Source organism: Cibotium barometz, chromosome 63, assembly GCF_041138505.1.
Source record: "Cibotium barometz isolate CiBa-2024 chromosome 63, ASM4113850v1, whole genome shotgun sequence".
Classification (NCBI taxonomy): Eukaryota; Viridiplantae; Streptophyta; class Polypodiopsida; order Cyatheales; family Cibotiaceae; genus Cibotium; species Cibotium barometz.
Window position 1 is genome coordinate 11,640,213 of NC_141108.1, and position 144,179 is coordinate 11,784,391.

At 42.7% G+C, this 144,179-nt stretch overlaps 2 protein-coding genes across 4 annotated transcripts; one reads left to right on the forward strand and one right to left on the reverse strand.

The window, feature by feature from the left end:
• Positions 1 to 36,780: 36,780 nt before the first annotated feature.
• Positions 36,781 to 104,201, reverse strand: ASG3 (SNF2 domain-containing protein / helicase domain-containing protein). Of its 3 annotated transcripts, none has more exons than XM_086796452.1 (17): positions 103,769 to 104,201; positions 84,260 to 84,328; positions 74,591 to 74,669; positions 74,150 to 74,310; positions 73,871 to 74,005; positions 69,138 to 69,312; positions 68,417 to 68,549; positions 68,208 to 68,322; positions 66,209 to 66,298; positions 65,910 to 66,017; positions 65,586 to 65,792; positions 40,253 to 40,378; positions 39,378 to 40,075; positions 37,823 to 37,965; positions 37,503 to 37,688; positions 37,304 to 37,418; positions 36,781 to 37,158 (listed from the first exon to the last, which is right to left on the reverse strand). In XM_086796452.1, the coding sequence occupies exons 3-17, from the start codon at positions 74,667 to 74,669 to the stop codon at positions 37,122 to 37,124; spliced, it is 2,508 nt and encodes an 835-aa protein (XP_086652578.1). In that variant the 5' UTR covers positions 84,260 to 84,328; positions 103,769 to 104,201; the 3' UTR covers positions 36,781 to 37,121. The 3 variants fall into 3 exon arrangements, with proteins under 3 accessions (XP_086652578.1, XP_086652579.1, XP_086652577.1); XM_086796453.1 differs by having other exon boundaries at positions 37,364 to 37,418; positions 37,820 to 37,965; XM_086796451.1 differs by having other exon boundaries at positions 37,820 to 37,965.
• A 26,309-nt stretch (positions 104,202 to 130,510) lies between these two features.
• LOC147603690 (phosphatidylinositol 4-kinase gamma 4-like) lies at positions 130,511 to 133,374 on the forward strand. Its single transcript, XM_086796132.1, has 2 exons — positions 130,511 to 132,551; positions 132,875 to 133,374. The coding sequence occupies exons 1-2, from the start codon at positions 131,046 to 131,048 to the stop codon at positions 133,277 to 133,279; spliced, it is 1,911 nt and encodes a 636-aa protein (XP_086652258.1). The 5' UTR covers positions 130,511 to 131,045; the 3' UTR covers positions 133,280 to 133,374.
• Positions 133,375 to 144,179: the final 10,805 nt, after the last annotated feature.

Sequence of the window (144,179 nt, forward strand, 5' to 3'; positions counted from 1 at the left end):
CTAGAGGGTGTGCAGGTCTATATGTGAGAACTGGAGCCTATCCGTAAGGTGGAAGAGGACAGCCTTGCTCTGTCTACGAGGCTACTGAAGACTTTCTCATAGAGTACTTCAATGACTTGTGTGTTGTGTGTGCCCACACACATAGGATGACTATAATGCCCAAGGATTCTGAGACACTGAAGAGGCTTAGGTGGAGGTATGAGAAGCTTCTACACCTTGCAGAGTTTCTTTTCCATAGTAGATTAAGAAATGGTTTTATTAGAGAATATTGGGTTTTAATGAAAATCCTCTTCTTACATTTAATCTATTTTTGGGCAAATACCAATTTGGTGATTTAACCACATAAAATATCTAAAGATATTCTTTCTACCATTTAATTTCTCAACCTTAATTCCCTAGGTTGAATTATGGTGAAATTTCCTCTTTTGTATTAAAAATTAATTCAAATCTTTCTCTACTTAAATATCATTAAAAAACTTCTTTTAATTAAATAAAATTATCCATTTTTTAAATAAGCTTAAAATTCCTCTTTTTCTCTTTTAATGATTGGATTCTAATTATCATGAAAATTCCTCTTTTATCATAAAATAAATTTATCTAAAATTTCTCTTTAAATTAAATAAAAATATGCATTATTCCAACTGTACCAAGAATTTCTCTTTTTCCATTTAAATGATTGAATTCCAAATATGATGGGAATTCTTCTTTCATCATTTAAATTTATTCATGCATAAAATAATTTTAACTAAAATTTCTCTTAAAAATTAAATAAAAATATCTATTAATTTAAATATAACAATAATTTCACTTTTTCCATTTAAATGATTGAATTCCAAATATGATGGGAATTCCTCTTTCATCATTTAAATTTATTCACGCATAAAATAATTTTAACTAAGACTTCTCTTAAAAATTTAAATAAAAATATCCATTAATTAAATATAACAAGAATTCAACTTTTTCCATTTAAAAGATTGAATTTCAAATATGATGGGAATTCCTCTTTCATAATTTAAATTTATTCATGCATAAAAATAATTTATCTAAAATTTCTCTTTAATTTTAAATTAAAAATATTCATTATTTGAATATACCTATTTTTCTTTTTCTCCATTAAAAATACATGGATCTGTATTATCATGGGAATTCATATTTTATCATAAAAATAAAATTACTAAAAATTCATCTTTTTCTCTAATTAACTATTTATGCATAAACATTAAAAATTAATTTTCCATGGATATGATGAGAATTATTCTTTTAGCATAGGATGACTAATCCTAGAATATGGTAGGAACTCCTCTTTTCACATTATGCATAAAAATGATTTATGTATTAATTTCTAAAATTTTTGCCATATCTCTGCTGCTATTACTGATAATTTTTAATAATTTTGAAAAGAATAAAACTTAGTAATATAATTATGATAGATTAACTATCAATAGGTCTAAATCCAATTTATGGATCTGAATCATAAGTTCATCATAATTTATGTAACATAAAAGCATTAAAAAATCCATTTCTTTAGCCTCTAGCTTAACTAGCATAGAGTTTAATTTTAGAATTGAGAATTTCTCCATGAGAAGCATCATTTGAATAGAGAATTGGTCATAGGAATGACCATTCTTTGGGGAGAGAGAGATATACTTAAAAAACATCCTAATTAAGCATAAATATAAACTTTTTTTTTGATTAATCATTAGAATTCTTTAGAAAGCTTCATTTGCATTGAAAAACCATTCATTTGAATACTTCTCAAGCTTGAGAGGAGTTGAGAAGTGAAAACATTTAGAATATTAAAGAAAAAACCATGAAATTGCATCTTACCTCTTGTTTTGCTTGCTTCTCTTTCTTAGAAGAAGCCCCCAACCAATCAATTGGTTAGTATGTTGAGAGGAAATCTCCAAGGAAGGTTGAAGAGAGAGAGAAACTCCAATCTCTCCAAATTGTAGAGGATTTTTAGGGGATAATAGAAAATATGCTTATTTTAATGTAATAGTGGCATGGTCTAGCTCTCACAGATGAGAATACAAAAGAATGAGGGTCTATTTATAGGTGAGGGAGGCCACTAACTGAGTCCAACTAAGCTCTAGAATTTTCCAGCTTCAGTTTGGACAATATTTGGACCAGTTTAGCTCCCATTTTGATCCAGTTTGATCCAGGAGAGAGGAGAGTAAAAGGTGTCAAAAATGTATCATTATTTCAAAATATCTCATTTTTTTAGTAATATCTCATAGTTTTTAACTAATAAACCTTGTACTCATTCAACTCTTCATCTTATGTGGGCATTTACTCATTTTTGGATATTTTGTTTTATTCATTGGATTTATCTCATCTCAACACTTAGATTAATCTTATTTGCCCATAGGAACCTTAATTAGACCATAATCCAAAATTTTCAAAAAATCTTGATCCTTAGGCTAAGGTCTTTTAAATCATTTTTAATTGATTCCTAATGCGCCTTGGAAAATTTATTTTGAATTTCTGTTTCACGAAAACATATTTTTGATATTAGGAGAATTTGTTTATCCAAAAATATCTCAATATTGAATTACCACTCTATAGAATTTTTCTTCTCTCTAGACAAAAACAAGGAAAAATAATATTTTCTTGTATTCAAAAATAGAAAATGATTACAGGGGATTGAAGTAAAGCTTTTTCATTATTCAGGCTGAGGAGGAATCTTACATAAAAGATAAAGATTTCAAAGCAGTGCTTGATATTCCTCCATCCACAGTGCACATATGCACATTGCATGCACTATGTAGAATTGTAGAGAAGCTGGTGTATTTGTATATATGCTTTGCATGGATGTTAAAGCCTAAAAAATAATCTCTAAAAGCAATCAAAGCAATAGAAAAAGTGCTATCAGACATTGGCTTGCATGTAGGGCATGTTAAAATTGAGGAGGACGACAAGCGGTCACAAGGGGGCAGCAAAGTACCAAGAAAACCATCAATAGGTGGTGTGAAAGCTAAAAGATTTTTGTCATACTGCCTCAAAGACTGTCGAGATAAAAATAAGAAAAAGATGTTTAATCGATGGAAAGATCTACATAATGCAGTCAAGGACATTGGAAATGAAAGTTCAATCTAAAATCGGAAGGCAAATGTGCGGATTTCACTTGACAAGATCTTTGCATTCATGGAGAAAAAGAGCTGGATCAATAGAGTGAGATAAAATTATTTGAAAACATATTAGAGACTTGGAGGAAGGCATTCATTGCAAGATGGAGTGATTAACATGTAACTCATTACATGGTAAGAACTTTAAAAACTGCTACAATCTCAATACTATGAGACCAACTAATACATAAATCTGATTTTTTTAATGTTGTCATTGATTGCAGCACATACTATATAATCATACACCATATTTCGCAAAGACATACGGTTCATTGTCAATATGGTCAACTCAAGGCATGGAGAAGTCACATTACATGGCAAGAACAGGTTACTTAAGCACACTAGAAATGGTGGAGGCAAGAATCAAGCCAATAGTCTTTTAGAGTTACATCAATGGACTTACAGGAAATTGATTCACAAAGCAAAACAAAAAGACACATTCAAGTCCTCATCATTGACACATGCAATACAATTGATTAATAAAGAAAAGCGACAATGTGCTTAGAATCAGTCAACTGCGAGAGAGCGCCATTAGTTGTGGCATCGCTCAAGAGTCAAGGTTGGGAGAAGGTGGTCTAGATGAGGTGGGCTTGATCTTCTTCAGTGGTCTTCCTTCTTCGTCTTCATGAGGTGGGCTTGATCTTCTTCAGTGGTCTTCCTTCTTCGTCTTCCTTTTCTTCTTCCTCTTCATCTAATGCCAGGAGATCTATTTTTGGCATCTGCATTGTTGGAGGCAACAATTCTAACCAGCTTTTTCTTGTCCTTATTAGATATCTTTTTCCATATGGATGCAATAGGTCTAGGTCTATAATTCCCGCTACAATAGCATGCGCTGTATATGATAGATAGTAGGGGCATCTTAGTGCTTGGAAACCATACCCATGACCAAACACCCGCAGTGCAAACTGTTTTTCGACAAGCACCACCTTCTCAGCATTTAAAGGCACTTCGTGTTCACCACAAAACCTGGATAGTACTTTGAATGCGAATAAAGGGAATTTCGCATTGTCTTTTGAGAACTCTTTGTGAGATATAATGATCTGCGTATTAAAATTGTAATCATCATTACTCATGCCACTACTTGCTGTTGTCAATTTTAAGCAAGTGTCGTAATTTACATGTACCTTTTGATGATTCAAATGTCTTATATATTGAGCGAGAGCAACATCCTTTCCATGATCTATTGACTTTGAAGTGGAAGCTCCAGATGATCTTGAGCCTCCTGCTCTCTTCAGGAAATCATCATCATATACAAAAACCTGGTACCAATGTTATATGTTTAATTCACACAATTAACAAAGTCCACATAAATCAAATTCTTATAGTTTGAAAAATCTTCGGCTCTATTACCTGTTGATTTTGACAACATGAGTAGCATATAGTTAGCTATAGTAACCCAATATACCATGCTAGAATAAAGCACATTAAGGTGCATTATCACTTTGTGAGGGAGAAGGTTTTAACAAGTGTGTAGATCTGGTAAATGTCAGTACTACCAGAGGATCACGTGACTAACATCTTCATTAAGGCATTGGGCATAGAGAAGCTCTACAGGTTTAGGAGCTTACTTAGAGTACAATGTGTGGAGTTGAGCTTGAGGAGGAGTGTTGAGATATCAAGCTCAACTAGTGTTATGAAAATTGATAGTTCGCTTAGGTGATAGCTTCCACACTTATGCCACTAGCATGGTTGGTGAGATTATGGTTGATATGCCGCCACCCAATGTGGTGGATGACAGGCTATATGACAACCATATTTGGATTACTAAAGTACCACATAGTTATAGTGCCAATGTGGTGGATGATAGGCTATGTGTGACATCCATATTTGGATTACTACACATAACAACAAAGTTATAACGCCAATGTGGTGGATGATAGGCTATGTGACAACCATATTTGGATTACTAGAGTACAACAACATAGTTATAGCACCACCTCATATAGTCCGGTTCACACTATGGATCGACCATTGTATGTTATAGTAGGAGAGTACTTCCCCTTATAAAGAGAATGTAGGGAAGAGGGAGAGTTTGAGTTCCTTGCAAGCAAACACACGCATAAGAGAGCAAGACATAAGAGAGAGATTGATGATTGAATTTTCTTCTATCTTCTTCTCTTTTCTATAACCATTAACATAAAGAGATAAGAGTACATACTATAAGGGAAAGTACTTTCCTACTATAATATATAATGGTTAGTCCATAGTGTGAACCCGACTATATGAGCTGGTCCTATAACTATGCCATACTCTAGTAATCCAAATATGGCTATCACATAGCATGTCGTCCAACTAGTAGCATATCAACTATAATCTCACCCACCATGCTAGTGGCATAAGTGCGGAAGATATCACCCAAGTGGGTCATCAATGTCTGCAGCATTAGCTGAGTTCACTGATATCTCAACACTTCCCCTCAAGCTCAACTCCACACAATGTAGTCCAAGTAAGCTCCTAAACCTATGGAGCTTCTCTATACCAAGTGTCTTCATAAACCTATGGAGCTCCTAAACCTATGGAGCTTCTCTATACCAAGTGTCTTCATAAAGATGTCAGCCACCTAATGTTGTCACAATAAATGAAAACTGCCCTATCCCCATGGGCTCACCCATATCACCAAGTAGCTTCTAAAACCAAGCTACCTCACAAGCTCCCATAGTAGCACCCTTGTACTCTACCTTTGTACTTGTTGACAAGGTAACTGTCAACTTTTTCTTGTTACTCCGACTCACAGCAGCACCCCTGAAAAGAAAACATAAAACCAATGGGGTAGATCTTTTGTCTGTGATAGTATCAGCTCAATCAACATCATCTATTTATCTATATAGTTGTATCTCTATGCCAGCCTCATAGAAAAATCCATAATTAACTATGGATTCTATGTTCCATTTAGCCACATCCAAGTCTAGCTTTTTGGGGGCTTTCATAAAGTGACTCACAAATCCAACATCATACCTTAAGTCTATCCTAGTAATGGTCATGTAGATCAAACTACCCACCACTATGTGTCTATACATAGTGGGGTCATCTGAAAGTGCACCTATATCTATAGAAAGCTTTGTGTTCTACTCTAATGGCGCTGAAATAGCTTGTCATACCATACTTAGAGAACATGTCCAAGCCATACTATCTCTCTTTAAACAACAAAATTCCATGAGGTGACCTTATCACCTCTATGCCCAAGAAATACCACAGCTCACCCGAATGCTTCATCTCAAACTTCTACTTCAAAAGCCTCTTGACATCAATATGTCAGAATCACTCTCACTAGTGATAATCAAGTCATCCACATAAATGAATAATAGCATGACCCCTCTATCTGTTTTTTTCATATAAAGTGAAAAATTTACATTAGATAATTGAAATCCAATGGTAACAAGATACTCCTTGATCTTGTTTGACCATGCTCTGGGTTTTGCTTCAAGCCATACAAGGCTTTATGCAACCTGCATATAAAAACTGGGTGTGCATCACTCTCATTACCTGGTGGTTGCAGTATGTATCCTTCTTCTTACAAATCACCATACAAGAAGGCATTCTTTGCATCCATCTTTGCATCCATCTTTGATGCAAAGACCAACCCTTCATTGTGCAGCCACCATAGTAATGATAGCTCTCATGGTTGTGCCATTCTTGCAATCAAGCTAAATGTCTCCTCATAGTCAATGCCATAGGTATGTGTATAACCCTTGGCAACCAATCCTGTCTTATACCTACTCACTCATCCATCCAAGTTATGCTTGACCTTATATATTGACTTACATTTAATTGGCCTTATATATTGACTTCATTTAATTGACCTTATATATTGACTTACATTTAATTGCCTTCTTTTTCTTAGGCAAAGGCACCAACTCCATGTTGCATTTATATCCAACACTACCATCTCCTCATCTATGGTATCTTTCCATTTTTTATTTCCAAGTGCTTGCTTAAAACAAGTGAGTTCTAACTCCTATATTACTTTCACCATGTAAGCATAATGAAGGGATGCAAATCCATCATATCTTAACCTATCACAATAGGGTATCTAACCCTTGTAGAGTGCATACACATGGATCACTGCTGCTAGGTGTCCTTAAAATAGCCCTAGTTCTCCTTGCACTAGGAGTTGGATCCCACTTTGATGGATGAAATGCTGATGGAATGCTAAGCTCCTCATTAAGGCTTTGCTTTTGGAGCCACTAGAGTCACTAGAGTCACTATCCACATATGAGTGACATGCTGACAGATCACGTAGAAAAGGTTGATCTACCTTTTCCTTCCCTTTGTGTGATGATATATGTGTACCTACATCTGTCCTCAACCTACTTGACCGTAGAAAAACACTGGAGCTATTGCTAGAGGACTCTCTAAGTCCACTAAGCATCTGTGATTGTTGCTCTACATGTGGGGCATCATTATTACTTCTTACATCTACATCTTCTATTTCCTTCACCTCGTATATACCAGCTACTCAACTCATCAAAGACAACATCTCTACTTACTCACATCTCATGATGATAGGGTTAACATCTATAACCTTCATGCTCATAAGCATAACCAATGAAGCTACATTTCTCTGCCTTTCGATCCAATTTTGTTCTCACTTTATCGAGAATATGCACATATGCAATTCACTCATAATTTACTAACTTTATAATCTTTAACCCTTGTTTAACATCATTCACTAGCTCTTTAACCCTTGTTTATAATCTTTAACCCTTGTTTAACATCATTCACTAGCTCTTTAACCCTTGTTTAATATAATTCACTAACTCTTTTGTAAAAAAGGAGCCAGAAGAAGGAAATGGGTGCTCATGGGCCACTTACTTTCGAGCGGCCTAGTGAAATGACCTAAAGTAAATAAATTAATGTCTTCACCTTTGTAAGAAGCAATCTCCCATTCAGTGTGTAATAGATCAAGTGTGTTCTCTCTAGTCTCTCTCCCTTGTAGAACACTCTCATCTTTGTGTAATAGATTGAGTTTATTCCCGCTCTTCTCTCTCAATCATAACACTTTATAAGTATGTGTGGATATGATATTGTGCAGATATAAGGATACCAATAATTAAGGCCAACACATATAGGAAATGGGCACCCCCACACGAGTCACTTGTTCTTGAGCTAGAATTAGGAAATGGGCACACGGGTCACTTATCCTCGAGCGACCTAGTGAGAAATGGATTATAGAGTATATAATTCAATTTCCTCATGTTTATAGTCACTCTCCCATTTGTGTAATAGATTGAGTATGTCCTCATTATTCTCTCTCCCTTGCAACCCTTTGTGAGTGTGTGTGGATATGCTATTCCTTAGGGTTTGGAAGACAATTGTTATGGGATGCCACACCTCCCAAGAGGGAACTCCACACATCCACAGTTGGAAGAAGCAATAGACAACAAATATCATTGGGTACTTACAATGCTTCGAGCTCACGTCCCCTGTGGCTCTCCAAGCTTGATTTTGGAAGCTCCATTCCTTCAATCTCCACCTCCATGCTGTCACCACGGAGTCACTCACACCACAATGCAAGGCAATCATCCTCTCACTCTCCCACACACATGTATAGAAGAGAAACATGCACCAGAGTAAACTCTCTCTCTCTCTCTCTCTCTCTCTCTCTCTCTCTCTCTCTCTCTCTCACACACACACACACACACACACACACACATAAGATAAAGCAAGAGCTCTCATAGCACAAAGGGGGATTGTGTGTTTCCATTATGAGAAAATGCCTTTTATACAATTGGCCCTTATTCATACTTGGGCACCCAAAACTTACTAGCTAAAGCCTTGGATGTACAACCTTTATAGTGCCTTTACATAACACTTATTAATGTCCTCAAACGGAGGAGCATCTCCATTTGCCTCCATCCCTCATCTGTCCCTCTCTGAGATCTATGATGTATACTGGGCCCCCAAATTGGAGCTCTGTAAACAGGAGGGTCGGTGTGACAAGCGTATCAAATAGCCACAATTTGGTGCGTGGCTCCTAAAACTGTATGTGTGCACACTGCCTCTCAAGTGCCCCAAGGAGGCTGCATGGCCTCTAGCTAATCTATGCTGCTACCTCCTTCAGGGAGAAACGCGGTCCTGTGAGACAGTAGCTCCCAAGTAGACATATAGATGATGAATTGGATGTCTCTTCTTAACCATGACCTGAGCTGGGGGTGGTGGCTAGGTTTGTGGAGTTTCATAAAATATTGGAGCTCAGGGATATCCTCATAACTTATGTTAGGATATTCAATATGTGTTTTATCAAAAGTGTAGAGGACATTGGTCAACATGGATTCTAAATGTTTGTACATATTATGGTATAGTTTTAGAATACCAAAAGGGTGATATAAGGAAAATTCACATAAGTTTAAGTGCTGGTGAGTATTATAGACTTCTAGCCACCCATGGCTTATAATCCATTGATAACTTTGTGCTACCACCTCGTAGTTGGCCGGTGTTTCGAGAATATCATCTGGAACAAACAGGTCTAATTTTTCGACAATGTTGTCCAAGATTTTAAATTTTTGGAGCACCCGACACCAACTATGAAGGTTTAACACAATAGGGTGCAAGGGATAAAAGTAAATATCATGTGGATTAGTTAATACTACATCCCCCTGCAAAATTCCCATAATGATAGTGGGATCAGCATCACGTTCAGTATTTGGCTTAATGAGTGTTAGTTCACCTAGGCTTAGGTCCTCAGACAAATTTGTATCATATTGAAGCAATGAGAGGGTTAGTGTAGACAAAAAAAGAGTAAGAGTTTGAGGAGGGGCCCAAGGAGTTACTGGAAAAACTGACCTATCTCTGAGGCTCGCTCAAGGAGTAGGCACATTTCATCTGTAGGTTCTTATCTTTGACTGCAGTCTTGTATGGCCAGTTGTCGTTCCAATTCTTGTATATAGGAGTCCTTGGTGCTGAGGAGGTCTGATATAGATGTTTCTCTGACCATTCTTGTAGCATCCAGCTCCTCGAAGTGCCTTGTTGCTTCCTCTTGTGCTCATTTGGTAGTAGCCTCCCTTCCATGAGCCTCTATGATTCTTTGAAGTCTTTTGACCAGTAGCCAATATTTAACTGTCTTGTAGCTGTTGAGTTACTTGCACCATTGCTTCCTGGTGTGCAATCATCATTCTCTGCATTTCAGCTTGATTGATGCTGATGGTGTCATTAAGTGCTCTTAGCTTCTCCGCATATGCCTTGTTGTTCTATTCTCTTTCTTGTTCAAGTGGGTCACTCTACTTTCTACGTCCTTCAGACTTAAGGATAGAGTTTGGATCTGGCCTTGAAACTCTTCTTCTTTGGCAAGGGAAGTGTGTTGGAGCTCCTGTACATGCTAGGCATGGATGGCTGCTAGCTCTTTGTTATGGGTGACTTCCTTCTGAAGTTGCTCTTTAGCCTGCTCCAGCTACACTTTCAGATCCATAATCTCTTTAATTATTTGCACAATAGCTTGGCTGAGAACCAAATTATTGTTTTCCAACGCTTGGTACCTGGCCTCTTGCTCTTCGATGGCCTTTAAAGTCTCTTCATGATCACATCTCTATGTGTGGCCTCTCCGCCGGCTCTGCTGCTAGGTGCTCTTGCAAGGTCTGTACTTGGTTTTTTGACTCTTGAAATTGCTTCCAGAGTGTGGCATTATGATGATGAAGCATATGTGTCGTGAGGAGATGGCACTGCCATACTCGTTGCTCTTGCTCCCACAGTGATGCACTTGTGGCTGCTGCCCCTTCCAGTCTTGCATGCGGTAGATTTAGTAGCTCATCCAGTCTATCCACACCGTTTTTCTTGAAAGAATTTTTCATAGTCTAGATTATGTAGGAATGATGGCTCTGGTATCATCATCTCTTTGTCCTCCAGATGCCTCCTTTTGCTTGGACTGGGCGTATCTTTAGCCCTTGGCCTTTTACCTGTATCCAATGGCACTGCTGGGACTTGCACCGGGAGCAATGTTGCTTCTTCAAGCTCTTGGGGTTCTTCTGCTGGCACTGTTTCTACTTCAATCTCTGGCTGCTGCATCCCCACAAGTGTGTCGTCTGACATAGTAGAATTCTTGAGTGGAGACAGGTTTTTGAATATTAGCTGATCTGGGCTTTGAGGAGGACGTGTGGCCTTGCTGACAGTGGCTTCTTATTACTGCTCCAGTACTTCTTGGTACAACTTGATCTCTTGTGCGAGCTCAGCTTTAATTATTTGTGTTTCCTCAGGCACATCTGGTATGAAGCCTCTCATCTTTCTTTCTGTCTTCTTTTTTCTTCCTCTCTTGATCTCTTTCATTATTGCCTTAGTCTCCATGAGGACGGCTTGCTCTTCTTGCATTTCTACAGCAATCAGCACTGGTTGCTTTGGGAGGAGTGCCAATTGCATTTGCTCTGTTACTTCTAGTTCTGAAAGGGGCCTCCTAGCCACATGGTTCAGTACCTATGTCATCAAGTACGGGTTGCATATTTTTTATTGATGGGCCTTAAGGCAGTTTTCTATCTCCATGTGTATATAATATGCCCAGTCCTCCTCCTTTTCTTCATGTACCTTTGCGATTCAGTTTAGTGGCACCCTATTATACATATCCATTGGCTTTACCTGTATAATTAATGACATCACCTTGCATGCCTTCTCTGTGGCTTCATCCCTGATGTTCTCATATTTATCTCCATTAGAGTTGTAGGAGCTGTTCTTCAACATGGCATCTAGGGGGCATCTTATTAAAGGTGTGTGCATGTATCTTGACTGGTGGTGGGAGTTGTAGAGCTTCACGTATTAAATCTTCTATGATTAGTACTCGTTCCATGGTGCCATCTGCTTTTGGTACTATACTTCTCTTGGTGGCTTTGTCATACGTCTTTATGTATTCTACACAAAGTTATGTATCGATGTTCTGGGGGAGATTTTCTTTCACTTTTGCCTCTTCCAGAATCTGGAGGCACTCCGGGCTATGATACTGCAATGCCACCTTTCCATGTGCCGTGTGGATCTCCTACTGATGATGGCACCATGGAAAGCTTGGGCGTATGGACCCAAGTAGTTCATCTTCGGGCTCCATGTGGGTCTTTTCTTCTGGCTCATTGGGGATCTCGTCACACTGGCCTGAGTTACCACATGGGTCTCTGCGGCTTCTGGGTCTAAGGTTGACATCTGTACATGGAAAAAAGATCAGTCTAAGACTGGTGGGGCATGTGACACTCCTTGTTGTCTCTCTTTTTTTTGCAAGAAGGTTAATTGTGGAGAAGGGTGTTAGTGGTGTGAGCAATAAATGAGGTATGTTAGTTGCGATATTGACAAGGTCAAATGAAGTACCGTGAAAGTCCAAGCTCCTCCAACACATCACTGAACTCTTTTTCTCCAAGCTGCTCTGCATGGCCCCCTTACCAATGATGTCAGAACCAATTCTTTGGCTACACACATTTGCACCCTTCTTGGACTGGCATTCCTATCAACACTAACCACTTTTTCCACCATTTCTCTTGTATTGTCTAATAATTTCTTCGATGTTCGTACCTGCATAGTGTGTGAATGATTTTCCACGTGTATCATTAATCGAGTGAGGGTCTCATCACTAGGCATGACATAATACACATAACAACCACATGATCCCTTGCATGTAGCTGGCTTCTTGCAGTAGTGGCAAATGATCTTCCCATTATGTATGGCTGGGAGGCCCACTATGCAAGTCCTCTTCATGCATCCTTTGAAACAACTATCATTGCTAATGCCAGTGTTTAAATACCAGGGATAAATTATATTTGGGCACTCCATTATGCCGATACAATGGCTAATCCTATGCACTCCTTTTGAAAGGAAACATTTGAAGTGGCTGGCTTTGTCCAAATATGACCATCTAACTTGTGGTCCATCCCTGCCATTATTGAACCAAATCCCTTTATGTTTGGAAACTCGAATATCACATCTCCATCATAAAAACTTGGAAGCTCTTCAACTTATACAACTCGTTGAATTCACCGCACAAGCTTTGTCAAAGTGTTGTCCATCTTCATTGTAAGCAAGAAATCCATGGTGCTTTTACTATTGTGATGAGAAAGTGATCATGTTTCAGGAACCTCTATCCATAAGGGAACTGCATCAACAAACTGTGAAGGACTTTCAAGATCCACAGACACCCGACTACACATGGGTGTATGCCATTCTGAAGTGAATGTCACACAAGAGAGAAAGTGACCCCTCAAGGATATAGAGGTCATTACCCTCCATATCTTGATGTGGAATAAGGCTCACGTGATTTTCCTCATCTTCTCTCGAATGATGGCATCTAAGGACTTGAACTCCTTGGAATAAGATTTTTTAATCAAAAAGTCCTTGCTAAAAATACCTTTTCCATTGCACAATGGAACACACATGTCAGCATCAGTAAGCTGGGGGAATAGTAGCTTGCCCTCCATGAAGAGAGAGAGAGAGAGAGAGAGAGAGAGAGAGAGAGAGAGAGAGAGAGAGAGGATGGGAGGGCAAGGGAGAGAGATAATCCAAGAAACTTAAATATTTAAATTAAAAAAATTAGGGTTAGGTTTATGTTTAGGGTTAGGGTTAGGGTTACATTTAGAGTTATGATTAGGGACTAAAATGTGCTTAAATATATAATTAATAAATTAGTTATTAGGTGGCACAAAAAATAATTGCATCGTTATATATTTATACAACCTACAATTCTATTCTGTTCTGTTTATAGATGACTATACAAAGTAAACCAGTCACTTATGTTATCATTAGAACATACTCCAAGGTTGGATATTGTCTAACCTTCAATGCATTTGTGAAGGATCCTATGGGTTTGGTGTGGGTCGAATGATCCTATGGGCTCGGTGTGGGTCGAATGATCTTATGGGCTCGGTGTATCCTAACAAATAAACGTATAAAGACTTGTAAGGATAAGATATATTTCTCTCTATGTCTCTCTCCCCCCTCTCTCTCTAACATGACTTTATGATTGTGAGCCACTCCTTGCACTATGATTATGATTATGTTAAGGGTATATGGTAAAACATAATTTATGAAAAACAATTTGTGGCATGTAAAGACTTGTGGCATGTAAGTGTAAAGACTTGGGCTACCTTTTCTTGATACTCAAACATTTTGTGTAGTTCCAAAATGGTTATTTAACTTTTGGACTTCCAAAATAGATGTATAATGTGTTTCTAAAGTTTGAGAAATTAAAATGACACCACCGATTTTGAGCTTTCTCTATGACACATTAATCATGTCATGTCTCGGTGTGGAGTTAATCTTCTCACCTTCTGAGCTCAACATAATCACCATATATCCCCCCCTTTCCCTCGTTCCCATATCCACTTACTCTTATGTGTTTGAGGTCATTGGTATACTAGAGATCAGGCCCATGCCATCAAACATTGGCTCCTTATTTGGTACCCCGCTTGTGCCTTCGTTTGAAGAAGTGGTTGTTCTAGGTTAGAGCCACACCTTCTTTAGATCAAAATCGGCACATGGGATCCTTCCACCCTTCCATCCTTAATGGGAATGAAAAGTACTATGGGTTGTTATCCTATAAATTTTGCTCTTAATTGCATTTATGCTAACCATATGAGTGATTAAGTGGAATTCTCAATGTAGATCAATTTTCCGTTGATGTTTGCCTTTCGTGCGGCGGTGGCTTGCAAAATGCTCTCTTCAATGCATCTTAGATTAATGAAACATTAATAAATTAAGGTCAACGGTGTGTAATCTCAAATATTGTAATCTAGAAGTGTTGCTTTATTTTAGGAAACTAATTTGAGAGCTTTGTAATATGTGAATTCGGTAACAAAAGTGCATATACACTTTCTTGTAAATACGTAATTAATATCACTTTCTTGAAATATGTGAGTGCATACACACTTTCTTGTAAATACATAATTAATTAATATCACCAAGAAATTATAAGTTTAAACGATATTAATGAGTAAGAATGCTACCAAAAGTTCATCATTATTGAGTGTGATGTACATAACTTTGAAGTGGTGTCTTGATTTTCTAGGACTATTAAAAAACTTTCTAATCACCAAACCAACAATAAGTAAATCCTAGTAGCAAGGTCCACCAAATACATATTAAGAGGTGTTTTCACTATATGCCCATCCCCCTAATGTGCAATAAATAGGCATAATATCTCTTTCTCATTGGAACACATTGCCACATGTATTTGCCACATCAGATTGCCGATGGTTGGCAATACGACGTGGCAGAAGCAAGATGAGGAAATACACATCTTGCTTCTGCCACGTCAGATTGCCGACCGTCGACAATCTGACATGGCAAACACACATGTATTTGCCATGCAATCAGGCGGCCCATGCAATAATAGCGGCAAACACACGTGCAATCTAAATAGCTACCAACCATGAAATCTAGTGGCCCATGCAATCTGGTGGCCTATGCAATTTTGGCGACGCCCATGCAATCCGGTGGCACCCTTAACACTAGTCTAATTAAGTTAGCTCATTGAGTTTAGGCCCTAATAAGGTGATTAGGTGAGTCAACCTTCCTGAAAAATAGGATTTGAACCCTAACACATCGACTGAAGCAGTTGTTGAGGAACTGAAGCAAAGCGGTGGGTGGAGAAGAACCGAGGTTGGGAACAATTTCACTTCTCCTTGGTCGCACGCTCTACCCGAACTCCATAGCTTCTTTCCAGGTCCGAGCTTGAAACGTAAGCAGTGGACTTCACCAATTAAAGTCCACCATATTAAGCTAATCTTGTGGGAGTAGGGGCCTTGGTTGTTGTGGTGGTGGATGTAGATGACGTTCTTCTTGAAGATCTAGAAGCGGTTGTGCTTCTCTGAGTAAAAGTGGAGATTAACAAGTAAGCCTTCATCTCGTCAAGGCTTTCAAGGCTTCATCAACTCATCCTTCAATGTGTTGTTAAACACTAGTGGCCATCAACCTCAGCGCAAGTGTATGTTGACACTGAGGAGACACTTCTTCATCATCTTTGGAAGTGGCACATCAACATAAGTGTAATTTTCTCAAGCCTTCTTCCAATTATCCTCTCATATCTTACTGTATGTGGTTGAGATTTGCTATTTTTTTGGTAGGTTTTGCATTAGAAATCATTATTAATCCTTCTTAGGGTTTTTAATCATTATTAGGACTTTTAATCATTATTATTTTTTATTAATTATAATTACTTTTAAATTAGGGTTTTTAATCATTATTTATTTTTATTAATCTTAATTATTCTTTATAAATATAGAGCAAACCTCCTTCATTCCAGTGTAGTTTCCAAACCCTCCCCCCTTGCCAGGTTCTCTCTCTCTCTCTCTCTCTCTCTCTCTCTCTCTCTCTCTCTCTCTCTCTCTCTCTCTCTCTCTCTCTCTCTCTCTCTCTCTCTCTCGCCCCTTCCTTTGTATTTATTTTTTTGATCATCATGGTGTTTTGTCTTTTAAGAGTGTAACAAGAGTTGTTGTGTGTGTTGTGCCTTCAGATTAGCCTTTATATGAGGGTAGAAGAAGGCTCCTAAAACTCGTATTAAGAAGGCTCATACACAACATGATGTGGTGGATGTCTCTCAACCAAAAGGATCCAAAAGCACCGAAGTGCCTCGTGTGAGTGAGGAAGCCTCTACAGTAGTCACACCCAGAGTGGATAGTCATGTTGGTGGCTCAATGACCCCTCAAAGCTCTAGGAAAAGGCTAGTTCTTGAAGACCCACAAACACAAGATGCGCCTTCTTCGCCAGATGAGTTTGGCCAGTTGGTGACTACAGAACTATTGCAAGATTGGTTGTCCAAGCATTTTGTGGACAAGGAAGAAAGGCTTCCAGGGGTGCCATTATGTAGGCTTTTGGTGAGCCCAGCCATAAGGACCACAGATGATCATCTAAGAGAACTCGAGGAGAGTTTTGATCAACATGGGTATGTGCCTACACAGGGTGAATTTATTGTGTGATAGAGTTTTCCAAGAGAACAACCAGTGGAATTTAACCCTCGAGAAGCAGAATGGGCTAATGGATTTTGGACAAATTAGTCCCATCGTTTCAATGTGGCGGTATGCATATCTCCTTATCTTTATTTTATTGATGTTATTTTATTTTGTGGTTTTTACACATGATGATTGTGTTGTGTTTCTGTAATTTGCAAACGATGGATTCATAGAGGTAGAAACACCTTCATAACAAGAAACTTATCGTATGGGATGGAAATCACAGGGTGGTTACATGGACTAATGCAATATTCAAAAGTAAGTATTTGTTCCATTACCTATGTTGGTTTGATCTTGCCTTTGATTGTAGAGTGGGATAAATTCCTTGAAAGATATCCGTTAGTTCGTTATCGTGTCATCACCTTCACCAAGGAAGAGGAGGCAGAGCTATTAATGTGCCTCGCTTAAACAGAGTGACACGCATGCATGTGCCTCAAACGATGGCCCGTGATGTATTTTTAATGCAAAGGTTTGGGCTTGCCAACCCTACCACCTTACTCGATAAGCTCACAAAAGAGGAGCAAAAATGGTCTAAACTCATTACGAAACATGATAAGCACAAGCCAAGGTCTAGATGTACAAGGTGCCCATGACCTTGTTGTGCCAATTTGTATTCCAGGTATGCTAATTTTTTCTTGCCTATTTATAGCAATTGCTTTACTTTTAAAAATTCACATCTTAATATATTAATCTTTCATGCTTGAGAGAAATAGGAGTTCAAAAAAACATTAAACGCGAGGACACATCAATTGCCTAGTGGAGGCGATTGCACAGAAGAAGAGGAGAAGGCATACCAAACACATTTGAAGGATGTAGAAGAGGTCTTCACCAAAAGGGGGTATCTCTTGGTGGCCATTTCCAATCCTGCCAATGGAAAGGGATTCTTCGATGTAATTTTAAAATACCAAGATTGGAACGTGAAAGGCCAACAATTGACCATGGACAAGTTACAACTTTTGGGCCACTCAATCTTGCCTGAGAGAAAATAAGTGGCCAATACATAAGGTTGAAAGAACATGAATATATCTCTCTTGCACACAACCCTTATAATTTTATTTTAATTACATATCAGGAAGGCAAAGATTGTACAGGTAATTGTGGGTGGAAAACAAGCAATGATAGATGTAGGTTATGGTCATAGTGACCATACATTCCAATCTTTCTTGTGTAAATATGTTTATCGTCGGTATTGCCTGAAACAGACAACATTGGAGATATTTCTTGGTATTGAGTGTGAGTCTGCAGAGGATGCAATGGATCTTGGAGCTGAACCATTCTTGACTTACCTCAAGGAGTGCAAAAAGAAGCATTTTGCACATGCATTTGGATCATAGCTTTCTATTATGAAGCCTTCTTATTCAGTAGATGTTATGCCACACATGATGTCAACTGCACGACGAGTTTTATATAGGTATGAAATGAAAATACATTAGTACTTTGAATATGTATACATTATATTTATGCTGACATATGTTCGAATAGGTGGTGGTGGCTAACATTTAAAGAGCAAGTTGATGTCCCTTCCCTCCACCATCCAGCCAAAGAATGGGTCACTAGTTAGGTGGAAGAAACATGCATTTATGCTAAGATTTGGATTGAAGATCTCACAGGGACAAAAGAATGGGAATTGTGCCCATGGTGGCTAGAATATGAAAACAACACATATCCACCCGAAGAGAAAGATTTGTGGACAAGTAAGTGAAGTAGTATTCATTTCTTTACAACAATGCATATTGACATCATGTAATAATAACAAGTATTGGCGTAGGGCTTCATAGAAGTAAAAGCTCCAAAGATAAAGCAAAAGCATGTGTGTCACAAGGAAAAGACTCAACAAGTATGGGAGTATTGTTCATTTGATGTAGTAGCAGTTCAGGGATGCTCTTTAGTGTGGGCAGATTTCCCTACATCATTCGGCGTAGTAGCAGTTCAGGGATGCTCTTTAGTGTGGGCAGATTTTCCTACATCATTGATTGTGGATCTGGATTATCCCGTTGTGCCTAGATGGAATGCTTGGACAAAGGACCTTGTGGTTGCAACATGTGTGTTAGCCAATGAGTTTTTAAAAGATAACGGGACATTTGTCTCATAGCAAGCAATCCTAATCATCTTCCAACCATTTTCGAGGTCGCAAAATCTCACAATCTCTCTCTCCAACGGACACTGTATCTAGAGATGCAAGGAGCATCAAATTGATGATGATGGAACTGAGGAGGTGACCTACACAAACTATGTTCACATATAAGTATATAATAGTTTTTTCAATGGTTTGAATAAAAATGTCTAACTTGTAATTGTGGGGTAGGTGCCCATTATACTTATTGAAGTGTTTGTATATGCAATCCACCAAGTAGATATAGCCCATAATATATCAGAGAGAATGGAAATGATGCAGTGGATGGGAAATGTTTTGGGCCACATTCCATTGCTATTTCAGAGTGTGAATATTGCAACATGAAAGAACCCAATCTGATAATGGGTAGGGACCATAAGCCTCTACGAGGTCGAGCTGAGAGACCAGTGGTTACTGCAAGGTATGAAACAAGAAAGATATTTTTTATAATTTGAATTTGTGAAATCATGTTCAAGATGGTAGGGAATGTATCTAATTTTTTTTCACTTTGTAGGTGGTTGCTTGGAACTTTCACCATGGAGGGGGACCTAGTTCTTGATTGCTTTGCAGGGATATGTAGCATGGCAAAGGCATGCAAGCAGATGCTCCGACATTGTATAAGCATTGACGATGATTTGATATACCATGAAATTGAGTTGGGAGGGCTTGAAGACATGCCTGAAGACCTCGGTGACAATAAATTCATTGGCAAGGAGACAGAGGCATTGCAAAGGGCACAAGTGGAACCTATGATGGCAACTCTGCGACCTTTGCCATCATGGAATCAAGGTCTTAGCACATCCCTCCCCATTTATGCCACCTCCATTTTATCCACTGCCATCTAATGCACCTTTTCCTTACCATGTTCCTCCATGTTTTATGCCATTCCCAACAAATCCTCCAAATTGGATAGCACCATCACAGCCCCTTCCTTCTGAAGGACACATAACAAAATCAGGAGCTCGAGTATGCCTCCACATACTTGAATGAGTCTAGGAATGGAGGTTTTATTTTGCACTACAATTCTCATGACATCTTCTTTTGCTATTTATGAATGACTCTAGCAATGGAGGTTTTATTTTGCTATTTTGAACTATATTCTCATGGCATCTACTTTTGAAATATGATTCTCATGGCATATTCTTCTGACATTGTATGAATGAGACTCTAGTAATGGAGGGTTTATATTGATATTTTGAATCATCAATATTATAGTTTGCATGACATTGTCTATTCAAGTAAATTGATATTTTGAATCATCAATTATAATTTGCATGACATAATCTATTGTAATTGTTTCATGCATGGAAAGAGGGAGAGAGAGAGAGGGGAGGGGTGTATCTTGTACCTTGTATATTAATTTTGAGTTGCATGGAGAGAGGGAGAGGGATGTATCGTGTACCTTGTATATTAATTTTGAGTTGCATCAAGAGATAAGGAACTAGCATAGGGATGTATCGTGTACCTTGTATATTAATTTTGAGTTGCATCAAGAGATAAGGAACTAGCATAGGGGTGTAAAGAGATAGAAAATAAGACAGGGGGTTTAAAGAGAGAGGGAGAGCATGGATGTAAGAGTGAGATCGAGAGAGAGAATGAAAGAGGGTCCTATAGGGAGAGAGTGCAAGAGTGAGGGAGAGATTAGAGAGAGAAAAATGCACTTGCCATTTTGGAGGAATCGCTCGCTCTGGAAAGTGCTTGCCAAAAAATTTCCCCCGTTTCTAAGTTGACCCTTAGTCACCCAATGTTGTGTACCCTGTGACTTGGGCTACTTTTTGCATAGGGATTGCAGAATTGCTGCCTTTTTTACTTCATGAGTTGATGTCACCATGCTTGGTGTTTCTATCTCCTTAATCATGGCCTGCTTCCCTGTGTTTATCGGGCTCCATAAGGGTACATATATGACATTGTTGCCCTTGTTTATCCTCTTCTCCCATTGGATATTACAGTTGTTGGAGCAAATCCATAGGATCGTCCTAGGATCATTTCTCTTCCATGGAACCTGTAGGCATGACAAACACCTTCCCAACCAAGGAATTATTTCTGATGGAAATATTAACACTTGAAAATCCCTTATCTTTTGTAGTTGTCAAGTGCACACTGCGTACTTGTGCATTGGTGGTTTCAAGGTGCGGTTTATCTAAGGTTACCCATGTCTCATATGAGATTAGGTTATGACTTGATCCCATATATCTATCAATGCAATGCTCGCTGCATGATATTTAGCCGTTAGAGAGTCCCACCCTGGTCGTGATGGTTCAATGTTTAGTTCCTCTTCATCTAGGAGATTTAGTGAAGCCATGTTCACGTGCAACATTCTCTTCTAGAGTATCTATTTGTTGGCTTTAGCCTCCTTGCCTTAGCCTCTTCTTGAGCTTGCTGGATTTTTTCTTTTGTGAGTTGCTTTTGGTGTTTTAAGAGATGTTCTTGCAAGAGCATCTCTTGGGTCATTGGTCTAAAATACTTTTTAAGTTTGCTCCCATTGACGTAACCCTCCATATTTATGCCCTCAATTGTCTCAATTCTAACCGACCCCTGAGGTGTGGTCTCAGACACTCAGAAAGGTCCTAGGCCTTTGTACTTGAGTTTCTTTTTTTTGGTACTTCTTACACCATACATGAGGACAAGGTCCCCCGTTTCCAGTTCTTTTTGTTTCAAGTTTTTGTCAGACCAATGTTTTCTTCGTAGTTTTTGACCATGAGTCCATGCGATGTAATTAGTCTGGTCTCATCAAGCTACTCTAAATCGATTAGCCTTTTAGCTAATGCATTCTCAGTCAGACGTTCTTGCACTAAAATCCTTAAGCTCGAAACTAAGTATTCCATAGGCATTACTGCCTCAACAACACCATAAGCTAGACGAAAGGGAGTGTATCATGTTGCTACCTTATATGATGTTCGATATGCCCATAAGGTTGCTGTTAGCTTATGCTCCCAGTTTGTTTGCCAAAGTTTTCATCAAGATAGCACACAAAATCTTATTTGTACTCTCTGCTTGACCACCATTAGCCTGTGGATAATAAGGTGATGACTTCCGGTAGACAACTAAGAATCTAGCAAGTAAATGATCAATCACCTCATTAATGAAATTTGAACCGCGATCACTAACTAATTCTAATGGGAAGCCGAATCTCGAGATAATTTGCTCATATAAGAATTTTGTTGTTGTTCGTGCATCAGCTCGCTTTGAGGCTCTAGCTTCTGCCCATTTGGTGAAATAGTCCGTGGCCATAGTCCGTGGTGGCCATGATTATATATCGAGCTTGTGATGGGTGCGTTGCTAGACTAATAGGCCCAACAAAATCAATCCCCCATTTCTCGAAAGGCTGTCTTACAAAATAACAGGGGTGAGCGGCATTATGTCCCTTTGTTGCTGAATAGCAAATCGCTGACATTCCTCGCACCTTTTGACAAACTCTATGGCGTCCCTGAACAATAATGTAGGCCACCATTGAAGTACCTTGCAAGCCATAATCTCTCCAGTGAAATGTCCTCCGGTTATTCCTGAATGATCTTCATCCAATATCGTGACGAACTCATCTTCTCTCACGCATCTTCTTAGGACATTGTCCTTACCTAGCTTATATAGTTCTCCCACAATTAATTGATAAGTTGCAGGAAGCTTGATAAGCTACCGTATTTTACTTTGTTCAAGGGTGTTTCTTGCAGAAAACCATAAGCTAGATAATCAGATATCTCCCCGCTCCATTCGGGCACCATGTCCAAGTTTGAACAAACAAGCATTAGGTCGTCATCAACACCCGGTTCCCCATTTGGAATTCTTAACATATGATCAGCCAACACATGTTGTGTCCCCTTTCTTACCGCCGTAACTGTAAAGTCAAATTCCAATAGTAATAGCAACTAGCGTGTGATTCTTCCCGTGGTGCAAGGCTTGTTCACCAAATATAATAAGGCCTGATGGTCCACAAAGAATACGAATTTGTTAGCCAATAAGTAATGTCGAATACTTCTTGACTGCATAAACCATGGCCAACCCTTCTTGCTCTGTGGTAGTGTAATTCACCTCTACATCATTCAATTGACGACTAGAGCGAAGCAAACTGGATAGTCCAATTTGAACTCACTATGCTAGTACGCATCCAATAGTAAAGTTCAATGCATCGATATGCACATGAAATATGAGGTCCCAATTGGGTGGCCTTAGAATTGGCACATTATCCAATGCCTGCTTCAATCGATCATATGTTTCCTGGTATTCCTCAGTCCATTCAAAGACAATGAGTAGCTTGTACAATGGCCTGGCAATTTCAGTATAGAAGATTATGAAGTGGCGGTGGTAATACCCAACGTGGCCCATAAATCTTTGCACACCTTTGTAATTAGTGGGTGGTGGCAGTTCCAAGATCAACTTGACCTTGCTGTCATTCGTGGGATATACCATTCTTAGATATAATGTGTCCTAATATCACACCCTGTTTGACCCAAAATTGGCACTTTAAAGGGCTTAGGGATATACGATATAATCGACATCGCTCAAACACCTTCCTTAGGCAAGCCAGATGGTCTGCCCATCGAGAGTGTGCACACAGATCATCAATGAATACCTCCAACCAATTCTGCAAGTAGTCTTTGAAGGTTGTGCACATCAATCGTTGGAATGTTGTTGGGGCATTGGTGAGGCCAAAAGGCATGAGTTTGTATGCAAACATCCCCCCCCCACATTGTATTGAAGGTTGTCTTATGCTGGTCTTCTGGTGCTATAGACACCTGATTGTAGCCTAAAAATCCCCCTTAACTTGGCTTCATGAAGTCGTTGACACTCTTCTATTAAGGCCCTCACGTCTTCGATCTTCCTTATCTTCTCTTTGGCATTTGGGTATTCCTCGACTCCCTTGGGGGTTGATGGTCTTTCCCCTTGCATCTCTAGGTTAGGCTCTTTTTGGTTGACCGCTTGATCCCTTTCTTCTCTTGATTGGGTGGATCCGGTGTTGATCGTATTTTTTTCGGATCCATCTTGGATTATGACCCTAGTGTCACCCTTACTCGCTTTTTTCACTCTTCTTCTCCGGCCAGTTCTGGAAGTGGTTGCATCTGCTCGATTCTTTGCCTTGTCCCCCAATTGGGCCGGGCTCGTGTGTCAGGACATTCAATGGCGTGATATTTCCAAGCTGCACACTAATGGTCCTCCGGACAGTGGCCTGGTTAGAAGTGGAAGTCGAACCACTTGCGCAATATGGACAACCCTTGATTAAATGATCAATGCCACATTTAGTACAAGTACTAGCATGTCATTGGGTGGAGCAGTCAATTGCTGGGGTTGGTGCATATGAACCACATTCTTATTTGGACACTCAGTGATTCGATGCAGCCCACAGCAGCCAAAACATTGTAGTGGTCCTCTCCTCATGTTTGAGTTTATGTTCTTACCCTTCCACTGTACCGTGGTTTGAAACACAAGTACTGGCGTATTATTCTATAGGATATAGAATTATTGTGCAATCTCTGCAGCTTCCTCATTATACTCTCTACTAAGTTCTACTTCACGCACCATATCCATATCTTCTTATGGCTCTTCAATCAATACTTGGTTGATTTTAGCATGTGGTGGTTGTGGTGGTGGTAGAACAAGTGGTGGTAGAGGTGAAGTGTCCTGTGCCCAAAACATCCCCTAGGTAAATAGGAAGAGTTGGGCTGTCCTACAGCTACAGTGATTTGCACAGGTGGTGGTGGCGGTGAAGTGTCCTATACCCGAAATATCCCCCTAGGTAAATAGGAAGAGTTGGGCTATCCTACAGCTACATTGATTTGCACAGGTGGTGGTAGAGGTGAAGTGTCATGTACCCGAAACATCCCCCTACATAAATAGGAAGAGTTGGGTTGTCCTCTGCAACAGCTACAGTGATTTGCACAGGTGGTGCTGGTTAGGCGAATGGAGCTCTAGGTGCCGGCAGCTATGCAACTGTTTAGAACCTTAGATATCTACACATGGAGGTGTCACGATTCCCTAATTTTACACAGTGTGCACAATAGAGTAGTGGCCTTGCTCTTAACTATGGACATTTGGTGGTAGTGTGATTCAATTTGCACATAGAGCACCACACCAATTCCCTATGGGGGTAAAGATGGATATACCCATGCCCAGATGTTTCTCTTCCCTCCTTTACCTTCAATTTGTCCAGTATTGTATTACTGAGCTCGTCCTCCACAATCATGTTTCTGACTTGCTTGCTCCGAGTTCCAATCTCTTGGTGATTCAAAACACGTGAAGTCATTGTTGTTGCTGAAGATATTCTGACATCTCTTCTAGTTGTGACAATTCCAGCATATTATCTTCATATTCAATTGCCAGTTTGCAACATGCATATAGAGTAGCCGGTCGAGCTAATACCAGATAATCATGCATCTTGTGGTCTCTAACTCCCCTCTGGAAGCAAGACAATAACTAATCATCAATTAGCCTTTCCCGTAGTTTGCACCTTGAATTTAAGTGCTTTAGTCAAGACACATAGTCTCTCATTGACTCCATTTCCTTTTGTTTGATGTTGTGCAGTTGTGCCACGGGACTCCATCTGTCACCACTTCTAGCAAAGTTGGGGCACAAACACATTCTTGAGTCGTGTGAAGTTAACCTTATCCTCGGGTTTGAGGGTTCAGAACCATTGATACACTTTCCCTTTTAGGGTCAATGAGAAAGCATGAATCATTGTTACATCATTGACTGGCCCGCAGGTTTCACATGTGGATTCAAAAATCTCTACATGTTGAATAGGATCCCCATCCCCAGAGAATTTTTGAGCGAGTTTGGAAATGATGTGTGGATTCATTTGGGAGGGTCGGGATTCTAGAGTAGTGCCTAGTTCCCTGACCATTCCTCAACCCATTTCCACGGCCATATTCAATAGATCCATCCTTGTGGCTGTATTAAGATTGATGGTTGGATCCACCCTTGGTCTTTGAGGAATTGCTCCCCCCCTACCTAGACCTCTTCCTCTTCCTGTGTTGGCTCTTCTAGGCATCTCTGGTCTATGGGATGGTCTGGCCACCTCATTCTGAAATGGCTCATCATTAGCTGCCTCTGTACGCCTTTGTAGAATTAAGAGTTCCATGTCCTGTAGGAACGTGGGATGATTGATCATCTGCTCGATGTCCTTTTTGGTGTACAGGTGGTCTTCCACTTCACCCGCTACTCTTGGTAGGTTATCCTCTTCATCTAGGGTTACAAACCTTCCTCCACTTTGGGCTCTTCATTAATGGGTTCTAAGTTTGGAATTTCTCCCTCACTTCTTCCCATGACTATTTTTGGCCCTTTACCCCGTGATTGGAGTAAGTTTACTCTTCCCAACTCCTTTTTTTTGGCTCTAGCCCTTCGAGTATCGAGCTCTTATTTCCTTAAGCTCAATTCTCGTATAGCTATCATTCCACCTCAAACCTTTTCAAATCTAACTCTACTTCCTCTGAGGTTGGGAAGAATATTGGACCCGTCCTGGACACACTTTCCATGTCTCTTCTCATTCGGGGGGTGCCAGTGTTTAACAGCCTCGAATTTGAAGTTTGGATAGGAACTTCTTGCCTTGGACCAATGCCTTGGACCAAGTCCAGCGCTGGTTGACAGACCCATGCTCGCAGATTATGCTTCTTCATCATTGCTGGTTTGGAGACCAAAAAATCCCCGGCCTATATCAATGATACCGCTAGATCTGGTAGGGGAGGGTGGTTTCTCCTCTTCCCCAAATCCAGAGTATCACAGCCCTTCTTCCATGGATTCTTCACTACTAGTTTCAACGGTGGTCAGATTCCTTAAGACACTCAATTGAGTGGCCTGAACCCACACTCTTTTGATAGGAAGGTCCTAGTTGATTTGATGCACTATCATCAGAGGAGTGAGGTCGTCTCCGATGAGCTTTCCAGACCTCAAGTGCATGTGAATATGATTTGATAAGCTATTTTGTTACCCCAATTAAATTTTGGTCAGATTCTGTCGACTTGTTTCTGAGGTCGTGAGATTTTAGAGAACAGTTCACAGCGTGAAGTGTCAGAAAACAGTTCACGTCGTGAGAATAATTTTCTACACTTTCACGTGTTTAAAATTTTTGCTTTTGGACTCAGAATTCCACGTTACCTTGTTATAATTTTGAATGGTCTCAAGACTTCCTTAGCCTTAATCGACAATACCAGGTTCATGAGTTGGAATTGATTAAGGCGTGAAATTGCAGAAAAAGTTCACACTGTGAAGAGAAAAGGTTTCACGTCATGAAAAGCAATTAGTTCACGTCATGAAATAAAAATGGTTCATGCTATGAAGAGAAAAGATTTCACGTCATGAAAAGCAATTGGTTCATGTCGTGAACTAAAAATGGTTCACGCCGTGAAGTGCTTTGAAATAGTTCACGTCGTCTCGTGAACGATTTTCTGCACATTCACGAATCTTAATTTTGTTAGACCTTGTGGTGTCAGAGATGTCAGGATAAGGCTACCTATTTTTGGCAAGGTAATCCCATGAATTACAGTGTTAATCATGGCATTGATGCTGGGAGCAGTTCACGATGTGAAGTTACAAAAAACGGTTCACATCGTGACAATTTTCTTGCAGTTTCACGTGGAAACTTCCCGCGTCGATTAAGGTGATTTTGGGTGCAAAATACTTATCCAACTGTTTCCAAGATGATTGTGCCATGTTTAAAGAATGTAATACAAGATTAAGGCACAATCAATGGCTCCTTATTTTTTTGATTTGTGTAAATTTTTTAAAAGAAAGAAAAACAGAACACCAACCTGCTCATTCATGTTGATGATTCTGGTGATGCAAACATCAAAATTAACTAGAAAAAATAGTGAAGCTCTCTTCCAAGACCACTCCACCACACAAATACACAACAAAAACAACTAATTTCTCATAATTTTTCACTTCCATACAAATCTTATCCATTCATTTCCTACACAATGCCCTACCAGAATGCAAAGGCAATCATGAATCTTATATAATGGGATTTGAAACTCTAAGAGGATGGAAGAAACAAAGGTGTTTCCCCAGCAGCAGTGGCGCCAAAAATGTTATGGGCTACCACACCTCCAAGAGGGAAATCAATGCATTCACCTAAAGGAAGAGCAATAGAATACAACTATCGTAGGGCACTTACGAATGCTTTGAACTTAAGTCCCTTGAGGCCTCCAAGCTCACTTGAGAAGCTCCAATCCTCCAAGCTCCACCTCCACGCTATCACCGTAGAGTCGCTCGCACCATAACATAAGGCAATCACTCTCTCTCACTCTCCAACACAAGCATGCAACATACAAGCATAGAAGAGGCACAAGTGCTAGAATGCTCTCTCTCAATATCTCTCAAGACACAAACAAGAGCTCTCAATAGCACAAAGGGGGATTATCTATTCATTATGAGAAAATGCCTTATATACAATTAGCCCTTATTCACACTTGGGTGCCCAAAACTTACTTAACTAAGGCCTTGGGTGGCCAATATCTCATAATGTACAACTTTTATAGTGCCTTTGCATGACACTTATTAATGTCCTCAATTGGAGGAGCATACTTGTTAATCCAAAATGGGATTAATACCTTATAGTCGATCGCTTGTTTTATAATGAGTTACTCTCATATTTTGACGTAAGATCAATGACTAATGTTCACCCTGTTAATTTGCAAACTATTAAGGATTATTAAAATCATAACAGTATGTCGAATGATTCTTGCCATGGAACTAGTTTATCTTAACTTTTTTACATGCGTATTTCTAATATTTTAATAAGATACTTTCCCTAGTCTGTTGATTGTCTATATGGTATACATTTGTATACATGTTATAATGCTAATTACTCAAGTACACAATACCTCATATGCCTCTATCTATTCTCTAGTTGTGCTTGACACTACTATTTACCATTGACTCCTGAATCAATATCGATATAGTGATGTCCCTGATAACCTAAGTCTACGATCATCATGATACCTACAATGTGTGGTTATCATGGGGCCATTGATGACCTTAATCTATGGTTATCATGATACCTAAATGTGTGGTTATCATGACCTTAATCTATGGTTATCATGATACCTAAATGTGTGGTTATCAAGGTGCCCTTGATGACCTTAATCTCTACGGTTATCATGTTATCTAAATTGGTGGTTATCGTGGGTCCTCGATAAGCTGACACATAGATGGTCCTTCTTGCTTCTTAATCTGGTCATGATAGCTAAAACGTAGTCCTTTAGATTTCAATATATCTACTTCTTTCATGGTTCCTTGCTAGGTCCATACTTGTAGGTAATTGATGCATACTATGTATATTACCTTTGGCCTCTAATTGTTGTTGATTTATCACTCGGGGGGTGCATTACTAAGAAACCCTATGTATCATATGCATTCAAGGGGTATTTCAAAAATTCCTTACCTATGAATTTTTCATGAATAAAATGACCCCATTTTCTTTATGTACTTAAGGTTTTTTTCCCAAAATCAATTAAAAAAACCATTTTTAAATGTATTTCTATAAATTTACCTTAAATTTTTTTAAAAATAACCCCTTCATTTGAACTCACGTGATATACTTACATATTTTTAGGTGAATCTCCCAAGATCTATCTATCCTAGTCGTTTTAATGCTACTAAGTTGATTATGATATCCTTGCTCTTTCTAATGATGCCCCGAGACAGCCCTTATTCATGATTATGATATCCTTGCTCTTTCTAATGATGCCCCGAGACAGCCCTTTTAGCTGCCTCCTCTACTAATGGTTGGGCTTTCTCTTTCATAAGTTCACAAGTAATCCTCATGGAGGAGTTAAGAAACTCAAAGTTTTCCTCTCCCTCATTCAAGGATTAGAGAATATGGATGGGAAAACACTTCTCGAATGTTGAAAAAATCATTGACACCTTGAACAATCTTATTTCTGACACTCACCTTAGAATTGATTCCCCATCCTTAATCCCTACCAATCCTCTCATTAGTATAGCAACTTCCTTTCTGATATTGATAAAAGTAAATTAGTTACTTTTTCTTCTTCTATTGTTAGGCCTCAGAATAAGAAAAAATACCTGATCTGACCCCTTTTTACTTATCCCTTTACTTCCTCCCCAGATAAATTGAGTATGACTCTATTGACCTTGGCTACAAATTATGGCATCATAACACTATGAATTACCCTCCAACTCTTAGCATTGATAGTCTCACCCTTCTATTTAACTTTGACCCAGTAGAGCTTGAAGTTTGTAAAGCTTTTGCTTGCCGTGCCAAGCATGTTCTTGCTAAAGATATTTTCTTTGACCTGTCCTTCTTTTCCCTAAAAGATCCTAATAATGCGAAATGTGAAAATACCTATGTTTGCTTTAGATCCAAATCCCCTCCCTAACCCCCAAAAGGATATTTACGTAACATTTTGAACCTTTATAGACCCTATATAAAATGCCGTGTTGGACTATAAAAAATAGTAATTGCAAAGCTGGCATTATGTGGGTTGACCATCTTATATGGTTCCTTCTTAATCACTCTACATCCTTCTTCCCCTTATCTTCTCCACGTACTTGCTTGTTCACCTGTATTAGTTGGATCTGCTCCTTACCTCACGATGTTAAACAAGCCATAATTATCTATTATATTATCCACTTTAATATGTTAGAAAAAGAAAAAATGCTAGCCAATACTTCCTTTCCCATCCCTCCTTTCTTAGATGGTACCCCGGCCAACACTCTTATTTATAGCCTGTTTTATCCTGACCGTAATTGTATTACCCCTCAAGACTCCAAAAAAGCCAAGTTGTCATCTTCCTCTACACCCTTTACCTCTACAACTTCATCTTCTTTATGGGAGAAAATTTGGAGGTTCCAAAATGAAAGAAAGTGACCTTTCTAAAGTCTTACAACTAATCGAATGGTGAACTTGATGTGCAGATGGCAGGAATATCTAGTACCTCTCGATCAACTCTCAGCAGATACAATAATGATCTTTATTCTTTATCTTTGATTAAATAAAAACTAGAAGATTTTTTCATATTTATTTTGTCAACAAAATATTTAACTTTATCAGCCCTAAAAAACTTTGTTTGTGTCTTATATTTAAATCTTTTTAAGGACATTAAATTTGGGTGGGACATATACGCATAATCTCAAAAAAATACTATATAAACCTGGTGATACCTTTTTGAATTTCACATCCTTTGATGAACCCTGTATTTGCTCTTCCACTCCAAGATTAGCAAATTTTCTTAAAGAAATTACTCCTTTAGGCCACCATGTTTTAACCACTGACATGACTATATGTGCCAATAATTCCTTAACTACTTTATTATCCAAGGGCCTAGATCATATTTCCCCAAGCGATATACAAGCCTTCGAAGCTTTTGTGGCACTATGGGAAGGTTGGGTCAATGTATGTGATCTACTCAATATCACCCCTACACTAGATCAAAAAAATATACTGGATTGTAAATTCCACACTAATTTTTCCCTAATCATAGACCTAACTCTAATAATATTCTTGAAAACCCTATTGTTATATCACAACTTGAATGGCTTCTAACTCATTTATATATCTCCGGAATAGATAAATCTAATCAAACTATAAATTTTGTTTGCAAAAAAGCTATTAGAATCAAAGCTTTAGAAAACTTTAATTCCCTTGAATTTGTCCTTGGCAACTATGTTTGGTTAGTAATTTCACTAATCTTATCAACCAAGTTTCATGAGGAATCTCTAACATTCATGAGGAATCTCTTCCGTACCTTTTGGCCACGTATAAAATCCAAAAAGATTCATTCATATGGTTGACTATTGCACACTTGCTTATTTACCGCAGCCACCACTGATTTCATTACTCTTGGCATTAAGAACATTTTAGCTTTTTCTAAAGAGTACACTGAACTCCTCAACTTGAAAGCTTTTTCTAATCACATTTATGCTTATGAGAAGCTTGCTAACTAGATTGGGGATATTTGGAGATTGCAAGATTGCTCTAGTGAACTTCAACTCAATACATTAGTGGTTTTTGTTGAGAAACAAGTGATAAAGGGTGCAACCATTTGTGCATTAAGGGGCGAGCATATAACCAGATAAATATTATGAAGGATTCATAGTTTCAAGGTCATTTCATATAGTGCAAGGACAAAGATTGTAAGTCAAAATAATGTAAAAAGTGAAAATTCCACATGACATCATGGATGAGTTCGATGCATTGAATGGAATCAAACATGGCTCTTGGTAATGGCAAATTATACCGGCCTTGGGTGTGCCAATAATAGGCATCGGCTCCACCCACTTGAGTGGGCCCGGGTGTGTACGAAAAAAGAAGAAGGGGTCAAATGGATATTTTCTAGATGCTACAAAAGCAAGTCTTTGGGCTCACTTGTCTCAGAAGACTTGCAAACAATAAAATTATAGCATTTGTATGTGCCTAAGATTGACTCTTTTTTAATTGTAATTAGTGCTTCATTCCTCTCTCCATTAGTAATGGAGTTAGTTCCCTACCTCTTGAATTTCAAAATGGTATCAAAGCTACCTAGCGGTAGCATCAAGACATTAGTAGCACTACTAAGGTTTGCAATTAGGCAAGCTCATTGAGTGATTTTCATTAATCAAGTGAGTTCAGAGTAGCGTCTTGCATTACTCAAGCGAGTTTAGAGTAGTGATTTTCATTAATCAAGTGATAGAGTAGAGTTTTTCATACTACTACAGTATCATATAAAGATCAAAGAGAATTATTGACAAGACTTGCAGCTCTCAGCCAGGTATCTCCTAAGCAGTAAATCAAGTGTAGCTACACTGCAGCGCAGCATAGAGAGCACAAAGGAGGCAATGAGCAGCTTGAACAGAGCAAGGCGGTTCTCAGAGGCAGCATCATTAGACCGATTCTATGGAGATAAGGATTTCTAGTGCACCCCTCTTCTCCTATATGCTCAGCTCCATCTGAGACACTGTATCATTGCTTCTGGGAGTGCAAAGGAGTATCCATAGCCCATTGCTCCTGGGCAGATTGAGGATTGATTCTACCTACATTACTTGGAGCGCTATTGCATGGTTGTCTGTGCCTCACCCACTCTTCTTTTTTAGGAGAGGGGAGCATATCCTGTTATACTTCTTCGTGGGGGCATAGCTCAGAGATGTTTGTTTCAGGATATCCCCCACTTACAATACACACCACCTCTTCTGAGTATTGACACTATTTGGGAGATTATTGCTAGTATCACGGCGTGTCATATCTAGAAGACCAATTGTCCATATTTTTGACACCCAATGTATTTGCAGTATATAGAGTTAGATCATTCATTCTCTTTTGGCCACCTGGGTCCGTATATAAGGATCTTCTAGAGCTGCGCAAACAAAACACAACATATTTATGAGAGAGTGGAACCATGGTATTTTTTTCTCTTTTATGGTAGCATAGTGCCGCTGATTATTGGATCTCCCAGCCTTTCGGTTTGAGATCTCCCTTTGGATCTCCTCCACTCCTACAAGGCTTTTATGGCAGCATAGTGCCCCTGATTATTGGATCTCCCTACCTTTTGGTTTGAGATCTCCATTTGTATGATTTTCTATTTCTTAATGGAAGTCTCTTTTCTCAAAAAATAAATAAATGTTAGGGTTTGTAAAACATTTTAAGAGGTTCACATAAGTTTCAAGAGCTTTGTTTTATTTGGTTTCAACTACAAGTCATCATGAGCTTTGGCAACATGAGTGACATGGTGTACTACATTGACATCTTGGGCATCAACGAGTTCATCAAATTTACCTCTTTTCAAAGAATACTTGTGTGAACCATTTTTGGGTCGTCGTGTGTGAGATGTGGAGAGAGTTAGTGAGGGCTCTTGGACTCACCACCCATGAGCGAGAAAAATTGAAAGGGCATGGATCCCACCTTTTGTTGTAACCCTATCCTATCCTTGTATAAAGTTTCTAGACTCTAGCACATGCTAGATGATAGGAGTTGTGGTAAACCAAGGCTTGCTTGCAACCTGGCTCATTGCTTCCAACTGGTGTTTTTCATGTGCTTGCATTGGCCACTTGAGGAGATTGATTAGGAACATTTTGTGGTCTGGCCTATAGATGGCATTGCAGATTTATTTCTACAAAGGTAGAATATAGTCTGCCTTCCTCTTCTCTCCTTTTAGCTAAATTGTCTCCTTTTTTGAGACAAGAATTTTTTATCTCGGATTCAAAGACTAATAGAATGTGGGATGACCTTATTAGGGATGATTTGGGTCCACATCTTGGCCCTGCCAGTTATATGTAGTGGTGTCATGCATCCATAGTTGGTTGCTAGAAGGCCTTTAAAGACATTATTACAATCTCTTAGAGGTATCCATAGATGGATTGAGCAAATTAATGCAACCATCCCTCATAAATGGGTCACTGGCACTTTTCACACATGAGTCTCACATGCTGGATAGGTGTTTTCTCAAGGAGTGGAGTGCCTGTTTTTCTTCGTTGGGTAATGATCTAGATTCTAATTTTTGCTTTGGTGTGCTATGATGATCAGCATCCATTTCCTAGTGCTACTACACATCCTATCAGAAACATTGACACTTTTCATGAGTTTGTACTATGCGACTTTTGCCCTTTATGATGGTTACCCAATCATATATCTTCATTGGGATCCTGGTAAGTGGGAGTAACTTGATGTCAATAATCCCACGGAGAGTTTCCCTTTGTTCTTATACACGATCCAAAATGTGTGGTTTACTTTGCTAAGATATGTTCAAAGGACTCCTACTCTCAAACCACATTAGGAGAGTCCCTATATTACTCAAGTTATCTAGATTTTTTTTTGGTAGACTACTACTTGTTAGTCAATGAAGAGCTATTGTTGGTGCAGATCCATCACACTCTAGATGCTCGGTTACTATTGACATTGCATTTGGAGTTATAGAGACTCCTAGATGAATTGGTATTCATTAGAACTTTCACAAGAGACGGAGTTTACGTCACTTGGGACTCTATAGCATGGTTATCTAAGTTTGGTCCATTGATTTATGAGGGTAAGGATAATGGCCCTACCCTCTTGGTGCATAGAAACATGGTTAGTAGATGCACTTTGAAGCAAGCTCCTAACTTGCATTGGTGACATCTCATGGCATAGTGGAGGCTTATTGGGAGATTATTATCATGGTAAATTTGAAGGGCCAGATCCATAGAGGTTATGTATGACACTCAAACTTGTTATATTTAGTCCGTACATACAAACTTGTATACCGTTAAAAAGGACCTCCTAGATCTGCACGAGCTAGGGGAAGGAAGGCTCACTACTTTTATGATGGAGTGGGACCATGGGTATTCTCATCTACTTCATCTTAACTTTCATGACATCATTGTATATGAAATTGGCTATGTAAAGCTTGCATTTTGAGAATGTCTCTTTGCACTAACGGTCATGCTTTTGTTTTTTGTTTTTCAATGGCTTGATAGAAGTCTCATTTTCTACAAAGAAGAAGAAGAATGACGTGATTGTCCTAAAAGAGAATCTTTCTCTTGATGAGCCATAAATGAATTGTCCGCCAGCTGGACACAGGAGAGGGATTTACGATGGGAGATCCTCAGCAGCCTCACCATCTGGTTCACTTGGAGGGCCCGGTGCTTTACGGCCTTCGAGGGGAGATTGGAGCCACCAGCAGAGATTGTACGGGGGATTTGGCAGGAGTTGATCCACACCCTGCGAGGACAGTACGACCGCATCCGGGGAGACTCGGATGAGGCGATCTTACGGCGCCAGGCCTTTCACACCACTTGGCACTGTGGCCCTTTCTACACCTTACACACCGGATCCCCCCGTTGGCACTACAGGCCACCTGTTTGGCTCTTTCCCCCCCCTATTGTATGATTTAGCCGCTCAGTTCTGTGTACTGATGCTTGTATTTTGCAGCACCTAGGGAGAGTCTCCCGGGCTGCCATGCTGTATTCGCTGCTCTATCTCTTTTAGGAGCAGGAGAGATCTTTTGTAGCCCTACGGGCGTTTTTATATAACTAATGAAAGGATCTTTTCTCGGAAAAAAAAAGTTTGCAAGAACTAAATTAAGGAGTTAAGCCAATCCAGAGGAAACTTGTATATAGCCTTCTGCATGGTGGTGGTCTTTATAAAGCAAAGATCATCAATGTATATGAACTTTGGGCTGATAGCACTTGAATGTAGTTGCTTTAAAAGGTGAAAAATGTAGGCTGCAACAAAGAGGTCCACTTGCAGATACCCTAAAGGTTTACTTGCATCTTGTTTTCATGCATTCCTACATACTGAGTAAAAAATTGTACACAAGAAGTACAAGAAAAAATCAACATAGTGAGCACTAACAATATCCATGTAAACAGACGTTTTCCGGCCTCGTATGTCCTGACAAGGTGTGAAAGGGGTTTAGGAGGCATTTCAGAGCCTCCCCATACATAGAATTATCTTAAATCTACAATGTCAATAGATGAGGAATCAAGAAGTAAAACTTAGCCTCTACAATGTCAATTAGAAGAATTAAGACTTAGCCTAGCTTTATGCGTCAAAAGGTTCTTACAAATGATACCTCCAGTTTGCCAAGCTTTGAGTATACTAAATTGAATTTCATGGACAAGTTTTTTGTAAAAAAAACGTTGTGTCATGTATAACTTTAATAAGCAGAGTATAACTTTCAGTACCGCTCTATAATTTTAGTGATAAATCTTGTTACAAATAAATTTTGCAAGGTCAGAGCATGTATTTAAGGCAAGAAAGGCAGGTGTCATAGTACCTACCCCATTTATCATCAATGTCATAACAATATTTGTTAATACACCAAATCATAGTGAGTCCATCTGTTGAACTCTAAAAGTAAGAAAAAATGCCACTCCAACTCGAGGCACACATTCTCAAACAGTCCTTCACTAAGTGAGACACATCATTGGATCCTAGATCAGTCGTCAATTTTGGAGCACACTAATCTTCCTGTATCACAAAATGTAGGTTGAAGCCCTTGTAGTAATGCACAACCAAACCAACAAGTCTAGTGCTAGCATTTATTTACAAGCCATGCCATGCATGAAGAACGGAAAAGCAGCAGTTTAATCATCTTCTTTGTTAGACCGCCTGTAATAGTAACTGCAAGGACAAAGCCAAGAAACAAACCATTAGAATGCAAGAGATATGCTAAGACTGACACCAAAATCGATGGTTTTCATAGAAGTTTGGAAGACTAAAAAGACTTCCAACATATAAAAAGACCACTGAAGTACTAGCGACTCACACAAAGATTTGTACACCATTTTGACTGGCATGCTTGCGTAAAAGGCGCTCAATCGCGTACCACTCCTTTCGATCTTGTCCTGGTCGAGAGCTGATACGTGGCATGTGTATGGATGCTAGCAGTACACAGAAGAAGAGTTCCAGAAAGTACTTGACAAAGAGTTCAAAACCACGCTTTTTAATCAAAGCCAAGTACATACCAGACATTGCAGCTGCAGATTTGGTAGCTTTTCTCAGACAAGCCTCCAAAGCAGGTAAAGAAATGTCATTTCGTGGGATTTTTCGTCGACCATCGTAATTCTGGACAACCCCCAACCCTATACAAAGTCTACATTTGCCTTGGTCTGCTGCCGACACTTCATTTTCCTGTGTCGTATCATCACCAGCTGCAAAACGGCACTTGAACTTAGTCTATTAAAGCCTGAACTTTCTATTAAAGCCCTGTCATAGCTACTATAGACATCTGTGTTCCTTAAAAGGCTAATTCACAAGAGAGGGGACGAGGACAATGGATTACCATCAATTGAGAGAAGATGGAGATCACCAACATGTAAGTCGCCCGCTGCATGGGCTGCTTTATATGCTTCTTGAACAAGAGCAGAGATTTTGTCCAGTGCAGAGAACATTCCTCCACTTCCCCACATTCCTGAATCATCGACAATACTGCACAAACAGAAACAAAAACACCTTTTGATCATAATCATTGTCATGAAGTCCACCGATGTGCCTATAGAGCCAATGCTTCCACTTCACAAGGTTTGAACCGAAAATAATTCCCTACTTTTGGGACGAGGCATCATCCACCTTATACTCCTCAAGGATAAGAATGCCTATGGGTCCCCCTCTAACAAAGGGGTGAATCTAATCTCTAATGACATGCTGCTGTTGGGGCACTCCCCATAAGCTCTAGACGTTCCAACTCAAGGGCAGGTAGTTCCAGTCATAGTCCTGAACCCCTATCTCCTGTAGTACAGCACAAGCAAAGTGATTCAAGGAAGGAGAAGAGTGGAATAGTTCCAAAATAACCCTGACACAGGAAAAGAGAGGTTTGCTGGCTAGCTACCACTGTGAGAGATTCTTCCCTATAAAAAGTGGCAAAAGAAGGAAGCTCGAAGATGAAATTAGGTGTTAGCCATGGCCCTTGAGAGAACTGACAATAAAGCCACACAATGAGAAGTCAACAATTGCAGCACATGACTTATGGTGGTCAGAAAAGCTCCTTTTGCTGAGTGGTCCAGCCATGAGCGACCATGCAGTGGCATTGAGTGGACTTCAGCGCCAATGTCGGTTTCACCGATTGGACAACCTGTGAGGTCAAAGAGTATCATGACACCTTGGTGAAAGACTATGTGGAGAGGAGGCACTAGTCTCATCCGGGCCTCCATTCTCATCCTTCGCATCTAAGTAGTCCAAAAGCCACTCATAGTGGTATAACCAGTTGGTGCCGGGAGAGGATAGGGGGTAGCTCGGGTGGGAGAGACAAAGCCAACAGGTTGCCTCTCCTTTATGTGTACAGAGTACAGAGGGGCGCCGTAAGGCTGGGTCCAATAATCAAATATCTTTGAACTGTAATGAGATTTCCAATGAGAAACTAAGAACCAAGCAATCCCCTAATCTGGCTATGAGAAGGATACATACCAAAACCCTTCCAATTGACGAGCTGGCTGCTTTGTGTGATGGGTGCATCTACTTTTCAGAAAAGCAATAGTTATCCTGCTAGTAGGGATGTAGATGATCAGATGTAGCAGGATCCAGAATGCCAAACAATGGTGAGGAAGCTGAACAAGAATAAATCTTGTTCCACATAGACTGGAGGCCCCAGCAAGGGCTACAATGCAGAAACGGGGTGAAACATGACCTGACTGGAGTTGGGGGGACAAGTCAATGGGCAGCCGAGGCAGATGCAACAGGAAAAACAAAAAAGTATATCAATCTATTGTAATGTCACCTGGATGTGGGGTTTGGTTTTCTATGCCATTGTGTCGACCGCACACAACGGTACACACACGTTGTAAATAGCTTGGTAGATAAGACATAAATCTTAAGAAGGTAAAACTACACTATGGAACACTAACCTAAAAATAATTGCAGATTCGTTGGAGCCAATTGATGGTCTAGTGCAGTCCCCAAACACAAAATGCACATTTGATCCATCAATATCTGTAAGCGTATCTCCAGCAATCTCAGCTGGATCCTGCACAGCTAAAGACTTGTAACCCAAACTCTCCCATCTCACTGTTTTCCTTTGCTCAGGTTTTCTTTGCTTTGCAGCATGGTAGTCGTCCGAAGTCGTTTCATTGCTTTTATCAAAAGCTCGTTTCCTCCCCCGTCTTGCAGCCAAATCTTGATCCGAAACATTCCCTAATTTTTCAATCCAAGAATCTAAGATGGCTTGGTCTGCTAGCTTAGAAGAGTTCTCTTCATCAACATCCTTCCTCTTTTTAGCAGAAAAGTCCCGTCCTTCAAAAGTATAGAGATTCTCTTCCAGCTCTTCATCTAAGACAGAGTTTTGATTACTCCATGCACCACTGTCTTGTTTGCAGCGCTGCTGCAGTGCTTCCTGTACCAACTGTATGATCTGAGGCATTACTTCTGCTTCTTTTTGTGATTGACTAGTACTAGAAGGATGAAGTTTGTCCAAACCAAAGATAATCATTGATTGCAGGTCAGAAGGCTTGGCGCTGTTAAGGGCATCAACGTCAGGATCCAAATTTGAGCATCCGATAATATCATGTGTAAGCTTCAGCTTCTTCTTAGCTCTGCTTAGAATAACCTATTCAGTAGCCATTAGACAAATCAAGTTGAGCTTGACTAGAAAATAGTAGTGTGTGTGTGTGTGTATGCGTGTGATTTACCCATGTCTGCATGTGTGCAAGGGTGCATAAGCGCTTGCATGTGTGTGCATGTGTGCATGTGTGTAGCACAAATGCTAAGAAGTTTGTAAGGTTACCTCATCAATACTATTCTCTGCGACTAAATTGATTGCTAAAACAGGGTTTATTTGCCCGATACGATGTGCCCGTTGTACTGCCTGTTTGTCAGCTTGAGGATTCCAATCCTGCTCATAGAAAATAACCTGCAGCCAGACACAAGGATATTCATTTGATCACTAATTGACTGCAACTTCTTAGTCACATCAATTTGACACAAGAATTTAATGTATGACTGTGTTGGTGCCAATTGCCACCAAAAAATACTTACTTTCCTGAAACTGGAACCAGGTGTAGGAAACATTACAGGCCTACAATATTTTTTCCTGGTGTTGTTTCAAATGTAGTGGCATAGAAGTCGTTGCATATCAAGGTGTCAAATCGTGTCCCTTATTTTGTGTGCATGGTCATTGCAAGTGAGTTGGGGGATGCGTGTTTGGATGGGTTTGCTTGTTTGTGTGAAGTGATTTGTATGCGTGTATTTGTGTGTGTGTGTGTGTGTGTGTGTGGGACAACTCTGGCTGTACCATACTTTCCTTAATGAAGCAGTGGTTTCACAAAAAAAAAAAGTGTGTATGTGTGCTATGAAGCGTTTTTCCACTCTTTTTAAATGTACTTTAATGAAAGCCTCTCACTTTGAGGGTTCTCAAATATAAGATTTCACAATGGTTTCACAAACCCAAAAAAAAAAAAAAAAAACGTAAGAGAGATGCCTAAATTTGGCTGATTGGAGACCTATCTTTTTAATGCCAGTGCTATACAAATTGGTGACAAAGATCATCTCCAATAGAATAGCCAATGTGCTTAACAAAGGGTTGTATCCTACCCAATATGGGTTCACTCCTAGACGACAATTAACACACTGCAAATGTAATGCTTATGTGGGAATGGAGTATGCCAAATATACTAGTCAAGAGGTATTGCTACTCTAGGTAGACATTGCCAAAGCATTTCATACACTGCACTGGGACTTCATTGCTGCCACCATGAAACGTGGTTTGACCCGAAAATGACAGAAGTCATCTACTGGCTATATGATGCAGGCAGCACAACTAGATGCATCATTGGCAAAGGATTATCATCACTTTGGACTTTGGGAAAATCGGTTAGGCAGGACTGCCCACTAAGCGCCATGTTGTATGCAATTGCCACTCATCCTCTGCTGATGTATATGGATATTCTTACTTGGGAAGGAGAATTACATGGACTGGTACAGCCATATGGGTCATCAATGGTTGCAGAGGCATTTGCTGATGATGACTCTTTTTTCTTCCCAACAAATACTCCAAGGGATTTGACAGTGGGATGGCTAATGTATGGTTCTTAACAGCTTCTAAACAGTCTATTCCCACCAATACGCCCCATGCTCAGCAAGACCTCTTGGTCCTAGGCAAACACCTTCACCACTTGGGCTGCCACCTCATCGGAGCACCGGTAAACACTTGTCAAGCAAAGGATGGTATCTTTGTTACAAGTGCACCCTTTGTATGGCTTGCACAATGCATGAATAGCTCTGTACAGCAGTTGTACAATCAAATCAGGTTTCTTCCATGGGTTTTTGGCTATGCTGTAAAGCCTGCACAGCCCTTCACATGCACAGCCTGCCCTGCAGCCTCAGTCCAATGACCAAAAGCACTATTAAAGGATACTTTATTATTCAGCCAGCCACCTCTTCCCTCTCCATCATGTTTCCTCCTCAAAGAGAATCCTGTGATGAGGGGTGTCTGAAGCACGCATGTTTCCTCCTCAAAGAGAATTCTGTGATGAGGGGTGTCTGAAGCACGCGCCCAGCAAGTCTGGCTTTGAGAACCACTTGGAAACTGTTGAAACAATAAAATTGCATCTTTAGGATTAAAAATCTTGTGGTTAATGATTTGTGATGTTTTCTGCTTCAGGTTGCTCCATTTGGTGGTGTAAAACAGTTTGGTCTTGTGGTTAATGATTTGTGATGTTTTTTGCTTCAGGTTGCTCCATTTGGTGGTGTAAAACAGTTTGGTCTTGTGGTTAATGATTTGTGATGTTTTTTGCTTCAGGTTGCTCCATTTGGTGGTGTAAAACAGTCTGGTCTTGGACGGGAAGGATCAAAATATGGCATTGAGGAGTACCTAGAAGTAAGACCTCCTCCTTGTGATGAGGAGCGGGCCAGACAGCCGCTCATCTAGAGCCCAGCGGTTCGCACAAAGCAGGGTCATATGCTGGGTTCTCGGCCTCGTTTAGCCTGGGGGCCTTTAGCGGCAGGCCCAGCTCGTAGTTTTGGAGACTGGCAGGCCTTCTGCAGTCTCCCAGAGGAGATCCAGGTGGAGAGGCTGAGTCACTTCAGAGGGGGGTTGATTATGAGAGATGATATTCAGGAGACACTCACAGAGGAGTGGTTTACGCCTCTCGAGCCAGTGACCCCACAGTGGATGGGAGCCTTTACACAGTTGGAGATCCTGATTGCTGTCAGAGCTTGCACTGAGGATGGCAGTTGCCTCTACTTTGAGATTCAGGATGAGGGCAGACTCCAGCGAGTGGAGGAGGAGTCGCCTTTGGTTGCAGAGTGCACCTTTCAGAGGATTCGGGTGGTGGCCGCCGCTTCTCGGAAGTGGCATATAGACCCCGATCCTGCTGATGTGCTCCCGGATTGGCGCATATGGGCATATGCAGCGCGCCCCTTGGCCCGGCTACAGTGGGACCCCGGGGAGTATGAGTGGCACGATCCTTATGCATCCCTTGAGGCCACAGAGATTACCTTTTTCCAGTATACTGTTCGGCTGGGGCGGCATATTTTGACGGCGAGGAGGACGGTCTCTCCAGCGGCAACGGGGCATTGGCGGCTACAGGGACTCTCACAGGAGTTCCTGGAGGATTTTTGGGCTCGGCTCTGGGCTAGTCGACAAGCCCGCAGGATCTCGACTTTTCAGTGGTGGCTGGTCGCCCACCATAGGGGCTCAGCAGTTGGCACTTGGCTTGTTTACAGCGATCTTCCGGCGGGATGCGTCCGATGCGGCCACCCTATGGAGACACAGAGACACTGCCTTTGGGATTGCCCTCAGGCGCAGCAGATTTGGCTGCGGATGCTGCGTATTCTGGCTCCCCTCTCTCCAGAGGGTATGTTTACGTGGGGTGCCGCTGCTTGGTCGACTTCGTCAGGGCCTGCTATGGGCTATGGGATGGAGCAGGGCAGTCAGACCATCAAATTTATTAGGGGCCAGCCTCGCCTGGTTCCGGCACCGGATTTCTCGTCCGCCAGCTGGACACAGGAGCGGGATTTACGATGGGAGCTTCTTAGCAGCCTCACCATCTGGTTCACCTGGAGGGCCCGGTGCTTTACGGCCTTTGAGGGGAGATTGGAGCCACCAGCAGAGACTGTTCGTGGGATTTGGTAGGAGTTGATCCACACCCTGCGAGGACAATACGACCGCATCCGGGGAGACTCGGATGAGGCGATCTTGCGGCGCCAGGCCTTTCACACCACTTGGCGTTGTGGCCCCTTCTACACCTTACACACGGGATCCCCCCGTTGGCACTACAGGCCACCTGTTTGGCTCTCCCCCCCCCCTATTGTATGATTTAGCCTCTCAGTCCTTTATACTGATGCTTGTATTTTGCAGCACCTAGGGAGAGTCTCCCGGGCTGCCATGCTGTATTCACTGCTCTGTTTCTCTTATGAGCAGGAGAGATCTTTTGTAGCCCTACGGGCGTTTTTTCTATGACTAATGAAAGGATCTTTTCTCGGAAAAAAAAAAGTTTGCTTTTAACCTACTATATTGGTATGGATGTTTTGCAATTGTTTGGGACAGCAGCGAGGCTGAAAACCAACTTCAGAAAGTCGAAGTTGCTACCACTAAAACAAGCGGATTGGCATAGTATACTCTAGCCAGGAGATATGCTACCCCCATGCCAAATTACTAGGCATTTGGGATATCCTTTGGGTTGGAACATATCTTTCAAAGAAGCAGTTGCATGTGTGCAAACAAAAGTCAAACAAAAGGTTGATTATTGGCACTTGTCTACATAGCCTTTGCATGTCAGGTTGTGAATAGTACAATCCATCATAATGGCTTACATACAGTTCTTCTTGCCGTGTTGCTGATTTAGGACAGAAAACCGCTCCACATTTATGTCATCAGCAATGGAACTGTTATGGAAAACAAGCACTGATAGGAAGGCTATGGAAAAAGAAGCATTTATGCAGCCCTAAAATGCATAGTGGGCTGAATATCTTGAATGCGCATTACCATGTGCTAGCTCGGAAAAGTACCATGATAATAACTTTCGTGGAATGAGGACAGCCATGGACACGGATGTTGGCTACAATGTATGCTCGTTATACTAGGATATCTTGGTAGGTCAGGTACAAGGAAAAATCCAAGGCTGCCCCTACTCTTCCAGATTGCTACAAGACTGGAAGTCTCTACTCATACATTTGGCATTAGGCACATAGGCTAGTGCCTCTTGGAAACATGCTGGTATCTGAAAATATGCATTGGAGCAGAGCATTTGATACGCCATTGGCAGTGTGGCTGAGCCAAGAAAAGCTTTTTTTTAGAACAAAAAAAAAATTGCACAATGGGAGATGTCATATCAGCTGAAGGCAGATCATTATTGTTTCCACAAGCACAATGACGTTGGCAATTGGGAGCTTGTTACCGCCCTAGGAGACTTCTTGTTGCTCAACTAGCAGGACATGGGGATATGTCATAAAAATCTGTTATGCAACAACATGATGATTGGCTGCTAAAGAACATCTGACCAAGTTATATTACGGAGTTTCCTCTTTGTAGACTAACAACGACAAGGGCATATAGATTACTCCTTCCACCACAGCCATGGATAAAGGGACATGCAGATCGGGTGTGGCATATGAACAAGCCCTTAGGGTGGTGGAAAGGTAATTTGGGAAAGATATAGCATAGCAAATTGCCTTTAAAACATAAGATTTTTCTATGGAGATGCCTCATGGGAACACTCCCAATAGGAGAGTATTTGGCAAAGCGGAAAATTGGGGCTCCAAATTGTTTGCAGTGCAATCATCAGATGGAGAGCATTTATCATTTGTTACAGGCATGCACTAACACGAGATTTTCTGAATCGTCTATTTTCAGATATGAGAACTAGATTCCCTTGGGTGGCATTTGGGAAAATGTTTTGGATATTTGGAAGATACCCTTCAAAACTACACGAATATGCTCTTTTCTTTGCCTAGGCGAGATATTGGGCTACATGGACAATATGGTTGGGTCATAATTATGAAGTGTTTGCACAACCTCGGATTGGCAAGTATGTATACTTCCGTCTATCATTACGTCAGTTAGTGCATGATAGTTTTGAGCTACAACAGATTGATCAGCAGAACTATGAAGTGTTTTTCGTGGCCTGACTGTACAAAGTTCCCAAGGGCTTGCCAGCCAGATAATCCAGTCTCATACACGTGGAGCTGAGTGAATGCATAACTATCTTTTTGAGACCACGCACGAATAGGCGCTCTTGTACTAGAACCTAGCTCAATCGTCGCACAGACTGTAGAGCAAGTCTTCGGGGTGTGAGTACACAAACAGGTACTTGTACAACAACAAGTACACGAACACACTCAGTAAAAGAACTGGTAGTCAACAGGTGAATGGTTGTCATTGCCGGTACTCAAACAGGTACATGGGTAGATGTAGATGCAGCAGGTATAGCTGGTGCAGATAGTAGTACAAGTACAGTTGCTGACTCAGCCGTACAGAGCAAGTACACTGTAGGTACAGGTTTGGTATACCCAATACTCGGCAGGTACAAGTCAAGTACATTAGGTGTAGTCAGGTACAGCAGGTACTGTGGTCGGGTGACGTAGGTGCAAGTGGCTATAGCAAGTACACTACAAGTACAGCATGTACTGTAGTCAGGTACAACTGGTGCAAGTACAGCAGGTACACTGCAAGTACAGTTGTCAGTAGGTACTATAGTCAGGTATAGTAGGTGCAGGAAGCTACAATAGGTACACTCCAAGTACAGCAAGTACTAAACTCGGGTACAACCGGTGCAGGTGGCTCCAACAAGCACACTGCAAGTACAACAGGTACTATAGTCGGGTACAGCTGGTGCAAGCGGCTACATCAGATACTCTGCAAGTACAGCAGGTGCAATTGGGTGTAACTGGTGCAGGCGGCTACAAAATTTACTTTGCAAGTACAGGGCACTCCGGCTGGTACATAGTTAGTGCAGGTAGCAGGTATAGAGAGTAGTACGGCAGCTTGCAACCGTATGGCAGCAAATATGGGGCACCTGGAGATAGTCAGTCTACTTGCATAAAAAAGAGCCTGGGAGTGATGCGCTTCACCAAGAACATGAGATGGAGAGGTTAGGCATCGTAGGAGAGGTGGATGGGCTTGAGGTGGAAAGGGTCCAACCACCAGGTGCCACATGTGTCATGTGCATGCACATGGACATGCTCATCACTGGGCTAATCCCTGAAGAGTAGCAGAAAAAACAGAGCATTTAGGACTTGAGCAGGGCAGAGGAGGACACCAGATTAGATTCTCTTTGATCAGGATCTGGCCGACAGGGTTCTGAAGGGACTAGTGGGCTGGTCGGCTGCATTTGTGGAATTAATGTCCATAGATGCTGGCCGGCAGCAGTCGGCCAGCAGCTGGAGGTGTTCTTGGCCCTATAAAAGGACTCAACCCAGAACTCAAAACATTATTGCTTCCTTTAGGGAGTTGAATCATAGAATATGACTTCATGGAGTCATATAATCTTTGTATGAGGGCCTGACAAGATTGTACCCTTTTTGTACATAATGAATATACTGAAAACCAGCTCTCTCTCTCTTCTCTCCATCTTCTATTTGCGTTTTGCATCTACATGTTCCTGGAAAGGTGTTTAGGGCTGAAAGAAGACTCCCAGAGCATCCACATGTGACATTGGTATCAGAGCCTCCTTCAAGTGTGAAGATTCAGGTCACATGCGAAGGCTCTGGGAGTCTTCTTTCAGCCCTAAACACCTTTCCAAGAACATGTAGATGCAAAACGCAAACAAAGGATAAGAGAGAGAGAGAGAGAGATAGCTGAGTTTTCAGTATATTCATGATGTACAAAAAAGGTACAATCTTGGCAAGCCCTAGGCTGCCCCATAAAAAGGTTGTCTGACTCCATGAAGTCCAATTCTATGATTCAACTCCCTAAAGGAATGAATAATCTACGAGTTCTGGGCTGAGCCCTTTTATAGGGCCAAGAACACCTCCATCTGCTGTCGGCCAGCATCTGTGGACATTAATTCCACAACTGCAGCCAACCAGCCCACTAGTCCCTTCAGAACCCTGTCGGCCAGATCCTGATCAAAGAGAATCTAATCTGGTGTCCTCCTCTGCCCTGCACGAGTCCTAAGCATGGGCAAGGCTGTTTGCAGCCTATGGGCACCCAATGTGACCATACAAAAAGGGCAGTGCCCATCTGGTATGATGCAGCCATGCTAAACAACGGAAAAAGAAAATTATTGATTATTTTGTCCTCTTTCCCTTGGTTGGCAAGCTTCCATAGGCCGACCTGCTCATATGATTGGTATATATACATACCTAATTGGCCATCATTTCAATCTGCAAACGCCTCACGTCTAGTACATGTGCTTCATCAGACCAAGGCAGTTAAAAACCAGCAAGCGGATCATAAAGGCAAGTGCATTTTTCAGCCCTGTGAGAAGAGCAAAACACAAGTCATCAAGCATCTCTACATGTACTCCACAGCCCAGGCAGCCACCAAGTCAAGGAAGAAGGGTAATTCTCTATGGGAAACCCTAATTCCAGGTAGTCCTTACAGATTTGGCCCATTCATTTGTACTCATTCAGTTGCAACAATCAAAGCAGACTCTCTCTTCGGAGGGGTGGGCGGGGTGGGCGCTCAAGTGAGTGATTGAGACCCCATCGGGGTGAGCTGTGTATGCTCCATACCTCTCTCTCTCTCTCTCTCTCTCTCTCTCTCTCTCTCTCTCTCAGGTGAGCTGTGTATGCTCCATACCTCTCTCTCTCTCTCTCTCTCTCTCTCTCTCTCTCTCTCTCTCAGATGATTTATGTACACAGAGAGGCCTTTCAGTGAACCTTGGGAAAACCAAGGTCATGATCTTTCACACTTGCAGACGGGTTATGAAAGATACAATGATCACATATAGAGGCAGTCAGGTAGAGCTGACAGAATCATATGTATACTTGGGTATTACCTTCACTAGTAATGGGAGCCGTTTCTCCATGATGAGACGAGCATCACAGGACAGGCTCACCCGAGGTTATGCTGCCCTTGCATTGATGGAGAGACAGTGTCATCACGCTCACTTCCAGAAGCCTCGCACCAAAGGATGGCTATTTGACACCTTAGTCACCCCAGCTATGATGTATGCAGCACCGGTATGGGCCCCTAACCTCTCCACATACGATTGATGTTGGATAGAGAGACCGCAGATCCTCATGATCTCCAGGATGATTCGCAGCAAACCGTCAGTACCACATGAGATCATCAAAGCAGAGCTTGCAGTGCCCCCCATGATGATAGAGGCTCTGTTTCAGACCATAGCCTACGTCAAACGCGTCAAAGCCATGGGTCCAGAGAGACTACCCCGCTTAGCCATGGAGTCCTCACATAGTATTGCCATGGAGGGCCATCACCCATCATGGTATGCTGCAGTAGATGAGTGGTTCTCAGCACATGGATTCGACATGGATAGAATACTGCCCTTCCAGTATGATGATGACTCCCCACACGTGACACTCCCGAGAGGAGAGGAATAGAGTTCTGAGACAGGATTTGATCCAGATGCACACCAGGGAGACTTCCTTCCCACCAAGATGCAGTACTATAGAGATCATTTCCTTAGATTCACAGAGGATGGATTTGTCAAATGCCCAAGCTACACGGATGTACACATGTCTCACGCTATGAGGGTGACTATTGGTCAGATCAGAGTTTCCTCACACTATGGAGATTGAGGCAAGGAGAGCAACACGGACCCCTAGAGAGGACAGAGTACGCAGATTATGCCACAGAGAGGTAGAGTCAGAGGAGCATTACGTATGCAGATGCCCTGTATATTATGAGATCAGAGGGAGATACCACTGCTTGTTCAAAGAGGGTTTTGGCCCACTTAGCCGGGTGATGGAGTATCTTGATCACAGATGCCTAGGCCTTTTCCTCCTTGAGCTACACCGGCATACAGAGAGGCTTCTACAGGTGCAGAGATCCCAGCCACAGATCACCAGCTTTTTCAGGCCTATCAGCGAGCCACATCCTCCTCCCCCTATATCATCTACCTCCCGATGAGGGCTCACACTACAGAGAGCCTTGGAGATAAGAGCTGCCAAGAGACAGCAGCTACATGGACACAGACCACTACTACTCCATCAAGCCCAGTCTGCCCAGAGCCAGGCACGATACCGCAGAGCTATGGAGGAGAGAGTCCAGAGGCTACACCAAGGCACAACAGATGTGAGTCCTCCTCACCCCATGCCCCATGTATGATGTACTACACCCCACCATCTCCACTAGGTGGAATTAGTAGTATACCACTTATCATGATTTTACATCTAAAGCATGCTAGCCAGTAACTCCATAGTGGAGCTACATATGACTAGGATTAGCTTTTCGTTTCAGTTTTTCTTTCAATGATACTCCGGAAGGATGAGCCGCTCCCATTCACTAGAGTATGGAGGACAACCCCAAAGGACTCCACCAAAGGCAAGGCCTTAGTGCTACAGTTCCCGGACGAGGAGAGTAGGATGAGCTTTATCAGAAGACGGGCTATCTTGAGGAGCTTGCCAGGGGACCCCATCTACTTCGATGACGACCTTGCAGCTGGAGCACAGAAGATTATGCATGCCGAAGATCAAGGCGGCACGCAAAGAAGGGAAGAAGGCACATTATAGGGATGGTCACATCTACATTGACGGGAAGAGGGTCGAATAGCGCCATCTGGCCTATGAGACACGGAGGAAACAACATGAAGACAAAGAGATACACATAGCAGTCTGGAACTGTAATGGAGTCCTATGGACACATCCAGGGAGACTTGAGGAGGTGATGGAGGGCCGGGATATCATCTTGATGACAGAGACACATGAGAGCCCGGAGAGGGGCTTACCACGGGTTGAGGGTTATCAGTGGGAGTCAACTCACCGACAGGGGATGAGACAGGCCACCTCCCGAGGTTCAGGAGGTATTGCAGCGCTTTTCAGACATGGGTTACATGAGCATGTTCGAGTCGTAGCACGAGACTCGGAGGCGAGATACATGTGGATTAGCTTACGCCTCTCGGAGACCAGATGGATTTATATCGCCCTTTGCTACTTTCCTCCGAAGGGGTTGCGGTTTGCCACCACCGAGGAGCCGGGTGGAGGAGAGGCTAGTGAGTCTCCATACTCTGTCTTATCAGAGGAGATCTTACACTATTCGACACTGGGAGAAGTCTTCTTGACGGGGGACTTCAATGCACGGACTCAGAGCAAACAGTGCGAGATCTATGACTTTGAGGATCCCTTGAGACTAGAGCCGCTAGCTACAAAGGATACAGGGACCACTCGGATCTCCGCTGACGGAGGAGCTGACAGCACTGGATATGGGCAACATTTGCTGGAGCTTGGGGCCCGACACCATCTCGTTATTTATAACGGGATGACTCAGTGGCCAGATTTAGGTGGGTTGACTTGGTTTCCAGTGGGGGGCGGCAGTAGTACAGTGGACTATGTGATGGGATCCCGGGAGGCGGCAGATATGGTGTCTCACTTCACCGTACCACCATGCCCCATTGGGGCGGATCATACATACCTATCCTTCACTTTCAGGAGCTTACTGGAGACCCACCCACCCATCATACAGCCACCACGCACTATTTTCCACTTCACTCAGGACCTAGCCGATGTGTACGACTATCATGTTCATGATCAGCTATTTGCCTTAGACCCATCGACACCCATGGCTATGCTCACCTCCCAGCTCTCACATGTACTGCACTCCACAGCCGCGAGGAGTTTCCCATACCACATACAGACAGGACAGCCACCTACATCTGGGAGCATGCCCCAGAACCGATGGTATGATGATGAGTGCAGAAACCTTTACCGTAGTCTCCGAGTGCAGAGGACTCGCAGGGAGATCACCCAGAGACAGGCAGGCAGGAGGATACATACTCTCACCCGCCGTAAGCGGCGAGCTTATGAGGAGGCTCAGTACTGGGACACACATCACATGCTCATGAGCAGAGATGCTGCTGCTGCTTGGAGGAGACTCAGAGAGCCCCGTCCTCCCACACCTATTACCGATCCTCAGACCTGGCAGACATATGCAGAGAGACTCTATGATGTGCCTGCACAGCCCCCTATACCACAGCCCACAGAGCCATGCTTCACAGTCTCCACCTTCTTCACCCCACCTATGGTTAGGAGGGCCATATGCCGACTCCAACATGGACGGGCGACAGATCATACAAGATTACAGGGAGAGCATCTCTTTTTTTTTCGAGAAAAGATCCTTTCATTAGTTATATAAAAACGCCCGTAGGGCTACAAAAGATCCTCTCTGCTCATAAAAAAACAGAGCAGAGAACAAAGCAAGGCAGCCAGGGAGACTCTCCCTAGGTGCTGAAAAATACAAGAATCAGTACCAAGAACTGAGAGGCTATATCATACAATAGGAGGGGGCAAAAGCCAAACAGGTGGCCTGTAGTGCCAACGGGGGGACCCCACGTGTAGGGTATAGAAGGGGCCGCTGCGCCAAGTGGTGTGAAAGGCCTGGCGCCGCAAGATCGCCTCATCCGGAGTCGCCTCGGATGCGGTCGTACTGTCCTCGCGGGGTGTGGATGAGCTCCTGCCAGATCCCCCGAACAGTCTCCTGCTGGTGGCTCCAGTCTCCCCTCAAAGGCCCTGAAACACCGGGCCCTCCAGGTGAACCATATGGTGAGGCTGCTGAAGAGCTCCCATCGTAGATCCCTCTCCTGTGTCCAGCCGGCGGACGAGAAGTCCGGTGAAGGAACAAGGCGAGGCTGGCCCCTAATGAATCTGATGGCCTGGCTGTCCTGCTCCGTCTCATAGCCCATAGCAGGCCCTGACGAAGTCGACCAAGCAGCGGCACCCCATGTATACATCCCCTCTGGAGCGAGGGGGGCCAGAATGCGCAGCATCCGCAGCCAAATCTGCTGCGCCTGAGGGCAGTCCCATAGGCAATGTCTCTGTGTCTCCATAGGGTGGCCGCATCGGACGCAGGCCACCGGAAGACCGCTGTAGACAAGCCAGGTGCCAACTGCAAAGCCCAGAGCGTGCCTGTCGAGATCCTGCGTGCCTGTCGACTAGCCCAGAGCCTGGTCCAAAAGTCCTCCAGGAACTCCGGTGAGAGTCCCTGAAGCCACTAGTGCCCCGATGCAGCTGGAGAGACCATCCTCCTCGCCGTCAAAATATGTCGCCCCAACCGAACAGTATACTCGAAAAAGGTGATCTCTGTGGCCTCAAGGGATGCATAAGGATCATGCCACTCGTACTCGCCAGGGTCCCACTGGAGCCGGGCCAAGGGGCGCGCTGCATATGCCCATATACGCCAATCAGAGTCCACATCTGCAGGGTCGGGGTCAATATGCCACTTCCGAGAAGCGGGGCCACCACCCGTATCCTCTGAAAGATGCACTCTGCAACCAAAGGCGACTCCACCTCCACTCTCTGAAGTCTGCTCTCATCCTGGATCTCATAGTAGAGGCATCTGCCATCCTCAGTGCAAGCTCTAACAGCAATCAGGATCTCCAACTGAGTAAAGGCTCCCATCCACCATGGGGCCACGGGCTCGAGAGGCGTGAACCACTCCTCTGTGAGTGCCTCCTGAATGTCATCCCTCATAATCAACCCCCCTCTGAAGTGACCCAGCCTCTCCACCTGGATCTCCTCTGGGAGACTGCAGAAGGCCTGCCAGTCTCCAAAACTGCGTGCTGGGCCTGCCGCCAGTGGTCCCAAGGCTAGACGAGGCTAAGAACCCAGCATATGACCCTGCTCTGTGCGAACCGCTGGGCTCCAGATGAGCGGCTGTCTGGCCCGCTCCTCATCACAAGAAGGAGGTCTCTGAGAGAGCCCCGGTCTCAGCAGCTCCCAAGCTGTCAGGATGCTCAAGGCAAATCTGTCCTCCCATCCTCTACTAAGGCCTGTCCTCCTCATCTCTGTGAAGATCCATCGTATCTCTGGTGCCCAAGTGCCCCCTGCTGGAGGAGCTCGAGCCTGCAGCCGCTGCAAAAGAAGCTCTTTCCAAGGCTCAACGCCTGGAAGCAACCCCCGAACAATAAGCTTCCCCAATAAGGCTCTACTCTCATCAACTGGATCTATAATGCCCAAGCCTCCCTGGGCCAACGGAAGTGTAATAACTGCCCAAGCAACCTTTGCCCTGGCTGGCTGACCATCCCGCCCAGACCAAAGAAAGTTCCTGATCAGCCTCTATACCTGGCTGATACAAGAGCTCGAGAAGATCCAGCAAGACGTAATGTACCACATGGTCGCTAAAAGCACCTGATTTGCCACCACCACCCTCCCAGCCAAGGATAGCCGAGCTGTACCCCAATACAAAAGCTTCTTCCGAATGCTCAGAAGAAGCGGGGCAATCTGTTGCTCAGGTGACAAATCTAGTCCAATCTGGCATCCCAAATATCGCACTGCTGTGCCAGGAGGAATCCATCTAAAACCCGGGTCTGGGCTCCATGCCGGAGTGGGAGCGCTACTGATCCAAAAGGCCACTGTCTTGCGCCAATTGATCAATGCTCCCGAAGCTGCACTAAAAACCTGGAGCGACTGCTCTGCCCGCTGAAGATTGGCCTCCTAGCCATGCAAAAATAAACCCGTGTCATCAACAAACTCAGCATTGAGCAGGTCCTCCCCCCTGACTGGGAGCTGGAGTCCTCTCAAACCAACCTCCTCTGCCGTCAGATACATGCTCATAGCCTCCGCAAAGAAGAGAAAAAGAAACGGGGTGAGAGGACACCCCTGACGGACTGATCTGGTCAACTCAAAACTCGGCCCCCTTCCTCCTACAATCAGCACCTGGCTACGAGCTGTGGAATATAGAGCCGCCACCCCTCGAATCCAACCTGGCTCAAAGCCCAGGCGAAGCATAGTGCCCTCTAAGAAACCCCAATCGACTCTATCGTATGCCTTCTCAAAATCGAGAAGCATCACAACCAAGTCCTCACCAAGAAATCTAGCTCGGGCCGTCGCCTCCCAGAAGGTGAAAATGTTGTCAAGGATACTACGCTCCTTGACGAATCCTGTCTGGGTAGCATGAATCAACTCCCCCAGGAAGGGCTAGATCCTCAAACTCAAGGCCTTTGCCAAGACCTTGTAGACAGTATTGAGGATCGTAATAGGCCTCCAATGCCGAATATCATCTGATACTCCCTCCCCCTTGGGGATAAGAAAGATCAAGCCCTCTGTAAAGCTCTGTGGCATCACCCCAGTGTCCAAAACATACTGAAAGCCCCTGCGGAGGCCTGGCCCCAAAAGGTCCCAATAGCGCATAAAAAAGGCAGGCGTCAATCCGTCCTCCCCTGGGCAACTATGGCGCGGAAGGACCCTCAAGGCCTCAGCAAGCTCAACCTCTGAGAGAGGCTCACCCAAAACTGTACGCATACGATCTGTGACCCTCCTCTGCACATGGGCCCACACAGTCTGTCTGCAAGCATCCCGAGCCTCAGTGGCTGGCTCCGCTGAGTGCAGGTCTCTATAAAACCCAGTGGCTATGGCTCTGATCTCCTCTGGCTCAGTAGCTACCGAGCCGTCCGGCCTCCCAAGCTGGCGGACTCCTGCTCGAGCATGGCGGGGCCCAGTAATCTCAAAAAACTCCCCAGTCACTCTATCACCAAGCTGCGTCCACTAAGAGGCCTGGCGACGATAGTAAAACTCATGTCTCTGCTCCTCTGCCGCTCTAACCTCCTGGCGTGCCTGGCTCAGCTGGGACACCACCCACTCACATGTAGGCTGCTGCTCCTGAAGGCGCTGAAGCGAAGCAAGGCTACGTCTCAGCCGACGCTCCCTCTCGCGAGCCTCTCCCAGCCGTGTCAAGGCTGCAGCGTGCAAAAAAGAGCTGAGCTCGATGAGTCCCTGGGCACACTGGCCTGCTGCATCCTGGTCAGAGCTCTGACTATCATGCCATATCCTCTCAATGTCCTCAGCGAGACTAGGATCTGTAAGTACCCTCTCTGGGATCCTCAACTGCAAGCTGGTCTCCCGTGTCCTCTCCTCAAGAGTCAAAATAACTGGCGCATGGTCTGAAAAAGAGGTGCCAGCGAGAATTCCAACAGAGCCCCCTCGCTCCCCTAACCTGTCGCCCACATAAAAGCGATCAATCCGTGATAGATTAGTCCCTCCCTGCCGGCGATCCGACCGAGAGAAACTAAGACTGTCCTGAGAGCGGGAGAAGGCCTCATGCTGCCATGCATCAGTGATCCTCAGTGTCATGCAAAATCGCTCCCAAGCTACAAGCTCCGTACCGTGCACTGTAACATGACTGCCTCCCACCCTATCGGCCGGGTCCTCAAGCATGTTGAAGTCTCCCCCGACACACCAATGTGCGGCCTCTGGCAATGCATCCGTAACCTGGGTCCAGAACTCTGCTATGGCACTAGCATGGTTGGGCGCATAGACATTGAGCACGCCAAAGAGCTCATCATGCGTCCTCAGAATGACATACTATGCTCTACCAGGCACAATGATCCCGCGATCCACAATGGCCTGCCGCCATACATCCGCAATGACAATACATACTCCTCCCTGCCCACCCAAAGGGCCAAATCCTGCAGACCAAAAGGTGTCCCATCTACCAGGCATCACCGAACCATATCTCCGGATCCTACTCTCACCCAAATGGTGCTCCTGCATCAACAGAATATCAATACTGCCCCCAACCAGTCATCTCTGAAGCTCCTGCCTCAAGCAACCACGATAACGTATATAATGTGCGCCGCCAAGGCCCTGTACATTCCATGAGATGATCCTCATGGATGACCTGCTGAGGTGGATGCTGTCTCAGCTGTACGGCGGGCCTTCGCAAGTGGCTTGGATGGAGAATAGTCCCCATCCGAGCGGCTACGAATCTGTCCACCCGGTGTACTGCAAGAATCTCGGATCAGGCGCCAGTGGCTGTCCCCCATGGCGATTGCCTCCCGCTCAGACAGAGCACCCTCGTGTATACATACATATCCAGGGTCGCGTGCTAAGTCTGCCACAATGCGAACGACCAAATGTCGAATCCCTGAGGCATCCACACTCCTGGGATCAATGAAAAAATGAGCCAACTCCCAAAGTCGGCCTATCACATCTGTCACCTCCAGATCGCTCACATGGTGAGAAAACTCAACTGCCTGAGTCTTCAAAGTGCTAAGAGCGAGCTCCAGGGTCCACTCCCGATCGCAAGGGCCACAGAGAGGGAATGAGAAGGCCACCGCTGAATCAAGTACCTCCTCCCCGCGGGCCGGAGGTATCACTACATGAACTCGGATGGGTGCTGGCTCATGGGGGCCCTCTGCTCCAAAAAGCCGTGTGAAGGAGTAATCAAAAGCCTCCGAGCGCTGTCTAGTGTCGAGACAACTCAGCCGACTGCGGATAGAGGCACCGAGCCCACCAGTGCTCCTAGCCTCGAAAGGAGCGGAAGGTACTCGCGGCGGAGTCCAGGAAAGCAAACAGTAACATGGAAAAGGCGCTCTCCCTGCTCGGCCGCTGCGGGCTCAAAGCCATGCTGCCAAGGTCTGAAGAATGCCCGAGCGCCCCTGATGTCAAGGGGACTCATGGCAAGGACCTGGGCCACACTCTGGGAAGTCTCGAACTCGATCTGGTAGTGTCCACGGCCCAGAAGCTGAACGTCCAGGATCTTGCCCACGTCTGCAAGAAGGCGGGCCTGAAGAAGATCCCGGATCTCCCCTCTACTGGGGCGAGTGCCGACTATACGACAGATGGTGGAATGTGCCTGGAGGCGTTCCACCTCTGCGGCGAGGCTCGCTTCCTCTTCTGGCGAAAGAGAAAGCCTGATGGGGGTATCCTCAGGGGCGGTCGAGGGGGCTGCAGAAGAGTCCCTCTGAGGTGGGGCGGGAGGAGCCTCCATCAGAGTCTGAAGCTGTGGCGAAGGCGGAGCGAATGCGATACCTGCAAGAACCGAGCTGCAAACGAAGGGCGGAAAGGGAAGGCGGAAGGATAAAAAAAGAAAAACCCCCAGGGGGCGGAAAAACCAGCAAGAAGGGAAGGGGCGGGGGTTGGGATAATGCAGCAAAGAATAAAAACCCCCTGGGGGGGGGGGGGGGGGGGGCGGGAGCAGCGCGAAAGGAGAGGCGGGGGGAGACAGAGGGCTGGCGGAGGGGGGGGACGGGGCGCTGACGAGGGGAGGGGGGCGCGATGGCGAGCTGAAGGGGGGCGGGCGCTTCAGCGCGAGAGAGGGCGAGAAGGCGAGATGAAGGGGGGGGCGCGATGGCGAGATGAAGGGGGGGCGCATAAGCGATGGCAGGCGAAGGGCGCGAGGGAGGGAAGGCGAGGGGCGAGCAGGCAGCGCGAGCAGGGGTGAAGGCGGGAGCTTCAGCGAGCTGTAAGCTGACCGAGAGTACAGGGAGAGCATCTCATCTATGCTATTGATACATTGGCACCATTTCTTGCTCATCTCTTCAACAGAGCTCTGTCAACAGAGGGGTTTCCGGCTGAGTGGACGATGCACACTATTGTGCCGATCCATAAAGCGGGAGATGTACTAGACCCCGGGAACTACAGGACCATCATGATTGGCCATATATTGGCCAAACTATACGGGGCAGTTTTGGAGGCAGAGCTAAGCACTCATGCAGAGGTTGGGGGATTGAGAGCAGCAGGCCAGGCAGGCTTCCGACGAGCCTTCTCGACCATCGACCACATTTTTACATTGAGGTGCTTGATTGATCAGGCCAAGGCACGGAGGCAACAGCTCTATTGTTGCTTTGTAGATTTCCGCAAGGCATTTGATACTGTGCCCAGAGAGCGCCTCTTTCGGCGACTACAGACACTAGGCATACCTTCAGACATGATGTGGGGCATATACAGGCTATATGAGCAGGTCTTTGGGAGAGTCCGATGCCCAGGAGGCTTGTCCGACACAGTTGCTAGCACCATTGGTGTGAAGTAGGGGTGCCCACTCTCCACCACGCTCTTTGGGCTCTATATTGATGAGGTGGTTGATTACATCACACAGGGAGGAGGCTCTGGGGTTGAGCTATCAGGTATTACTGTCCATGTTATGCTTTATGCTGATGACATCGTCTTGGTATCTGACACGCAGGTTGGGCTTCAAAGACACCTTGTTGCTCTTGATGACTTCTGCGCACACCAGGGTCTCACAGTGAACCTTGGGAAAACCAAGGTTATGATCTTCCACACCTCACCCGCAGTCAGGAGGCACACTACTGTCACATTAGCAGGAGGGCGGGTCGAGGTGGTGAGCTCTTATGTTTACCTTGGCATCACATTTACTAGCTCAGCTGGACGCTTCTCCATGGCTCAGGCAGTCTGAGACAAAGTGACCCGGGGGTATGCAGCTCTTGCTAGCCTTGAGCGTCAGTGTCATCAGGCACATTTTCAGGAACCCCGCATGAAGGGGTGGCTCTTTGATACATTAGTGACACCAGCCTTGATGTATGCAGCAGCGGTTTGGGCACCAGGGCTTGCAGCCTCCACATGGGTACAGCTGGAGAGACCACAGATCTTGATGCGCTCGAGGATGATACGCAGCAAACCATCCGTCCCGCACGACATTGTTCGAACTGAGTTTGCTGCACCACCTATGGCAGTGGAGGCATTGTTCCAGACGATCTCCTTTATATACAGGATAAGGGAGATGCCCACGGAGAGATTATCCCGCCGAGCTTTTGAGGCATCCAAACAGCTGGCCGAGGCTGGCCACACTCGATCTTGGTATGCACAGATGCTACAGTGGTTCTCACATCATGGGATAGACATTGAGCGGTTGCCACCTTTTCAGTATGATCAGTCTGCTCCACGGGGTTATCTCTGTCTCAATGAGAGGAACAGAGTGATGAGACAGGACATATGGCAGTGCTACATACAAGAGACATGGACAGCACCAAAGAGCCCACTACCACCGAAGATGCTGTATTATAGAGACCACTTTATGAGCATCTCAGGGGATGGGTTTATACAACGACCGCGGTACATGGATGTATACATGCCCCACAGCTCTCGCGTTGCTATTGGACAGCTACGAGTCTCATCACATCAGCTAGAGATAGAGGCTGGGAGAGCGGCACGGGTTCCCAGAGCTGGGCGGATATGCAGATTGTGCCGCGAGGAGGTGGAGACTGAGGATCACTTTGTATGTAGATGTAGAGCCCACCAGGGGGTCAGAGATAGATATGCAGGATTGTTTGAGGAGCACTCTTCACTACATCAGTTGATGGAGGCCTCGGACCAGCGACAGCTTGGCAGACTACTACTAGAGCTTCATAGTTCTCGGGAGAGACTCCTCCAGACACCCGCCCTTGGGGATGAAGATGGCCTTCTACAAAGATCACGGTTTCATCATACGCCCGCGCTACATGGACACACCTGTCATGATGTGCGATTCAAGTGGCTGATTATCATTAAGCCATAGAGCTAATCACTTTGTATCAAACCTATAAATAAAAGGCCTAATCTAATGCGAAATGTGTGCTTTTAATTCATATCCTCATTGTGCCATTTTGTGAATGCTGCAAGGGAATGACCCCATACAAATGCCAACACCGACGTCTTAGACTTGGGAATTTTTTTCCTTTTTCCTTTTTCCTTTTTCCCTTCCCGTTGTCAATATGGGACCGCCAGTATAAGCATCGGGATATGCGTAAGCATCGATAGTAGCATTGGTATAGTTTATCGGTAACAAGATTTACCGACGTTTATATCGACTACGGTAAATTACCAATGCCTATACTGAGTCTATTAGTTTACCGATGCCTAACTGTTTATCAATGCTCTTAGCGATGCCTATACCGACTCCATTAATTTATTGACTCTAGTTATTCACCGATGCTTTTACGTTGCCTATAACGACTCTCATTCTTTACCAACACACTCCCAGCTTCGCGCACCCACCGCCCTTGCCACCTGCCTGCCCTAATGCTCCTCCCTACCGCCATCGCCTCCCCTTAGCCTCTAATAGTCTACCCGCCTTCCCCTGTTTGCCAGCCTCAACACCCCAGCCTCCTTGTCGCCTTTCTCCGCCAACCCTCCTTTGCTGTCAAAGCCCCCAGCTGTCCCGCTGTCGCCCTTCCTCCCAAGACCCACTCCTGCTCCTTCCCTTGTATGCCCGTGTCTGCTACCTTTTCCCTTCAAGTGCTCTTTCAGCAAGGTTTGGCTTCCCTGGTCTTTTCTCTTCTAGGAAGACTCCAGCTCTCAGGCGTTTTTCACTAGATGGCACCACGGCTTCAACCCCGCATTCGACCCCCTTGCAGGTGTTTCCGGCTTCTCAGTTACGGTCTGCTTCCCCGCCCTCACGAAGGAGTATCCCTTTCCTCCATCAGGTTCTGGGTCCCCCCAGACTGCCGCCTCGGTGGTAGCCAGGGCAGCTGGGATTCCTTCCATCAGAGTGTGTAGCCTCTCTGGAGGCTCTCCCATTGCTACAATGGGTAGAGTATTCAAGCCTCCATGGTGCTTCATTTGTAGGCGGATGGGACACCTTGCTCATTTCTGCCCACGCCGCCAGGCCTGTGGAGGATGCCCCCCCTCCCCCGACCCCACCTTAGGCTCCCTGGCGAGGGCAGAGGACACAGGAGCTTAGCACCCCCGCCTTCCCATCCTGAAGAGAGGGCAGCCAGTCAACCCAACACCAAGACAAAGGGGGAGGATACTAGCAGGTGTGGCAGCCAACACAACGGCCCCACAAATGCTACGCCTGCCTCCGCAGGGGTGCCACCAGCCAAAGCATCAGTTAGGCGGGTCCCCCGAGATAACAGTGCCTCCTGGTAATCGTTACGATCATTTTCCGGACCATGAGGTGGGCAACACACAGGAGGTGCCAGTTTCAGGCTCTCAGTCTCTAGTTCTTCCTAAAGTTCTGGTGCTGGCGTGCCCCACCCCACCACCACCTGTTTTCTCTCCCCCTCTCTGCCTACAGCCTCACCTCCCACATCCAATTCATGGCACACAAACAAGCTTCATCCAGGATTGGAGCACCTTGGATAATATCTTCACCTTTTGGGAGGCGACAGACACGGCCCGATTTCACTAGGAGGATAGGTTAGTGCTGCTCTTGAACTTTGAAAAAAGCCTACGATAGAGTGGATTGTGATTTCCTCGAGGGCACCATGAATCGAATGGGATTCTCAAGCAGATGGATCCAAGGAGTCTTTGCGCTTTATTTCGCCGCACACAATTCGGTCCTCATTCAGGGAGCAAAAGGAAACAAGTTATCAAATTAGTCCGTTGGGGGTGTCGTCTCGCCCCCTTCCTCTTCCTCTTTGTTGCTAAGGCGATGAACATTTTATTGGCCGCCCAAGGGGACATGGCTTTAGGGTTTTTGTCTCCCCATCCGCTCACAGGAGGAACTTCTAGACTCCGAGTTTGCAGATGATACTGCCGCCAACCTCTCAAGAGAGGAATGGAATCTTCAAAGATTTGTACATGCCATCGAGGGTTTTTTGCCCGGCTTCAAGAGCTCAAATCAACTAGCACAAGTCATGTGGTTTTTTGGTTGAATCCTCATCCACCGCGACTTGAAGACCAGTTGAGTCTTTTCTGTGGTTTCCCCGCATCTTCCGAGTCAGATATATGGGATGTCAGGTGGGGATTGATATCTCGGCAAAGCAATAGCTTGCCCCTCTTGTTCTAAGCATTTGGAAGATGCTCCTTTACTAGAGCACCGCCCGCCATCTCTTTCGCTGGCCATCTACACTCCACGTATAGACGTGAACCCCCTCGTAACCGTACGTGCGACTTCCACTGCATACGTCTTTGCATGGTGGTGGCCAGCAACCAGGTGATCTTAGCCACCATGTGGTACATTACCTCTTGCTCAGTGTTCTCCTAGGCATGCTTTTGATAGCTACAGAGGCTGATGCCGAACTTTTCTTTTGGGCAGGGATGTGTGGTCGTCCTACGCGGGCCAAGCTGGCCTGGAGGGTTATTATCCAGCCTCCTCATCGTGGTGGATTGGGCATCATTGATCTAGCTATTCAAAGCAGAGCCTTCTTGAGCTGGTCATCCGGGACCTTCAGCAAGGGGGTGAGCCTTCGAAGGCTTTCCTCCTCACTCAGATTTTGGCCCGCACGTCATCTCTTGGTGGACCCTGGATCATATGATGTGGATCTTCACGGAGACCCGAGCCTGCAGCCTCAACGACCATTTTGCTGCCAGATTGATTAGAGCTTGGGACCACCTCAAAGCCAGCCCCCACACCGCAGCCTCACTGTCTGCACTTAGTTGGTCACATCGGAGGACGACTGGCACAGTATGTGCCATGCTGCCACCCCTTACAGTCACAGTGGCACTCTCTTTGGGATTGTCCCAAAGCGCAACAGGTTTGGAAGAGGATGCTTCGCCTATACACAACGGTGCGGTCTATGGGGCGTATTATCACCGGAGGGGTGGTAGCTGAAACCGATCCCGTCAAGTGGGAAATGACTCCGTTGGACACCCACACGCGTAATAGCACAACTTAATATCACAATTTGAAATGGACAACTTAATTACAACTTGAAATTGAAATGAAATGAAATGAATAGATGGACACCTGCACTGCGGCCGGAACGGGCCGACCCCCCTCCCCTCAATATATGATATATTTATTGGGAGTATTTAACAAATACAATGCTCCATGGGTTCCAAGAACCAGATGATGTCCATGTACATATGCATACAGTACCAAACAAATAGGCTCGAAGTCGACGTTCGAAGTAGATGTTCGAAGCAAAGCGACCACTAGCGTGGTCTAGTCTCTTCGGTCCTGTGCTTTCACTGGACTCCGCGGAGAGCGCCCCACTGGTGTTCTAAGACCACGCACAAACAGGCGCTCTCGTACTAATGCCTGGCTCTCCCGATCTCAGCACCTTTGGACCGTGGTTCTCCAAGAGCTTGGACAACCTGGCACTGAACGGGTGTTGCCGTGGAGAGAGTCCCTTTATCAGATTTATCACAAAATATTTTACTTATATCTGAAATTCACTTACTTGTAAGTAGTAGATGGAGGACCAATACCCGAGATATCTGTAGCTACTTGAGTGGGACACCTGATGTAGCCACTTGAAGAAGAAAGACGCCGCCTATGGAAAGGAGGTGTAACAACCTGGCTGCTGAGCAAGTGCAACCACCTTGAAGACAATACAGCCACCTTTATGGAGAAGTGGAGCAGGAGCCGTTTATATGCAGGGTACAGCTGCCACCAGTATGCAGAGCACAGCAGCCTTGTTGGTGATGGAGCGCGCAACCGCTATGCTGAGTAGGCAGCCGCCTGCGGGAGGGTGGCACACAGCCGCCGGCAAGAGTGGGCAGAGAGAACAGCTGCCAGCTGAAGGACTAGCGCAGCCAGCAGAGGGATTGCAGAAGCGCAGGTTGTTGGAGGAGACACTGGCGCCTGCAGGAGGCAGCGCACAGCCTGCAAGAGATGGTACACGCCGCCTCTGAAGATAGCGCACAGCCACCTGCTGTGGTAGGCAGTGCAGCCTGTTTGGCTGCCTGTCTGAGGCGCACAAATACACAGCCGCCTTCTAGGTCGCCTGGCGAAGGGAAGGCAGCCTGCTGGACAGAGGGAGTCGCCTGCAGAGGAGCAGCGTAGCTGTATGGAGGTGGCAGCCTGCAACAGTTCTGATGTGTGTGAGGCACACAGTCGCTTGAAGATGGCAGCCATCAGCATACAGGATGGAGGTGAAGGTGGCGCAGCCTGAAGGGAGGAGGCGCACGATTATGTGTGTGTCAGGATGGCCGTGGTGCTTCTTTTTTTTAAAGATTGGAAGGGGAGTAAAACTATATTGATTTGGTTGGCCCCCCCACGATTGCATGTGGGTGGCCAGTTCTATGGGGGTGTGGGTAGGTGACCATGCACCCACCCCCCCACACACACTTAAGTGGGGCTCCCCACCTTGGCCCCTAAGTGGGTGCCCAAAGGGGGTGCCAACTTTTAAGTGAGTGTGAACGAATGACCTTATAAATCAAAAGGTTCGAGATTAAAGTATTAAACTAACATGTGCAATATACTTACCACCTGTTCACGTGCACCAAAACTCGTCGAAAGACAAAGCAAACTTCACGACTCACTCGCAGGCGTCCCCGCTCAGTAAGTAACACGTCATGCAGGCAAACACAAAAATACAAGTCATGCAAAAACAGTTTCAAACATGCAGAACATGAGTGCATGTGCAAATAGTATCATGGACATATCTCCCGTTCATGCAACAAGTACAAAATATCTGTCGGCACAAAAATGGCACGACGTAAAATATAAAACCTGGTCTTCCTATGGAGTGACAATCCCATAGGTAAGACACAGTTCCAGGCACAAGCCTCCCTATGGAGTGACAGTCACATAGGTAAGACGGGGCACGAATACTGGCTCTTCCATGGCGTGACAATCCCATGGGTCACAGTCCAGGTCATACACGGGTGGCACCAGTCTGGCTCCCGTCCATACGACACCATCCTGCTAACACACGAGTGGCACCAGTCTGGCTCCCGTCCATGTCAGCAAAATACTGGCCTCTTCACATGAGACACCGGCTTGGCCTCAAGTGAACGAGACGCAAAAACTGGAGATGGACCAAATGGTCGGCCAATTGGTGACAGTAGCTTGGGTGATTAAGGCCAGCCCTGCTCTCTTCTAGGAGGAGGCAATAGGTGGGCAGGCCCTCCGACTCTCTCACTGCAGGATAGATACAGTTCCCACCCCCGAGCGACAAGTCAGCAAAGCCCTCGTCTCCGAGCACCATTCGAAGATGGGAGATCATCAGCAGCATAGCTGCATGGCATATATGGTGGGCCCGTTACAGCGAGGCCATCAAGGGTACTCTCACCCAACCAGCAGAGTCTATCCGCTCCATTTGAACAGACATCATTCATACCCTCCGCGGTGGGGGAAGCTTCAGCGTGGTTTGGATCACATGCGTAGATGGTGAGAGGCCTTCCTGTGCACATGCGCATGGGTCCCTTTTTCACTGACCTGCCCCCCCCCCCCTCCCCCTTCCTTCTCTCCTCTTCTTTATGATGTAGCTTCCTTCCGAAAGCAGCCAGCCATGGAGGGAACCATCCCTCCCCAGTTTGTTTTTTGCCTTTTACGAGGGTTATGAGCATGTACATTTAGCCCTCAGGCTGCTGATTTTTAACTGATAGAAGGATCTCTTTCCCGGAAAAAAACAAAACAAAACAAAACAATCTTAACAAAGAACTTGAATACTCACTGTGTCTGCAGCAGTCAGGTTAAGCCCAACACCACCAGCTCTAGTAGTCAACAAAAACACAAAAGGACTCGTCGCTCCTGCAAGATCTTTTGTACTTTCCCTTAAGGTATTTTCTGCATTGAACTTACGAGCAGCAGCAAACCTTTCTTCAGCTCGAACTGATCCATCTAGACGTTCATAAGGATATCCACGGAACTCCAGGTAGTCCTGATACCAATAAAAACACCTTTAACCCCAAGAATTACTTGGATGAGAGAGCAGTATAAATTTTTTTTTTTCATCAGTGCAAGGACTTCAAACAGAAAAAGAGCCCAGGATATCAACCTGAAGTATGTCCAATGTGCGGGTCATTTGAGCATATACTAAAACTCTATGCTTTTCAGCATACAATTTCTCAAGAAATGAGTCCAAGACCATCAGCTTTCCACTTGCCTGAAGATTCAAAGAGACCAAATCTGGAATAGCAATCTAAGGAGATGACAACATATATATGTGTGTGTGTCTGTGAGCATGCGGACACCCCCCTCCCCCCCCCCCAAAAAAAAATAAATAAATAAATAAATAAAATCAATAAATAAATAAAATGATGTGCTCACTGAGCTGACGTGTAGTGTAAAAATGACCTGTATCAAATGTTCTCCCTCTTCAAATGGTTCAGGCTCCACCCCATCAAACAAATAAGGGTGACTGCAAGCTTTCCTTAATTGCACAACCTGCAAGTGCATATTTACCCAATGAATGAATGTTAATAAAAACAATATATTCACTGTAAGAAAACTATGAACAGAAAAAACCACCACCATCTTATGAGATGGCTTCCCTTTGGGTGGACTGCTTGGGTGGCACCCTCGGTGGTAAGGAAGATGATCTAACAAGAGGTTTCAAGCTGAGGATTCGTTACTGGATATCTTGCCCAAGATGGTGGGGACAAGGGACAAGCAGCTTGGGTGGAAAGAGAGATTTTGAAGGATGAATGCTTATAAGTCTTGAAGCAACTTGATCGTGATGAAACCCCACGATGGGATGGTTCATCTGCTGATTCTTTGTCACAGAAAATCTCGCTGCCTCTGAATCCCTAGGTATTGTCTCAGCATGACCTCTCAATGGCGGCGAAGCTCTAGTAAGTACAAACCCAAGCATCTCTGATACTCATCCTGCAGAGGGCCAAATCCATCTTGAAAAAGACAGTGGAATCTCTCGCAAATCACATAATAGGATGGGCATCTGAAGATGTAGTGCTCCTCTGTCTCCACCTCCCCCAGTCATGCATACCCTACATACCCATGCCTCCAAAGGAATGTCCTCTGCTCCACTAGACTCAATCCTGTGCAATGATACTCTCTGTTGTCCAATGGCGATCCACATGGCGTGTAACATGTGCCTAGGAAGGTATCAAGGGCTCACAATGAATCCATCCTCGGAAACTCCTAGAAAGTGCTCTCTCTAGGGCTGGAGTTCTGTAGGGAGCTCTGGTTGGGGACAACCAGGTGCGGCTCATATGAAGCCCTGTCAAATTAAGACGGACAAGGCAGTTGATCTCTTGCCCAGAAGCAATCCAAAAACAGGGAGTCAAGGCTGCTGTACTGAAAGGGGGGGAGGCAGTCCATCTGAAGGCATGTCGGTCAAACCAACGGACCATTCGTGAGTATCAAGACCTGCATAGAGGTCTCAAGGGCCAAGAGGAACTTTGTTGATTTGTTCATCTAAAACAAGCAGCCCAATCCATAACTAAGACGTAGGACCTGAACGACTAGAAAAGGGGCATATAGCACATCCCAAGCGCAGACAATACTTTTTTTAAGGTATGTAAGCTTAGTTTCATGTTGTTAATCCTTTTGAGAGAGAGAATCCTGTTGTTAATCAATGAAGAGCTGTCACAAGTGCCGCACTTGAATTCCCAAGATGTGGGTCCCCTATGAAGTCTATTCAGCATTGAGGATGTAGAGAGGCTTAGACTGTATGGAAGAGAATAACATTGATTATGCCTTGTATGAGAAGAGAGCCCTTTTAGCCTTTTTATATCACATGAGGCATGATTTTTTGGTTATGTAGGTCCGCCCTTGGGTTTTCCACGAGGGAACCTGGACTGGTATGCCATGTACACAGACAGAGACACAGAAGTAATTCCCTTGGACTTTGTTCCTCACACTTTGCTCATCAGTAGACTGTGATTGGGAACCTGACTGCATGGCAAGTTTGGCGATCTCGTTTTGGCGAGGCCATCAAGGTAGCCCAAACATTCCACATTTAGGCACTAACAAAAATTTGGCCAGAACTGCTCATACTCTTGCTCGCCAAGTATTGGCAGGCAGCCTGTGTGCGTATTTGGAGAGAGAGCCCCTTCTTGTATACGAGCTCTAGTATTGTATAAAACCATCACATCCCTGATTGTCTCCGCTAATGTTGATGAAACGATATGTTTTTATTGACATGAAGCTTACCTCTTCTCTAATCTCCTGTTTTTTACTGACATGAAGCTTACCTCTTCTCTTATCTCATGTCCTTCTAAGCTAGCATCTAATCCCTCCTCTCTGGGACAACAGAAAATATAGAACAACAAAACAGGTGCCGCACACAAGGAGATCTGATGGCAACGTAACTGCAGCACATCAAAGTACTTACAATGTTTTGCAATGACATCTGAGATACTGCCCCATTCTTTTGCATTAGTTTGGGCAGCTCTTTCTTAAGCACAGAGAGATATATATCCTTCTGCAATGGGACTAGCCTTGCCAATCTTCACAAATATGCAGGAGAGTTATTAATAAAAGTTGCACAAATCAGCATGGATTTTTTTAAGGGAGAAATAAGGACTTTTGTAGACTACTGACATTGTGACTTCGGACAATGAAGGCAAAACAAGGGTCTTGTTCTGCACCAACATAGCTTTAGTTCGGCGAAGCATGAAGACGTTTATAATGCTTTTTAGCAATTTCAGCTCCCCACTTCCTTCTGTACCTGAGCCTGAAACCACACGATTACAAGCAAACCAAAAGGTCAGGCCTTGAACATGGAGATTGATGTATTGCCTAGCCCTTCAAAGCCACCTAATCCATTAGTATCTGGACCTATTGCTCCTGTTCTAAACCTCATTCTCTAATGTGCTAGTGTTTTTTTTTCACTGGCCTTCAAGATCCTCCCATAGTTACTGATTTTTCACCACCGTAGGCACTTAATTATCTACCCATAGGCGATGCCGCCGAGGAAGCACCAAGGGGGGTTTTGAACCCAGGACCTCTTGGTCCTAGGCAAATACCTTCACCACTTGAGCTATCACCTCATTGGCAATGTGCTAGTGTTTGTGCCTCATGATGGTACATTTCCTCAATTGGCAATGCCTTTTGCATCTACCCAAGTGCTTCGTTGCTCACACTCTCATTGGAGCACCTATTGATGTCACTATTATCAAGACTCACTATTAATGTCACTAGTATCAAGACTCACATATGGGCCTCTTGTTCTCACGTATTCTAGCTGAAAGCCCCAGGAATGTCCACATGTCTCTGGCCTATTCTTCTGTAGAACAAAAGTGATGCAATACATTACACGCACCATGGGCAGCTGAAATCGGAAACGCAGATAGAAAATCCTCCAAGTTATGAAAAACCCGAGGCATGCAGAAGTGTAACAATGCCCACAATTCAGTAAGATTGTTTTGTACTGGTGTTCCTGTCAATAGCAATCGCCTTGGAATCATATAGCTGTTCTCAATAGTCTTATAGAGTACCTGTATTCATGTGAAAAATAAATGATCTTAAGCAACAGCATAGGTCGTAAGTACATACACACACACACACACACACAAAATGTGTTTCACGATTTCGAAACCTGCGAAACGTTTTGAGCTGAAACATTTCTACAAAACCTCGAAACTTCTCGGTCCCATCTTTTATTCGTTTTGTTTTTCATAAATCTGGTCGTGTTTTCATTCCACCTCGTTTTCCCGTGTTGCAATGCCGTCTGTCCAGCCCGTTTCTGCTCCCATGGTGTGACTTGCATGCTTGCTTCAGCCCGACTTTCTGTGCACTTCTCCTTCTCCTTCCTCTTCCTTTCCTTCCTTCTCCTCTTCTCCCTTCCCCTCTTCTTCTCCTTACTCCCTTCTTCCACTTCCTCCCCTTGTCCCCTCTTCTTCTCCCTTCTTCTCCTTCTTCCACTTCCTCCCCTTTTCCCCTCTTCTTCTCCTTCCTCCCTTTTTCCTTCCTCCCTTCTTCCACTTCCTCTCCTTTCCCCCTTTAACAACATAAATCTGAGATTCGAAATGACCATATAAAATAAAGAACCGCATCAGTTAAGGCGAAACCTTTCGAAAAAAAACCTTCAAAACCTCAAAACATTTCTTGTGACTATGACATAGATAGATAAATTGATAGATACATTGGATTCATAGATACCAAAACCTTTCGAAAAAAAACCTTCAAAACCTCGAAACATTTCTTGTGACTATGACATAGATGGATAGATTGATAGATACATTGGATTCATAGATACCAAAATTTAATTCTCATCTTTGTAGTCACGTGAACCATAATATTCTTTTGCCCAACCAAAATCTAGAAGAGCTGATAAACCCAGCAAAAGGACTACATGCTTATCGTTCTTTATTGAAGAACAAGAGAAGGATTATCATTTCATGGTTGTCTAATCTTCTATGTGCATGGAAAGCTCCTTTGGCTTGGTTGGCCTTCCGAGAAAATGGCTTTTGTTCCTACTGAATAAAGATACCCTTTTTGGGGTGGTCGTGGGTGGGTTTTGGGGTGTGTGGGGGGGGGGGGGGGGGACCATGCCACTCCTAGTCCCTAGTGTGGGTGCAATCTGTTCTTACATTGCGTGATTGCATAGTATAACATGGCCGTGTTACACCATTACTAGAGAATTGCATCAATTCAAAGACATGGACCTATATAACACCAAGACTAAAGGATTGCATCAATCCGAAGTGTATATATATACCTAGATGAATCCAAGAACATGCCCAAATTCACCTTTTAGGAACGTGCATGTTATATACTCATGGTAGTCAACCCACAAGACTATATAACTATCAACTCTATTATGCATAGTATGGACTAGATACTATGACATCCCCACTAACGTCATCAGTGCCCAATAGTGGGTGTAGAACTCTGTATCAAGATATGCTCTCACACACGCACTCCACACACACACATAAAAGCATATATTCACACAAAGCCCTTCGTACTGAGTTTCTGTCAAACCTCCGGAGATGCAGGGCAGACTCAGCCATAATGAAACCTAGCACTAAGGGAAGTAGCAAATAGAAAGAATTAGTACAGCAAATAAATAGTTGATAGGGCAAAATAAGCCTTGCTAAAGATAGAAAGAATTAGCACAATATCAACTGGCCGCAACTCGGATGAAAACTTCACAATGTGAAATCTGCACGTCCGCTAATACAACTGAATTATATACCTAGATGAATCCAGGTACATGCCCAAATTCACCTTTTAGGAACGTGCATGTTATATACTCATGGTAGTCAACCCACAAGACTATATAACTATCAACTCCATTATTCAGTATGGACTAGAACTACGACATCCCCACTAACGTCATCAGTGCCCAATAGTGGGTGTAGAACTCTGTATCGAGATACGCTCACACACGCACTCCCCCCCCCCCCACACACACACACACATAAGAGCATATATTCACACAAAGCCCTTCGTACTGAGTCTCTGTCAAACCTCCGAAGATGCAAGGCAAACTCAGCCATAATGAAGCCTAGCACTAAGGGAAGTAGCAAATAGAAAGAATTAGTACAGCAAATAAGTAGTTGATAGGGCAAATGCATCGCTAAAGATAGAAAGAATTAGCACAATATCAACTGGCCGCAACTCCAACGAAAACTTCACAATGTGAAATCTGCATGTCCGCTAATACGGTTGAATTATATACCTAGACGAAGTGTATTTCATGGAACTCTTTGTTGTGGACTTCGAGAAGCCAAGAAAGTGCCTATGAGTTTATGCATGAGCTCACAGAATGGTCAGACTTTCCCAAATGGGTTACCCCTCAATTACGGGTGCAAAACAACAAAGTTTGTCAGAAAGAATCTTCAAAGCCATCAAAGGTGTTTGGTGGAGAGTCTTGAGTGGATCCTTCAAAACTTGTGGCACCAATGGAGGACAAACCAACTGATGTGTTTTCATCATAAATTGTAGCAGAATTTGTCAATACCTGATTTCAGCTTATAAATATTGTAAAGTTTTTTTCCTTTAATATATTCCGTAGATATGTTTGCATAGAAAGGACCAACCATCAAAGCCCTACATGGAGTGCTTGGATGCTGGTCTCAGCATGCACAGCCAAGGCAGTACAGGTGGATACTGGTTTTCAGCAAGAAAGTTATCAGCAAGAGGTGTCTAAACCTCTCATTAATGACCTCTACTTTATCACGAGGTGCTTTGCCAGTGGTAGGTACTTCATCAAAAGATACTCCTTTTCATGGAGTGATACATTTGTTGATTCTTGTCACCAGGTTGACTCCTCACCTGAAATTGTTTTTGGTATAGAGCATTGCAAGATGGAAGATTTTTCCTTGATAGTTGATCGCATGACATTGTGCACCTGCAATATTTGGTCATGGACAAAATTGACTTTTTAATGTGAAATGTCCCAGGGATTTCGAGGATGCCTGAGCTTCTAGGTTCGGCCAAGGTAGAGCTTTGCACCAATGCTAGGTTTTGTATGCAAATCAGCAATTCAGGGTTTGCATCCAAAATTAGGGCTCGTGTTTTTGCACTAAATCAGTATTTTTACATCAGCTTCTTCGTCATTTTCAGCATAGTAAATTGCTAGAAAGTTTAGATTTCAGCCTAACATGGTCCTAGCGAGTCTAGGAAGCATGTAGAAGTCTAGGGTTAGGATTTGTGGGCTGATTACTGCAGAAAAACAACAAAGTTCCCTTCAGTGCATCAAAAAAGGGAACAATGCCAAGCCCAAGACGAAGAGCAACGAGTCAGATGTTTGAAGCAGTTGCAGAGCATGCTGACAGCGTTCATGAGGGCCGAGGCCAAGTACAAGCAATGAAGCAGTGTGACACAAGAAATAAGAGTGAACAAGAGCACCGCGCTTGAAGACCAACGACAAGGAAATACCAGCCACACACAAGGGACAGTCTGGGTTCCACACGTCAAGGTCAACCAAGAGGTGCAAGAGTCGGAGTCTACAAAGCCTACACCAGTTCTAGAACCACTGGCCAAGATCCAACAGTTCTTCAAGGAGGTGGCAACACCTGAGGCTTACACGAGCCGAGTGCTTCAGTAGTTTCCGAAGTTTCCGTGGAGTCTACTGTACCATCAGAGCTTCTAGAGGCAAAGGGACTAGTTCCAATGCCTGCAGTTCCCAAGGTGGTATGCACCCTTGCTCCAAGTTAAGCAGGAGAAGATGTCGCGTGCACACTTCCAATGGTGTAACATGGACATATCCATTATATCTAGCCACTTCAGAGGACTTGTTCGTGGCCGAGTCTTGATTTGGTCCACGTGCCCAATGAGTAGCCAAGTGTGGACACAATTCTTATTATTATTTAGTTGTTTTAATAAAGTAGAGTTGGCAGCCAACCAATCAGCCCATAGTACCCTATAAACACAGGGCTAGGGCTGACAGTCATTGTCAAGTAAGGCATTCATTGAGTAGTGAGATTCGAAATAGAGGGTAGTAGCCTGTGGTTCCCCGGCATCCCATGATTACTTCAGCAAGTGCCATCATCATCATCATCAGGGTTTGCATTTACCATACTGCAGTTCATTGTATATATTCATGCATAATGGAATATACAGCCGATTAGGGCATCTCTCTCTCTCTCGTCTTTTGAGTTTGACAATCATCTTCGCGTTAATCTCATCATTAAGTCTTCCATTGTTAGTGTGTGTGTGTGTGTGTGTGTGTGTTGGGGGGGGGGGGGGGGGGGGGGTTTGGGGGCGCTCCTACTCTTTATCTTGTTTTCAAAAGATGTCTAACGAAAAAAATAGCCATTGCATTTTCAAGTGCTTTTATCCCTTAGAAGTGTTCATTTAGGACTTACTGTATTTATCTTCCTCACCTTTGGAGCTGATCCTAAGTTTGATATCGTGCGACTCTTGGTTCCTTTGCAAACACTGATCGTTACTTTTAGATAGCTCAACCACCCATGCATGAGTGCACATGCAAGCATGCATGTCCGACTGGGTGGGTGGGTGACGACCAATTACAAGGGCATGTCAGCAATAAATAAAAACCCCAATTACTTCGGTTGCAGAGTCAAATGTCGACCAATTACTTACGCTAGAGGGGTTTTTAAGCCTTTGAGCTTCGTCAATGATGCTGTAGCGCCAACGAAAGCGTGAAAGAAAGGCCACATCAACCATAGCCAGGTCATATGTAGTTAGAAGAACATCAAAGGGCAAAGCTGGATCATCCTGCATCCAAGGATACTTCTCAATCAGCCAACTTTGATACAGAAAGGAAAGCTCATGCTTTCAATCAAAATCTCCAGACTGTTGGCTGGATAGGTCTAAATCTAATGCACACACATTTCTATAGATTATGGTTTTGGAACATACCCGAGATGTGGCTGGCTGGCTATTGACAACTTGACAGATTTCCTCTGAAAGCATAGCTCGCTCGTCTCTGCTCCCAATATACCGGAGAATTCGCAGCTTGGGAGCATGATGTAAGAACTCAGATGACCATCCATCAATGACACTCAAGGGGCACAGAACCACTGTGAAAAAGGGAACAAAAAAGGGTTCAAAGCCACAAATCAAATGGTAATGCCTAATAATACGAGATTATGCTCCATCCTGTCGGCCCGCCCTTGTCTGAGTGATTATCTGACCATGCTGCCCAGAAGTGGGCATGAGTTCGAACCCTATCACCTATAAAATTATATTTAACTCACTAGGAAAAAATAATCATTCTTCATCCTTTGCATTGAAAGGAACCATTTGCCTTCAATAGGCATCTCTCAACACAATTTTTTTCACACACAGTTTTTAACTTACGAAAAGGACCCGAAACGCCCCGTTGAAACTTCAAGTAGGAGATCAATGTAATTGCTTGAAGGGTCTTTCCAAGACCCATCTACACAACAAAATAAAAAAGAAATGACTTTGTGTGTTATGACAATAATGATAGTAGATGATATCTCAATAATAAAATATAATCACAAATATTACATCATTTAATAATATCTATAAAACAATGGTTATAATAAATTAAATCTAATTTATAATATTATTAATATGATACCCAATACTTACAATAAAGCATTAATATTGTACGATGACTTTTATAATTAGATATTACTTAAATATTTGAATATAATATATAAGAAATAAGTTGATAACTATATTATGTATTATTATGAATATCAACATATATTATATGATATGTAACAACATTAATGCTTTTTTTCCATGAAAAGATCCTTATTTCAGTCGAAAGAAAAATGTCCCCCAAAAGCAAAAGTAAACTAGAACCCTCCAAGGAGGTCAAACGTGCAATGCAGAAAGGAGGGGGGCTCCCTCCTTGGCTGGCCACTCTCGAACAGAAGCTGCATCGAGAAACAGGGAAAGGGGAGGAAGGGCCTCTGGCAGCCGAAAACAAAGGATGCTACCATCCCCAACAGTAGGAAAAAGTCCTGGAGAGCAGTTGTGGCTGCAAGCACCACCAAGGCAGTGAAAGGTCTGCAAGTGAATCTGCATGCCGAGGGGGAAAAGGTTGCAAGCTCTACTCGTCCTCCTCACCTCGCGAGGCTTTCAAAGCTTGTTTGGATGGTAAGTAGTGACAATCCATCCATGCACAGCTGTTCCCACTCAGAGTGGATGCATGTCCCCAAGTAAGGCCACTCAGCATTGGCCCGACTCCAAGCAACCACAAGATGATCATCCTTGCAATGCATGTACCTATAAATCCCCTACTCATCTGCAAAGCTCATGTGAAGAGGTGGGCCTCCCCTGGATCTCCACATCATAGAAGCAATCTGGCTCTCTATAACTGGAGCAATGGAGCTCCATCCTTGCTACTCGCAATGCCACTGATGGCATCCGTGAGGCGAACATCGCCAACAAACTGGGAATACCGATGATCTGGTCTCAGATAGTGATATCCAATGACACACAATCCCACTGTGTAATGGGGAAGCGTGAACCCCAGAGCACTTAAGCATTTACTCGATCAATAGCACAATTAGACCACAGAAGAAACACCACAAAACACCAATACCATCAACACCACACTTAAGCCGGAGAGGAGACACCCTCCTATTGGATGACTTCAATCTACGTTCAGCTGGTTTAGATGTACGATTTCCATGCAGACTCCATTGTGCTCTCTGAGATGGATCCGGGAGAGAAAATTGCAGCAGAAATCCAAGGATGTACAATGTACGGGAGGGATTTTTTTGACATTGGAGCCATGCATGAGCTGATCATATGTAACAGGATGTCCTGTTGGCCTACATCTGCTAGCCTTGCATGCTTTCCATATGGGTACGGCTCCAGTACAGTTGATTATTTGATGGGTTCTCCTGCTCTTATGTCACATATGCAAGATTTTATTATCCATAGGAGCCAACCACACTTATCTCGTTTTCACCATCTCTAGCCCCCCTCCACCACCCACTCCAAACCCCCCCATCTTTCACTTACCCACACTTATGTGAATGACATCTCTACTTATGTCAAACCCAAATAATATCTAGATATTTTAACCACTCTAAGAGTGGGTTCACAAACACACTCATAAGGAGTGTTCGCACACATAAGGACACACAAGTACATATGGGGTCCGAAAAACCCAAACCCAACAACACATACATTACAACTCTCCTCCATCATCCTTGACTCTGCTCATGCTAGCTACCCTTATACCACCAGCTCCACCGCCAAACAACCCACAAGATCACAGCCACAAAATGACGATGAATGCAGGAACACAAGACTTCAGCTCTTGGCGGAAAAGAGACACAGCGTGCATTCCTAGCCAAATGCGAACAGTTGTACAAGCTATTTTTGAGCAAGGATAACTCAGGCACATGGTGCATTTTAGAGAGAAAGAAAACCCCAACACCCATGATCACCAATCCTCTCCTTTGGGATGTCCATGCATGACTTCAGCCATTTTGGAGCATTCTGGATAACATCTTCACATTCTGGGAGGCGACCGCTTCAGCCAGGATGCGGCAACAGACCTCATAGTGCTTCTCCTAGACTTTGAGAAAGCCTATGATAGGGTGGATTGGAGCTTTCTAGAGGGCACGATAAGCCGGATGGGATTCCCCATGGAGTGGATTTGTAAGCCCAACGGGGCATGTAGTGACAGACTCAACCATGTGTCCAAGAGATAAAGATATAGAGAGAGAGGGGAGAGAGAGAAGGGAATAGGGATCTTGCACAATACACCACACTAGGAGGGGAACAGGCCCCGCCCCCTTTCAGGAATTTATTCAGGAACAATCCACAGGCACGCTAGCTAGGATCAATACAATCAATGAACACAAAACAAACAGATATGCCAATGTAGGATATCCAAGTCGATGTCAATGTCGAGGCACAAGATCTCTGATGCCGAGCACACCACAGGGATGACCCACAAGTATCTCTCACCGGGCTAGTACCAAATCTAATATCCAAATCCAAATCCAATGAATCCAAGTCTAAATCCACATCCAAGTCCAAGTCCAAGTCCAGATCCAAGTCCAAATCCAAATCCATGTCCAAGCTATATGTCTAAGTTCCATGTTCATGTCCAAGTTCCATGCCCAAGCTCTATGTCCAAGTTCTCCATGTCTATGCTCCATGTCCAAGCTCTATGTTCCATATCCAAGCTCTATGTCCAAGTTCATATCCAAGTTCAAGTAGTCCAAGCTCCCATAAGTAATCTCCACAACTCCTTCAACCTTGTCGATGAAGAAAACCATGGAAAAGCTCTTTCTGGCAAGAAAACTGATATAAAACCTGTTTTAATGGTTTTTGGGCGATAAAAACCTCCAAAAAGCAATTTTTGGAACAGTTTTAGGGTTTTTGAAATTTCTGTCCGTACACGCGTTCATATCGTCCATGCATATGCCCATACAAGTCTAGGACTGATCGTACATCGGAAAAGCAAGTTGGAGAGAAGGTGTTGATGGCGAAGAAGAAGCTCTCCATGATTATAATGAAGCCCACACACACTCCACGATTTCCTTCAATCTTCAATGATCTTGTTCATGATACTACAAGAGAAGTCAAATCCTTTTTATACTTGTAAGAGACCCTGCTTTTTGCCAAAAAACCTTCATGCTTTTGCTTTGCTTTTCTCTTTTTGCCTTTGCTTTTGCTCTTTTTACTTTTATTAATAAAATATTACTCAACTTTTGGTGCTTTGCTTTTCTGGCTTTAAGGCCTTGCTTTTTGGCCTTAGAGCTGCTTTTTGAGAAAGCGCCTTTTAGCTTTTTGGTCCAGCTCAGTCTCCTCTTTCCAATGGTGCCCTTGGCTCGCAGTCAACCATGTTTGACTTTTTGCTTTTTCTTGCTTTTTGACCAAGAATGGTGCTTTTTCTTAATAAAACCTTATGGACCCTGTCCTCATGTCTTCTTCCACCTATTTGGTGTCCGGGCATGGATTTTGTCACCAGCCTGGACATTTCCCAGTCTGAAAGGGGTCTGGTGGACTCCAGGATGTTTAAATATTTGGAAAGTACAAGCTTTGGGAATGGGGGATTATCCTAGAATACAAAGGACCACACTCCTAAAATTTAGGAGAGTTGCTATTTTTGGCCGAACTCCAATGGAAATTCTGTTCGCGTCATTACATCTGGAATTGAGCAGATACCAAGAGTTGGCAAAGTGCCTATGACAGAATGTCTACCAGTTGGGATATTTTTAGAGAGAAAGTTTATGGAAGAACCCATCTATTAGATTGGGACATGTGGCAAGGAGGTGGACCAAAGTGAGACAAGTGGCCTGACACTTGTTAGAAAGTGGATCAAAGTGAGACAAGTGGCCTCACACTTGTCACTTCAGCTATTGTGTGGCTCTCCACTTGTCATCGTAGCCTTCTCTTGCCATTTTAGCTCATGGGAGGCCCAAATCTATAAATTGGAGCCCTCTCTCTTCATTAATAGAGGCTCTCTTGCTGCACACTAGCCTCTACCACCGTTGAAGGCTTCTCTAATGATGGCTACTCTCTTTCTCTCTCACTTGAAGGCTGCCCATGAAGAATACCAGCTGTTGGGGACTGTTTTGGAGGCTTCCATCGCGAAGAAATACTGAAGGCAAGGGTATTCAATCATTTATTATGATTTCTAGCCATTGTATGTGTTGTACCAGCATTTGTACTTGCTGTACCTGCTGTACCAGCCACCATATCGACTGTACCAGCCATTGTACTTGCTGTACCAGCCACTGTACTTGCTATACCAGCTTCTGTACTTGCTGTACCTACTGTACCAGCCACCGTACCGGCTGTACCAGCCACTGTACCGGCTGTACCAGCCATTGTACCTACTGTACCGGCTGAATGGAGAGTTGTACTTGCTGTACCCTTTCTATTGCATGAAGACCCGTGGTTTTTGGGGAAGAATCAGTACCCACACGGAGGTATATGGATTATATTGTTGGCTCGGCATTTCTACAGCCTATGTTCCGGCTCAGTTGCCTCGTGTTGGGCTGTGTTATGGCATTTGTATATGGATAATCCGGCATCTCCCGTGGGGAGAGTAAGGCCCTCAAAGCTTGTACATGATATTATTCTCCTTGGGTAATAAAATACTCCAAGGGGGGGGTCGGCCCATTCCGGCCTCTATGCAGTGTCACTCGTGCAAGCTCCATTTGCAGCATTTGTGGATGTTTTGTCCAGCTTTATGTTTTATGCAAAGTGATGATGGATATGTGTTAAGGCTGTGGCCATGTTTAAATGTTTAAATGTTTTAATATGCATTGATGGTATCAACAAGTGTGTCAAAGGCCCTAGTCTCCCGGGCGAGTTTCATTGGTATCAGAGCATAGGCTTTCTTGGAAGCGGAGGCTTCCTTCTATCAATAAGGAAGAGAAAAGATCTCGAGTGGGGACCACACTTACCATCATTGCTATTAAGCATGGCCAGCCACTTCAGAGCCTATGAAGCAAGAGCATGAGCAATAGACAGCTTGCTCTAAGGATTTATGAATTCACAAAATTTATCTTGGAAGTATGGAGTTGGCTTTATGTGCACACGTTTGGCACTCTTTCCATATGGATATTGTGGATTATATTATCAAGCTTACAGGCAAGCTATATGGAGATATATCTTAGGATATCTTAAGGATATGGTGACGAGATATTTCTTCTGGCTTCATGACCAACCTGGCAAAGAAAAGCTAAGTATACTTTGAGTTTGCAAAGTTAGTGCTTTTGCTATGAGGTGTTTTTGATGTTCACTAACCCTTGTATAGCTATGCAAGGAGAAAGGTGTTGTTGTTTGCCTTGAGATGGTTTCAGGGAAACACTGTCTATGGCTCCCTTTAATGGGATGAATTCTTTTCATGGCTCTCTTTATTGGGATGGAGTATATCTATGGAGATTCAGCTTTGGATGTGAAATGGATGGATAAGGCCTACTTCGAGGATTACCCAGATCTTTTGAAGGCCTATCTGGAGGCTTTTTAGTTGCGGTCAACTGATTAGAAGCCGCGGGGAATGTCACAAACCCCTATATTCTAGGGACATGCGGATGCGTGTCAGGCCTAGAAACATGCGGATGCATGTATGTATTATACCTGGGCATGTGTATGGATCACATGAGTGGATGCATATGAGTCCAAGGACATGGCAGGACATTTGTGGACATATATTCTAGGGACATGCGGATGCGTGTCAGGCCTAGAAACATGCGGATGCATGTATGTATTATACCTGGGCATGTGTATGGATCATATGAGTGGATGCATATGAGTCCAAGGACATGGCAGGACATTTGTGGACTTTCGGGCGGTGCCCGTGTGGATTCCGGCCATGCACACATGGTGTGTTATGATGGCAGGCGGAATATTTTCAAGTAGCAGAAATGCTTATGGAACTCCAGGTTACCTATGCCTGCGAGTGATTGTTTTATCTTGTTACTTGAGCCCACCTCTCATCCAAGGTGTGTGGTCTGAGTACCAACACGGAGTGCAAGTGGTAAAGTGGACATGACGGGACTTATGTCTATGCCAAGGGTCATGTGGACCGATGTCTTGTTGGCAGGAGACTTATTTTGTCTCGCCCATTTACTTGGGACATTGATAATGATATCTGGACTTATGGGACTGTTTTGTCTCGCCCATTTACTTGGGACATGGATTATGATATCTGGACTTATGGGACTGATTTGTCTCGCCCATTTATCTTGGGACATGATTATGATATCTGGACTTATGGGACTGTTTTTGTCTCGCCCATTTATCTTGGGACATGATTTTGATATTGGTATTATGGAGACTTATTTAGTCTCGCCCATTTCTTTGGGACATGGATTCTTCAGTTATATTGGATTTTTGAGACTGTCTCGTCTCGCCCAATCGATGAGACATGATTATATCTTGAATATATGGCTTGAAGCTTAAAGTTGCGGACAACTTTTAAGAAGTTGGGGAGGATGTCACCAGCCTGGACATTTCCCAGTCTGAAAGGGGTCTGGTGGACTCCAGGATGTTTAAATATTTGGAAAGTACAAGCTTTGGGAATGGGAGATTATCCTAGAATACAAAGGACCACACTCCTAAAATTTAGAAGAGTTGCTATTTTTGGCCGAACTCCGATGGAAATTCTGTTCGCGTCATTACATCTGGAATTGAGCAGATACCAAGAGTTGGCAAAGTGCCTATGACAGAATGTCTACCAGTTGGGATATTTTTAGAGAGAAAGTTTATGGAAGAACCCATCTATTAGATTGGGACATGTGGCAAGGAGGTGGACCAAAGTGAGACAAGTGGCCTGACACTTGTTAGAAAGTGGATCAAAGTGAGACAAGTGGCCTCACACTTGTCACTTCAGCTATTGTGTGGCTCTCCACTTGTCATCGTAGCCTTCTCTTGCCATTTTAGCTCATGGGAGGCCCAAATCTATAAATTGGAGCCCTCTCTCTTCATTAATAGAGGCTCTCTTGCTGCACACTAGCCTCTACCACCGTTGAAGGCTTCTCTAATGATGGCTACTCTCTTTCTCTCTCACTTGAAGGCTGCCCATGAAGAATACCAGCTGTTGGGGACTGTTTTGGAGGCTTCCATCGCGAAGAAATACTGAAGGCAAGGGTATTCAATCATTTATTATGATTTCTAGCCATTGTATGTGTTGTACCAGCATTTGTACTTGCTGTACCTGCTATACCAACCACCATATCGGCTGTACCAGCCATTGTACTTGCTGTACCAGCCACTGTACTTGCTATACCAGCTTCTGTACTTGCTGTACCTACTGTACCAGCCACCGTACCGGCTGTACCAGCCACTGTACCGGCTGTACCAGCCACTGTACCGGCTGTACCAGCCATTGTACCTACTGTACCGGCTGAATGGAGAGTTGTACTTGCTGTACCCTTTCTATTGCATGAAGACCCGTGGTTTTTGGGGAAGAATCAGTACCCACACGGAGGTATATGGATTATATTGTTGGCTCGGCATTTCTACAGCCTATGTTCCGGCTCAGTTGCCTCGTGTTGGGCTGTGTTATGGCATTTGTATATGGATAATCCGGCATCTCCCGTGGGGAGAGTAAGGCCCTCAAAGCTTGTACATGATATTATTCTCCTTGGGTAATAAAATACTCCAAGGGGGGGGTCGGCCCATTCCGGCCTCTATGCAGTGTCACTCGTGCAAGCTCCATTTGCAGCATTTGTGGATGTTTTGTCCAGCTTTATGTTTTATGCAAAGTGATGATGGATATGTGTTAAGGCTGTGGCCATGTTTAAATGTTTAAATGTTTTAATATGCATTGATGGTATCAACAAGTGTGTCAAAGGCCCTAGTCTCCCGGGCGAGTTTCAGATTTCATCATGTGAAATAGAGCTAGTAGGGCCAAATAGTTACAAGATTCGTAGGGTGTCAAGACTTTACTCGGCCTCACAGAGCCAGGTTCTCATTCAGGGAGCCCATGGTGACAAATTCCCCCTTTCTCGCTCGGTACGGCGGGGCTGTCCTCTGGCACCTTACCTCTTCCTATTTGTCGCTGAGGCCATGAGTTGTTTTCTCTCAACCCAGGAGACCGGGCTTCACGGATTGCGTCTCCCCCTCCGCACTCAGGAGAAGCTACTTGATTCAGAGTTTGCAGATGACACAGCAGCTTACCTCTCAGGGGATGTGGGAAATCTCTAGAGATTTGCGGAGGTGATCGAGATCTTTTGTCGTGCATCAGGAGCGCAGATCAACTGGCACAAGTCGTATGATTTTTGGGTAGGCTCTGCACCCGCCCCGACTTGGCGTGCCCAGCCGAGGCTTTCCAGTAGATCCCGAGGGGCACTCTTGTTCATTATCTTGGATGCCAGGTGGGCATTGATATCTCTCCTGAGCAATAGCTCACCCCCCTTCTTCTGAGTATTCGAAAGAAGCTTTTATACTGGAGCTCCGCGAGGCTCTCCTTAGTAGGTAGAGTGGTGGCGGCGAACCAGGTTCTTCTTCCCACCATGTGGTATACCACTTCATGTTGGGCCTTCTCTCGAACATGTATTGGCCAGGTACAGCGGTTGATCCAAAACTTCTTATGGGCCGACAGTGACGGGAAGCCTACCAGGGCCAAGGTGGCATGGAGGATGATTATTCAGCCATGACGTAGAGGGGGGCTTGGCATCATCGATCCTCCTATTCAGAGCCGTGCCCTGCTGGGCAAGCAGATTGTTTGAGGACTCCTTCCCAATGGCGAGCCTTGGAAGGACTTCCTCTTGGCCCGGATTTCAGCCCGCACCCGTACCAGATGGATCTTCACAAAGATACGGGCCCACGGTTTTAGTCCAGCTTTTGAGGACAGGTTTGCAACCAGTTTAGTTCGAGCTTGGGATCACCTAAGACCAGCTCTTAGACAGATTGCTGTGGTAGCCTCAGAGGAGTGACTTCGACAGCCTTTGGTCTAGAACCCCCTGATTCGTTTACCCAAAGGCCACAAGTTGGGGACCCGGCCTCATGTATCATGGGGAATGTTGAGCACAAGACCTGCCAAGTCCCTTGGAGACTGGATCGCACACAGATAGTTACCCCCGGAGGTGCATGAGAGAGACCTGACAGGGATCCGGGGTTGAGACAGGCTCAGCATTAACATTGACTCAACTATTGACTTTGCTTTTGTCTTTTTGACCTTTAATAATAAAATATTACTCAAGCTCTTTAGCTTTTGCTTTTCTGGCTTTAAGCCCTTGCTTTTTGACCTTAGAGCGGCTTTTAGCTTTTTGGTCCGGCTCAGTCTCCTCTTTCCAATGGTGCCAAGGCTCACGGTCAACCTTGTTTGACTTTTTGGATTTTTTTACTTTTTGACCAAGAATGGTGCTTTTTCTTAATCAAACCTTATGGACCCTGTTCCCGTGTCTTCTTCCACCTGTCTGGTGTCCGGGCATGGATTTCATCATGTGAAATAGTGCTAGGAGGACCGAATAGTTACAAATTGAACAAAAGTAAGCTTTGTTTAAGAGACTTTATACTTAATTTTTTCAAAAAACTCACTACATCTCAAAGACACATTCATCCACTTACCTCCAGACACAAATCAGAGTCATATACTCAGTTACAAGTGGATAATGGAAAGAAATCTGACCTCATCACCTGCACACACAAACACACACACCAAAAAAGAAAAAAAAAATTGTCAAGTGACACTCAAGGGATGGATTATGAAAATAAACACAGATTACAACCACCAAATTATGGACAACATCTTAAGGATGGATTCTTGAAGCTAAAGCACAAATTAGTTCCATGAGCTGAGATGAAGTGCACATGCCCTCTCCCCTCCCGTACAGCTTCTTCCACTGCCCCAATCCCATCTACCCGTGACCCCACCTCTCCTCCCTCCTGCTTCCTTCCCCTTTTTCTTCTCCACTTAGCCCATTTTTACCACTTTCACACCTTCACCGGTCCAGCATTTTTCCTCCGCTTCACTCCCCCTCCCCCACCCAACACCCCCCCCCCCCTCTCTCCCACTGCCAGTCCTTATTTTGCTCCACCATTTTGCAACCACCAGATCCACCTGCTCTCTCCTTGCTCTCCTCCCTCCCCTGTTTCTTCCCTTTTCTTAGCTGCCAATGGCCACCCGCCGCCAGGGAACACCGCAAATGGCCAACCCATTTGGAATTGCCCGGTCAGCTTCTTCTCAGGCAATTTTGAGACACCGAGTAACTTGCTCCCTCATGTTTTCTGCTCTCTCCTGCCCCCCTTTTTCTTCATTTCACTTGGCCTCCTCCTTACCTTTCCCTCCTCAACACCACCGTCGTTGAGATTTGTTCTTCACAGACTTTTGATCACCTCAAGTTGCCCACCTCATGACTGCATGGTGCTTGAGTCCATTACCTTGGTGGCACAATCACACAAAGCAGACAATTCCAAGGCACCTCAGAGACAACCTGCAAGCCACTTGAGTTGGCAAATGGGGACATTAAAAATCCAGCTTGATTCTATTAGCATGGTATGCAGGATCACACCCACCTCAGAGACAATCTGCAAGCCACTTTGGTCTTCAAACAGGAGTACATCACAAACATCCCAGCTGCTTAGCCCACATTGACTTCAACTACGAGGTCCTAGCTAGCAGAGTTCTTTGTAGAATCTCCCTAGCAATACACAATGCTAACAGCGCATTTTGCCTGATGCAAACCTGATTTATGGCCTACACAGACCCTAACCTATAAAATCAAATCCCCAGTGAACTCTCAGAATACCTGGGCTTCTTCCCACCATTGAGTGTCATCTAAAAGCCAGGTGGTGGAATCCCCTGAAGTCCACCACCTCTTGCACATGCTGTTGTGATGACATGTCTTAGGCTGATGGTATCCTCTTCAAAGAAGCTCCCACAGCATGTTTCTATCCTACCACTCGATGGCTGCACCTTCATTCGCACATCAAGTTTTCTGGACACATAGGACACTGGACACAGTTCCTCCCTGTGCCCGCACTAGTCAAGAGACCAGGCCACTCCTTGCACCCTCCACCTCCATCTTTTCCACTAGAGGGAAAGGGCCCTCTACTCCTCCCCTTCTTCACAAGACCACCAACATCTGAATCCCACCAACATGAGGATGGCTAGCAGACGGCAGCTGGCCAAATAAGAAAGAAACCAAATTGACAACCCCACGCCTTGATTCCAATGCAGGAGGGACCTACAACACAATTACCACCCATTACACCAGGATCTATGCAGTATTCCCAACAGTGGACATAGATGTTGAGGAAATCTATGTGCTGGTCCCTATTCTATAAAAGAAGCCTAGAATCAACACCCTAGAGCTCATCTTGTGTAAAAGTAGACAGCTGCTCACTGAGATGGAGACACCCTACTGGTTACATACTAAAGGTCTCTAAGAGACATGAGTCTGGGAACAGCTCCAATGAGCCTTGATAGGTGGTGAGTAGGTGGTGAGATGGACATTTTAATGATCCAAAGAGCACCATGCCAGATGGCATTAGGAGATGCAGCACGTGATACAGCCACAACTTTTTGGTACCATCTTATGCTTGCCAGCTCCTAAGTGACAATGTGCACAGCCTGAGAAAAGGTTACAAACTCCGCTCAAGTCATTAGGCAAGATGCTGTTGAGCCCTTCCCCTGAGGTCTGGCCAGGAAGTAGCGCAATCTGTCCACCAGGCAAGATGCTATTCCTGGACCTGTATGCAGTTGGTTGAGGCTCAGGCTCGTGCCATGCATGAGGTGCTATAAGGAGAGATGTTGTACTAGCAAGGCTCTCTGAAGCATATTGGAGATCTTGATATCACCAAAACAATAAGGGAATGAGAAAGCAGAAGTGCCCTTGTAGGAAGTGCCCTTGTAGGAAGGTGCAAACTCAATTAAGGACAATCCTTGCTACCCCAGGCAGATGCTTGATGTAGACTTAACGTGATTGAGTCACCTCTTGACAACATGCAGGCAAAGTGAGCCATGGAAGAAGATATTGTTTGCTTTCGCTGGCAAGATGTGTCACGCATATGTATAGTTACTAGAAATCTTTCAAGGTTTTATTCATTTCAAGATTTTTAAGATTTTATCTACACAATAGAAAAAACACACTGTTTCAGAGAAACAAAATATTTAAATTTTTTTTAAAGATAAATGAATCTTTTTTAAAAGAGATGGAAAGGAAGAGAATGGAAAAGATGAAGGTGGCAGAGAAAGAGGAAGATGAATTGAAGAAGACGAAGGGAAGAGCAAGGACGAAGGGAGGAGCAACGGGCTGCAAAGGGCCTAAAGTGGAGGACAAGAAGGTAATGTGCTACGATTTGGAGGCCAAAGCATGATGCAACCAGCAAAAAGGGAATGAAAACTTGTGCGCAAAATGCAGTTTGTTTTCTTTTTGTGGGGGCGGGGGGGGGGGGGGGGGGGGGGGGGGGGATAATAAACTTCCAGCTCGAAATTGGATTAATTTTTTTTCGCTGCAAGGTTTCTTAGTGTTTCCAAGATGTTTCTAGCTAGAAATGTTTCAAAGGTTTCTAACCCTTGAAAGAGGTCTTTTTGCTACTATGGATGCATGGCACCTTCTAGAGTTTGTCAAACCAAACCTCCTCCCCCTTTTTCCTTCAGTTCCTATCTTTTCCCATGTCACATGCACGAGTCCTCAAATGCATGTTCCAAGACAACTGAGGACATGTCCATGGTAATTTCAGAGGGTTAAATTTTGGCAGACCTTTTGTAAGCCCTCACGAAAGGACGTGATCAACTTGATGGGAATCGGAGCTTCACGTGTATGAAACAGTCCTTTGTATGTGTGTGTGTGTGTGTGTGTGTGTGTGTGTGTGTGTGTCCTCTTGAGGATAGATTCTATGTGTGTGTAAGCAATGATGTAATAGCCCATGTCATGTGTCATTGCCCCAGTGTATGTGACTTAGTCAAAAGATAAGGTTCTAAGCCTATAAAAGCATTGTATTTGGTGAACATCATTAATCAATCAAGTGCATCGTTGAGTCGTGCAACTCTCTGAGCTTTGTCCTCTCTCTCTATCATCTCATCTCATTATCTCTGCACACACTCGCAAGATGGGTGACTTTTATCCACCCTAGCTTGTGCAACATTTGGTATCAGAACCAGTGCAGCCCGAGCCTTCCTCCTTGCTTATACGACATCGCCATCTCTGCTTTTTACCGGCGCCGCTTGCAGCTCCTCCTGCAGCGCCACCATCGTGCTTGCCGGGCTGGTGGACCTTGTGATAGAGCTGCCGGCTGGGCAAACACAAGAGAGGAAGAAGGGGGGGGGGGGGGGGGGGGGGGATGTAAGAACCTTGGCTGAGCCGCTTCTCTTCTGAGCGGACCTAATTTTCGACCACCACCGTTGAGGCTTCGCCTGTCCTGACCACCATCGGCATCATGTCTTCTCGCCCTCCAGTCGCCACATTGCCGACCGCCCGCCCACCCGCCTACATTTGCTCCCGTCGCCTAGCTATCCACATTGCCTCTTGCACTGCCTCCTACTATAACTATTTGGCCCTCCGAGCTCTTCTCACATGATGGAACTCATGCACGAACACTTGGACAAATTGATGGATACATGGGAACAAGGTTCTTAAAGCTGGCATTGGAAAAAGCACCAGTCTTGGTCAAAAAGCAAGAAATAGCAAAAAGTCAAACTACGTTGACCGAGAGCTGAGTGCACCATTGGAAAGAGGACATCGAACTGGATCAAAAAGCTAAAAGCCGCTTTTCCAAAAAGCAGCTACAGGGCCAAAAAGCAAGACCTTGAAGCTGTAAACGCACAAATCACGAATTTTGGCTATTATTTAAAAGAGAAAAAGCAAAAGTAAGAGGATAAAGCAAAAGCAAAGCATGGCAAAAGCAAGCCCCCCATCAAGTATATAAGAAGCTTGCACCCTCTTGGAGATTAATAGAAGAATTTGTGGAGAACCACCTTGGAGGATCATCTTGTGTGAGCAAGGATCTTCATAATCATCAGCTACCTCTGCCTCCCTCCACCACCTTGCTCTGCCCCTACAGAGCCAACTTCCGCCGAGCGCCCCTCTCCGCCAGCTGAGCCACCCGTCGCCGCCACCCTAGAGTTGTCTCCACCACCTCTGCCAGCTAAGCCACCAGTGGCACCGCCGCCTGTTTGCACCGCCTCTGTGCTGCCTATCAACGCCACCTGCGCCACCTCCAACAGCCACTGCCACCTTCAGCAGCACCGCTGCTTCCATCAAGCCACCGCTTGAGCCGAGTTGAGAAGGTTGCCGCCATCTTGAGAACGCCGACGCCGTACTTGTGCCATCCTTGAGGAGGAAAACCTTGAGCTACTATTGCCTCATTTCCTCCTGTCTTGCTAGCATCTCTACCACGGTGTTTTGCTTATCAAGACTCCTTTCAAATTGGGGTACAGATTGTTGGGGGTAAAGGCCCATTTATGCCTAGACCCCTATGACACCCTTATGTGTGTACATACTTGTACTTAGGGTTTTGTACCTTTCTAATATAAAATATGAGGGGTTGTGGTGTGTACCTCACCACTCTCTCTCGCGCTCACTCCCTTCTACTCTCACATGTGGTATCAGAGCTTTGGCTCCGTGTGAGATCCTCTCCCACCCTCGCATCCTCTCCGTCTCTCGGTCGCCTCTTTCGCTCGTGAACACTTTCCTTGCGTGGATTTCTTCCGTTCGAGGTTCTTTCAGCCTACGAGCTTCTGGCCTCCATCGACGTATGACGTCCCGAACCTTCTCCGACGCTGCCCCAGTGTTTGGATAGTTGTTTGCCGCTGATTTCGCACTCCGTTGAGCTCTTTTCACAGCCCCGAGCTGCCCGAACTCTTTCTCGAAATGCTGGAACTGTTTTGGTACTGTTTTGGGCTTCTTTTCTCGCGTGTGAGCTACCCCTCGGTGTTCTTGGAGTAGGCCAGCTCTATTTTGGTCTCTCCTCACCATTTTCGGCGGTTCTTTGCTCGTGGGAAGGCCCGAGTGCCTCTTTCTCGGCGGACATTCTATTCTCTACCGTAGCCTATTTTACTCGAGGTATTTCTTTCTACCACTCCCTCTGTGACTATAGTCGGTCGGGGCGTCGTGGTTCGCAGGTACATCATCACTTTGGCAGTGGATTGTGTGGCCTTTGTGCTACATTTGGTGGTTGAAACAAAGGGCTTTTGCCTTTTGGAGGTTTACATGCTTTTGGCGCACTTGACATGCTGTAATTGGTGCCCGGGAATGCATTTGGAGTGACATTGCAGTCACAATCAAAGGGCTTTCTGGAAATTTTGCTTCAGAAGCATTGGTGGAGTTTATGCTTGCTGGAATCTTCCCAAATCCCTCTATTTTTGAGGTGAAATCAAAGGGCTTTTGGCCAATTTCGTTTCAGAACTGTGTGACTCAGTTGGGGGGGGAAGATATACAGCCTTGGAAGCTCTGTTGAGCTTGGAAAATTTGGGGAAAGTGCCAAAAATCAGGCCCGAACTGTAATTTTCTGTTTTTTTTTGACAGTTTTAGGTCAGGTTTGACCAAGTTTGACTGTCCAGAAGTGGAAAAATCAGACCTCATCTGTTCATTACTGTTTTAGGACAGTTTTGGGACAGTTTTGACATCTCTTTGTTGAGGAAAAGTGAAGAAAAACAGTAAAATACAGAGCTGGACAGAAATTCCAGCAAGGTATTTTGTGGATGCAAAGTGGTCTTTGACAGATCACGTTAAGTGGGAGTGCTTCCGCTCAGGGAGTACTATTTTGCGAGACTTTTTTTTGCAAGAGTCTTCTTTCAACTAAAGCAATGGCTTCATCCTCCCAAGTTGAGACTTCTCAAGGCGGGAGCTACACCATTGAAAAGTTGGAGGGCCAGGTGAACTTCAACTATTGGAAGGAGCAAATATATGGTGTGTTGGTCATCAAAAAGCTTATCAAGCCAATCAGGCCACAAGGCGTTCAACCCGATGATATGGATGATGATGCATGGCTGGAACTTGATGATCTTGCCAAGTATACAATTTTGTTGTCCGTGTCAAAGAATGTCTACTTCAATGTGGCAGGTGAGACTACCGCGTGGGGAGTTTGGCAAAAGCTGAGCAGTCTTTATGCAAAGGAAAGTGCAAGCAGCAGGGTGTACTTGATGAAAAAGATCTTTGAAATGAAGATGAAAGAGGGTACACCAATGGGAACTCATCTCAATGAGTTCAACGGCCTTGTGAGCAAACTTATTGCTCAAAAGATGAACATTGATGAGGATATGAAGGCTGTTCTATTGCTTTCCACACTTCCCGAAAGTTGGGATACTTTCAGGACAGCAGTGAGTAACAGTGCTCCTGCTTTTACAGGCTTGTCATACACTGATGTGGAGAGTTCTCTTCTCACTGAGGAGATGAACCGAAGGAACAATCAAAGTGGCAAAGCCTCTAGTGCTTTGAATGCACGTGGGAGATCTCAATCAAGGGGAAGAGGCAACAATGGTAAGTCAAGGAGCAAGTCCCGCTCAAAGAAAGATATGGAATGCTTTTATTGTGGCAAAAAGGGACACATTCAAAAGTTTTGCTTCAAATGGAAAGCGGACAAGAAGGCAGGCAAGGTAGAGAGCAAAGGTGAAGATGCAAATGCAAAAGATGTAAAAGGCAAAGGCAAGAGCAGTGTGAAGATAGAAGAGCTTAATGCAGTGACAGATGGTGCTATTGTACCTTATGTTCCTGAACCTCATGTTCCTGAGGTTATATCATTCCTTGATGTGCTTTTCGTGTCTAATGTGAATGCACACTCACTCATTGCCGGTGATTTAGCAGACAAGCTGGATTGGATTGTTGACTCAGGTGCATCCTTTCATGTGACTCCTTATGAGGAGAGTTTTGTTACGTATTCCAGTGGGAATTATGGATGTGTTTATTTGGGGGACAACCATGCTTGTCAGATCACTGGAATTGGTGATATTCAGCTTGCTTTTGCAGATGGTAATCACTTTATGCTCAAGGATGTCAGACATGTTCCTATGCTAAAAAAGAATTTGATAAGTACAGGGCAGCTTGATGATGCAGATTTCTACACTACTTTTGGTGGGAAACAGTGGAAAATCAAGAAGGGTCATCTTATAGCTTCAGATGTCGTTGGACATTCTCTTGTAAATGCAACCGAGCTGCCAAATATTTCACTGTGGCATGGCCGGTTGGGACACATGAGTGTCAAAGGAATGGAAACCTTGGCCCGTTTTGGTTACTTGCCTTTGTATAAGTTTGCTGATTTGTCTAAGTGTGATCATTGTATTTATGGACGGCAAACTCAGGGTCCACATTCCAAGCATTTGTCACTTAGGAGTTCTCCAATGGATCTTCTTCATACTGATGTGTGTGAAATGCCTCAGTTATCTTTGGGGGGAGCTCGTTATATGGTGACTTTTATTGATGATGCCACCCGTAAGGTGTGGGCACACCCTCTTCGCTTGAAGAGTGAGGTATTTGGTATTTTTCAGAGGTTTCTTGCTATGGTTGAAAATCAGACCAGCAAGAAACTCAAGTGTTTACGCTCCGATAATGGTGGGGAATACATGTCAAATGCTTTTCAAGAGTTTTGTGACAGTAAGGGTATCAAAAGGGAGTTACCTCCTCCCTATAATCCCCCCCAAAATGGTGTTGCACAGCGTATGAATCGAACCATTCAAGAGAAGGTTCGAAGTATGTTGTCACATGCTGCATTACCCCATGGATTTTGGGCTGAAGCTGTGCAAACAGCTGTTCACTTGATTAATAGGTCACCGAATAGGACAGTGGGACTCAAAGTGCCTGAAGAATTATGGACGGGAAAGCCTCCCTCATATAAGCACTTGAGAGTGTTTGGTTGTGTTGCGTTTGTGCACATACGCAGGGAAGATAGGACCAAACTTGATCCCACGTCTCGCAGATGCATCTTTTTGGGCTATGGTGACAGTGGTGAATGGGGTTATAGATTGTGGGATCCCGAAGCTAAAAAGCTTATACGCAGTAATGATGTCATTTTTCATGAAACATGCATGTATAAAACAGCCCCAAAGACTCAGGAAGTCAGAAGGGTTATTGATGAAGATGATGTGCATCATAGACAGCAAAATCCAAGGGCTGTACAGCAGCAAATACAGCCCCATTAACAGCCCCGAAATGCTGCAGAACAGGCTCATGTTGAACCTCAAGAGGTGGCAGAAGTGTTGCCTCAAATTCAGCCACAAAATATTGAGCAACAGAACATGGAAATACAGCAGGAAGAGGTGGTACAGCCACCTATTTTTCCACAAGAGCAGGCTGGACAGCCAGCTCCAGGTGCTCCATGGGTCAGAAGGTCTACCCGACCAACTCGTCCTCCAGACAAATTTGTTCCTGGGGTTGACTTTGTATTGCTTACAGATTGTGGAGAGCCCTCATGCTTTAAGGAGGCTATGCAGAGGGATGATCATTTGAAGTGGGAGAGAGCCATGCAATCTGAAATGGCCTCTCTGAAAAAGAATGCAACATGGGACTTGGTGTCTTTGCCTGCAGGGATGAAGGTATTGCCATGCAAATGGGTTTACAAGCTTAAGGTAGCACCTGCAGACTCCTCACCTAAGTATAAGGCACGGTTGGTTGCAAAGGGTTTCAAGCAAGAGAAGGGGATTGATTTTGATGAGATCTTCTCACCTGTGGTCAAAATGACTACATTGAGGGTTGTTCTTGCTTTGGTTGCACATGATGATATGGACTTATTCCAGATGGACGTGAAGACAGCTTTTCTTCACGGGGATCTCCATGAGGAGATTTATATGCAGCAGCCAGAGGGTTTTGCAGTCAAAGGGAAAGAGGGTCTTGTCTGTAAGCTCCAAAAGAGTCTCTATGGCTTGAAGCAGGCACCCAGGGAATGGTATCATAAGTTTGATGCTTTCATGAATTCTCAAGGGTACAAAAGAAGTGAGGAGGATCACTGCCTATACACCAAGAAGGCTTCAGATGGGAGTCTTCTCATCCTCATTTTGTATGTGGATGACATGCTTATTGCAGGAAGTTGCACTCAGGAATTGGTTGCACTAAAGAAGGAGTTGCATAAGACTTTTGAGATGACAGATCTTGGTAATGCCAATCATATACTTGGCATGCGTATTCTTAGGGACAGGGGTAAGAGAACTCTCTACTTGTCTCAGAAAGAGTACATTGGGAAGGTGTTGAAACGTTTCAGCATGGATGAGGGGAGGAGTCTCTCTACTCCTTTACCTCCATATGTGAAACTTTCACAGGATGACAGCCCTAAGTCAGATGACGAGCGAGCTGCCATGGCCAAGATCCCTTATGCTTCCGCAGTTGGTAGTCTTATGTATGCTATGGTTGCTACACGACCAGATATTGCATTTGCAGTGGGAGTTGTTAGCAGGTTTATGGCCAACCCTGGCAAAAAACATTGGGATGCAGTGAAGGGTGTAATGAGGTACTTGAAGGGTACTCAAGATATGTGCATATGCTATGGTAAGTCAGATGCATCTATCCAAGGATTTGTGGATGCAGACTATGTAGGTTGTGCAGACAGCAGACGGTCTACCACGGGTTATGTTTTTACATTCACTGGTGGTGCAATCTCTTGGATTTCTCGTATGCAGAAATGCATTGCCTTGTCTACCACTGAGGCAGAGTATATTGCAGCTGCTGAGGCATGCAAGGAGGCTTTATGGCTTTCTCGTCTAGTGGGAGCTTTGGGTATTTCAGGAGGGATTCCAGTGTTGCACTGTGACAGTCAAAGTGCTATCATGTTGGCTAGGAACCCTGTGTTTCATGTCAAGACTAAGCACATTGATGTGAAGTATCATTTTATCCGTGAGGTGCTTGATGGTAAGCTACTTGAGCTTGTCAAAGTGCACACAGATAATAACTCTGCAGACGTTTTGACAAAGAGTCTGCCCTCAGAGAAGCATGCACATTGTATCAAACTCATGGGTGTCGGATAGGCCATTTGTCTTTTCTTTTGGCCTGTACATTGTTGTATTTTATACATCACTTTTAGGCACATTGGCCTTTAAGTGGGAGATTGTTGGGGGTAAAGGCCCATTTATGCCTAGACCCCTATGACACCCTTATGTGTGTACATACTTGTACTTAGGGTTTTGTACCTTTCTAATATAAAATATGAGGGGTTGTGGTGTGTACCTCACCACTCTCTCTCGCGCTCACTCCCTTCTACTCTCACACAGATTTTCTTGTGAGATTTTTTGTGAGGAACAAAGACTTGATTCAGATATTGGAAATAGGTACTAGGCCGGTGTAAAGACTCTTGTGGGTCTTCCTAGTGGTGAGCTTAGGTATCAGAGATCTTGTGCCTCGACACCGACTTCAACCCGACCTCGACATCGGCACTATTGTTTGATATTGTATTCATTTGTTGTATTGGTCCTGCCTTGGAAGAGCCCGTGGATTGTTCCTGAAATAAATTCCTGAAAAGGGGGCGGACCTATTCCCCTAGTGTACTGTGTAAAACTCCTATACCCATCTCTCTCTCCCCCTTCTCTCTCTCTCTATCTATATCTCTTGGACACGTGATTGAATATGTCATCGCACACTTCGTTGGACTTACAATGGTATCAGAGCAAGGATTTCAATTTCTCTTAAAGAAATCTTTCTTGGGGTGACAGAGCCATGTCCAAAGTTGAGGTGGAACACCTATGAAGCCTACACAGAACTTCTAGAAGGGAACCAAGGCCACCAATCTATCTCTTATGAGACCGCGGCCATGACATCATCAGAATATTGAGATTTTCAAAAGTTCAGACAGTATCTTCAAGAAGAAGAGTTCCTAGCTTGGAGAGCCAAGAAGAAACAAGACCAAATAAGGGCACGAATGTTTGAAGATTTCATCAAGGATCGAGCCACGGAAGCCGAAGGAGTTGAAGCTACTAAAGCCTATCTTCGGGCCAAAGGAGTCACCATTGCAAAAAGGATCCAAAGTTACCCGGTCTATTTCTCGTGGAGGAAACCGGGAGGCTATCCCTAGGCCCACTCTCTCGGACGCAGCTTCTTCAAGACAGGTAAAGGAAAGGAAGGCATAGGAGCCTTCCGCAACTGGCAAAATGGATTTCAAGCTGGGAGAGAAGAGCGTCAAGTTTGAGGCTTTTCATGGAAAGTGGGCTACCCAGAAAGTTTTATCCTTTGTCAAGCAATTTGATGCTGCTTTTGGAGGTGACACCTGCTCCGAAAAGTCAAAACTTCTCATGGTTCGTATGCATTTGAAGGATGCCGCCTTGAACCCCCACTCTTTCAAAGAAGATTGTCCCTCAAGCAATTCAAGGAATATGCCAAAGAAGGAAAGTGTTTCCAATGTGGAAAGAAGGGACACTTGGCTGCAAATTGTCCCAACCTGCCACCACAGCAAGAAGCTAATGACACCAGAAGATCATCAGATTGACATCCTTCCAGGAAGTTTGTCAAAAGAAGATTGCATTGCAGTAGTCTTGTACCAGAAGGGCCATGTTGTGGCTTATGAAAGTCTTAGATGAGGATCTCTAGGATTGTATTGGAACATATTTTTGTGACTTTTTTCTGTCGTCAAGAAAGATTTAAGAGGGAGGGATTGTACCTCTAGCCCTCTTCATTGTGTATACATATATATATATATATATATATATATATATATATATATATACATGTATATATATATATGTATATATATATATATATATATATACATGTATATATATACATGTATATATATGTATACATGTATATATATACATGTATATATATACATGTATACATATATATACATGTATATATATACATGTATATATATACATGTATATATGTATATGTATATATATATATATACATGTATATATATACATGTATATATATACATGTATATATATATATATACATATACATATATACATGTATATATATACATGTATATATATATACATGTATACATATATATACATGTATATATATATACATGTATATATATATATATATACATGTATATATATATACATGTATATATATATATATATACATGTATATATATATACATGTATACATATATATACATGTATATATATATACATGTATACATATATATACATGTATATATATATACATGTATATATATATACATGTATATATATATATATATACATGTATATATATATACATGTATACATATATATACATGTATATATATATACATGTATATATATACATGTATATATATACATGTATATATATATACATGTATATATATGTATACATGTATATATATACATGTATATATATACATGTATACATATATATACATGTATATATATATACATGTATATATATACATGTATATATGTATATATATATGTATATATATACATGTATATATATACATGTATATATATATATATATATTATATACATATACATGTATATATATATGTATATATGTATATATATATATACATGTATATACATGTATATATACATGTATATATACATATATATATATACATGTATATATATATATATATATACATACATATATTATATACATATACATGTATATATATATGTATATATGTATATATATATATATATGTATATATGTATATATATATATACATATATACATATATATATATATTATATACATATACATGTATATATATATGTATATTATATATATATATGTATATATGTATATATGTATATATGTATATATATATATACATATATACATATATCTATATATATACATGTATATCTATATATATACATGTATATGTATATATACATGTATATGTATATATACATATATATATATATATATATATATGTGTGTATATATATATACATGTATATATGTATATACATGTATGTATATATATACATATATATATATATATATATATATATATATATATATATATATATATATGTATATACATATTTATATACATATACATATATATATGTATATACATGTATATATACATACATATATATATATATACACATATATATATATATATACACACACATATATATATATATACATATATATATATATTGGACTAGAATTGATCATTATCCTGCTTATAATGGTTATTTGGACATACTCTAGTTTGGGTGGCAACGATGCTCGAAAGCCCAAGGAGCAAGATTTGTATATGCGAGGCAACGATGCCCGAACGAGATTTGTATATGGGAGGCAACACCACAAGACCCATTGGACGGCAACGAAGCCAGATATATTGGACTTCGCAGTCGGACAGTCATTGCGACCAAATGGCCCACATGACTGTATTGGATTTCGTAGTCGGGCGATCATTGTGACCAGATGGCCCATATGACTGTATTGGATCTCATAGTCGGGCGGTCGATGCGACCAGATGGCCCAGATGACTATGCAAGAATGCTCGGGCGGTCCTAGTGACCAGATGGCCTTGAGGATAGTCTCAATGATCCTAGTGGCCAGATGGTTCAACACGGTTTCGATGAAACCAGACAAAACAATCCATGAACAGGAGGATCATTACTTGTGCACTGCATATTGATCTTTGACTTTGTGTGCTGTTTTTGATGTGTGGGTGGCAACGATGCTCGAAAGCCCAAGGAGCAAGATTTGTATATGCGAGGCAACAATACCCGAACGAGATTTGTATATGGGAGGCAACGCCAGAAGACCCATTGGACGCCAACGAAGCCAGATATATTGGACTTCGCAGTCGGGTAGTCATTGCGACCAAATGGCCCACATGACTGTATTGGATTTCGTAGTCGGGCGATCATTGCGACCAGATGGCCCATATGACTATATTGGATCTCATAGTCGGGCGGTCGATGCAACCAAACGGCCCAGATGACTATGCAAGAATGCTCGGGCGGTCCTAGTGACCAGATGGCCTTGAGGATAGTCTCAATGGTCCTAGTGGCCAGATGGTTCAACACGGTTTCGATGAAACCAGACAAGACAATCCATGAACAGGAGGATCATTACTTGTGCACTGCATATTGATCTTTGACTTTGTGTGCTGTTTTTGATGTGTGGACAATGCGTAGTCAACTAGGCTCCAGACTACCTGGCCAGTACCTGGAATACCCAGTAGACACGAATGATGCATACTTGTTTGTTGACTAGCTTCTGTCTAGTTTTTGCAGAAGGTGAATATGCATTTATTATATCTAACACATATGACAGGTTATGAAGAACATGTACCATCAAGAACAAGAACATCGGTCAAAAAAAAGACAAAAAAGATGTTGCCAAATGAGCAGAAGGCACCACATATACGAGGAAAGACCAGATGCACAAGAGCACCAGACGAGGCTAGTACCACGATCTTATGGAATATTTGTACCCCACAATTGAGGACGACTGTGATATAAGAGGGAGGGAATGTAGCTGTTTGGCCCTCCGAGCTCTTCTCACATGATGGAACTCATGCCCGGACACTTGGACAGATTGATGGATACATGAAAATTGGGTTCCTAAAGCTGGCATTCAAAAAAGCACTAGTGTTGGTCAAAAAGCAAGAAAAAGCAAAAAGTCAAACTATGTTGACCGAGAGCTAGGAGCACCATTGAAAAGAGGACACCGAACTGGATCAAAAAGCTAAAAGCCGCTTTTCCAAAAAGCAGCTCCAAGGCCAAAAAGCAAGACCCTAAAGCTGTAAAAGCACAAATCAAGAATTTTGGCTATTATTAATAATATTTAAAAGAGAAAAAGCAAAAGCAAGAAGATAAAGCAAAAGCAAAGCATGGCAAAAGCAAGCCCCCCATCAAGTATATAAGAAGTTTGCACCCTCTTGGAGATTCATAGAAGAATTTGTGGAGAACCACCTTGGAGGATCATCTTGTGTGAGCAAGGATCTTCATCATCATCTACCTCTCTATCTCCATGCACCACCCTGCTCTGCCCCTACAGAGCCAACTTCCGCCAAGCACCGCCTCTGCAGCGCCCATCTACGTCGGCTGAGCCGCTTGTCGCCACCTCCGCCAGCTTAGCCACCAGCGCCAATGCCCTAGAGCCCAGCTTCGCCGCCACCGCATGTTCACCGGTTTGCACCGCCTCTGTGCTGCCTATCAGCGCCACCTGCACCACCTCCAACAGCCATTGCCTCCCGTCAACCACCACCACCGCCACTTCCATCAAGCCGCCACTTGAGCCGGGTTGAGAAGGTTGCCGCCAACTTGAGAACGCCGACGCTGCTTCATTGTATTAGTGTCATCCTTGAGGAGGAAAACCTTGAGCTACTATTGCCTCATTTCCTCCTGTGTTGCCAACATCTCTACCACGGTGTTTTGCTTATCAAGACTCCTTTCAGATTGGGATACACGGTTTCTTGTGAGATTTTTTGTGAGCAACAAAGACTTGATTCAGATATTGGATATTGGTACTAGCCCAATGTAAGACCCTTGTGGGTCTTCCTAGTGGTGAGCTCAGATATCAAAGATCTTGTGCCTCGACGCGGACTTCAACCCGACCTTGACATCGGCACTATTGTTTGATATTGAATTCATTTGTTGTATTGGTCCTAGCGTGGAAGAGCCCGTGTATAGTTCCTTAAATAAATTCCTGAAAAGGTGGCGGGGCCTGTTCCCCGCTCAGCGTGGTGTACTAAGTAAAACCCCTATACCCATCTCTCTCTCCCCCTTCTCTCTCTCTATCTATATCTCTTGGACACGTGGTTGAATCTGTCACTGCACACTCCGTTGGGCTTACACCTACTGCCTCTTTCGCCATGTGCCATCAGCTGCTCCCAATCAACTCGCCTACTTAGTTCCAACAACATGGATTAGGCCATCTCATCCAATATCTACTTCATGGTCAAGTTCAATGGCATCGGCTTCCCGACATGGTAGACAAAGATGTAGCTCATGCTTATGAACGATGGGCTCTAGAACATTGTCAAAGGAGTTGACAAGAAGCCTAAACTTGGATGTCACAAACATCTGCATGTTGTGAGTTCCTAATAGTCCAAAGATTGTTTGAAGTACAATGCAAGCAAATCAATGGCTTTAATTGCCCAATTTGATATTGCTTTCAGTGACGAGGAGTTTACAGAGAAATCAAAGATTCACCATGTTAGCATGGCTCGGCTGCCCATCGGTGGATCACAAAGAAACTGTCTAGTAGCCTTATCCTCAAGCATGGGAGGACTTCAAAGAGAGGTTTTATGCACAGTTCCTATCTCCCAATGCTGTGGAGAAGATTATGAGCAAATGGGATAAAATTTAGCAGAAGGAGAATGAATCTATGCAAACTTATGTCAATAAGTTTTTGAAGATCTTCTTGGACGTTTCACCTTTCTTGTTCGTGGGTGAAGGCAAGAAGAAGAGAAACTTAAAATCGGGGTTGCAACCGGTCTACAAATCTGGTTTGGATAAGCGTCATAATGCTACTTTGCAGGACTACATCACGACCACTCTTGCCACTAAGTAATCGGAGCATAAGTTGCAGCGTTCCAGCAAGGGAGACTATGCATTTAAGGGCAAAGTAAGGGCTGGTCCAAACCTGCAAAAAGGTACTTTAAAGGCAATGTCGAAGATGCAAAAGGTGGAGGTAAAGCTGAAAACGTACCGCCAAAGGATAACCCCCATAAAAGCCTAAATTTGGTTTAACCTCGGAGCAAAGAGAGCAATATGCAAAGGTGGATAAATGCTTCTCTCGTGGCAACCAGGATCACATGTTTAGTGAATGCCCGCAACGTAAAAAGAAGAAAAATGAGAAGCAACCAAAGGTAAATGTGCGTGCTGTTCTCGACGTGCTGTCAACAAAGAGAGAGTGGTATGTAAAGCATGGGGACAGCTCAAAGACCAGCCCGCTCTCTTTATGGTTGATGATTGTGCTACAAATAATTTCATTTCTCTGAAAATGGCAGCCGCTTTGTGTATTGAAGTAGGGGACATGGGACCCAAATAGAAGCAGAGGCCGCATTTGTGGGTAAAGTAGTGCAAGCAACCCCGATACTTCGGAAGTTGTGCATACATATCCAAGGTTACCTCGATCATTAGAACTTTTTGGTTGCACCACTCAATGGATGTGATGTATTGCTTGGGAAACCATGGCATCACTGCTTGAGCCATATAAGGAGTATAGAACCAACAAGATTACTTTTATGGATAAAGGCCGCATGCATGTTATAGATGCTAGCCATGAGGGAGACTCCGTCCAAGTTCTATCTCATCTCCAGATTAGTAAAGCAATGAAGAAGAGTGTTTCCGCGTGCTTGGTCTTTGTTGGTGATAAGGATTGCCCAGCAATCCCGGTTTCTTCAAATGTAGCTTGACTTCAATAAAATCAACCACCTAATGGCTGAAAATCAACCTTAGGAGAATGCCCAACACTTCCCAAGGGTTCTCTTGCATAGAACTTGTAGCAACCGGATCCAAGATGATTCTTCCACAGCTTCAATCTTGGGAATAGTCTTCTAGCTTGAATGGAGACTTTCAATTCTCAAAATCAGAATTCAGCCAGCTTCTAAGTGTTTTGGGGAAATAAAACACTATGGTATGACTGGAAAAATACTCTAGAATAAGTGCATTAGATAGAGCAATAAACAAAGGCCAAGAAGTACTCTTGAATGAGGCTGGAAATCTGAATTTATAGAGTTCTATTCAGCCTAGAAGGAGGCGCCTAGATGAAGAGAAAGAGTGGAGGTTATTGCTCATGAAAAGATGTGGTAGGGAGAGGTTTGTGCAAGACTTTTGGATCAAAGAATGGCTATTAGCAAGGTAGCAACTCGTGTAGCTAAAAGAGGAGGAAAAGTTTACTTTTTATCTTTTTCTTTTGAGTTAACTAGCTTGCATGACTCTTTTGGAGAAAAGTGAGCTTGCATGCTTTACTTTTTTTAAGAAAAGTAAGCTTGCATGGCACACTTTTAGGTCCATGAAAAGATAAAGCATTGCATGAAGCATGCATGTAGCTGAAAAAGCTTGAATGTTGCATGCATGGGGGTTTCTGACCATGCATGTCGCATGTATGGGGGTTTCTAACTATGCATGTCGCATGCATGAGGGTTTCTGACTATGCATGTCACATGCATGGAGGTTTCTCATCATGGAGAAGAAGTTTATCGACAATACTTAGCTAGACTATCATGCATGCATGCATAGAGATAGAAAACCTACATAAGAGTGGGTTTCCTTCAAAATGTCAATTATTCCTGTACAAATCCATCAATACAAGTTAATTGAAGACAGGTTATGCAACATACTAACCCATGGGTGCAATCCAGGCGTCCCCAAATCCATGAGCTTCTCATGCAATAAAATACAAGCATTGTTCAGGCAAACATAACAATACACGCAAATAAAAATAAGCAATGCACACAAATGTATGCATTTAAACACATATTTTGAAAGAAACCCCATCTATTTATATGTACTTGATATTTACAAGGGCTATGGTATTTGGCTCTCCAAGATCCATCAAATATCCATGGCATTATGTATAGCATTTGGTTCTCCAAGATCCATCAAATGCTTAACATGCTTCTGTGCAGCCAGGATCTGCTAGCATACACATACATGGAAAGCTTAACCATAAACATTCCATGGCTACATGTAGTGTCCAACACCCATGACCATGGATAATAGAGAATTTACAATATGAATCCCGAGAAATTAGGGAATAGTTACACTCACAAGCGAGGCTAAAAAAAATTAATGCATACAAGGATTGAACAAGTCATGCAAAATCAGTTTCAAGCAAGCTGAGATTGCATGCACATGCATTATGCAATGGATATATCTCCCATTCCTAGAACAATCTGTAAATAGCACGTCTTTCCAAGCACAAAATTGGCTCGGTGGGAAGCCTAAACTGGGATCCCTAACAATGAGTTCCATGTCTTGGCCACACTACAGGTGACACAAGGCCTAGCCTCTCGTAGGTGACACGAGTTCTTGCCTCAATACGGGCGACACGAAGCCTAGTTTCTCAACCCTAGGCACCATCTTTGAAGTGTTTCAATAAAATACATGTTCCCATACATACACATATACACATTGGCATTCACCTACATACACACGCACATACTTTTTTTTTTTGTAAAAGCTTTGTTCATCACACGCACACACACATACACCATACACATACCCATGCACAATACACATATACATGCGATTGAGAGAATAGTATTTGATAGGAAGCGACCTAGAATAACGTTGACACCCCGGATGTAACGTTTGATCAACCAGGTGACCCCTTGTGCTTGGTGAGGCTTGAGTTGAACTTCTAAACCCCATGTGCTGCACTGAGCTGCTACCTGCTCTGCCACAGGGGGGGCCTCGGGTGGGTCGGATTCTGCCAAGGCGGCTGCTGCTGCCAACCTCTCCCTCGTGGCCATCTCCATTTCTCGCACAGTTTTTAGCTACGCAAGTGGTAGAAAATATAAACGTTCCTGACCCGAGCATGGGCGGATCCACACAATCCGCCCGGACAGAAGTCGAACCCCTGCCCAGGGCCCGGCCTAAGAACGGCCGCTTGGAACGATGGGACCAATTCTTGCCGCCCGGACGGGTGGATCAGATAGCCTTCACAACGGCCGCGCTGGTCGGAAAAATACTAAAAAAATAAATAAAACTATATGCCCGACTACCGGCCGAAAGGTGTTTGCCTATTGCTCAAGCGGCCGACGCACAACGCCAATAATACATGCCACATATATATATATCACTTTGCCATAACTTTGAAGAGTCGAAGAGCCTTTGAAGTAGCTTGTGTTACGCGGGCTGAAAGAGTTTGTGTTACGCGAGAGGTGTTAGGAGGTATTGCAACTAGCTACTCTCTCTCTCTCTCTCTATGTCAACCACGCTAATGATTCTCTTTCTCTCTCTAGTTGTAAATACATGTATATGGGCAACATGCATGCAAGACTTCTTATGGATTGACAACATGTATTCAAGCGTACAATTTGGCTTTATTGCATAAGCATGTAAGCGTAAGTTATGTGATAATGTATACAGAAGCATGTCATCTCAACAAGGCAAGGAGGTACCTGCGTGGGCTGTGTTTAACACTAAAATTAGCTCTCTATATGAGAATAATTGTGAGGAGTACGAAACTAGCTCTCCATATGAGAATGATTGTGAGGAGTATGTCCCTCTTTCTCCTAACCACCCACGGCCGAACACTTTCATGTCTGTGTTGATAACGCCATGGGGAGGACTTCCTACCGAAAGCAAGCCTTTAAGTCCGATCAAGTTTGCGTCTATGTAGCATCCATCTATTTATTCTTGACATAGTTCACCCATAGCCCCAATTACTAGTCCCATAACCTTGCCATCTCGGCCACCGAGATCCACTCCAAATGCTGGGACTCAATCCAAAGTGAAATCAAGTGCTCCATCCAGCCCAACTCAATCTCTAAAGGATGGACCCCCATCAAAGAAGGCTAAGGTTATAGGAACTATATGGACCCCCATCAAAGAAGGCTAGGGTTATAGGAACTATATGGTCTAATAGCACAACGTACACTTTATTACGTCATTATGATGAGGTCTAGACACACATCAACAAAAGAAACTTTCGAGCAAAGGATTAGAAAGTTATCACACAGACAAGCTGAACAAAGATACAAGTGGCTCATCAAGCCAAGACCAAGTCAAAAACAGAATAGACACTTTGAAGAAAGCTTATAAGAAAGAAAAGATAAAGCGGAATTCCACAGGAGCTGAGCCATCATCATGGCCTTTTTATGAGAAATATGATACATTGTGGGGAAGTACTCCAAAATGCACTAGCTTGCTGAATTCTCTCGACAGCGATGGAATGGCAGAGGCAGGAGTTGATACTAGGGTAGACGTAGACATACTGGATGATGAGGAGGAGGATCCAATTGTGGATGGAGGCATTAAAGCAGCAACAGATCAAGCTAGAGTGAAAATCAAAAAAGGCGGCATCGTCCATGATGGTGTGAAAGGCCAAAAAGTTAAGGAATTGAAGAAATCCTCAATAAACATTCTTGGTCGATCGATGGAGAAGGCGATGAAAGTAGCGTCAGATAAAGTAGGTGAGATTGAAGCAACAAGGATGATTCATGAAGAGAGGCTATTTCAGATAAGACAAGAAGAGGAGACAAAGAGGCAAATAACCTATTTAAACACACAAGTGGAAATTGCAAAGATTCTTAGCAAATTAGTCAAAGAATGGTAAGGATTTAATCATGGTATTGATGTGTTACTTTTGTATTCTTGTTATGTGCCTTAGGTATTTGAGAAATCTTTACGACTTGTGAGTAGACATTTGGAATCACTCACCCTAAGGTAACATAGTAGATTGATCAAAGGTACACATCAATCCATGCATCCTCTTGTGATTTTTGGTTTATTGTCGATGCTTAATTTTGCTCCTTGTCAGACTTCAGCTGAAATGCAATGTAACTGTATTCTAGTATTTTATGTGCCTTTAAGCTGCAATGGAAGCCACCACAAGAGTGTTTTCCAGCTCAATATGTGAGTCGACATGGTTTTCCGAGCATTGTGCTTCAAGGGATTATAGATGCCTTGTAAAATGTTTTGGAGTGTTGTGTGTAGTGCTCTCAGCGGTATGCATGACTCTACACATTTTAAGGGGTGCTCACTTTACAAAAGTTTGAAGAGGGGTGAGGTATTGGACACTCCAACAGTAAACTTGTATGGGCAAACTATATGACCTTATATTGTTGTTGCTGACTCGGCGTATAAGCCCACTAGTTTCCTTGTGTAGCCATTTAGGCAAGCTACAGGACAAATGCTTGAGGCCAAAATAGAGTTTGATAGGCATTTGTCCAAAGGTAGAGTGAAAGTTGAAAACGTGTTTGGAATTTTAAAGAACAGGTGGCGCATATTAAGAGCGTTGAATGTCGCATATTAAGTTCTAACTATGGGGGGGTGTGTAGGGGAGCCTCTTGGTCATAGAGTGGCCTACCATGGCTGCTTAGGGGTTCGATTCCCCTCAGGCTCGATTACTTTGTTTGTGCATGTTTACAAGTGTGGTTCGCCAGTCGGACTTTCATGTGCGAGATCCATTCGACGACGTCTGGCAGGTTCTTTGCCACCAATTGGACTTTTTGGAGATCATGTGTGAGATGCCACTCCGTCCGGCAAGGTTCGATCGATTACTCTTTTGCCAGGCGGAGCCCACCGATCGGAGACATGTGCGGAGGCTAAGATAGGTGTGGATTTGATCGGGGGTCATGAGTTCGAATCTCCATTAAGGCACCACTTTGTTGGTACTTTGAGGCCACGGTCACATGCGCCCTACGAGCAAGGAAAAATTGCTACTACAAAAGGATTTACTCAACGAGAAAAAAAAAATAAAACGGGCGCAAGTGATGCATGTCCCTTAGGTTTGGTTGTTCTTGGCCACTCTTGGGATGCCAACACAAAGAGCTTGGGTGGTAACAAATGTTGAGCAATGGTTACATGAGAGGGGTTACAAAGATATTTGAGCAAAAAGAGTGGTAACATAAGTTGAGTAATGGTTACATAAGAATAGTCATAAGATTTCTTATCAAGTTAATAAAAACTATCCAAAATGGCTACTCTTGAGGAATTGTTATTGGGTATTTTGGAGTCTCGTGTGTGTGTGGCCGCCTGTGTTTGTACGTGTCTTACCATATGTGTGTGTACTCATGTTTGTATATCCATCTCGTCCAATGTGTATCCACTTATATGAATGTGTGTGTGAATGTTATAGTAACTAATTTATTAATTGTTGGGTGACCCAACAAGTGAAAAGAATATCTTGGATTAAGTTGATTGTGAGTGAATCCGATCAACGGTAACATGTGTGAGATATGACCAAGTTAAATTGATTGTGAGTTAATCCGATCAACGGCGCGGAGACGTGTCCAAGCCAAGTTGGTTGTGAGTGAACCCGATCAATGGTAACACGTGTGAGACGTGTGGTGTTAATGTGTGAGCTTGATTGTGAGCAAATCCGATCAACTCTGTGACATGTGCGACGCGTGTGAAGACATTGTGAGTGAACCTAATTAATTATGTTTCACACATAGTAATGAATAATCGAGAGTAAATCTAGATAATGTTTACCACTTGTCGTTATTATTTTTGTGAGTGAATCCAAAGTAATTGTGATATAACACTCTGGATTGTCTTTGAGTATAGATCATAAGTTCGAGACAGTGAAGGTGAACATTGGATGGAATTATCTAGCTGTGCACATATGTGCAAAATATTTAATTTTGTATGGTTTGGCCCATTGTACATATATTGGGCAAGGTTTATTTTTAATAAGATACATTGGACTATGGTTCAATTTTATAAAAGCCCAATTTTGGAAAAGCTATGCTATTTATTGCTCCAAGGGCTAAATTTATGAAATATGATTTAAATACCACGTGTGGGATAGGGGTGGGAGATTGCACCCAATCTGGTGTTCTTGATTTTTATGCTCTTGAGTTAAACTATGGTGTCTATGGTTTATTTTCTTTATAAATAAATTTGTGGAATATTCAAATCTCCATGTACCAAAGGTTATGTAACAGTGGTATTAGAGCACGACAAATTCAAGTATTGAATTTGGGTCATGGAGACTTCAAGAAGAAAAATCAAGAAATTGATTTTTTCTCAGAGGTTATTGGCTTGGAGTATATTTGAAGGCTTTTCTACAAATTCAAATACTTGCATGGGAAATGTTGAATCTACAAAAAGCCTGTAATAGCAAAGGTACAAGGGCTTTGGACAAAGATAGGGATTCACTCAAAAATCCAAAGGGCAAAGGAGGGAAAAGCAAAGAGACCTTGGGGGGCAAGGATTGGAAGGTTCATGGGAATTTTGTGGACCCTTAAATGAAGATTGAATCAAAGGCTAGCAATTGATGTCACCTTTTCTTGCAAATCCACTATTGTGCAAGAGAAACCACTTCTAGTTTCACAAAAGTGGTTTTAGCAAATTGATGATGGTTTCTTTACTGATGTGAAGAGCAAGTCTTAAGAATCATTCTCCTATTTTGAGAATTGGGGACAGTGGCCAGGATAGGATTTCTATAATCAAGGGTTCAAGTTTTTTTTCCCTCTTCTTCTTCTTCATATAATAAGGGTAGAATTTGGTTTCAATCAATTTGGAGAAAAAGATTTGATTAAGCTTATGTTTAATTTTTATTGACAATTGCTTTGAACTTGCAATTGTGGCATCAAGGGCAGCGGCGGATTCACCGAAGTAAAATCGTAGGTGGATTATTATTTTTTTCTCTTGGCGGCAGAGAATTCAACCAAAAATAATAATAAAGAGGTGCGAAAAATTTTCCTTCTCCTTTTCATTCAGATGCGCGCTATGCGAGTGCAGAAGCTTTTTTTTAATAGGGATTTAGCAATAAGCTTATTGTTATAAGCTTATAAGCTAAATACTACGTGTGTAGGTAGCAATCGTGGGCTTCTGTATTAAAAGCCAAAGCTTTTAAGCTTTGCTATGGTTTTTTTTATATAAAAGAAGCAATATTTTCTTTTTTATGGTTTTTTATATAAAAGAAGCAATATTTTTCTTTTTTATTAATCAAAGGCTAAGCTTAAAAGCTTTGAAGTTTCAAAGCCTTAAATTATTTTAAGCCTTTAAAGTTTACAAAAAGGAGAAAAAGAGGGAGCCTTACAAACACAAAATTCAGCAAGTGGGATTTCTTCTTCAACAAATTTTCTACTCATTTGAAGACTTCTTCAATGAGTTATTATTTGGGTTTATTGTTGACATCAAGGTGATATTGGATTATTATTCTTATTATCTGTTGGACGCCATCGACTTTAAGCACTTTAACAAACCTTCTTTCGAATACACGAGAGTCAGATAAGCTTGTTCGTTTTTCTATTTTATTTGTGCACTTCCATATTATTTTACTTTGTTCTTCTACAATGGAAACCTAGCCCCTACCGCCAACTATCCAAGATCAATTAACTACACTTCAAGCTCAACTCGCTAGTGAGTGTAATCAAAGAGAAGAATTTCACGCAAGAAAAGAAGAAGGTCGTCTCTCGGATCTAATTCTTATGATTCTGAGGGCAATTGCATACGTAAGACATTACAAGCTACTCTTCGGAATCCCAACGGTTTTCTCGGAATACGGAAAGCCAACAGTTTTGGGAAAATGAAAAGATTAAAAAAAATCGGAATGTGAAAGGTCAAAAGTTTTCAGAATCCAAAAGATCAAAAGATTTTCCATAATTCAGAAAGCCAAAAGGTTTCCCGGGAATGCGGAAAGCTAAAGGGCTTGAAGAGAAAAAATTTAGAAAAATCAAGAGATTTTTTTTTCTCAAATTTCTTATGTTCTCCTATTTTTTCCAAGCTTTGAAAAGCTTTTTTTTAATAGATAAAAAAGACTCTTTAAAAAAAAATCAAAATTTAAATTAAAGCTTAAGCTTTAATAAAAAAGCTTTAGAAAATTTTAAGGGGGGGGGGAGAGAGTACTCCCTCTCTCCTCTCCTTCTTCTCCATACCATTCACTCTCCACCCCCTCCTTCTCTGTTTAACAGAGAGGAGGATTAAGCTTTAATTAATATTTTTAATTAAACTAAGCTTAATTTATAATTAAATTTGACCGTTCGTATTCTAAATGCGTTCGGTGTAAATTAAAAATTTTAAAAATTTCTTGAAAATTAGACAAAGATTATTTTAAATTTCGAGAAAATGTGGGGTTGGTGTTTGGCATGTGGTGTGTCCATTCGGGCACCCGTGACCATTCAAATTCCTTTAAAAATATATTTTTTGATCCAAAAAATTAAAAATTCTATTAAAATTATAAATTTTCATTGGATTTGAGAATTGTCGGGTGGAATTGGAAATTTCGTGAACGATGGGATTCTCAGAAAAAATTATGAATTTTCTAGAAATTATTTTTAGAAAACCTAAAAATTGGTATTTTTAAAATATCAATGGTATTTTGGCAAATCTAATTGCTAATTTTTTTTGGGAAAATATAGGTTTGGAATGCCATAAGATAGGTTTGGTGGAATTCAAAATTATCGTATTTTGAGGCCCTATAAAATTAGGGAAATTTTGGAAAAAATCATGATAATTCTTTTTCTCGAGAATTTAATATTTTCGAGGATTATTTAATGTTGAAGTACATTTTCTCGTGCTGACATTAGATTGATGCGGGTTATTCGCATATTATTAATACGATTGTACCTCATATTAGTAGTTATTTCTGTTTGGATTAATTCTAAACGATGTTTTCATGATTTTTTACCATTGTTTAGCCATTCTTTTTGGACATGTTTCTTAATTTCTTTTAATGGCTATAATCTGCGTTCAAAGTGTGTTTCACCTTTGACGCTTTTTTATGATAATTTATTTTGCACTTGTTTAAGTGTGGTCTATGCTTAATTTTCTAAGCCTAAGACAAATTCTATCATGGGTTAGTTGATCTGTTTGTTTTGGGTGGATTTTATTGGATGTTTTCCAAGTTTTATTTGGACTCATCAGGTTCTACCTAGATCACTTGTGTCTAGGGGTTTTTTAATGAGTGCTACACACATGTTTTCACTTGCTTACTTTGGAGTTTTGCTTGAACGACACCACGTTCATATACTCCGGATTGATGAGTTGGCCACCAATTACTTTGGAGTTTTGCTTGAACGACACCACATTCATATACTCCGGATTGATGAGTTGGCCACCAATTTTAATGCTTCTTTTGGCATGATTAATGACCATTAGGTGGCATGCATTGATTTTTATGATCAACTATGGTTTTTATGGATTCGAGGAGCTTTTATGCTTTTATCCATGGTTTTATAAGAATCTTTTTATCTTTTGGATAATATCATGTGCTTTGAAGGTAGCATTTGCCTTCGTTTTTTGCACGTAATTTTGGAGTATATTTCTTGTACTCTTGTACATATTCCAACTCGGATACCTAGTTGCTTATATATCTAGGTGAGTTATTTTTCTACCCTAACTTTATTGTGTTTTGGGTAGTTATCATTAGAAAGGCGCCAATGAAATGAGTCACAAAAGGCTTCCTGTCATGCCAAGCTTCATAATGAGTTTTAGACTGCAAGGCCTTGGTAGGGCATTTGTTCAACACATGGTTTGCGCACATAGTTGCCTCACGTGCAAATCATAAACATAAATCAACAAAATAACATTTTTTATTTAGTAGATATTAAAATTTACTTCAAAAAATATCAAAAATTTACAATAAGAAAGAAAAACCAACAACAATTAACTAGAGATTGCTCTGATACCACTGTTAAAACCCTAAGATCTCTCTAGATAATTGTTTAAATCAGGCATAAACTCATCCACCCGCACCCCCGAGCCCAAGGGATGCACACATGAAATATAATGAAATACATCATACCTTTACCTTGATGTCCCATACCATCAAGAGGTATAACTCCAATCCAATAGCATGTAGCTATAGTGTGAAATGGTAGGTGAGTAGATATGATCCTCTACACAAGAGACCATAGCCTAAGCCTCCGAGCCTCCCTTGAGTGTGCCCCATGCCCCTATTATATAGGAGGGCTCTCAAGTGACTCTTGACTCTCCATTTCCCATGTGTGACCCTTGGATGCCTGACCCTAACCTTAACCCTTAAGGTTAATCCTAACCCATGCTCCACTAGAGCTTGTTCCCATGCTCCCATGCTCTCAAGCCTAATGTGGGTTAGCCTCCTAGTATATGCACACATAATGTGCATATAACACATATATAGAGCAATTGAATGCTTAACCAAGTGCTGAAATTCAGCCTTGCAGGTGCAAAATCAGCCTAAAATCAGCCTTTTGATGAGGCAATTATTGAGGATGTAGTGGACGATATAGTGGACGAGGAGAGAGAAGCCATAGAAGAATCTAGGCGTATGCCAAAATGGCTTATGTAGACATTGAGGGATAGCAAGTTAGCAGCTCCTTTACGTAGCAGAACTCGTGCAGGTTCTCATCATGCAGATTATTCTCATGTGGATCATGTTCTCATTTCTACTTTATGTAATGAGGAGGAACCTGTTTCCTTTGAGGAAGCACATGATGATGATCATTGGATGCATGCTATGCAGGATGAGTATAACTCTATACTCAAGAATGACACCTGGTATTTGACAGATCTACCTCATGGAGAAGGCCATTGGTACTAAGTGGGTTTACAAGCTAAAACGCAAAAGCATATTGTAGCATTGATCGCTACAAGGCCAGACTTGTTGCAAAGGGGTATGCCCAGCAAAAGGGCATTAATTATGATGAGACCTTTGCACCCACATCTTGTATGACTACCATTAGGTGTCTCATTGCTTTGGCAGTACATCATGGGTGGAATGTACATTAGTTGGACTACATTCTTGAATGGTGATTTACATGAGGAGGTATATGCATCACAGCCTCCTGGTTTTGTTGTGAAAGAGAGTCTAAAGTATGCAGGTTGAAAAAGTCTCTTAATGGCCTTAAGCAGGCTCCTAGAGCATGGTATGAGAAGATTCATGCATACTTGGTTACAAATGATTTTTGCAACAGTCCAACAGAGAGTACCCTTTATGTAAAGAGGAGTAAGGACACATTTTTGGTCATCGTTCTATATGTTGATGACATGCTCACGGGACCCGATATAGATCATATTTCAGGCTTTAAGATTGATTTGCAGTCATCGTTTGAGATGTCAGATTTGGGGCCCTTGCATTACTATTCGGGGATTCAATTTATGCAGTACAATGATGGCATTGTTATGTTGCAGTCTAAATATATACAGAAGCTATTGAAGAGGTTTAATCTTGAAGACCATAAACCTATGGCTACACCTATGGAGATAGGTACTCAACTTAGTCTTCAAGATGCATGAGACTCTTTTGATGCTAGTTTGTATCAGCAGGCTGATGGATCCCTTCTTTATGTGTGCAACATGAGGCTAAATATACAGTATGCGGTCTCACAGTTGAGCAGATTTATGCATAGCCCATGTACAAAACATTGGCAGGTTGTTAAGTGGGTTGTTTGTTATTTACAAGGCACTCAGTATTTTGTATTATTTTATCCAAAGGAGAGTGAGTCACAACTGCATGCTTTCAGTGATTCAGATTGGGCTAGATGTTATGACACACGAGTGTCCACTAGTGGGTTTTGTTTTTGCCTTGGTGATTCATGTATATCATGGCTCAGCAGAATCAGCCTACAGTGGCCACTTCCAGTTGTGAAGCTGAGTACAGGGCAGCTTTTACAACTACAGTTGAGTGTGTGTGGCTTAGATATCTTATGGCTTATTTGGGTGTTGGCTAGCACTAGATTTTCATTAGCAGTGCGAGGAACCCAATGTTTCATGCTTGCACTAAGCATATTGAGGTGCATTACCATTATGTTAGGGAAAGGCTCTCTACAGCAGAGATCAACTTGGTCTATGTTCCTACACACATGACAATATGGCAGATTTATTCACGAAGGCTCTTTCTCGTGAAAAGTTCTAAGCTTTTCGTAAAGCTTTGGGCTTACTACCTTTTCAAGATTGATCGGCCATACCCTGTACATGTTCACATCATCACTCCAGGGGGGATTTGTAGCATTATATGGTAGTGATGTGTGTGAACACACTTAGGACCGCCACGGTACTTTTTTCCTCACTAGGAGGTTTTTTCCCCCCGTGCATATGTACACCCTCTTATCTACTTATTTTGGGGTGTGTACTTATCGTTTGTATATGGCACACATTTTTTCATTCTAATCTAGTGAGTTTGTGTGCTCTCAAGCTTCTCTATCTTGTGTGTGTGCATTGTTGCAAACCCTAATTCCAACAGACCCAACAAGTGAAAATAATATATTGGTTTAAGTTGATTGTGAGTGAGTCCGATCAACGGTAACACGTGTGAGACATGTCTAAGCTAAGTTGATTGTGAGTGAATCCGATCTCCAGTAACACATATGAGACGTACCCAAGCTAAGTTGATTGTGAGTGAATCCAATTACCGATAACACGTGTGAGATGTGTGGTATTAATTGTGAGTGAATCCAATTCCCGGTAACACGCGTGAGATGTGTGGTATAGCAAGGGGGCGATATTGTGATTGAAACCAATGTAGGACATGGACAACTAACTTTCAGTGTTACCTTGGTCTCTGAGTCGGAATTGAGGACAAGCTACATGAACCTCTAAGAAGCCAAGCATGATAAGACTTTGAGCCATGCTAGTGTTGAGCCTCTGAACCTGCAACTAGAACATGCCAAGTTCGGACCAAAGTTGGTGCATGTGTATTCTTGCCTAGTGAAAGTTTCTCATCACACTTCCACCTTCGCTTCGAAGGGGGGTTTGTTGGGTATTTAGGAGTCTCATGTGTGCATGTCCACCTTGTGTTTGTATGCGTCCCACCACATATGTGTGTGTACCCACATTTGTATGTCCGTCATCTCCAGTGTGTATCCACTTATGTGTATGTGTGTGTGAACCACTTCTTAGAGGGGGTCACAAGAATATCTAGCTATTGTGTGTGTGATGATATAAGTAATGATGTTAAGAAGAGAATCTTTGTACTTATAAAAGATACATGTACTTCATTGAAAAATGAACTAATACAATCATCTATCACATCAATTAGTTGTGTATTTTTTTTCTCTCTATCATTATCTCTTTTATCTCTATCTCACTGATTGCTCCAACACACTAACCATGGCTCCCATCTTCAAGCCGCCATAGCCTATACAGACACCCTAATCTCGGGCTCATACCATCAATTGCTAACAACATTCCAGTAGCACATGCCATTCGCCCTTCTCGTGCAATTTTTATTGAGCATGCATTAGTAAAAGATTTGAGGAGAGCTAAAATAGTACAATGTGTAGCCAATCGATGAGATAGGGAATGCCAAAACCATCTATCAATATGAAATGAAAATTAATTTGATACTTGAGCACTAATGTCACATGGTGAAATCCAAGAATGTTAGTGGCTTTTTCCAAGGTTCTCCCCCCACTAAGGTTGCAAGTTCACTCTCCATATAGACCTTTAAGTTGTAGAAGTGGATAAGGAACTCATCCTTGAAGGGTCCATGTGGTGAATTATGCATGCTTTCATAGAACATGTTCATTATCCCCTAATGCACTCTCTAATGGTATCTATGTGGTATCAATTTTAGAGGACTCTCACATGGGCCCTCTTATTAAAATTTTGATCAAATAATCCATTGGTTAGATGCTATGTGAGTCTCAGTGGTAATATTTTGCTGTTTCTTTTAAGTGCTAACGTAAGGTGGCATTTTCTAAGGGATTAGATCTACCTTGGTTAAATTCTAGGTGGCTATGAGGTAGGTGACTAGTGGTATAGGTGGTAGGTGGCTAGCATAATATAACCTAATCAATGACGTCATGGTAGAGGGACATCAAGGATTCATCTAGACCATTCACCCGAACAATAGTGTAATCTATTCATCTATTCAAGGATCTACCACCATCACACCAAGGATTGGGTGCCCAAGAAGTTTATACACATAACATTCAACACAAGTGAGGTGGATCAAGCATCTACATCAACCAAAGATGGGTTCCCAATGACAAATGAGCAGAATCAAACTATATATGATGACGCAACGTTGATTTTCCCTTGTTTGTAAATTAGAGGGTAATTTGTGCTCATAGAAGGTCGTGTGATGGCACTAGGGTACGATGCCCAATAATATACCTATGACATAGTTAACACAAGTAAGGTGGATTGAGCATCTACATCAACCAAATATGGGTTCCAATGACTAATAGTGGAATTGAATTGTACGACGGGAAGCTGATTTGGCCTTGATCGTCAATTAGCGGGTTTGTGCTTGTAGAAGCTCATGATGGCACCAGGGTATGCCCGATATTTATTTTGTAAAGAATTAAGGGGTAGAGAGGTAGACTAAGGTTTAAGAGGGGTTTGGACCTAGGACAAGTGTGGAACACCCATTACTTATCTTATCTACATGTATATAAGTTCAATTCTCTACTTTCTTAGGAACCACACATTGCATTATCTTAAATTGCAAACCATGCATTGCATTGTCTAAAATTGTGAACCACACATTGCATGATCTTAAACTGCATACCACAAATTGTATTATCTTAAACTATGAATTAATCTCTTGTCTTCCCTCTTGCTAAACCTTTATGATATGCTATGATGGTGAATGCTTTCTATGATTTGTGAGTTCCATTGCAATTTTTGTGTATCTTAGCACTCTTATTTGCTAAATTTGAGTGAGGTTATATGAGATTAGCATAAGATTTAGCTTTATGTTATGGTTGTGTGTGAGATAGCCTACATAGATTTATCTTGATGAGTGAAATAGCATACCTTCTTGCTTCTTCTACATTGTAGAGTGTGGAGTGGAGGCTTAGCATAGAATGGAGCTTGTGAGCTATGAGAGAAGAGCTTTAAGTAACTAGGAGTGAGTGGAAAAGAGGAAGTGATAAGAGGCAATGAGTGGGAAACATGAAGTGATAAGAGATGAGTGGGATTTGAGAGAAGCTGTTGAGAACAAATGGGAGAGAGAAACCCCTCCCATTGTGTATCTTGAGAGCTTGGAGAGAAGCAGACACTAGGAAGCACCTTCACAGGGAGAAAATGGCTAACTTGGAATCTACAAAAAACAACCTCGAGCCTCGAGCCTCGAGCCTTGAGCCTTGGGCCTTGAGCCTCGACCATTACACAATAGCCCACAGGCCAAAGACTAGCAAAACTAAGTACCCTATCAAAATCTCCAAGGGTGGAAACACCACATTTAGTTTAGGAAGTTGAAAGACGAGTGTGAACAGGTAGGAGTAGGAGTTAGTGGGTTCATGGTGATAATATAACACATCATAATCTAGAAAGAAGAGTGTGAATGGGTAGGAGTAGGAGTTAGTAGATTCATGGTGCTGACACCACACATCATAATATGGAACTAGCTCTCTTAGGTGTGATAGCTAGAAGAGAGAGGAATGGGTTGTCTAGCTATACCACAACATGGTAGCCACTTTTACGGCTAGGGACCACAAACCCCAAAGGAGACCATTGTGCACCCATAATGATTGTGTTGATAGTGCCCATGTCAAATATGTTGTATCTTGTAATTATTAAATTCCATGAGACTACTTCTCAAACTATAAGGTTAAATGCCATGAGACTACTTCTCAAACTACAAGGTTGAATCCATGAGACTACTTCTCAAACTATAATGTTGTGAAGCACATGCTCTACTATGGTATAGGCAAGCAACTTTTTCAATATGTGTTAAGCAAGGGACTACTAGCAAGGTTTCGTTTATTCGTCCCCTTCTTTAAATGTCAGTATGATAGCACTTGCATTAGCATTCTCCATCTATGCATAGCCTTGGAATGATGATGATGCTTATGATAATGATGGTTTTGTCCCCTTACCCTCCACATGCATATCTTCAAAACAATGTAGTGTCTTCCACTCTATGCCCCTATCTAACATATTTAATAATAGTGATGATGATGATGCTCCTCCTACCCCCCCACCTTTTTCCCCACTACACCTCCCCATCTTTTTCCCTGCCACTCTATGCCCCTATCTAACATATTTAATAATAGTGATGATGATAATGCTCCTCCTACCCCCCCCCACTTTTTTCCCCACTACACCTCCCCATCTTTTTCCCTGTTACACCTCCCCATCTCATGTTATTGTTGATGATGTCGTTTGTCACAGTATTGATGATGATGATAATGATGGTCATGAAGGTGATGTTTTTGCCAAAGATGCTTCCATTTCTACCATAGAAGCTTATCAAACACTTCTTATTATTTAAAATCACGATCAAAGAGAGAGAGAGAGAGAGAGAGAGAGAGAGAGAGAGAGAGAGAGAGAGAGAGAGAGAGAGAGAGAGAGAGAGAGAGAGAGAGAGAGATGCTAAATAAGCTCACGGAGGGGGGGGGGATATTTAGTCATTGAAAAAATCTCTCAATAAACTTTGTGTGTGTGTGGATGTACTATCTCACCCAAGCCCAACCAAAAATGGAGTCACTTTTTCATGCAATTGTATAATATGAATGGTTTCTCTCAAATTCTCTCTTTTCTCTACTCAGTACCACTTTTCTTTTAGCATGGCATAAGGCACAATTGAATACATGATTTCATTTATGTTGTGTAAAATCGATAAGTTTTCAATCATACATGATTTCATTTATGTTGTGTAAACACCAATGAGTTTTCAATTATACATGAGATGCGGCTCCTTCTTATAGAGAACAAGGCAATGTATACAATATTCACCAAGATAATGCCTTTGTATAGAGCACAAAGCAATGTGTCCAATATTGTTAACCCTTGTTGGAGGCCCCTCAGGCGTCGAGACCGACCACCTCTTCACTTTCACTTCATTTGGTTGTAGGCGCCGAAAAGGCCGGATTTCACTATTTCGCTTAAATGGTTATGTATTGTATATTTTACATGAGTTCTTGCCAATTGTCTAACTTAATGAAGGCTAGGACCTAATTTTTAACTTTGGTTGCCTAAATGGTGTAAACCCAAGAAACAAAGGAGATAAGGCAAAAGGAAAGCCAACCCCTCATTCTCTTGTATTCTCTTATGCATAATCTAAGTGTGCTCTTGCTCTCTACTCTCTCCCTCTTGCCTCTTGCTTGCTTGTATGCATGATTTGAGCTCTCTAGCTGCTTATCTATGGATTTGAGAAGGAATAAGAGAAAAACAATTCTGTGCGTGAGTGAGTGAGCGATGGAGGGATCGAGCTGTGAGGCAGTTCAACTACAAGGAGTGTGTGGTTGACGATAGTGTGAGCTCTTGAGTACTCCATCGGCGGTGCTACCTACTATGAAAATCCCAAGCTCAAGTTATGACAAGGTAAGTGACATACCCCACATGGGCATTTGTGTGTTGGTGGGCTATGGTATATTAGTTCTCAATTTGAGCATTGTGTGCTTGAGTGCGGCGTGGTTAACTCTTGGGTGACAAGAGTGACTCTTATGCCTTTCCTATGGTGTAAGGGCTTACCATAAATGGTGCCGCTATCAGGGAATAGCCCCACCACATAGCCACAATGCATTTTTATTGCTTGAGAATGGTTAAATTCTATCATATTTTTGGTTTTTTCAAGAATGGAGTAGAAAGGAAATCCCAAAAATCCTTTGATTTTACTACATTGTTCTTGTTTTCTGTTGCATTTTCTTGTTACCTTAAGAAATCTATGTTTAGTCTTTCTTGTTACCCTTAAGACTGTTGGAAATTGGGGGCCATTTCGTGGGAGGTCACCCACCGAGTAGTGTTCATGACACTACGTGCTTAACCTCCACCACTCTAGTCTCTTCCAAGCCACAAAAATTGGTGGAGGGATGAGAATGGCCCTAGTCTTCTATGCATGTGGGATGTAGGCAGCCAAGCCACGACCTTCCAACACCCTCCCTCGATAGCCAACACGAAGGGTACCTAGAGTCTTTGATGACACTTGGCTCAGGGGTCTATGTGATCGCATAGAGATGTCACCCGGCTATTCCAGCATATGCCCGGTAGCTATAGTGATTACTCTGGGCATACCAACACGACATAGCCTTCTTAGTCGTACATGCATTCGGCCTTTGTTCAGCTCCACCAACTAGAATCGGCAAGTCGACCAACTCTGCTAATAACATCCCAACATGACCTCCCTGGCTCTGATACCATGTTGGAAATTGGGGGCCACTTCCTGGGAGGTCACCCATCCCAATAGTGTTCATGGCACTGCGCACTTAACCTCCACCACTCTAATTGCTTTCAAGCCACGAAAATTGGTGGAGGAGGGATGAGAATGGCCCTAGTCTTCTGTTACTTATAGATGATCCCATTGCTTGGGACTGTATGTATGTGGGATGTAGGTGGCCAGCAGGCCATGACCTTCTAACAAAAACTGTGCGTCTTTTAATTTCTACAATTCTTGTTTAGGTCAGTTTCTGCGTATTCTATTTTTTGTTCATTTTTCATTTTTGCACATTAAAAAAAGAGTAATTTGGGTTTGAAATCGAATCATTTTGGTTAAATAAACCCAAAAATTGGTTTCCAGGCATGGAGTCTATCCCAATTTTTACTCTTGCACGGAGAAATTGGGGTAAAAACAATGATTTGGGTAAGATTTGCAAAATAGGTTATTTTTTTTATTTGCATGTTGTTTATGCTTTTACATTAGTGCTAATAACACAAATTAACTTGGCTTAATCTCCCAATAATTTGGGCCACTAATTGTTAGCCTGAATTGGCTAGCCGCATTTAATGCGTGTAGACTTTTAGGCCCCAAGTCAAGAAAAAATCTAGGAAAAATCGTGACACCATCCCTTTTCCGGTAATATGTGAAACCAAGACTAAAATTAAAATTGAAACCATAAAAAATAAAAAATAAAAAAAGTAAAATTTTAAAAATAAAAAAGGAAAAGAAATAGTAATCGCTCGGTAAAAAAAATATGAGAAATTTTGGAAAAACGCATGCACAAACTATTTTAGGCTGAGATCATATTGTTATACAATACCCTAAATTTTTTTAAATTTGTATATTTACAAACTTGCGCTTGGGTACCCTGAAAAAAGTGCATACACCAAAGTGTTTAGAACTGTCTGAAACCCACTTTGGACAAGTTTTCCTAGCACCCAAAAAATAAAAAATAAAAAATAAAAATTTGGACTTTCAATTCCTTAGCCCCAACCAGCCCTAAGTCACATGCACTTATGGTGTGGATGTGTTTTAGAGGCCAATTTAGAGGATAGCGCATTCGTTTAGCAAGGGATGTACCAACCTACTCTAAGCTCTGGACCTTCGATCAGAACCCAATTTAGCATAGTACAGGGTCCTAGACTTGCCACCAATGACACCTCGACTGAACTTGACTAAATGGAAGGTTCTCAAGATTTAGGGAGAGAAAGCCCTACCCCAGTCGCGTTAGCCAGCTAGCCTGTTTGGTCGTATGGCGAGTTATCTCACAAGCTCGGCCTTTGGCTCTGCCTCTGAACCACTCTTCAACACATACCAACCTACCAATGGAGGAGTTGAGGTTGACTTCAGAGCAACACCAAATGTAGCCTCATTGTTGCAAAGAAGGAGGAAGCATCCACGTTGATATTCCTAGCCAAGCAACTCCTGTTGCACTTGATGTTACTCTACCCATTGATCCACCTCTTGCACAAGTGCTTATGCTTGACGGTAGAAGATTGGAAGACGTGTAGGCAGCAGAGGCACTAATTTAGGCTGCTAGAGCAAAAGAAGAAGAGACTTTGCGGTCAGTGTAACAACGATTAGGGCCCAAGTAGCCAAAATTTCTCAAAACTAGTCCCAAGTTATGACTACGCAGGTAATACCCAAACTATGACTACATAGGTAAAATACCTGATAGCCAAGACATGAGTGGTGACATTGCACATGCCTCCAAGAGGGAACTAGGTGTGCATATCCTAGACCAACGTCTACTCACGGAAGACTAGGAGTACAACATAGAAATAAAATTTCTTATAGATTTTGGGATTGCACAAATGTACGGTGTTAGTTGGGAAGAGATTGTCTAGATAGTATTTGGAGCCACGACTGAGGAGGAACATTGTGGGGAATCTGTGAATGCATATATAGGATCATCGAACATGAAAGGATTCAAAGATCTATGGAGCAAGTCGGCACATCCAAGGTTAGAGCCTCGACAATGAGTGAAATGGTAACAGCTCCTGTAAGCCCACAACATTAGAGGAAGGTTGAGATGTTATAGGGACCTTTTAAGAGGTGTCATTAGGAATTTTAAGCATTTTTGCTTAAGGTGTAAACTTACTTTCACTAGTCACTCTCATTGTATATTTTTATAGGTATAATAGCCTATGATGTGACTTATAAACTCATTATTACTTATAATATGTGACTTGTAATATTCATACCATCATTACTTTTTTATGCATATCTTAGTCACTTTCATTCACTTTTCGATCCCCCAAAACTTTAAAATTCAAATTCCAAACTTTTGGCTCCTTTGACCTTCTTTCTTCTCCCTTCTCCTTCCTCTTCTTCTCCCCTCCTCCCTAGATGCTCCTTCTCCTCCCCTCCTCCCTAGCCACCCCTCCTCCTCCCCTCCTCCACTTGTTACCCCTCCACCATGCCTCTCCCTCATGCATTCTCTCACCCCACATCTGCACCTCTGCCTCTCATCTACATCACCCACATCACTCACCAAGGCTTTTCCTCGTGCCACTTTTCTTCCACGCAATCTGCACACTGCCATGAAGCTTTTTCTTGTGTGATTCCTCTCCTCCTTGATTTGCACATCATTCACCTAAGGCATTTTCTTGTGTAGCTTCTCCTCCTTGCATTTTGCACTCTCCCCCCTGTACTTTTCATGCCATTTTTCTTCCCTTAAGACTACTCCTAGGATTCTTATCTCCCTTACTATGCAGAATGCCTCTCTAAAATATCACAACAAGCCTCCTAAATTTAGGTTGCATGTAGATCTTGATTATGAGTACGCAAACCTTCGGAGTACTAGAGGTGGCTAGATTTACACAGATACCAACTTGGAAATCATTTGGGAAAATAATAGGAAGAGCATTAATCTATGGACAGATTGTAGGATGTAGTACCCAATAGATCCTCTGTCGTTGCTCCACTCCCCTTTCAAAATGTTACTTTGTTTCTACGTTCTTTGGATGATGAAGTTAGTGGTCTTCTTGGATACTGTTGAAGGCTACATTCTTAGCTGTAGGTGAAGCCCAAATAAGGTTGCAAGAAGAGAATCTAATTCTACTGAATTAGCAAACAATCAGAGGAATGCATGTACAAGTTAAGGAGCTTACTGCTAGAATAAAGGCAATGGAAGGAGAACACACCATCATGGAAGGAGAACACACCATCATGGAGAAAAACATTAAAGCACTGGAAGCTGATAAAGTTTAGCTATGTAACAACAATTTCATTGCGAAGAAAACCGCCCGAAATCTTCAAAAGCATATGGAAAACTTCAAGAATATACCAATGGGATATAGAGAGAGAAAAAGGAAGCGGCAAGTGGTAGACTTTGTTGGGTTGAATAAAATGGTGCAAGTGGTAGACTTGTTGGGTTGAATACAATGGTAGACTTGTTGGGTTGAATACAATGGTGCAAGAAAAACAAGACTACGGGCCACAAGGTGTGATGAACCATCTCTAATTTCATTTTTTATAAGTTTCATTAAATGTTGGTAGGTTACTTAAAAATTCTTATTTGATTTGTTTTGCAAAAAAATTGATGGTCAAATGATGGGATATTGCGTTGGAGCAAAGCAAACAAGAAACGGTCTCCTAAAACATGTTATAAAAAATGTAGATATCATCAATCTAAAGGATCTTATTAGTCTAGTAGATATATTGCATGCATGTGACAATGATGGAATTAGCTGCAGGGGGTATGAAGTAATATATAGAATCTTCACAGATGCACTGTCAGGGAAAAGAGCTTAATGAGACCCTTGTTGCTGCCGACTCCTTACAGTGTTAGTATGGCAAGACAATCCATGAATTCTAACGTAGGTGCCATTTTGGGTGGTTATTAGTATGTTGAAGATTCCATGCCTACCTTGGATGTAACATCCTTTTATTACACAATGAGTTTAATAACATTTACTTGGACTTGGTGAACGGTTCAATAGGCAATGATCAAGTATTACGGATTCACATGGGATGAATGCAATGGAACAATTGTAATTATCATCAAGTTGGATGAATGCTAAGTGGTCAAGGGTTACAAGTTGGAGAGGGTAAGCTTGGCATTGATGAATAGAGCACTACTTGTGGTAAAGAGACATCTGAAGATGAAATTGTGACACCATTGGATCCAAACCAAGATGAGTTAATGCAAGAAATGCCAATTGATGATGAAAGTGCATCAAGTACTGTACCAAAGAAAATAAAAAAAAACAAGGAAGAGAAGGAATATTTTGGTGGGTTATCAGAGAAAAACATTTGGTGGTGGCTGGCTGCATTTGAGGTGCCAATAGAATCACATGATACACTTAAATGGTACTTTGAAAGGAGTTTAATTTCAAATGTGATTAAAAACCAATCTACAGGGATGGATCTAGAGGTAGATGGCATCAGCACATTCAACATTGAGTGGAACTTGGCAGGTGATCTAAAGACAATGAAGTGCATGCATAAATGTAAACATGGGGCAAACTCAAATTTCACATTCCTGTACTGTTGCCACACTAGAGTTAAAGATAACAAAGGAAAAAACAAAGTTGATGCAAAGAAGAAGGAAAGGAAAGAGGGAAACACAAAGACAAAAGGAGAAGGCAAAGCGCGCATCAAATGGGCCAATGGGATCAAGAGCTACAGTCAACGTCTTCTCCGGATTAGCATGAAATTGATAAAGACTAGGACCCAATTCTTGATATCCCTCTTCATCATGTCCATCCATGTACGCTACATGCAAGGCTTAGGATACTAGACAAACTTCTCATGTTGCACGTCAACTATGCATGGAACATGGAGCGGAAAGAGAGACATGCAGAGTCTATTGCCAAAATAGAGGAGATATTGTCAAAAGTGGGCTTGCATGGAGGATCAGTTAAATTCACAAAGGATGCTAAGACGTGTGGGTAGACATAAGATTAGCCTAGTAAAATTTCCATGGGTGGCTCAAAGGCAAGGCATCTCCTATCCAACCATGCAAATGTTAAAGCCATACAGAGTTTGAGGTGTGGAAGAAAATATGTGTCTGTATGATACACAGAGGAAACGAGGCTAAAATGGGATTGAAGCGTGCAAAGGTATGGGTTTGCCTTGATGCTCCTATTCCTCTACTTGAGAAAGCAAGACTTACAGAGGAAGAGGTGAAAACCTTCAAGAAGAGGATCGATGAGTTGATTACAGCCATGATTGATGCATGGTGACTAATTCACATTACACATTACATGGTAAGAAAGATCTTGCTAACATGTACATCAAAATTAAATTTATTTATTTTACTTTTTTTTAAAGTGTTTTCTAGCATATATTGTATGCACATAGTCCCTTTTTCCTCGACGAATCCGGGTCACTAGCCCTTTGGAGCACACAAGGAATGGAGTGATCCCATTACCTCGCTTCTGCTACATCAAGGCTTTGAAATAATTCCTATCATAGGTGAGGAACCACCTAGAGCAGCGTGGACTGCACTCCCCACTATCCCAGTAGGCACAGCTGACACACAAGACATATTTTAAGGCCTGTCTCCTATTCAAAACCTGGGGAACGTCGAGGAGATAAGGCAAGAACAACTAGTGCTAGCTCAAGCTATAGGTTGAAGAGTGAAGATGAAAGTGGGCAAACACAAAGTGCCTAGAATGTCCTAGGAAGAGCACGAAGCTCATAGAACAAGGAAGAGGGCAAGGAAATAACACAAGCGATTAGAAGCAGCAACACGCCAAAAAAAGGAAGAAGCAACCCGCTCAGTGGTGCAAAAGCAGGAAGAAGAAGCTAGCCAAATGGAGGAAGAGTAGAAGTAGAAGGAGGAGAAGGATGCCAAGGAAGCCTCGCACTAAAGAAAAATAAAGTTTCAGAATGATCATGCCACACCCACCACCCATCATTCCACCAAGGTGGAGAAGGCAAAGCCGACCTAGGGTCAAAGCAGTCTAGGAGATATGAAAATATAAAAAAGCACACATTTATTGATGTCGAAGAAGGGATCTTTCACAAGAGTAGTAAAAGAGGTCATGGATAAGGTAGGCTTGGAAGACCCGAAAGTCCAACGAAATGCTGTAATGGCTCTTTAGGAGGCCTCTAAAGAGATTTTGGCAGGGCTATTTGAGGACTCCATCTTGTGCCACATCCATGCCAACCGGGTCACTCTAATGCCCAAGGATTTACAGTTAGCTAAGCGGCTCCACGTCGATAGGTCTTTTGAACCCTAGTACCACCTACTCTTTCCAATTGTAATATAGACATGGTCTGCTTTGTAATCACTTTTTTTAATAGAAGAATCAATATTTTAGTTTTAATATCTTTGTAGCCATATTTGGTAGTGATGTGTGTGAACACACTAGGACCAATCGGGGCACTTTTTCCCTCTTTAGGTGGTTTTTTCTGCTAGTATACACCCATCTTGGGATGTACTTATCTTCTTTGTACATCACACATTCATTATCTATCTATCATCTCATTGTGTGCTCTCTTGAGCTTTTCCACTGTGTGCATGTGCATGTGTGTGTGTGTGTGTGTGCATTCCTGCGACCCTATTTGCAACAATCTTGTCGAATACTATCTTGTACCTTTTATTTTCTCGTATGCCTGTCGGGCTTGTGTGTTTCAAAAATACCATCACATAAAGAGTTCATTTTGTAAATATGAAGGTATTTAGGACAGATACAGGTTGTAGACGATCAATTATGGAATGCCAGATGCACTCGCCAAGCCCAAGAGAACCAAGAAATGTTTTTTGATGAAACAAAGGCCATTTTGGCCCATTTTGAGCCCAATAAGCACCAGGGGAGGGTTGCAGGGGACATATTATGCAGCCAAGAGCTGGGCCGGTATGGCACAACTTCTGGCTATTTGACCAAGGGGTCAAATAGCCAAGCTGGGTGCGCCTTTGCTGTTTGACATCCTTGTCAAACAGCGAGAAGTCATGCCGTGTTCTGATGTCATACGCAAGGGATATGTTTTGACATTATAAGGGATGTCTACATGGCACGACATACGTAATCATTACCTTCTAACATATGTAAGGGATGTGTTTTAACATAGTTTACCACATCATTTAAAGTTCACACATTCAAAATTACTCATTTTTCACACAACAACACATAGAAAGAAACTCATATTAAAATCAGATATCAAAGCTATACATGCCTAGTGGTCAAATTGATTTTACAAATTTTTCTGGCCTTCCAATAAGGGTTTAATCTTACTCGTGTGGCTAGGCCCCTGCAATGTGTTCCAAGGGAGAGTGTTTATTACTACATGTGGGGCTGAGTTCCTAGCAAACTAAGTGAAAGCACACCTTGATAGGAGTCTCCATGGGCAGTTACTGCAAAAACCGTGCTCATAAGTACTAATAACAATGCCTTGTCGGCATTCTTGGTGATGCCTTCTTTGTACAGGCTTTTGGTGAGTGCTTTGAACTTTAGAAAAGCTCTTCAGCTATGTGGCTTGTGTAGTGGGTATGGACCACTCACATCACCGAAGGTGAGAGGCTGCCTAGGTAGTGTCCAAGCACAACATCTCTTCTAAACTTTCATCGGGCTCCTCCTTTTCTCCCTGCAAAGGAGTTGATAGGCAATGACACATGCAACCACGAGTTTGTGAGTTTGTTTTCCCACATCTGACATTGTGGTAGGAGAAAAATTACGTAAAGAAATTTACCACTAAGTCTTTGTCTTTTTCAATGACTTGCATCTTGCTAATGTTGATGCTTCCCGAGACATATTGGGGCCCATATGTGAAGCAACCACCTGTTTGTTGGTCATCACCAGTCAATCTTCCATTCTTGTCAAGCTCTTGGGTAGACACCTAGCTATGAAAAGGCTCTACTTCTTTGATCGCGACTAGAGTAGAAGAAACTATCTCCTCAATAGAACGACTGGCACCATATGATAGGTACTCCATATAATTTGTGAAGTCACTATCACTGTAGTCGATGTTGAGTTGACCTCTTGTTGTGTTGGCGAGGATTGAAAGTGCTTTCTGAATATCATCTAGAAATAAAAACCCTTATCCATCCACGATGATAGGGCTCAAGAGTTTGACATTAAGCTTAGGGGGGAGACCATCCTCCAGCACATGGTTCTCCTTAGCTGATTCTTCAATGTTTGCCTCAACTCAGCCTGTAGGATCCAAGGGCTCCTGGATTTCTGGTATCTCAACATCTTGAACTAGTGCGTTGCTAGGTGTCCACTTGTTTTCTCCTTTCCCTTTGAGGCTGTCAGCCCTCCCTTTTGCTTTAGACTCATTCAAGAAGAAGATAATTATCATGTCCCTGTGACAAAAAGCTTGTTTCCACATTTCCAATCCTGAGGTTTATCACTTCATCGATGGTGGAGTGTTCGGTATTCTGCGGTAGACAATTGCTCAAAACCATTTGTAGGCGCTTGTGGAATGCTTTGTCATCCATGAAAAGATAACTTATGTAGTTTATAGGAACCCATTGCCTGGTATCGTCCAATATTATACCATAGGGTTTGACAGTGGCCTCCATGTACTCTACGATCTCGTGGAATGAATCGCTATACAACATTAGAGTTTGTTGCACACGTTGATTCTTCCACATAAGATTGGTAGGAGCTCATTCTTCCTACCTCTACAAGCCCTGCCTATTCAAGGAACTCCCATAAGCTAGGGTTAATAGCTACCACTGCTGAAGAATCTTGTATGCTAGAGAGTGCACTAGGAGAAGAGTTTTCAAAACTTGAGAGACTTATAATAAAACTACTATGAAGGCAATGCCTTATATAGGCATTTAATGTGGTCAGTTTTTAGAAGTGATAACTTTGATTTATTGTTTACAACTTTAATTTAACAAAAGCATTAGCGGGCGTTCAACTTTGCGCGTGGAGGGGTGGCAGTCCCATGGATCCACTTGCAAAGTTTCACCTACATCAAACATTGTATGATAATGATTCTCCACCCAGACCCGTTAATTTTTGCAAAGGAGACCCCTTGGGCACTATGCAAAAAAGAGCGGGTGGTAACAGACCGTCTTGCCCATCCGGCGTCCGATGGTGGTGAAACTTTGTGAGTGGAGGGATAGCATCCCCATGGACCCACTCACAAAGTTTCACCCATATCGGACGCCATATGGGCATGATGACCTACCTAAACCCGCTATTTTCTACATAGGGACTCTCGGCACTATGTAAAAAAATAGTAGGTGGCAACACACCGTCCCACCCATCCGACGTCCGATGGTTGTGAAACTCTCCGAGTGTAGGAGTAACAGCCCCACGGCCCACTTGCAAAGTTTCACCTCATCCCACGTCGTACGAGCGTGATGCCCCACCCAAACGCACTATTTTTTGCAACGGGACCCCTTGGACACTATGCAAAAAATAGCGGGTGGCAACACACCATCCTACCCATCTCCTCACTGTGATATGGCATGGGTACTATAGGTAAGTGAGCTAAGTAGCTACCATGAGCTAAGCTGTCTAGGAAATCGTCTACCATGAGCTAAGCTGTCTAGGAAATCGTCTACCATGCTCTAGAAGGGACAAGGAGTCGGTAATATTATTTCATAGAATGACAGTGTAAGTCAATAAGTTCTTGCTTGCCCCCACTGCTTTACAAGTTGTTCTTGCGTAATTCTTACTTGATAGGATCCTCCCACTAGGTAACATACACTCACGCCATCATGTCTTTGTGGTGTATCTCCTACCATGGACTGCAATAGTCTTGTCCCATAGCGCCTAAAATAAGTTTTACATTGCCAGCATAAGTGGGATGCTCGTACAACATACGACACTCATGGTGCAAGAGGATGAAACTGTAGGTAGAACAGGTCCACAAAGGTGGCTCTATAACATCACTCCCCTATAGTGGTGGATAAAAATAGCGTGAGTGGGTTTGAAAGGAGGAATACTTAGCTGTCCTTGATAGTATCATTCCAAGCAATCCGAGTCCAAGATAGGGTCACTCGTATCTCGATCCACGAAAAGTCCATGCTCACTGCTTGTAGTCACAGCAAAGTCATACTTCATTCTCTTATTTTCACATGTACTCTTTCTCATCATTTTAAAATATCTTTATGATTAGTCGATTTTTTAGTATGTGTATAGGTGCTATATTTATATTATAGTGGGTTAGCTTTTTCCCCAAGAGGCTCCCACATGAACTTTATAGGACAATTTTGTTATATTATTTAGTTATAATCCCTACATTTCTTTTAGTTTTAAATCACGATCTACCTGCCAATATTTTTCCACTAATAAATGAAAACGTGAGTGGCAAGGACATCCATCTTGGCGTGGGCTCCAAGCCGAAATCTTAACAACAAAGACAGAGAGTACCGTGCAAAAAGCACAGCTCCCCCCCATGGGCGCTGGCTCTTTGATGGTTGGACATACCCTAGTCTTCTGTCTTTTCGTCATGTATCATGTCAATGTACAGATTCAATGACAAAACCTCAAGCTGCTTGAATAGATTCAATGGTAAACACTAGCTGTGCCTGAACAGATTGAATGGTAAAACCTTAGTTGTGCCTGATGGCAACACCAAGCACCCCCTACCCATTTTTTTTGAACGGTTATAGTTGCAAAACCCTAGCTTCCTCACCCTAACTGCTTGCACAAAAGCCTAGCTTCACTTAGCGTACCTGCTTGCGCAGAATCAATGGCTAAACCTAATGCCAAACTCGATCCTTTTTTTTAAAACAGATTCAGTCTAAAAATCCTAGCTTCAGCGGCCTAAACAGGTACAATGGCTAAACCCTGTTTGTGCACTGTGCGTCCCTCTCTCTCCTTCTCCTTGCTGCAACAATGGCAGCTTCAGGATTTCCTCTCAATTCATCTCCCTGTGGGATTCTTCTTCCTGACATAGCCTGAAGCTTTTCGGGTCTGTTGTAGCCAAGCCCACCACCACGGTAATGGCAGGCCCAGAACCCTTTATAATGCCATTGGACGTTTCTAGAATCATCACAATTGGGTCTATTAAGCTCCACATTCAAGCGCAGAGAGGCTTTTGCGTGGGCCAGCAGAGGCTTGTTTGGGGTGGTAAAGAGTTCTCTGAGGACCTTCAAGACCATGGGGCATGCCATGGTGATGTTCTGAACCTTGTGCTAACCTTAAAAGCTGTGTATGGTAATTATCCCTTGTGCACAATCAGACCCTCTAGTGCTATCCCACAACTCAATGAAGAGGCTTCTTCATCAGACCAACAGTTTCTTACAAGGAGAGATGGGCGGCTGGATGCTTCAGTTCTTATAAGAGATTTATGTCTGGATGGTAATCAAGGCACTCTTCTGCATGATAATTCTAAGAGGCCATCAAATGCATGTGGACATGGTGGGGACCCACATTCTGAAATTCGCATGCTAGATGGGTTGTTCCATCCTAGAGTTTGCAAAGTTTCATGTGGGGTTTATGGTCCTAGTACGGAGAATGCTGCTCGTTCTAGGGTTTATCAGGTTATGACTAGGGTTTGTGAAGGTACAGTCTCATCGGGCCGAGATTCAGATGCTCATTCTAGGGCTTATGAACACACATCTAGGGTTTGTAAAGCAACATCTCCATTGGGTCAAGATACAGATGCTCATTCTAGGGTTTATGAAGCAATATCTAGGGTTTGCAAAGCCACATCTTCATCAGACCAAGATTGGGAATCAGAGCGTCAGTCTTCCTTGATATCTTCTCTGCAGGTGAGTAGAAAAGATTATCAGTTGCAAGAAGTAAAGCAACCCCAACATGCGTACCAACAATGTGGCTATGTACAAATTGCAAAGCACCCCATCCGGATTGAGGTTTCACAGCATTTCAGAGATCTTGTAGAGCATGTCAGGATGGGTCTTAATGCAGGCCACCGTCCAGAGTTGGCCTCTGAAGGCTCCGGGGGTGTTTATTTCATGAAAGAGGAGTGTGGCTTGCATAACGTTGCTGTGTTTAAGCCCATGGATGAAGAGCCCATGGCTGTAAATAATCCTAGGGGATTCTCTTCATCCCAAGCAGGGGAAGGTTTAAAGAGAGGCACAAAATGTGGTGAAGGAGCCATCAGAGAGGTTGCAGCTTACATTCTTGATCATCCTGCTGGGGGTCATAAATGGGGGGTCATCAAAAAGGAAGATGAGGGGTTTGCAGGAGTGCTTCCCACGGCCATGGTGAGATGCTACCATGAGGCATTCAAGTACAGCACAAGCAACCATAAAATTTACAGAAAAGCAAAGCTAGGGTCACTTCAGCAGTTTGTTGCTGCAGTTGGCAGCTGCGAGGACATGGGTTCATCATTTTTCTCTGTGGAGGATGTTCACAAGATTACAGTGTTGGACCTGAGACTTGCGAATACGGATCGCCATGGCGGGAACATCTTAGTTTGCAGAGGAAAGGATGGGGTTTTAAAGTTGGTCCCCATTGATCATGGCTATTGCTTGCCTGAAAAAGTAAGCACTACCCTCTCTCTCTCTCTCTCTCTCTCTCTCTCTCTCTCTATATATATATATATATATATATATATATATATATATATATATAATACATACATACATACATACGCATGCACATATTTCTACCCGCACATACTACTTAAAATTCTACCCAAGTCTGACAGGAGTTCTGTGGACTCTCTCTCTCTTTATACATACATACATACATACATACATACATACATACATGCACACTCATACATACATACGCACATATTACGTGGGGATCTATTCAAGTCTGACAGGAGCTCTGTGGATTTTTTGCCCCCTCTGGGGTTCAGTTCGGTGATTGCACATTTGAGTGGCTTTACTGGCCCCAAGCATGGCAACCTTATGAGCCTTCCACTCTAGAGTACATCAAGTCTCTTGATGCAGAGCAAGGCATTACACTGTTGCAGCAATGTGGTTGGAGTCTCCTACCGCAGTGTGCTCGTGTGCTGCGTCTTGCAACTATGCTGCTCAAGAAGGGTGCAGCTGCTGGTTTGACACCTTTCCAGATTGGCTCTATCATGTCCTGCAGTGAGTCGCTGGATGTTCAGCCTCCTATTGAACTTATGCTTGAGCAGGCAGAAGCCATGAGATGCCCTTCCTCAACAGAACTTGATTTTCTTAAATTTTTTGCAGATTTGCTAGATGACTACATTGCCACAGTGAAACTCCCTCTGAAGGAAAATGTTAGAATTTAGAATTTCAAGTGTATAGACAAGGTGTTTGCAGCTTTTTTTATTCTTTGTTTACTTTTTGTTGCAACAATGGTACTAAATACAAGAATCTGTTGAAATTTGTAGGTGTCCCCATCAACCAATTATTAAATGCCTTTATCTTGGAGTGATAAAAACACGGTTTATTTGTCTAATTAGGTGCTCTTTGGTATGGTGAGGTGAGTGGGGATGTCATAGCATGTAGTCTATGACATCCCCACTCTCATACTCTCATGGAGTTGGACTGTACTTAAGTTTTTGTTAATTAACTCAGTGCAGAATAGACACTCCAAAGCTTTTCACAGTTTGGGACATAACTTGATCTCTCCATTGGAATGTATTCAGTGCAGAATAGACACTCCAAACCTTTTCACAGTTTGGGAAGTAACTTGATCTCTCCATTGGTATGTATTCAGTGCAGAATAGACACTCCAAATGTTTTTTCACACTTTATCCTGACCACACTCGTGCTTAAACAAATGCCTTTTTTGTGAAGACTGACTGCCCAAAAGGAACTTGAAGAACTTTCTTCACACAACAATACCTTCACTACCGTGATGCTTGTTACGTCCCGACTGGCCTAGGGTTGGGCTAGGGACGTGTGTGCTAACCCGAGATCAGGGTTAAGGTTAACGTATGATTAGGGTTAAGGTTTAGCCAAGGGCGTGGGGACTTGGAGGGTTCACATGTAGGCTAAGGGCGTTAGCAAGAAGAGGTCTTGATTGGTTGTGGGCTTGTACATAATAAGCACGTGCTAAATAATTAGGAGCTAATAAAGCTTTATAAATAAAAGAAGGCCACTTATAGCGGGGTTATTACTATATAAGGGACGTAGAGTCATGCATTTGACATAAGAGATCAAGGAGCCACTTGGTAGCTTGGGGCTACTAAGGAAGTGTGCTAGGTCTTATGGCCATGGAGCTATTGATGGGTGTCTAGGGCTTGGTGGTTGGGACATTAGGTTGGGGTCATTGGTTTCAGGGCAATCTGACCTTAGGCTCGAGGGTGGTTCAAGTTACCAAACCTACGGTTGGGTGGTGAGTTGCTAGCTACAATCTGTCGTGGCCATGCGACGTGTTTGACGTTTAGGTCTATGGAACCGTTACTATGATTTCTTAGGTATGTCCTCTACCTCGATCCATATGTTTGATTATCCATGGGCACGGTCTAAGTGTAGACCTTACATTGGTATCAAAACCTAGATCTTAGGTATGTCCTCTACCTTAATCCATAGTGGTTCTATGTTTGATTAAAAATGGACACGGTCTAAAGCACATCTGTGTGGGGCCTAATGTGCTTGCTATATAGGGCTAACTACAGTAAAGCAAGGGGCCACGATTTTTTTCAAACTTTATGGTGGGTCCAAGAATGGCTCAATAGTCTTGACTTCACAGGCCCTAGTTTTGACACTTGTTTTCATTTACTTTTTTGCATCTTTTTTTCGTGTGATAAAACCCCTACATGATAAAATATATATTTTTAGAGGTCTTTGTCGAATTATGATGGAATCTATTGTCTTGCATGTTTTCTACATAAGTAGATATAACTTTTTTTTAAAGGGACTTGGAAAGAATACCAAGATTCACCATGAACCCTTGGTTGTGACACGCAATCTTGTTAGGAGTTCATTCCCAATTTAGGGAAGTGACAGAAGGCATAGCATAAGCTACTCAAGTTACTACACGTGGAGTAATGGACATCCGAAATGGTTTTGTTTGAAGGGATGACTCAAAGTATAATAGATGACTCTTAAGAGTCGGGATTTGTGATCTTCGTTTAGTTCTAGTCATGGATTGGAAAAGGGCAAGATCAAGTTGTAGCACATTAGTGTGTGAGTACTCGAAATGAGTGTGGACTTGGTTAAGAAGACTATCTTTATTGACAACCATTGCAAGATACCATTTGGTATGACACAGACGCGTTGTGCTATGGGTTTGTGCTTGGGTTGTTTTGGTGAAACTATCGTACTTATTGCAATTAAATGTTCCTTATAAAGTACTATGACTATCAATAAGCAAGGTGGGTCTTTTTATAGCTGAAGTCTTGCTTTGGCAAAGGTATATGCAAGTGGACTTGAGTACATGCTATGGATAGATGTCTAGATCCAAGTTTGTGCTTATGGGTGTTTTCCTTATGCATTTACAACGACACGACTTCAATGAGTGGGGGAAGTATGTTACCTCCCGATCGGCCTAGGGTCTTAGGGGCGCGTGTGCTAACCCAAGATTAGGCTTAGGGTTAACCTAGGGGCGTAGGGACTTGGAGGGTTCACACGTGGGCTGGTGAGTTGTCAGCCATAGGCTATCGCAGTCACGCGATGATCTAGTGCCAAACAATGATATACACAAACATAATCACATCCGAATCATGATTGCTTCTAGCTTTTATGTTAAGTTTTTATAGCTATCGTGGCACTAAGGGATGAAGTAATTTTTGGGATACACTATTGGATGCTGATGTGGAGTGTGATGTCGTGGGATGGTAATAGGGAGTTCTCCAGATGGTCATGAATTAGATCGAATCAACAATCCTCAGGTATGACTATTCCAAGTTTTTGTTCTCATTTTTCTATCCCCTATGTTGCGCACTAGAACTTTACATTTTTCTATTTCTCATGTGTTTTAGTTTTATTAAACTACTTAATTGTATATTGTTGTAAGTTTACATTACATATAGGAGACTATATGCAAGCTAGATAATAAAAAATCTCAAATTTGTTTGGACCTTGAAATGTTTATAAAATGTTTGGCAATAGAAAAATCTATCTATGAAGGCAAGCTCCTAAGCATTCCAGAATGTATTCACTATATAATTTCCTCGGTACAAAGAAGGATATCTAAGAAAAGTGTAAACTAGGGAAAATCAAACACTTTCCTAGATAGGTTATAGGAAATATAGTGCATAGATTTCTCTGTACATGAAAATTTTCCTATATAGAGAAATCCATGCACTATATTTCCTAGTTAGTATATGTAGGAAAGTGTTCCATTTTTCCTAGTTTGCACTTTTCCTCGTTATGTTCATTTATATCAAAGGAATTATCTAGTGAATGCTTTTTTTTCCTATATAGAGAATGAGCAAAAGCTACTTGTGAAGGAGTTCATAGTTGAGATCTTCTTTTAGACCTAGTCGAGGGTCTTGGAAGTAGTATTGAAAGCCTAGTAGTTTTTAAGCCCTGTATGTCCTTGTCTATGGAGGTGCTTTATATAATGCCAAGTATAGCAATAAGGGGTAATGCAGGTTATTTGAAGAAACCTAAGGGATTTATTACTCTAATGCAATAGTGATTAATCCCAAAATTTCCACCAAAGTGCACTTGCTCTTCTTGAGGACCTTGCGACTGTATATCAAATGTACATCAAGGCATATCCTTGTAGAAGGTGATGGACCAGGAGGTGTGAGGGGAGAAGTTTATGATGGACGAGAAGATGATGGAGAAGCATTAGCTTCTCCTTGTAACTTTTATAGGCTTCGTGGTTCCCTACATGGCTCCCCACGATTTTGGAGGACTTCAAAATAAAGATAATGTAGGGGAGAGGTAGAGCTTGAGTTTCTTGAAAGCAAACACACACACAAATAAGAGAAATCAAGACACAAGAGAGAGATGGATAGTTGAATTTTCTTCTATCTTCTTCTCTTCTTTACAACCATGTATATAAAGAGTAAGAGTACAACCATAGCATAAAGATAATAGTGCATACTATAAGGAAAAGCCACTTTACAACTAAAAAATACAAGGTCAATCCTTAGTGTAGATTAGACTATATGATTTGACGCTATAACTATGTCATAACTCTAGTAAACCAAAATGGTCTCACAGATCATAAACCATTATTAGCATATCACCCATAATCTCCTCAACCATGGCAATGGTAGATTGTCATCCATATCCACACTAGTTTAGCTCAATATCTCAACACTTCCCCTCAAGCTCAACTCCATCATACCTTGCACTCTAAGCAAGCTCTTGAAAACCTGCGGAGCTTCTGTATACCCAATGCCTTTGTGAAGATATCAACTATCTGATCCATGTCACTTGCTATAATCTTCTACCTCACAAAATGATAATGCACCTCAATGTGCTTGTCTAGCATGATACACTGGGCTACTAGCCAACTTTAAATAAATAAAAACTTTCTTATCCCCATGGGCTCACCCATATCTATAACCTCCTTATCCATGGGCTCACCCATATCTACAAGTAGCTTTTGCAACCCACCTACCTCACATGCTACTATAGAGTAGAGCCCCTATACACAACCTTGTACTCAGCCTCTATAATTAACAAAGAAACCATTGGTTGTTTCTTACTTCTCTCTAACTAACAACATCACTCCCAAAAGAAAACATAAAACCTCTAGTAAATCTCTTGTTTGAGACACTACCAGCCCAATCTGAAACTTTATACCCATGAATCTCCTATACATATACTCTAGCTTAATAGAAAAGTCTATAGTGCACTATAGACTTTATGTACTTGAGTATCCTCCTAGTTGCATCCAAGTGTGGTTACATAAACTGACTCACCAATCAACCAACATAGCTCAAATATAGCCTAGTGATATAGTCATCTCTCAATCATCTACTACCTATAATGTGCCTATACATAATAGTAGGGTCCTCTAAAAGATCACGTGTATCTATAGTAGCTAATTTTGTATACAACATAACTGACTCACCAATCAACCAACCTAGCTCAAATCTAGCCTGGTGATAGTCATGTAAATCAAACTCCCTATAATGCACTTGTACATAGTAGGATTCTCCAAAAGATCACATGTATTTGTAGCCAATTTTGTATACAATAACATAAACTAACTCACCAAAACTAACATAGCTCAAATTTGGCCTAGTGATAGTCATGTAAATCAAACTCCCTATAATGCACGTGTACATAGTAGGGTTCTTCAAAAGATCACATGTATTTGTAGACAATTTTGTGTTATGCTCCAATGGCATGGAGATTGGCTTACAACCTATCATCCCACACTTTGGACAATATTTCCAAAGCATACTGCCTTTGTAAAAAGCCAAATCCCATCATATAATCTAATCACCTCTATACCTAGGAAGTATTGCAACTCACCTAAATCTTTGATTTTAAACTTCTTCTTAAGGACCATCTTCATCCCCTCATGAATGTCAATATCACTATCCCCTGTGATAATCAAGTCACCAACTTAGATGACTACTAGTAACATAATGTGCCCCTGTTAGTCTTTTTTACATAAAGTAAAACTATTCTAGATATCTAAAATCTAATAGTGACAAGATACTTTCCTTTCTTATTTTACCATTGACTAGGTACCTACTTCAAGCCATACAAGGCTTTATGCAACACATGCAAATACATTTTACTCAGTTTTAATGCAGTACTTGTTAGATTGCTCCTAGGTTATACTACCAAGGATTAAAGTAGTATAAAAGGTAGAATTTTTAGTGCAGTACTTGCTAGATTACTTCTAGGTTACATTACCAAGGGTTAAAGTACTCAATTGAGGTATAAGAGGTGGAATTTTTAGTGCAATACTTGCTAGATTGCTTCTAGGTCACATTATCAAGGATCCAAGTAGTCAATTGAGGTATAAGAGGTGTGAGACCCTTGCCCCCTTTGTGATTTCCCCCTTCGAGACATTGACGGTGGAAGCAATGTCGGCCTCTCATGCGCAGGGCAGGGATTCACTCTCGGAACCTCGCCCACGGATATCCAGACAAGAGACTAGTCCGGCAGTTCCTTCAGAACCAAACCCGAAAAACTTCCCTCGCTCGGAAGGTACAACCGATTCCACTAGGAAAATCATCTATCGCGAGAATTAATCTAACGAGTCAACTAACCAAACTGATCCGACCGAACTCATAAGTCACATGGTCAGATCAAGGAAGAGACTTGCACTTGGTCCATAGAATCACCGCTTTTTTCTCCCTTTAGCGAGGCACAGCCACCGCTGATTCCCTCCCCCACAGAACAAGGGTCTTCCTGGGATTTAATCTAACTAACATAACTTAATCATAACTATTTGTATTGCAGGAATCCCGTGATCCAAAAACCGGCCCATGAGTTAGCCAACCGCCAAAAACCACTGTATTGGTGGGATTTCTTTATAAAAATATTTGGTTATATTTTGTCCCCAGGTACAGAGGAAAAGAGTTCCCAAGTCGGTGCTTCAAGCAAAATTCAAGGTAGACACACCACATGAAATTGCCTTTTTAATAGATTCGGCTGTCTTTAAAACAATCTTTCAATGAAACCATAGTATTACTGATCATAATCCTCCAAAATATCCAGTCCATTATTTTACAAAAATTATCATCCGGACTCTCCCGTTGAAGACCAACTAGTCAACCAACGAGATACAATATCAAAATCCAATTCACAAAAATAATTCCCTTCCAGTTCATCCGAATCTTCCTCGACATACGCATGGGTGTCCTAGCAACCGCGAGCCCGTGTATCACCTGGTAAGAACCCTCTAGGATCCTACTTAGGTGTCCTAGCACTTCACTCAGGGACCGCTTCGTCAGTGCTCACCCATCATATGGGAAGTGCACCATTTTAACCATACGAGGCTGGTCAAGACGGCAGGCTTTGCCGCGGCGAGTGACGTCCTTTGACGACTCCCCGCCAATTGTTGAACGAATCTCTCCTTAGTTTTAAATCACAAGCCAAATGCTTCCTCCAGTATTCTGGTGTAAAACAGTCCTTTTGAAAAAAAGAATTTCTATGCAAGTAGAATTCCCGGTTTGAGCTTGATTCACAAAACTCTTTTTCCCACAATCGTGATTTTCTTAATGAGAATCATTGGTCTCGCATCAGGGTAATCTACCCATCAATTTCACTGAATTTTCAACTTAATTCTTGGTGATTTCCATTAAGAGAAAAACTTCTCTAATTCAACGGTAGTCTATTCTTTGTATCGAAGATTTTGAATTGGTTCACGAGATTTTCGCTTGATTCAGATTTGAGAGATGGGCAAGTAATTTACTGGCCCATTCTCATGGTCGTGGTCTAACCAAAAATTATTGGGTTTACTTCTAACTTTGATTCCTAAGGATTTTCTTTAGATAATTTAACGAAACTTCTAATCATAAAACGAAAATTCTAACTTTATGAGTTTCTTTCGTTCCTAACCATAATAGAATTTAGAAATAGTTCTATACGAGAATATCAGAATTTTATTAAAAAAACTGTTCTTCCACTAATCTATTTCCTATGTGGAATTATGGTGAAAACTCCTCTTTTATCATCAAAATTAATTTAGATCTTTTTCTACTTAAATACCATGAAAATTTCTCTTTTTAAATACTTAAATACCATGAAAATTTCTCTTTTTAAATTAAATAAAAATATCCATATTTTGGAATATACCAAAATTCCTCTTTTAGCATTTAAATGATTGAATCCCGATACTAGAAGGGAAAGTGCTCTCCTACTATAACATACAATGGTCGGTCCATAATGTGAACCCGGCTATATGAGCTGCCTTTGGCGTTATAACTATGCCATAATCTAGTAATCCAAATATGGTTGTCACACATGGCATGTTGTTCATTGGCAGTATATCAACCATAATCTCACCAACCATGCTAATGGAATAAGTGCAGATGCTATCACCCAAGCGGGTCATCAATGTTTATAGCACTAAATAAACTTGATATCTTAACACTCCTCGATGCTATCACCCAAGCAGGTCATCAATGTTCGCAGCACTAGTCAAGCTGAATATCTCAACACTCCTCTCGAGCTCAACTCTACTCATTGTACTCCGAGTAAGCTCCTAAACCTGTGGAGATTCTTTGTACCTAATTCCTTTGTGAAGATGTCAGCCACCTGATCCTCTGTGTTGACATATACAAAAAACCTTCTTTCTCAAACAAAGTGATAATGCATCTCAATGTGCTTTATCCTTGCATGGTATATTGGGTTACTGGCGAGTTGTACACCACTCATGTTATAATAAATGACAAAAAACCATATACAAGGGCTCAAGAATATCACCAAGTATCTTCTAAAACTAAACTACCTCACAGGCTACCATAACAGCACCCCTATATTAACGGGCTCACCCATATCACCAAGTAGCTTCTAAAACTAAGCTACCTCACAAGCTGCCATAGTAGCGTCCTGATATAAGCTCACCCTGGTATGGGCGAGCCCTAACCACACAGGCTCACTCATATCACCAAAAGTGGCTTCTAAAACCAAGCTACCTCACATGCTACCACATAGCAGTGCCCCTGTACTCTGTCTCTGTACTCGATAGGCAACTATTTGCTATTTCGTGCTACTCAAACTCATAGCAGCACTCCCAAACAAAAACATAAAGCCGCTGGTAGATCTCTTGTCTACGACACTACAAGCCCAATTAGCATCATCTGTATACCCATATAGTTGTATCTCTATGCCAGCCTCATAGAAAAGTCTATAATCAACTGTGGACTTTATGTACCTTAGAATCCATCTAGTCACATTGCATAAAAGCTTTCCACAGATACACGTAAGCATAAACTAACTCACAAGCCTAACAACATAGCTCAAGTTTGACGGTCATGTAGATCAAGCTACCTACTATGTGCCTATACATAGTGAGATCCTCCAAAAGCTCACCTGTATCTGTGGAAAGCTTTTATGCAATGCTCCAATGGCAATGAAATGAAATTATAGCCGTTTATACCATACTTTACAGCCTATCATACCATACTCAAACATGTCCAAGCCACAAGCCATACTATCTCTGTAACAATAAAATGCCATGAGGTGATCTCACCACCTCTACTCTCAAGAAATACTATAGATCACCTAAATCCTTCATCTCAAACTTCTATTTCAAAAGCATCCTGACATCATCTATGTCAACATCACTATCACCAATGATAATCAAGCTATCCACATAAATGACTAATAGCATGATCCCTTTATTTATCTTTTTCACATAAATTTGCATTGGATATCTAAAATCCAATGGTAACAAGATACTCTCCTAATCTTGTTTAACCATGATCTGGGTACCTACTTCAAGCTATATAAGGCTTTGTGTAACCTGCACACAAAATCTAGGTATGCATCACTCTCTGTATCATGTATACTTCTTCTTGCAAATCACCATGTAAGAAATCATTATTTACATCCAGATGTTGACCAACCCTTCACTACAACCATAGCAATGACATCTCTCATGATTGCCATTCTTGACGACTAGGTTGAATGTCTCCTCATGGGTCTGTCCATAACCCTTGGCGAAACCAATCTTACCTTATATCTTCTCACTTATCCATTTGAGTTATGCTTGACCTTATACACCCACTTACATCCAATGTCCTTTTCTTCCTTAGGCAAAGGCACTAACTCCCATGTTGCATTTGTATCCAATGCTGCTATCTCATTATCCATGGCATCTTCCCATTTTTTATTTCCAAGAAGTGCCTACTCAAAACAAGTGGACTCCAACTCCTATATTACTTTAACCATGTAAACATAATGATGGACTATATACCAATCATATCTCAACCTATCAATAGGGTATCTAACCCTTATAGACCTGTGTATACTTGGATCACTGCCAGGTGTCCTCAAAACAACTTTGGTTCTCCTTACACCAGGAGTAACCACTCACAGAATACCAAGCTTCTCATCAAGGCTTTGCTCGAAGCCACTAGAGTCACCATCCACATATGAGTGACCTACTGATCAACCACACCACCACAAAAGGTTGATCTACCTTTTCCCTCCCTTTGTGTGATACATGTGTACCTACATCTGTCCTCAACCTACCTTACCATGGACTAACACTGGATCCACTACTAGAGGACTCTCCAGGTCCACTAAGCACATGTGACTGTTGCTCTACATGTGGGACAACATCATTAATTCTTGTCGCATCTTCAATTACCTTCACTGGTGCATACTCATCTCATCAAAGACAACATCTCTTCTTACTCACATCTCACAAGAAATCTCACAAGAAAGGTAGGGTTATAACATCTATAACCTTTTTTCTCCAAAGCATTGCTAAATGAAGATGTATTACTCTATCTTTGAATCTAACTTTGTTCTCACTTTATTGGGAACATGCACATATACAATACATCCAAACACTTTCAAGTGAGACACATCTAGTTTTACACCTGTAAACTAACTTTATTGGGGCCATGCACATATACAATACATCCAAACACTTTCAAGTGAGACACATCTAGTTTTACACCTGTAAACTTCTATTCAAGTGTCATACCATGAATAGTTGCAGTGGGGGTCATGTTCATAATGTAAGCAGTTGCTTCAGCCAAAGAAAATCTAGAATATTCAGACATCAAGGCACGTGCCACTTCCACAATGTGCCTATTTTTCCATTCTATAACGCCATTTTATTTTGTGAAGTGTACCTGCATGTAAATTGTCTCTTGATTCCTTGCTTTCTCAAGAAATCATTGAACTCATTGGAAAATTACTCTCCCCCACCATCTAATCTCAGGCATTTTATTCGTATAAACAATTAAAAGAATGATTTTTATCATATTCATGGAAGAATACTTTTTTTGGTATTTATGCATAATTATTTAATTAAGAGAAAAGATAAATTTTTGATAAATTTATTTTATGCATAAGAATTTTTAATTATTAAAAGAGGAATTCCCATGACATTTAGGATTCAATCATTTAAATGCTAAAAGGGGATTTTTTGGCATATTCTAAAATATGCATATTTTTATTTAATTTAAAAAGAGGAATTTTCATGGTATTTAAGTAGAAAAAGATCTATATTAATTTTGATGATAAAAGAGGAGTTTTCACCATAATTCCAAATAGCAAATTAGGGTATACTAATGTTGATGATTAAATTGGTGGAAAGAATATTTTAAGATATTTATATGTGGATAAATCGATAAA

Excerpts from the sequence above, each read along its gene's own strand:
- ASG3 (XM_086796451.1), bottom strand. The coding sequence starts at position 74,669 with ATGGGTCTTGGAAAGACCCTTCAAGCAATTACATTGATCTCCTACTTG. Across the intron at positions 40,076-40,252 it reads CAGAGAATAGTATTGATGAG|GTTATTCTAAGCAGAGCTAA; the intron begins GTAACCTTACAA and ends GCTACTGAATAG. Across the intron at positions 37,419-37,502 it reads ATCTGCAGCTGCAATGTCTG|CATCCATACACATGCCACGT; the intron begins GTATGTACTTGG and ends GTGTACTGCTAG.
- LOC147603690 (XM_086796132.1), top strand. The coding sequence starts at position 131,046 with ATGGCAGGCCCAGAACCCTTTATAATGCCATTGGACGTTTCTAGAATC. Across the intron at positions 132,552-132,874 it reads GCTATTGCTTGCCTGAAAAA|TTCGGTGATTGCACATTTGA; the intron begins GTAAGCACTACC and ends TCTGGGGTTCAG.